The 144179-nt window shown below is 45.6% G+C and overlaps 1 protein-coding gene and 1 pseudogene across 1 annotated transcript; one reads left to right on the top strand and one right to left on the bottom strand.

Annotated features, from left to right (window-relative positions):
• Positions 1 to 42428: 42428 nt before the first annotated feature.
• Positions 42429 to 143849, bottom strand: ADD2 (adducin 2). Its single transcript, XM_032873689.1, has 16 exons — positions 143422 to 143849; positions 86687 to 86803; positions 81276 to 81494; positions 79429 to 79567; positions 71915 to 72066; positions 71420 to 71500; positions 68692 to 68841; positions 67154 to 67297; positions 64695 to 64793; positions 60418 to 60591; positions 55393 to 55650; positions 54202 to 54321; positions 53222 to 53311; positions 51119 to 51266; positions 49442 to 49567; positions 42429 to 43962 (listed from the first exon to the last, which is right to left on the bottom strand). The coding sequence occupies exons 3-16, from the start codon at positions 81456 to 81458 to the stop codon at positions 43655 to 43657; spliced, it is 2172 nt and encodes a 723-aa protein (XP_032729580.1). The 5' UTR covers positions 81459 to 81494; positions 86687 to 86803; positions 143422 to 143849; the 3' UTR covers positions 42429 to 43654.
• On the top strand, positions 120321 to 123024 carry LOC116877086 (annotated as a pseudogene).
• Positions 143850 to 144179: the final 330 nt, after the last annotated feature.

Raw genomic sequence — 144179 nt, 5'->3', positions numbered from 1 at the left:
TGTGCTGAGAATTGACCCTCCTGATTCTATCATTTTCTTTTTTCAAGACTTTCAATGAAATTAACAAAAATTAAACAACTTCAAAATCCTTATACTTGCAATTGCCTCTCATAATTCAAGCACTGCTCCTCAAAACCCAACACTTCACTTTTCATCTGTCAACCGTAAGTGAGAGACTTAGTAATTTTGATGTCAATGTGTATTAGGAGTTTGTAACCTTTCCTACGAAGACTGGATACAAGACAAGGATGTCCCGGGGCACCTGGGTGGCTCAGCTGGTTAAGCATCTACCTTTGGTTCAGGTCATGATCTTGGGGTCTTGGGATCGAACCCTGCATCAGGCTCCCTGCTCAGCAGGAAGCCTGCTTCTCTCTCCCTCTGCCTCTCCCCCAGCTTGTGCTCTCTCTCTCTCTCTCAAATAAATAAAAAAATAAAATTTTTATATATTAAAAAAAGACAAGGATGTCCCTTCTTACTTCTCCTTTCAATATCATCTGGAAATCTGTGCTAATGCAACAGTCAAAATAAGATGAAGGGTATACATATTAGGAAAGAAGAAGAAAAATTATCTTTGTTCACAGATAACATGACTCTGTACATAGAAAATCCAAAAAGAATTGATGAAAAAAAAACCCTCCTGGAACTAATAAGTGATGATAGCCAGGTTGCATGATACAAGTGTATAAAACACAAACATAATAAATATACAAAAGTCAATTACATTCCTAGATATTAGTAATGAATTGTGGGATGTGAAATTTAAAACACAATGCCATTTACATTGGTACCCCCCCCCAATTAAATGGTTTGGTATAAATCTAACAAAATACATACATGATCTACATGAGGAAAACTACAAAACTCTGATGAATGAAATCAAAGAATAACTAGATAAATGAAGAGATATTCCATGTTCATAGGTATGAAGACTCAATATTGTTAAGAGGTTAGTTCATCCAAAATTCATCTATAAATTCAAGGCAATCCCAATCAAAATCCCAGCAAGTTATTTTGTGAATTTTGACAAACTGATTCTAAAATTTTATGGAGAGGTAAAAGACCCAGGATAGCCAATACAATATTGAAGAACAAAGTGGGAGGACTGATACCACCCAATATTCAGCTACAGCAATCCAAGAGAATAGAATAGAGAGCCCAGAAATGGATTCCCATAAATAGAGTCAACTGATCTTTGACAAAAAAGGAAAAGCAATACAATGGAACAAAGATAGTGTCTTCAACAAATGGTGCTGGAACAACTGAACATCCACACGCAAACCGCACCCCCCGAGACACAGAACTTATACCCTTCACAAAAATTAACTCAAAATGGATCATAGGCCTACACATAAAATTCAAAACTATAAAGCTCTTAGAAGATGATGGAAGAAAACCTGGTTGACCTTGGGTCTAGTGAGGACCTTCTAGATATAACACCAAAGGCCTGGTCCTTGAAATAAACAGTTGATAAAAGGGATTTTATTAAAATCAAAAACTTCTGTGCTGCTAAAGACAATGTCAAGAGAATGAGAAGATAAACCACAGACTTGGGGAAGGTATTTGCAAAACATACATCTGATAAGGAAATGTTATCTAAAATATACAAAGAACCCTTAACACTTAAGAATAAGATAACAACCCGATTTTTAAAAATGGGACAAAGACCTTAACAGACACCTCCAAGAAGATATACTGATGGCAAGTAAGCATACGGCAAGATGCTCCACATCGCATGTCTTCAGGGAAATGAAAATCAAAACAGCAATGAGATACTAGTACATCTAGTAGAATGACCAATATCTGGAACACAGACCACCCAAAATGCTGGCAAGGATGTGGAGCAACAGAAACTCTAAGATATTGCTGGTGAGAATGCAAAGCAGCATAGCAACTGTAGAAGACAGTTTGGCAGTGTCATAAAACTAAACATAGTCTTACCGTATGATCCAGCAATCACACTCCTTAGTATTTACCTAGAGGTTCTGAAAACCTATGTCCACACAACAACCTGCACACAGACGTTTATAGCAGTTTAATTCATAATTGCCAAAACTTGAAAGCAACCAAGAAGCCCTTCAGCAGGTGAATGAACATGCAGACAATGGAATATTCAGTGCTAAAAAGGAATGAGCTACCAAGCCATGAAAAGACAGAGAAAACTTAAATGCATATTACTAAGTGAAAGAAACCCACTGGAAAAGGCTACATATTTTATGACTCCAACTTTAAGAAATTCTGGAGAAGGCAAAACTATGGAGATTATAAAAAGATAAGTGGTTGTCAGAAGTTGGGAGGGTGGAGAAGAGAGGGATGAATAGGTGGAGCACAGAACATATTCAAGGTAGTGAAAACACTCTGTACGATGTTATAAGGATGGGACCACATTATTATATACATTTGTCCAAACCCGTAGAATGAACCCCAAGGTGAACAAAGGGCTTTAGGTGATCACAATGTGTCACTATAGGGGCATCCACTGTAAAGAATGTACACTCTAGTGAGTGACACGAATAATGGACGAATGCTAGGTATACCTGGGGGTAGGGGTATACAGGGAATCTCTGTGCCTTTCTCTCAATTTTACTGCAAACCTAGATTTCTCTAAAAAATATAAAATCTTTAAAAAGAATAAATATGTGCATATTAAGTTGATGTAAATGCCAATGTATTAATAATTACACTAAATGTAAGTGAATTAAATATGCTATGTAAAAACTAAGATTTTCAAACAGAAAATGAAATCAAAAGCAAATTGAAAAAGAAAAGAAAAAAAAAAAAAAGCAGAGCCTGAGACCAAGGCTCAAACATGATTGTTCATCTGGGAGTGTAGACCTGGGATTGGGATAGGAGTGAGGGAAGTATAAGGAAATGAATCAGGAAAAGAAGGAGAGTCAGAACAAGGATATGTTATCAAATAGACCTACTGCTCCAGGATGCTCAATCCCAATGGACAGTCTGAACTTTCTGACATGCAGCTCAGAGTCTGGCTCCTAGGAAAAGAAATGGGGAAGCATTTAACCATTTGCTCCCCTCAGCTTTGGTCAAGCATTGACCCAAAAGACATTAACTACTTCTTACTCTGGCTCATCAGGCAGGGTCCCAGTGGCATCCTACACTGGGACAACTAAGGCCTACAGGATTCCAAGTAATGCCCAAGGGGTGTCCAAGCGATCATCCAAACATGGTGCCTCGAAGTTTTCTTCTATGACTTTTAAATTTCCCTAAGTGTTAGTAGTGTAATCAGGCTTTCTACCTCCTATTTAGTCCATTTTGGTAACTTACACATTCTTCTTTGAAAATCAGCCCATTTCATAAAGATCCTCAATCCAGCTAGCATAGTTTCTCTCTCTCTCTCTCTCTCTTTTTTAACTAACCTTTTAGGCATTGTCTAATTTATTTTTGTTTTAAAGAAACCAGATTGGATTGAATTATCAATGATACTTTTCTGTTTTTCAATGAATTAATTTCTGCTTTCATTATATACTTTTTAATAGCTTTACATTTATTTTACATTAAAAAATACTTTCCTTCTTAGTCTAAAATAGTCAAACACAGAAGCAGAGAGTAGAGTGGGGGCTGGGAGGAGAGGGAATTGGGGAGGTGAAGTTCAAAGGGTACCAAGTTTCAGTTATGCAAGATGAATAAGTTCTGCAGAGCTAATGGAAGTACCACACTATAGTTAACAATATTGTACCACATGCTTGAAACCTGCTAGGACACATGAAACACACACACAGATAACACACAAACACATACACAAAGAATAGAAAAGAACAAATGGTACCTATATGAGGTGATTGATTGTGGTGGTCATTTCACAATAGAATCATAAATCAAAGCATCAAGTTGCATATCTTGAATATATGCAATTTTTATTTGTTAATTACACTTCAATGAAGTTGGGAAAAAAGGAATATACAGTGAAGGCTGTCAGATAGAGGCAGGTAAATAAAGAGATGAAACCACCCACTCTAATTACACAGGAAACAAACAACAACAACAGAACTTTCCTTCTTTAGATAACTAGTTAATTCATTATTTTCATTATTCTTTTTGAAAAATAATAATAGCATTCTAGAATGATTTTTTTTTTTCAGTATGACTTTGTCGCAAGCCAGAAGTTTTGAAACCTGGTATTATTATTATGGTTATTTTCAAAACACTATTTAATTACATGTTTTATTTCCTTTGTGACCCAAGGGTTATTTAGAAGAATATTGCTTAATTTCCTGGTATTTGGATTCTATTATTTACTATTTTTCTTGGTAATTCTTTGTTTTGCTGGATTATGGTCAAAAAGAGTTTACATCAAGGAATTTATTGGAATTTCTTTATGACCTAACATATCACCTTACTTTATAAATGTCCAATGGCTATTTTATAGGAATATGAGTTAGGTTTCTGTGGACTATAAATGTTGAAAAGCTTGTTGATTATATTAATTCCTTCACTTGTGGGTCCACTTGATTAATCAAAGGGCATAAGAGAAATGATAAATGTTACCACTTGGATTACAGTCCTATCGATTTCTTCTTGATTTCTAAGATTTTTATTTTTTAATATTTAGATGCTATTTTATGCAGAACATAAATATGCATGAGCCTTATATCTTTTTTGTGATTTGCATCATGTGTTGATATATTCTATATCCTTCTTTGACATTAATATTTCCATCCTTTAGTTTTTGCTTGGGTTTGTTTTGTGTTCATATCTTTGTCATCCTTTTAGAGCACAGTTTTATGGGTCACTTTATCTTAGGCCTGCCTTTTGGAAACAATATACATTACTCAGATATCTGTGGAGGACATAGAAACCATCTCATGTCTTTCGAGTGGAAAGGGAGTTAAGGCAGAAAGCTGGGTGCTTATTTCAGCTTTAGGGAAAGCTGGAGGAGTGGAGGTTGGTGGCCTCCACTGGGTTACAGAGTCCGACTTCCTACCCAGAGGTGGGGAAGCTACCACTGCTGCTACCAGAGCCCCAGGGCACCAGCCTCCCTGTCCTGACTTCCTTTCCTCTGGGCTCCTTTCCGCTGGTGGGTCTTCCTGTTAGCTGAATGTAGGCCACCCACTGGAGCTGTAGTCACCAGGAGTCTAGGGGGACAATATTTGGCTTTTCTAGCTCAGTTGAGAAAGACTGGCCTCACTTCTCTCTCCCTGAACCTAGGAATGTGTCAGAGGCTGGCGTTCCCCACACAGAAGCATCTACTGCTCATGCCCCTCATGGTGAAAGATGAGGGATTAGTCCATCTCTCTCTTCTCCGCGGACTTGTCACCAAACGTGTACTGACTGCCTTCATGAATCAGAAGTTGTTGCAGCCACGGCATACATCACAATATATGGAAATCAAACAGCCAATTTCTGCCTTCAATAAATGTATCTTCTGATGTGGAGAGTTAGGTCCTTAGGGGCGCTATCTTAATACCATGAGACATGCTAGAGACATGTATGTCCACAGGTGGGATCAGAGCAGTGGGAAGGGATGCTTAGCCCACTCTGCTTGGGAGAGGACTAAAGACTGACCTGATTTCAAGCAGGGAGTATTTTCTGGGGGGTGAGAGGCACAAGAACACTGAAATGTGGGACCCCACATAAATAGAAGCCCTTTGCTGTAACAGTGGCATGAAATGCAAGCTGGAGCCAACACAGCTAGGCTGGAGGGGTCAACGGAGCCCCTCACACTAAAGAGGGGTGACCCAAGAGAACATGGATCATCCTTACCTCCACCAACTTGGGGCCTGGTGACTCTCTCTTTCTGGGATCTGTTGAGTCTTTGGTCCCACAGACCTTCTCACTCTGCTGGAGCCTGGAGAAAGAGAGATGGCAGAGCTGGTCTAAGGGTGGCCACAGGACAGTTGCACCCCTGTTGTTCGGCTCAGCAAAAAAGGAGGGTTCCCCACACTTCAGTAGACACCAGAGGAGGTGAGCGGAGGTGGCTAGGCTTGAGCACTCTTTTAGGTGACAAAACCCCAGAGGCATTTTATGAGGAACACGACCCGAGTCGGGGAAATGCATGGGGGAGGACTTACTGGCCTAAGAGAGGACAGCATTTGACTATCTGACCCTCAGAGGCCACCAGGGACTTGGCAGTGTAACCTAGAAAAGTAACACCATCCACAAAGCGACCACTAGAGGGACCTCTTCCTTGTCTCCCCTCAGAGCTGATGCATGGGACCTGATGGAAGGCTTCGGAGAGTTGACCCTCCTCCCCGACCCCCACCTCCAAGCTTCTGGGGCCACAGCTGTAGCCTGGAGTTTTCAGTATTGGAGTGAGACTGTTTCAATAATTAAAAGTGGTATAAAAAAGAAAGAAAGTTCTAGAGTCTTGACGAGCTGTCCATAGGGGAGCTGCTACCCTGTCGGAAAGGGCAATGTGACATAGTTCACAGTTGGAGGCTAACTGAGGATGTGGAGGAGGGAGTTGGTGGCTACACAGCGTGGAACCCTGCAATAATTCCTAAAGTTCTCCTTGGAATCTGTTTCTCCTCCTCTTCCACCACCCCAGATATCTTTTTTCCTCTCTGTGTTTTCTCACCTAAAGCAATCTACCAGGGCCATCGGTTCCTCCCCACCCACCAAACCTGTCCCGTCAGGGCCTGACCTCAGCAGGCTGAATCATACCTGCCTGGCACCACCGGGGCCCGCATCCCTCTTTGGCCCCAGCCCCAGCCCCAGCTCCTCGCCTTCCCTGAGTGGCGATGCTTTCTCTTCAGCCTCCTGAATTGGATTCCCCCACAGCAAGAAATCCGGCTTCCTGAGGCAATCTCTCTTCACCCAGGAGCCTGACCATTAATTGTTCCTGTTATCTGAGCCAGCTGGTCCTGCCTTTCCCCAGGGCGCTCAGCTGGGGCCTTGGGTGAACTGTGGCCACGGAAGGCCCTGGGCCCTGACCACACGCCCCATTCCCGACTTCCTTTCCCCAGGACGCACCACACCGGTGCAGAGAGCTCATCTGAATTCTGGCACATCTCAGCTCTACCCTAGAGCCTTCTAGGGCTGGCAGGCATTCTGCCACCGAGCTGGTCTCTGTGGCTTTGTGCCTACAGGTAATTATCAGGGCAGGGCTCGCACACCCTCTCGGCCTCCGGTGTGGCCTGCCAGCCTTGGGCCCACCTCCCCTGCAGCGCCGGGAAACGGCTGACCACAGACTGGCCTCGTGTGGCACAGCAGGTGGTCGGCTTGATCCCCGGTCCCTCCGTGACCTTCTGCCCTCCTGAGGCCAGACAGGGGCTCGGAACATGTCCAGTCATGTCTGCCCCTGACCTCCTCATCCATGAGAGATCTCAGGATCTGCAGAAAATGTGTATTTATATACTAATTCCCAGCCCGCGCTTTCTGACAGACCTTCTTCAACCCTCTCAGCCTCGCTTACATAAAGCCACGCTAAGTGTGGTTCTCCATTTCACACATTGGGGCCCTAAAAGTCCACGCCTTCCCCCCATGGTTCCTATTCTGATTTCAGAATTTCCCTCTTCCTGAAGGACTTTCCGAGAATTGCACAACTCCTGTCGGGCCTACCTCCGCTCCCTTGAGCCTAACTACTGGATAGTCACCGTGAAAGCTCATTCTGGTCAGACTTCCAGGGGGATAAAAACCCAGACAAACCACCAACTATGACCTGAACATTCCAGGCTGCCTGGACCATTGCTAGGGTGTTTATGCAAATAAACACAAATCCCACACACAAAAAAAAAAATTGATAAGTAACACAGGTATTTACTAAGTTTTCTTCTAGATCCAGAAGACAAGATTACTTAGCATACCATACAAAATACCCTCTGAAATCTTTTCTAAAAATTTTTCTACTCCCCAAACTTTGAGTTCTCCTCAGTTTCTTATAACAAGTGCTCCAGATCTAAATCTCTCTGGTGTTTCCCTCTGTTTCTCCATCCCTTCATCTGTATCTGTCTGTCTTTCTGTCTTGCTCTCTCGTTTCCTCTCTCCCTCTGTCCTGGGTTTCATCACATCCACTTCCTTGGCCAACAAGATGAAACTGTCCTCCCTGAGGTGGCAGACCCTAGAGCGATTTTATCACCATGATATCGTGATGGATACGGTCAAGATACATTTCCAACACCACAGGGATCCTTCCTGTTCACCTTTTAGAGCTCCATCCATTCCCTGCCAGGCCTCTCCTCAGCTGCCAGTCACCACTGATCTGTCCTTTTCTTTCTGTGTCATTTCTAGACTGTTAAAGAGATGGAATTACACGGTGTGTAATGTTTGGGGGCAGGTTTCTTTCACTTAGCCTAATTCTCTGGAGCCTCTTTTAGGAAACCCATCACCCTTCTGATTTGAGGACCCCCCCCCAGGCCCCGTCCCCTTTGGGAGCTAGGATTTTATGAATCTGGGGGGACATCACCAGGGCGTAGTATCCCACAGTAGGGCGTGTTGAGGTTTGTTTACCCATTCAACCCTTGAAACTTGCCTGGGTGGGTTCCAGTTTGGGGCTAATACAAATAAAGCAGCTATAAATATTTGTGTGCCAGTTTTGTATGAACAGAAGTCATCATTTCTCTGGGATAAATACCCCGGAGGGCAATTGTTGGGTCATAGGGCAGTTGCATGTTTAATTTTTAAAGAAGCTGCCAGACATTTTCCCAGAGTGGCCGTATCATTTTCCATTCCCATCAGCAATGTGTCCAGCTTCTCAGCATCTTCACCAGCATTTGGTGGTGTTACCGTTTTTTTTGGGGGGGGGGTGTTTGTTTACTTTTTAATTCCTGCCATTCCTGATAGGTATGTAGTGGTATCTCATTGTGGTTTGAATTTGCATTTCCAGGACGGCTAAGGATACTGAGCAACTTTATGTGTTCTTTTTTTTTTTTTTTAAGATTTTATTTATTTATTTGACAGACAGAGATCACAAGTAGGCAGAGAGGCAGGCAGAGAGAGAGGAGGAAGCAGAATCCCTCCTGAGCAGAGAGCTCGATGTGGGGCTTGATCCCAGGAACCTGGGATCATGACCTGAGCCGAAGGCAGAGCCTTTAACCCACTGAGCCACCCAGGCGCCCCTCTTTCTGTGTTCTTATTTACCCTTTGTACATCCTCTTCAATGAAATATTTCTCCATGTCATTTTCTAACTGAATTTTTGCTTTTCTTACTGTTGAGTTTTGAGAGTTCTTTATTTTAAATACTTGCCTTTTGTCAGATATGTGGTTTAAAAATATTTTCTCCCACCCTGTAGCTTGTCTTTTCATCCATTTGACAGGGTCTTTCATAGAGCAAGCATTTTTAATTTTGGTAAAGTCAAATTTATCAACTTTTCCTTTTATAGGTTGTGCTTTCGGGGTCAAATCTAAGAATTTGCCTTGCCCTAGAGCTCAAAGATTTTCTCCTGGTTTTTTTTTTTTTTTTTCTCTGTAAGTTTTACAGTTTCAGATTTTAGATTTAAGTTCATGATCCAGTTTTGAGTTAATTTTTTAAAAGATTTTATTTATTTATTTATTTGATACAGAGAGAGAGAGATCACAAGTAGGCAGAGAGGCAGGCAGAGAGAAATGAGGAAGCAGGCTCCCTGCTGAGCAGAAAGCCCGATGCGGGGCTCGATTCCAGGACCCTGAGACCATGACCTGAGCCAAAGGCAGAGGCTTTAACCCACTGAGCCACCCAGGCACCCCCTGTTTTGAGTTAATTTTTATGCAAGTGGTGAGAGTTAGATAAAGGTTCTTTTTGTTTTTCTTATTATATCCAATTGTTCCAGCATCATTTGTTAAAAAGCTATTCTTAAATTGCTTTTTTCACTTTGTCAGAAATGGACTGGGCAAATTTGTGTGGCTCTATTTCTGTGTTCTCTGTTCTGTTTCATTGATCTCCATGTCTAGCCTTTCATCAGTACCAATACTGTCTTGGTTACTATAACTACAGAAGTCTCAAAATTGGGTAGACTAATTCCTCCCACTTTCTTTCTTTTTTTTTTTTTTCCAAAATTGCTTGAGCTATTCTAGTTCCTTTGCCTTTCCATACAAATCTTAGAGTAATCTTGTCTATATTTTTAAAACTCCTGCTGAGATTTTGATAGGAATCCTGTTAAGCTAGTATATCAACTTGGAAAGAATCAACATCTTTACTATGTTGAGTGTTTTATTCCATAAACACATTATGTCCCTCCTCCTATTTTAGATCTTCTTTGATTTCTTTCATCAGTATGGTGCACTGTTCAGCACAGAAGCCTTGTGCGTGTTTTGTTTGATTTATATCTAAGTATGTCTTTTCTTCTTAGTGATTCTCAATCGTAGTGCATTTTGAATTTCAGTGTCCATGTGTTCGTTGCTGGTATACAGAAATACAATCTTTGTATATTTATTTTATACCCTATGATCTTTCTGGATTCACTTATTAGTTCTAGGGAGGTTTAACAATTTTTTTTTTGTATATTCCTTGGGATTTTCTATATGGACAATCAAGTCATCTGCAAACAGGGTCACATTTATTTTCTCTTTTCCAATTTGTGTGCTTTTATTTCCTTTCTTAGTTCTGTTGCATCAACTAGAACTTTGAGAACATGCTAACCATTAGTGGAACAGAGAGCCCTGCCCTGTTGCCAGTCTTTACGGGAAAACATTCGGTTTTTAGTTAGGATGTGTCTTGGTCTGGATTTCTTTGGGCTTATCCTGTTCGGAATTCACTTAGTTTCTCAAACCTAGAGGTTTATGTGTCGCCAGATTTGGGGACTTTTCAGCCTTTATTTTTTCAACTGGCCTTTCAGTCCTGCCCTCTTCCTTTTCTGTTTCCAAGATTCTAATAATATGAATGATACACCTTTTGTTGTAGTTCTACAACTTCCTGAGATTCTGCTTTTTTTTTTTAGTTCATTTTCTCTCTTTTATTCAGAGTTGCCAGTGTCTACTCTTGTATGTTCCAGATCACTAGTTTTTTCCTCTGTCCTTCCATTCTGCTATTAGGACTGTCCACTGGGGGTTTTATTTCTATATTACTTATAGATATATAATATATAGTTACTATATTTTTCAGTTCTACAATTTCCACCTGACTCTATCTTCTCTTTCTTTGCTACGTCTTTCTTTGTTGTTGTTGTTGTTTTCATATGCTTGAAGCATGTTCATAATTGCTTATTGGGACATTTTTATCATGGGTGCTTTAAAATCCTTGTTAAACAATCCTACCATCTCTGAAGTCTTGAGGTTGACATAGATTTTTTTTTTTTTTAATCAGTTTGAGATCTTCTTCCCGGTTCTCGAAAAATCAGATGAGCGATTTTCAGTTAAAACCTGGATATTTTTATGTTGTGTTTTGGAACTCTGGATCTTTTTTTTTAAAATTTACTTATTTATTTTAATTTAATTTAATTTTTTAATTAACACATAATGTATTATTAGCCCCAGGGGTACAGGTCTGTGAATTGCCAGGTTTACACACTTCACAGCACTCACCATAGGGAACTCTGGATCTTATTTAGATCTTCTGTTTTAGCTGATTTTCTCTGATATCACTGTGGAGGTTCCCTTGGTTCAAAGTCCCCAGCTTGCTTATCTTCTCTATACCTTCCAGCATCTTTTTTACATTGGCTTTCCATATAATATTCAGGGTTTTTAGTTGTACTTAGCAGGGGAATACGGAAAAGTGCATCTACTCGATCTTCTCAGAAGCAGAAGTCAGGCAGGAATTTTAAAACTTTATTTGTTCCTGTCCTATATGGAAGCAAAACAATAAGATATTTCTTTTATGCAAACTGCTCTAGAGGCTATGTGGCAGAGGCATTTGAACGTGACCCAAATGGAATCTAATAAATTGAAAAGTTACTAAAAAGAGATAATAGTTGAATGGATGGAGAGAAAGAACAAATTCTAGGAATATTCAGGAGATAACATTAACACAGGTGATTATTGGAAAGTGGGAAATGAGAGAGAAAGGAAGGAGTCTAAACTGTTGGGTTTAGAGCTTGGGAATCTTTTCTTGTCTTTTTTTTTTTTTTTTTTTGAAAGAGAGAGAGAGAGAGAGAGAGAGCGGGCAGGTGCACAAGGGGGGGAAGGGCAGGGAGAGATGCCAAGAGAGAATCTTAAGCAGACCCCATTCCATTCCCAGCAGGGGGCCTGAAATGGGGCTGGCCACAAGACTCCATCTCACGATCCTGAGATCATGACCTGGGCCGAAATCAAGAGTCGGATGCTTAATGGGTTGGGTCACCCAGGCATCCTGACAGCTTGGGATTTTAAAAGTTAATATGTTATAAGATTGGGAACACAGGAGGAGGAGCAGGTCTGGGAAAGGGGAAATGGAAGATGGATTTTAGCTGTGTTGGGTTTGAGATGCTCACAGATCCTCCAAGTGGAGACCCCTATCAAGCAATTACACCCACCCATGTGAGGAAGGACAGCAGAGAAGCCAAGGCTCGTGCTATTTGCTTGAGTGGCCTCAGCACAAGATGGTAGTAAAATGATGAGAGAGGGAGATCACATGGTGAGAACAGAGAGGGAAGAGCAGCATGCCAAGAAGGGAACCCTGAAGGGGAGCAATTAGAGGCAGGCGGAGAGAGGAGCGTTGTCTTGGAAACAACAAGAAGGAAACTTCGAATACAGAAGTGATCAGTGCATCAAATTCTGCAGAAAAGGGCACAATGGGAGAAGGCCAGAGTTTCTTGATTTCACCTTCCAGAAAGCTGTCACCTTTTCCAGAGCAGCTGCAGCAAGATACAAGGCAGGAGCTCTAATACGAATACAGAGGATTAAGGGGAGGGAGCAGGGAAGGAGGGACAGCAAGCGTAGACGTGCTTCTGAAAGGGAAGGAGCTAGCTGGTGGGGTCTCCTATGAACTTTTTAAGGTGGGAAAGACTTCAGCATTTGTACAGGATGGAGGGAAAGAGTCAATAGCGAGGGAATGCCTGAAGATATGGGAAAGGGAAGAGCTGGCTAGTGGACCGAGTTCCCAAAGGCAAGGAGCAAACAACAAATCAGGAACATAGAGGAAAGGTTGGCTTTGGGTCCAAGTCCAGACACCTGGTGCTCTGAGTCTGGAGGGATGGAGGGAAAGCGGGAGGGTGGGGGGCAGTATTTGAATAAGTTTGTAGGTAGGAAAAGATAAAAGGAAATTGTTTACTGGTACCCCCCCAATTATCCTGATAAAGTGGTATCTTCTGCCGGCTCAATAGTTAGGGGGTGGATGGAACAGGGACCTGAGAGACAGTTCTGAGGACTTGAAAAGAGAAAAGATGTGGACCATGGACTCGAGGAAGGGTCAACAGCTAGGTCTGAAGACTCAGCTCAGGTTGGACACATGGAAAAAAGAAACGAATAAGATATTTTAGTGATGGTCTCTCAACGCAGGGAAAAAAAATGTGAATGTGAAATTTGGTCTGTAGGACATCTATTTGCAAATACCACTGGTGGCAGGCTTGTATGGCTTGTGCTGTATAATTATTGTAAAAAGAAAGAAAAGAATTCCATGAATTGCGTCTATTTTGCTGTTTGGGCACAGAACCAACTGAGGTCAGGTAATAATAAGCAGTCTTGCTACCAGCCTTATTCATCTCAGCATCTCTTCTGCTGCCCAGACAATGCTCCTCTTTATGCCACGTGGAGGCCCGGCGGCTGGGGCTGTAGGAACCCCCGCCAACTCAGCACTTGGCTCGGTGACCCGAGGGTTCTCAGGCCACAGCATCAGGGACAGCTGGTGCCACGGACACATCCGCTGTCTTGCTCCCCACACGATGGCCATTGAAAACGCCAGGGCGGGGACGCAGTGCAGAACCCCTGTTCAGTCTGTGCGGAGCCCCCAGGAGAACCGGACTGACGTCAGCCTGGGAGGTGAAAGGCCCAGGCCCAGAGAAGGCAGGCTGTGTTCCGGGCCAGGACAGTTTCTATGCAGGGAAGATGTATGGGCCTCTTTCTGCAGCAGCGCGGCTGAGGCTGGCGGGGCCATGAAGATAAGCTTTCTGAGTCGGGGATGCATTATTCACGAGGTTGCCAAGAGAGCCTGAGATGGCAGAGGGAGAGGGAAACAAACTGTGCATTTTCAAGCTGGAGGCTCCGCTGGGTGACCGAAGCCTATTTAGATGCACCCGAGACTGGTCCTCCGACGAACCCAGGGATGCACGAAGCCCAGGGTGGTCTGCTTTTCCCCAGGCAGGACGCCCAGCCCTCATTAGTCCTAAAATAGCTTGTCCCGCGGCTTCCTCGCACTAATGAAGGAATAAGAACGGGCACTTATTTAACACCTGCTGTGGTCATGTTCTCAAACGGGCCTTCCTTCATCTTCACAACACCTGCGGAGCGGATCCAAGCTTCCTTCTACTGAGGGGCGAGTGGGGAGACAAGCCGGTTAGAGAGATTACCTACGGCCACACACATCTGAGGCGCGGGGCTGCGATTCGAACACAGGCTTCGTGACGCGGAAGCCTAAGAATACACTTCCCATTACACACAGGAAATCCACAAAGTAATGTGTTCTGGTGTTTCCTTTCGCTCCCAGTGCCTGTTTAGACATCATAAAGATTTGCAGCTCAAGACTGAACGGCCTCAGAGAGCAAGCGGGTATCTGCCTGGTGGCCTATGGGGTGGGAGAGACGTTTTCCACTTTGGCAGGTTTGGCACTGGGCGCAGCTTATCGTCTTTGAACTTCCGGTGTTCACTGCCTGTAGTGCCCGTTTTTACATTTGTCCCTGCCCTGACCCAGGTGGGACCCAGCAGACAGGGCCTCAGTCGCTATGTCATATATACAGCTGGGAGGGGAAGAGGGGTCTTTCCTGAATCAGAAGTAAGCACACCGGGTGCCTGGGTGACTCAGTGGGTTAAGCATCTGCCTTCGGCTCAGGTCATGATCTTAGGGTCCTGGGATCGAGTCCCCCATCGGGCTCCTTGTTCAGCAGGGAGCCTGTTCTCCCTCTGCCTGCTGTTCCTCTGCCTGTGCTCTCTCACTTTCTGATAAATAAATAAATAAATCAAATCTAAAAAAAAAAAAAAAAACATCAGGACACATGGACTGACCAGGCCTGTTTCTAACTTGCACCTACGTACCAATCAAAGGAGTAATGACTAAGGACAGCTTGCTCACGTGCACATTTAACCGATGACTTTTATGGAAGGAATCACAGTTCTGGGACGTCTGACCGGATGCAGGCGCTGAAAAATAAGGGTGTCCTTGAGACATCTGGGCCGAGTGGAAGCAGTTTTCATGGCGCCGTGCAATGCCCCGGCTCGTGAGGAGGCCCCTGACGGCTTTTCAGATGGACTTTCTGTGCTGGCCGCGGTGGGGAGATGGAAGTCTAAAACCACTTTCTATTAATAACCGTGAGTGGGTGGCATGTTGGAAGTTTTTCTTCAGAAATGTGGCTCCTTTTCTCAGAGAGTGAGTCTCTATGAAGCTGCTGGACCTCCTTTCCTCATCTCCAGGGCCTGGTGCTCGTCCCTGGGGCACGTGGTCTCCAAGAGCTTCTCTGTGCAGCACCATAGTGACCGTGCCCTGCAGCCTGGGTGGGACCCCCCAACCAAGGCTCCAGGTTGCTGACGGCTGCTTGGGACTCCCCTCAACCCGGCCGTTCCTCAACCAGCCTCCTTTCCACCAACAGAAACGTTCACAACTGCACCTGTCAGCAGCTCTCTTATTTCTTCCCTGCTTCTTCCCTCCTTACTTAGATAATGTCCTTCCCAACCCTCTCCATTAATGGGAATAATCCCTTAGCATATTCATCCCTTGTAAGTCGTTACTCTGTGTGCCCATGTCTTCAGAGTCTTCTTTCCACCTCCTGCCTTGAATAGCTCACTCTCCAGAAAGCTGGGGCCTGGGCCCCCCCGGTGTAGTCTGGGAGGTTGGAAAACCCATCTCCAACATGACATCTCAGAAGGGCTAGATCCCCGGCTCATGAGGCATCTTGGTAGGTGGACCTGAGAACAGTTTCTCAGGGGTGTGTGCCCCCAGTGTGGCGCAGGGAGGTAGGCAGGAGGGCTGATCCAAACAGGCCCAGGCCTTAGGACAAGGAGAATAAAGGTTGTTAGACCCTCACCTCAGTAGCCAGTGCAGCTGGGGAGCAAGAACACATCGAGAACTCATAGACAAGGTGCCCCACAGCAGAGCCATAGGGCTGGAGGATGGCCAGGGACCAGTCCCACACCTCCCCTTCAAGGGCACCACCGTGTCATTGGCAAATACAGTCTTACTTCCTCCTGTCCGAGCTGGATACATTTTATCGATTTTTTTTTCTCATCTCATTGCCCTTGCTATAGCTTCCAGAACACTTGTGAATAGAAATGAGAACAAACATCCTTGCCTTCTTCATGATCTCAGTGGGAAAGCTTTCAGTCCTTCTCCATTAAATATGTTGTGAGCTGTGGAATTTTCAAAGATGCTCTTTACCAGCTTGAGGAAGTTCCTGTCTGTTCCTAGACTGTTGAATGTTTTTATCATGGAGAGTGTTGGATTTTGTCAAACGCTTTGTCTGCATCTACTGAGATAATCATGTGAGTTCCCCCTCTTTATTCTACTACTCTGGTGTATCACATTGATTAGTTTTTGTATGTTGAACTTACCTTTCATTCCTGGAATAAATCCACTTGCTACACTGCTTGGCTCTCCTTGCAGGTGAAATCCCTTATCCCAGTTAGGCCACCCTTGCTAAGCATCAGCTGGAGGTCAAGGTGCCCATGAACCCCCCCCTTCCCTAGTTAACTAAAAGGAGAGGATCCTCCTGGGGAAGGAGCCAGGTATGAGCTACATACAGCCCGCCACATTCTGAGTCCATTCTACTCATCTGGTATGAAACTTGTTTGGGGGAATAGTCTAGTAACTCAGCGGAGTGGCATAATTAGCCTATCCTTAGATGCCTGTCCCAGCTGGACAGGTCAGGCTGACATCCCTTCTGGAAGCCAGGCAGGAAAGCTCGGGCTCTGTTGCAGCTTCCAGGTTTGTAACTCCAGCTGGTGCCCAGGGAGACAGAACGGAAGTGCTGAGCCCAATACTCCGCAGGGCTCCCTCCCAACAGCCAGTGTGGCCTCTGGGGATGGGACAGGATTCCACCTTCTCTGTGAAACTGGCCCAGCCTGCCTGTGAGCCACTACCCCCAGACAGGGCAGAGCATAGTTCGTCTTGGGCTCACCAACATGGAATGCGGGGTGGGGGTGGGGGGCCTCCTTGCTTTCCTCCTCACCACCCCCCCCATGCTACTTGGTCTCAAAGAATAGAAGGACCAGGGAGGGAGCCCCTTCCTCCTCACAGAGCTTAAGCGTTTTCCAGGTTTGAGTCTTCCAAACCCTATGGTCCCAAACCTGGAGGTCACGAAGATAAAAAGACAAAACCTCCTTCTTCAGACATTGACTGTGAGGGATGGACTTACAGTGTAGTAGTTGCCGTGAAATGCCCATTTTGTCTGTCCATCAAATGGTGTGAACCACTCTCTCAAGTATCACATTTTCTAGAACAGAAGTTAGGAGACAGGGAGGTAACAGGTTACACTGTATCCATTGGGACAGGTGCACAGGGCACAAGACAGCACCACCTTGCAATATCCAGTGGACGCTGTAGTTGTTGGCAAAGAATGGGCCATATCTGCTGGAAGGTGATGACTTGCCAGAGAGTTCCAGGGAAATGGGTACGGAGAGTCTTGGAACCATTTACAGAATTCTAAATCCGGCCCCAGTGCAGTACGTGCCTTAAGTAAATGATAGATTGGCTTAGGGCATCTGTTTTTTACATTTTGGAAAAGGGCTCGAAGATACCTACTCCTTGGATGTGCACCGAAGTATTTAATTAATGTTTGCAAATCACTTTGAGATGCAGTTTGTAGGGCCCACAGCCAAAACAAAGCCCGCTTGTTTAGGTTGGCAGCAAAAAGGTTAAGCACTCTTTACTAATTAACACCCTATTAGTATAACAGCAATATCCATGTAGAGTTACTCAAGATTATGTTTATTTTCATCACTTGGCTTCGGTTGGTTTCCAAACTAAGAAAACTGGAACTTACCTGATGATGTGAAGTAATGAATTTACTGAAACCTCCCTTCAAGCCAAACTCAGCCGACCGAGAAATATGCTAAGATGGGTCCGTGCCAGGAAATGCCAGTCAAACAGGTGCCTGTTGGGGAACAGTGATAATCAGAAACCCTGGGCAAACGTTTCCCAAACCAAAGCTCCCTGGGACTGCAGCGTACACTTCCTGGAAAGAGTGTGGGCACGGTGAGAGTGCCCTCTGCTGGCAACAAGGAATATTTCCGGCGATTTGCATGCCAACTTCCAAGAGTCTGGGGAGGAGGAATAGAAAAACTTTGAAAATTCAAGGAACGTTATTAGGCCTGCCTCCATTTTTATAATGGCAATGAAATCCCACATAACCATTTTGAGCACGTAAAACACACAAATGCAGGCCCTGATATAGAGTATATCTGGAAAAGTTTAAAAGGGCCCTGAGGCGGGGGGAAATTGATGAGAAGGGAGGGAGGAGGCAGGGGTGATACCTGCAGCAGATGAGCGAGGATGGGACCTGACCCACAGGTGAGGGTGCAGTTCTCTGCGGGGATTGTGAGCCGCTCACCCTGTTAACAGGGGAGAAGGTAGGGAGAAGCCTGGTAGGTGAGATGTCACAGTAGGAGTTGGCAGAAGGTTTCTTTTGAATTTACCAGTGAAATGGGAAGCAAATTCATCAGCTGAGGAAGGAAGGAAGGAAGAGGGAGAAGTTTGAAACAGTCTTCTAGAGAAGGACAGAATGATGACACCCCGGGTGGGGGGACCGGAGTAGGACCTGCCCAGCTGCAGTAAAAGAAATGCAGTCATGAATTTCAAGCGCAATCTGTGGAAAAGCCACTCCTGCTTAGGATGCAGGAAGGGGGACAGTTGTCACCCATTGTAACCTATTGTGCAATCACAGTTTTTCTAGAAACCATCCGCTGAGATCACAAGGCAGCAAAACTTTTTAGCCCTTTTGCCAAGAGGTCAATTTTGGGAAGCGTAGCATTTTCCTTCAGGCCCGAAACTATAGACCTCTTCTCTAAATATACTGAATTTACTTCCAGGGACCAACTAGGACTCCAGGCGGGGTCCCAGTGCTGGTGAGCAAAGCCCTCCATGAGGGCATCTGGGAACCCCCAGCTTAGTCTGGTGATCTACATGCTAATCCGAAAGAACAGCACACTCACAGCTGAGCCCTGCCAACCCTGCCAAGCGTCTGCCAGCACACCCACTCCTAGCAGAGACCCAGGCAGAAAAACAGCCACACCCCCAAGTAAGCAAGGAAGCCCACAGCCACTCTTCGAGAAAAGCAACACTGTTTCCCATTATTAAGGGGGAACTGACAATCACCAGCTAGAAGACAGACACCTGAGTCTGGAACAACAAAGATACACAAACAAAATCACTCCAGAAGAAACAGGTTAACACAGAGAAGAGAAGAAAACATAAAAACAACCCTCTAATTAATGTCCTCAGAGTTTTTGAGATGTTGTGTGGATATGAATAAAAAGAAGAGCAGGGTGCTATTAAAAAGAAACTATTAGAAAATTATTTAGAAAAAAGTTAATAGAACAGTTGGAAGATAAAGTCCAAGCAATTTCCCAGAACATAATGCCAAGAGCTGGAAACCTGAGAGAAAAGATAAAAGGCCTGAAAGTGTCAATCCAGAAGTCAATTACCTGACCCATAGACCTTCCAGAGGAAAAACAGAGAAAGTGGATCAAAAAAATAATATATTTACTTCCCCAAGGCTCAAAAGAAACAATTTTCAGATTTTAAAAGTTCAAATAATATTGATTGCCACACACATCTTCAACAAATTTCTACATTCTGAAGAGAGGGTGTATCCTAAAGCTGAGACAGGGAGTAGGAAAGGGCATTGGGGGTAGGGGGTGGGGAGAGAGAGGGGGAGGCAAAGAGACATTCTTTAACAATCAGAAATCAAGGGCTCCTAGGTGTCTCAGTTAGTTGAGCGGCTGACTTGATTTCAGCTCAGGTTATGATCTTGGGGTCCTAAGATCAAGCCCTGTGTGGGGCTCCATACTTACCAGGGAATCTGCTTGAGAATTCTCCCTCTGCCCCTTCCCCTGCTCATACTCTTTCTCTCTCAAACAAATAAGTCTTAAAAAAAAAAAAAATCAGAAATCAGATTGTCGTCAGGCTTCTTATCAACCACTGAATTTTAGAAGACAATGGATCCAATTCCTTCGAAGTTCTAAGGAAAAGTTATTTTGAATCTAGAATTCTAATCAAATGTGAAGCTGATGGGCGCCTGGATGGCTCAGTCTGTTCAGTGACCAACTCTTGGTTTCCGCTTAGGTCATGATCTCAGGGGCCTGGAAGGGAGCCCCCAGCAGGCTCTTGTGCTCAGTGTGGAGTCTGCTTCAGATTCTCTCTCCCTCTCCTTCCACCCTGCTCGCTCGCTCTCTCTCTTGAATAAATAAATAAAATCTTGTAAAAAGCGTGAGGCTGAAATAAACTGTTTTCAGAAATGCAAAGCAAATGAGGTATGGCTTCGGGGAAAAGGCACCCAGCAGGTCTCCAATCATGGGTACTATAATTGAGATGGACCCACTTTTGTGCTTCAAATCTGTAACACATTTGTCAGCCGGTGATGGACTGTAGCGGAGACACTGAGGCAAACCTGCTTCTGGGAGACTGGGGACTCTTCAGTGTCTCTGCCAAACCTTTCCTTTGACTCAGTGGCTGTCTAGGACACTTCTATCCCACCTTCTCATCCTCTCTCCGTCACTTAGCATCCCACCTGCGTCATGGTCTGATGACCTTCCAGACCTTGCCCAGCTCCTTTGCTGTCCCTCTCACAAGTACATTTAATCCCATCTTGGAACCTCCTAACATTTAAAATGTTAACAAGGATTATAGAGAAAATTGAGATCGGAGATGTAGACAGAAGAGGTCCAACATGCACATAATTGAAGAAGAAAACCAAAGCAATGAACCATAAGTATTTTGTTAAATACTTGGATATGTGGAAAGGGAGTGATGGCATATGCTCTGGTCTCTGGTATTGACAAATACTTTCCAAATTCTGAGAGCATGCCCCAAAGCCCTCTTTGGCTTTGAAGCCATGTGATCTTGAATTTGAATCTTGTCTCTTCCAGTTACTATAAGAGATCTCAGCAGATTGCCTAACATCTCTCTGCCCTGCTGTTCTCATATGGATAGCATGCCCCTAAATACCTAGCACATAAGAATGTGGTGAAAATCACAGAGGAGTGGTCCACAGTGCCTGATAGTAACAGGCAGAATGAACAAAGATATAATTTAACCAGTCGGAGCAGATCCGGCTTTGTCTTTTGGTAACTAAGTCTTAGAGTAAATATAGTAACATTTTCAAGCAAGACCATGTACAGATTTGGAACCAAATATAGGGGCTTGAATCCCAGCTTCATCACTTACTGGGAGGCCCTACGTGACAGCTCTGTGCCTCAGTTTCCCCATTTGATAAGGATAGTACTTATCTCTTAGAGCTGGCATGAAAATTCAACGAGTTAGTACATGGGAGTATTTATTTATTTTTTTTTATTTTTTTTTAAAGATTTTATTTATTTATTTGACAGAGAGAGATCACAGTAGGCAGAGAGGCAGGCAGAGAGAGAGGAAGGGAAGCAGGCTTCCTGCTGAGCAGAGAGCCCGATGCGGGGCTCGATCCCAGGACCCTGGGATCATGACCTGAGCCGAAGGCAGAGGCTTTAACCCACTGAGCCACCCAGGCGCCCCACATGGGAGTATTTAGATGACTGCCTGCACCACAATAAATCCTAAAGGTCAGCTGTCATTGGGTTTGGATAATTAGCTTTGAGACCCTCTGGGTCCAGGTGCTTGACTGAATAGAATATACGTCTAACATTTCTCCCCAGTAAAGAAACTTTAAAACAAAATAGAACGTAAACTCATGATGATAGGAAGAACAGGAGACAAGAGCTACAAAGTTGGGAAGCTGGAAAGCAGGGGGTGAGCGGGAGATGAGTTAGCAGAGCCGATGAAGCTCAACGTTAAGCTGTCCACGGAGAACCTGAGCATCACACCTGACTCCTCCACAGAACCTCTGAAGGGCTCAGAAATGGGCCACATTGAGCAGCTTCAGAACAGGGGGGAAAGGAGGGGCTCAAACAAGAAGCTGCGGGCGGGGAGGAGGTGGAGAGCTGTCAAGGAGTAATTAGATTTCTTCCTTACTCCACACTCCCCGTGGCTGCCCTTTCCCGCAACCGGCACCAGACTGAAAGCTTTTCTGCAAAGAGGGAAGCAGAGGCCTGTATGATGCCCAGAAAACAGGCTTCTGGGGCGGAGGTAGAGGTTGGACGTGTAGGCTCTTCCTGGGGGAATCTGGCCAGTCCGAGAAGGACGAGACTGAGTTGGAGGGGCCCAGTACACAGCCCTTTAGACCAGGACAAGCTCCAATCTGCCAAGGCCTGCACATGGTCAGGACATCCAGTCAGTCGATTTTTTAGAGCCCGATCTTAGTCAAGAGTAGACAGCCAAGGCTTGTCAGACATTGAGAAATTTCTCTGGTGTGTAATAAAGAGATCCGACAAATAAACAATGAAAGCGAATCTAGGGGCGCCTGGGGTGGCTCAGTCTGTCTGACTCTTGATTTTGGCTCAGGTCATGATCTCAGGGTTGGGAGATTGGGCCCTATGTCAGGCTGTGTGCTGGGTGTGGGGCCTGCTTAAGATTCTCTCTCTTCTCTCCCTCTGCCCCACCCCACCCTCTAGAATCTAGAGGAAGTGGAACAAACGCAAATTAGAAGAAAACTTCTTTTTTAAAGCTATCATTAGTACTCCTGGAGAACAGGGGAGATGACATCGTTGAAGCAAGAATTATGTGTCAAAAACCCTTGAATAATAGCAACAAAAAAAAGGCTCTTGAAAATTAAAATGGGATGGCAGAAATAATATACTCAGTAGAAGAACCAGAAGCTACATGGGAAGAAATTTCCTGAAAAATGGAGCAAAAGGAAGAAAGAAATAGAAATTAAGAGAAGTGACATAATTAATTAGAGGGTAAGTATAAAAGATCCAAAATCTGACCAAGAGGAATTTCAAAAGAGAACAGAGGAGGTAAGGAGACTAGATCATCAAAAATATTTTAAGAAAATTCCCCAGAACTGAAGAACATGAGTTCTTGTTGGATTAAAAATAATGGATTAAAAATAAATCCACGTGAAGGGGTATCATTGTGAAATTTCAGAACAAAGACAAGATCCTACAAGTTTCCAGACAGAGAAACTAAATCACATATAAAAGAATTCAAATGGTTTTGTACTTCTTAGTAGCAACACTGGCAATGAGAGGCCAGTGGAGAAATGTCCCCTGAATTATGGAAGAAATTCCAAACTAAAAAATCATTTCCAACTTAATATTCTAGAGTCAGTTGACCATCAAGGAAATGTGGGGACAGACATAATAAAGCCATCTTTGCATTCAAAAACTCTACCTCCCTGGCACCTCCTCTCAGGAGGCCACTGGAAGTGAACCAAGAAAGAGAAGAACATGGGATAAAGAGGATTAATTCAACCCAGAGAAGAAATCACTAGAAATACAGTGAAGGGAGATCTCAGAGTGACAGCCGTGGACCAGGTGATCGGGCAGGTGTATTGTCCAGATGCGAGCGGGCTCACTCACAGGGCACGTGTGATGAGCACGCCCGTGCTCTCGACTGCTGGGTCATCTTCTTGACCGGATGAGGCTCCTGGAGCATGTGGTCCATTCCAACAAGCTATTAAACTAAAAAGAGAAAGACATGAAGGAAATAGAAAATCCAACCCAAAGAGAAAGGCAAGAAAAAATTCAGGGATGACAGCAAAGAGAAGCCAGCCCCAGAAAGGCAGCTATGCAGCAGTCTAGAGACCAAAAACCAGCCCGGATGGGAGGAAGCAGGTCTTCACCAGGGATGGTTCCAACAGCAAAAGACAAAAAAAAAAAAAAAAGAAAGAAAGAAAGAAAGAAACAACTAAATTGCCTGATGTTTGTTGACCTCGTAGAAAAATGTCGAGACTTTTGGAAGTTATAGGGTGAACCGACAGTTAAGCATGAAAAATTCAGTAAATTAAAAAGCAAGGCAAGGGTGCCTGGGTGGGTCAGTAGGTTAAGCCTCTGCCTTCGGCTCAGGTCGTGATCTCAGGGTCCTGGGATCGAGCCCCACATCAGGCTCTCTGCACAGCAGGGAGCCTGCTTCCTCCTCTCTCTCTGCCTGCTTCTCTGCCTACTTGTGATCTCTCTTTCTCTTAAAAAAAAAAAAAAGCAAGGCAATTATTAACTACAGATAAAACAAGAATTAAGAAAGGAAATGTAATCGGAATGCACTACAGGGCCGCGCGGCGAATAATATTTGTCCTAGGCAGACAATGTAAACAGGGACTATTGATTTAAAAACTGTAATCTACACTGGGAAGAGGAGGGACAGGAAACAGAGAGATGGGGATGAGGGTGTCAGAGAACTAGATCCTCATCTACTGTAGGAGGAAGTCAGCGGACTGCATCTAGAACTGATCATGGAAAAGACAACACTGTATACTTGTTTTTTAGAAACATGGGGATGAGTAAAGCTGGGGAAGCAGAAGTTGACCGCAGTGGCCTCCAGGGAGAGGACCATGTGGCCTGCGGAGAGCTGGAACAGGGAATCACATTTTGTTCTAAATATGTTAGTTCAGGGACTCATGGGTGGCTCGGGTCATGATCTCAGGGTCCCAGGATTGAGTCCCGCATCTGGGCTCCCTGCTCGGTGGGGAGTCTGCTTCTCCCTCTGCCTCTGTGCATGCACTTTCTCATTATTTCAATTAAAAAAAATATATATGTTAGTTCAGTTTGACCTCTGAAACTGTGCACACTGCTAAAAAATTAGTTTTATAAATGGATTAATTTCTCCGAGCGCCTTTGCTTGCAGGTCTTTTGGAGGCCTCCGAACCGTTCTTTTGAACAGGCTCACCTTGCCTTTGAAAGACAAGGGCACCCCCTCCCTTAGAGCAGTGTCCTGCTCCCCCGCCACCCCACCCTGAGCCTGGCAGGGAAATCTACTCAGAGACCATTAACCAAATGAACAGACTGCCCTCTTCACCTTAGAACAATCCTTAAAGCGCTGTGGGAGCTGAAGGGGCCCTCGTGCACCGTGTTCCACCACCTCCTGCTGCGGAACCCCTGACAGGAGCCGGCCTTGCTCTGGTCACAAAGGACCACAAGCTGGGTGGAATTAAACAACAGAAATGTATCCTCTCGTGGTTGTGGAGGCTAGAAGTACGACGACATCGAGGTGTAGGCCTGGCCATGCCACTTCCAAAGGCTTGAGGGAAGGATCCTTCTTTACCTCTCCCCGCGTCTGGTAGCCCTGGGCGCTCCTTGGCTCGTGAAAGCCTGGCCCCCGTCTCTGCCTCTGTCTTCACATGAGGGTCTTCATGTGGCTTTCTCCCCTCATCGCTTCACATCTTTGTTTTATAAAAACACAATTATATTGGATAAAAGGCCCACCCTACTCCAATATGCCTTCATCTTAACAAACTACCTCTGTTAACAACCCTATTTCCCAATGAGGTCAGACTCCCAGGCAGTTAAGGCTTGAACATACCTTTGGGGAGGAGACGCGTACAACTCATGACAGCATGGAAAACAGAATTTTTATTTTCTAAAGCACGTTTACCACTAGATTGCCTGGTGGCCCCTCTGCCCAAGCGGGATGGCCCGGTCCACCAGCTCCCACCCGGGAAAGACAGTTCCTCCAGCTTGCTGAGAGGGAAAACTTGAATATTACTTCAGTGTGAGATCGCATTTTAAAGGAGCCTCTTAAACACCAAAGAGTCCTTTGAGAGCTAAATAAATGAAATCACTGATTCAATGAGAGACAGATTTTTAAACTTGGTAAAAGGCAGTGGGGGCAATATTTGAGAAAGTGTCCTTTCTGGAAGGCCTCCATTACACTTTGTGAGTTTCTACCCCTGACTCATGAGCTCAGACATGAAGGCAGGTGTCTGGGGACAGAAAGGCTCCCCCTCATCTGAAAGGGTAGAACTTCCCTTCTGCTTCCCCATACTCTGGGGCTCCAGCGGTGCCTGGGAGGTCGGGGAGAGCAGGTGGCCACGGGATGCTTCCCAGATGCTCACCATTGTCCTCTCATTTGTGGCCTGTGCCTCTCCTGCCTGCATCCCATGGCCTGCTCCTTTCCAGTCACCACATTGACCCAATCAGGCCCATGATGGCACGGAGACAGGAGCCCGGGGTCATGGGTCTCTTTCTTGCCATGAAAGAGCAAGAGTGCTGGGCACACCCTTTTAGGATGACACAATCTTTTGGGTTGGAACGTGCTGTCTCTTCTTTTTTAAATTGAGACCACAGGCCTCTGTGGATAAGGACAGGCTGTCAGGTCATGCTAGCCCCGTGGTGTTTATTTTAAAAGCCACAAGAATAAATCTGATTCACGTCTTTAATGATTCAGCCTTCCTCATAATTGTGAGGGAGGAGAAGTTTTTTCTCCACTTGCCTCTCCTCACTCCCCTTTTCCCCTTAGCAGTCCTAAGTCGCACCAGTCCTTCTAAAAGTAGGAGCCCACACCTGTGTGTTAAGTGGTGTCACCCCAGTCTATATTATTAAAAAGCAAAGCAAAAGAGAAACGCAGAAGCACCGAGCCTTTTGTACAAAGAAGGTGATTTTGGTGGGGGTGGGAGGGTTTCCCGTTGGCCCGCCACTCACTGCTCAGAACTGATGTGGACGGTGGGCTTTCGTGGCCGGAGCCCCATCTGTTAGATGGGAGGAGGATCCGAAAAGGTGGAAACCCAAGAGCCATGGTGAGCCCAGGGATCCGGGGCCACATAGACCAGACATAGGGAAACCATTATGTTCTTCCACCAAAACAAATTTCAAAGGCAGCGATAAGACAAAAATGCTGGGTAATGACATGCCTGAGCTTTCTTTCATCTAAGCATCTGGAATGTCTTGAAAGCATTAATTACGTCTTCCTCCCTTCAGAGAGAGGAGGAACCCTGTAGTTGTCACCATGGCAGGGAACATCTCACCTCACTGGGAAAGCTGAGAGCCCTGGACAGAAGCCTCCAGGAGATGGGGCTCAGCCTTGGCCCTGTCCACATGGGTTTCTCAGACAAATTCCTTGACTGGAGTCTTGGTTTTGTTATGTGATGAATGGGAGCAATAGTGATAATCACAATAATCATACTACCCTCTGGTGTGAAACACTTTTGTGAAACAAGTGCTGATGCCCAGTATTGCGTGAGAGTGCCACCTGCTTATCTCAGGAGGCTGGTACTGCCATGGAGCCCATTTTGTGGATGAGAACATCAAGGCCTGGAGAGAAGGACTGGCTCTGGGAGTAAATAGAGATGTCAGTGTGGGACTGCAGGTCAGCTGACTGCAAAGCCAGCGCTGCTAGGAGGATAAGAAAGTCTAATGAGACAGGATGTGGCAGAGTGTTCAGGCAAATTCCCCTCGGCACGGAAGTGAAAGGAGTCTCGGGACCAGAGTTCCAGGCCAGGCCTGCCATCCCGCCTCCCACCCGAGGCCACAGGCTACTGTCTCACCGAGTCCTTTCTTGGGGTTGTCCTTGTGCAAGTCTCGCTCAGAACTCCAGTGGCTTGATTATGTGGGAGGAACAGCATAGAATGTCCTAGATTAAAATGTTATTTTGTTCCTTTCAAAACCCCCGGCAGGGCTTCTGAATCCTTCAGTCCAGAAAAGCCAAACCCTTCTAGCCTTAATTAGTTCTGCAAAGGCAATCGTCAAAGTGAGACGATAATTGAGAAACTGTGTTCTGGGTGTTGCTTTCTACCCCTTCCCAAAGCTTGAGAAACATTGTTGGACGGAGGAAAAAGATGGGGGTGAGATGTGACGTGTCTCCTCTCCTTTCAGTAATGAAAAGATGGCAGATTTTGTGACCAACGACGGTGCACTCCAAATTAGTGACATCAGATTCAACAGCACCAGGGCATGGAATCCCCCCTGAATGCATGCAAATAACCAGCCAGGAGGAAACTGCCACGGCCCCACCCCCAAAGGGCCTGTTCTGGATTGTTCCTCTCCGCCCCCCCCCCCCATTTTCGCTGGGCACCGAGCTGGGCGCTGCAGTTTCGCTGGGGGTGGGGTGCAGAATGGAGAGACAACTGCGGCAGGTGGCGAGCCCCACAGTCCGCACTTGGCTTCAGTATTGGCAGACGGAAGACCTGAAGAGTAGGCTAGGCAGAGGGACACGGGACGACTGGGACACAGGATGGTGTCCTAGAGGCCAGCAGGCGAGGCTGGCGGCGCGCTTAGGGTCAGATCCAAATAGGTATCCAGCTAAATCGCGTGAGATTAGTGGTGTGGCCCAGGGGGACCTGCGGTCCTTCAAGATCCCAAGCCAGGATGTGAATAAGGGATGGGGCCGTGTGTGGGGGCGGGCGCCCCCTGGAGGCCGCGAGGCAGCGCTGCGAGCCGGACGCGGGGCCGCTTCCCCCCACTCCCAGGGGGACAGACCGGCCCCAAACTCACTGGAGACGCGACGCATGTGTTATTTTTAACCTTCGTTCAACTTTCTGCAAAAGAAACTTCTGCCTATTGAATCACGCGTGTCCTGAGTGAGAACCTAAGGCCCGGAGCCAGGTTTCCTCAAAAGCGAGTGGTTTCATGACTGCTGTCAGCGTCCCGGCGCAAACTTGAACAGACGGAATCAAACATTCATCAAGGGGTTGTTCAGCCCTCTTAAAAAATATTGCTGCTGCTGCTGCACTTCCCTGAGGGGTTCGCTCGGTGACAGTGGTGACAGCAGCGAACACTTACAGAATGTTGGCTCCACGGCCCGCTGTGCTCAGGTTTGCAAGGACCCAGCCTCTCGGGGTCACGGGAGGGGACCCTCGGTAACCACCCCGCTAGGAGGGGAGGGGGCGGAGCTGGGCCCTGAACCGCGGAGGCCTGCTCCAGAGCCCTCAGAGAGGGCCACCGATCTGTCATCTCATCCCTCCACATGCCCAACAGAGGCCAGCATTCGCGGGCGCCGTGCACGGAGCCGCAGGGGCTCCTTCGGCTGGGAGATACAGGCGAGGTTTTGTGTTCATGTGTACTTTTCCGGAGAGAGGGTCTTTGCTCTGGGCACTTCCTTGGTCTCAATCACAGAGTAGCCGTGGGGCTTCGGGCCACTCACCTCTATGCCTCCGTTGGCTCACCTGCAGATTGAGGAGAGGGCAGGAAACCGGGGATCTCCCTGACTTCCTCCAGCTCCACTATCCGCTGCTCCGAGTTAGTCTGAGAAACATCTGAGCCCCACCGCCCCCCATCCGTGCATGGTCCAGCTGCTTTGCAGTGTTGGGGCTGCAGGGAAAAGTCATACCAGCCTGTGCCCCCAAGGAGCTCGTGTTCCCCCAGAGGGCAAGCAGCCAGCCGTTAGGTCCAGTCTCCTTCGGTGACAGTTGGGGGCTGGGAGAGGGAAGCCTGAGGGCATAACATGTTGGTCAACATAAAGGCAGAGCCCCTCTTGGAACACTGGTGGCTGCTGGAGACCCCTGCCCCAGGCTGCTGTGAGTGGAGTCTGGTGTGAGGCCAGCAGGCTCCTGACTGAGCCCTCAGGACAAAGATCCTGCTGTCCCGCATGACTCCAATGGTGACCTGCCACTGAGCACTGCCTCACTCCCTCCTGTCAGGTTTGGAGTCTTAGTTCTTTCTCCAGAATCCCATTATGGGATCTTCTCATCCATCAGCTGGAGCCATCCGCCCCTCGGGGTCACAGCTGGCTCGTCAGGACCCCGGGTCCAGACTCTGCCCTTTGGGGCTCATCCATCAGCCTCCACCCACCCTTCCTCACCCTCGCAGAGGCCCTCTGCTTCCCTCCCTGTCCGGTCCCTCTCCCTTCACCTCCCTGTGCTCTCTCGACAACAAATGAGATGCCTCTGATCCCCTGGTGAGGTTAGTTCCCCACCAGGCCAACCAGCACGGCAGTTCCCCTGCGCAAAGGGGTCCCAGCAGCTGCGAGCCAGCAGCAAGGGCGCCTCCCAGGACGGCTCTGCAGGGCGGTCACTTAATGCCCACCACTGCCGGGCGGGGTAGGAGTTTGCCCAGGGAGCACGCTCACCACTTCCCCTCCACCGTCTCTGCTTTCCACACACCCCTAGCCTCCCCTCCCGCTCCCCCTGACTCCCAGCAGACCACCTTGCTTCCTGCTTTAGAGGAACGAGTAACAGTCACCCCAAAGAAACTAATTTATTTTATGTATCTGTAACTTGATTAAAAAGAAGGCACATTATAGGTGTTCTTCTGGGGCTTACTTTTTGCACTTACTGGACGTTGCTATGACCCATCCCTGTTGTGGCACGTACCTGCAGTTCATTCGTTTTAACTGCTCTAAAATGTTCCATGTGTGAAAATATCACAAAGGCATGAAAAACAGGATTCAGGATGGTGCTTGCTTTCAGCAGGGCAGCCCAAGGGCAGGACACAGAAGGAACACATCGTAAGTTATTGTCAATAGGCTAGTTCTTATACTGGGTGATTGTTTCACAGCTGTTTCTTATAATATTAATTTTAATAAATAAATATCTCTGACATATATGTACCTAAGAAGAGAATGTGCTATGAAATGAAACATACAATTAGTAATTTTACATTATTACTGTGACATAATCTTTTATAAGTATATTTAACCATAATCCTCATATATGCTATTCTGTATATGTACGTATACATAAAATGTAGTATATAATACATAATATGAATTGTATGCTATACACTCATAAATAAAATATGTTTTATATACCATTGTTATGTATTATACAATGAATAACATACTATGTTATTTTATATGATACTTAATCTTTAGTGACATAAAAACTATATTATCATATATAATGATGATAAATTAAAATGCCACTCCCGCCCCCATCATGGCACCCCAGCTGCCACTGTTCTTCCTTCCCTTTTCAGAATCAAAGGTCTTCACAGTGTTGCCACCCTCCCTATCTGCATTTCTCTATCTTGAACCTCCTTCCTCATTCCATCCCATTCTGCCTTCTGACCCATCATGCCTCTGAAGCAGGTCTTGCCAAGGTCACCAATGGCCTCTGTGTCTCTGAATTCAATGGCCCTTGCAGCCCTTCTTTGCCATGGCTTGGGGCTCCTCAGAACCTCATCTAAAGCTCTCACTCTCTCCCTTCATACATTTCCTTGTCCTCATCTGTCCCCCAAGCTGGGTCATTGGTCATTGGTGACATCTCCAGCCATATGTCTCCTTTGAGCTCTGGATTCAAACATCTGGCTGCTCTATCTGGGTATCTTGGCACTCTGCAGCACGGCATGCCAAACGAAGCTCAGGTCCCCCTCCAGCCCCATCCTTCTCCAGTGCTCCCTGTCTCTGCATGGGCAAATGACCAAGCTGGGCCAGGGATGGCCACCCCAAGCTCTAGAAAGTGTCCCCAGAAAGGGTATGGGGCCTTAGCCAGGTCAGCCAGAGCCCTTCCCCAGGATTTTTCTGTGTCTCTCAAGGAGCATACTCCCTTGCCTCTTGGATCATGAAACTGATGGGATATGAGATGGAGGATCCTGGTGAAAACCTGTCTGCAGTAGAGATAACGATGAGTCCAGGCAAAGTTGAGTCCTGGGGCTTTAAGGGCTGGTTCCAGTCCGCACGCCTCCTGCCTCCATTTCTGTACTACTTCCTTTGGTTTGTTGAGTACCTCTATATCTATCCAGTAAACCAAACTTTTTGCTTATGCTAGTTTCTGTTAAGATGGAGGGGCCTGTACAGAATGAAGAGGCCAAGACCTTATAAGTTCTCCCTGCATCTCTATTGTTAGGGTAGACTTACCCTTGTAACCTATGTCTGTTGGCTGGCAAGAACGAGCAGGATTCTAAGGGAATGTGGCTGGCGTCCCAAGGCCAGCACAGCCCTAGGAGCTGGTGGGGGCTGTGGCTGGATGCTCCACTGAACACAGCTTCTCCAGCTTCTGTCCCCTTTTGGGAACAAGTGGCTGCCTCAGGGCTTGATCCCTGTGGGGATTGGGCCAGTGTCGGGGAACTACTCAGCTGTAGACAAGTGTCCCTCAGATCATGTGGGGTCCACTTCCACAGCTGTGCAAGCCTCGGTGACAGTCAAAATGGCAGAAGTGGGTTCCTGTGACTCTCTGGTTCTCTTCCTAGTGTTTGAATGCCACACTTCCGACCCAATCCCCAGCCTGGGTGTCGGGACAATTCTAGATGCCGCTGGGGGAGACCTCAAGAGGGGAATGCTGGCCTTTCTGCCAAAATGGTCCCATGTAGACCGAACGATGAATGGGAAGAAATTAGGAGACATGATGACATCCGTGCCTGAGGCTGAGCTGTGGGTCATGTGATATTTATAGACAATACGGGGCGGCTGCGGAGCTGGTGGCCAGGTCAGCAGATGCTGCTGCCGGTAGTGGCACTAATGAGCATGGAGACGTAGAGGCCGGGATTAGAAGCCTACAGCGCTCTCCTAGAGGGAGCACCTGTGTTTGGGAGATGCCTGAAGGATAAGATGAGGGTGGCTCCCTCCATGTCACCAGGAAGGAATCACCCGAAATGCAGTCTGTGGAAAATGAGCTATAATCGTGAGCTGGATCACCCCTGGGTGATCTGATAAAGTCAGTCTTCTGGCCCTGCAGAGGAGAGAGGCAGATGGATAGTGAAGCAACCAACAATCCCGTGCTGTTTCCTGTGTGTTTTTGCCATGTTTCAGCAGCCAAGAGCGAGAGGGGGAGGACAGGAGTGGTTCTAACGCCGTGCAAGGGTCCCTTGTCTCTCTGCATTTGGGTATCACCAAAAGAAGCTCCTGCGGCGTTTAGATCCGGGGAAGGCGAAGGACAGCTTGGTGGGGTGAGAAGTGTCCTGTGTTAACCAGGGAAGACAAAAAACACTTGACAGATCTGGTCTGAGGTGGCTGGTTGATTTACAGGCTAATGAGGCCTGGAGGAAACCAAGCTGTCCTTCGCCTTCCCGGTGAATATTCGGTTTGTGGTCAGTGGTCCCTTCCTGGCCCTCCCTAGGACTCTGGCCTTAGATCTGAACGAGAGGGGCCCTGGCCCTGAGGCCTGCTCTACAGAGGGTCCTGCCCTGACACTTTGTCTAGCTGCACCCTCCATGGGCATGGGGCCTGCAGGGCCAAAGGGACAAGCCCCCGTAGTGCTACCTCGTGCTCTGACTATCCAGGACCCCAGAATGCCCTGCTCTAATGACTGCACAGGTTCTTTACAGAGCTCATACTCCCAGGGGCTCACAGGGGTCCCAGAGGGCAGCTCTTGGCGTGGGGTTATGAATAGAGCCTGGACATGAGGTCCAGGTGTCCCCACATGTGCCACAAGGCCACTTGTGTCAAGGAATGGATCCAGCATTTGGAAGAGAAGGGTAACAGACCTCAGGATAATAGTTAGAGACCGGAGAGTAGTTTTTCCCACACTACTGTCTTCCTCTGCAGAATTCCAACTCTGAGTCTTCTAAATTTGAACCTGGCCTTCAACCTCATTATCAATGTATATTTGTAAAGGTAGGAGAATAGAACATATTTAATTTAAAATGTTTGGCTTGGGGCACCTGGGTGGTTCAGTCGTTAAGCATCTGCCTTCAGCTCAGGTCATGATCCCAGCGTCCTGGCATCGAGGCCCACACTGGGCTCCCTGCTCAGCGGGAAGCCTGGTTCTCACTCTTCTACTCCCCCTGCTTGTGTTCCCTCTCTCGCTGTGTCTCTTTCTGTCAAAGAAATAAAATCTTCAAAAATGATAATAAAATAAAATGTTTAGCTTGATTTAAAACTTTTCAATGTTTATAGTATGAGAGCTTCCAAGTGCACTCTGGGCCTGGACTTCCTAAGGCTCAGAGTGGCTGTGTTGGTCAGGGATGACCTTTGTTACATGTTGAGGCACTAGAGGCAAAGATCCACTTCAAGAGAGGAGAGACTTCTCCTGCTTCCTAAGTCAGGATCTTTTGAGCAGATAAAACAATGGAAGCTGAGATAATCAATTTTAAATTTATTTAGAATGAATAAAAGGGTGAGTAAGAGAGGGAGAGTCTGGGCATGTGCTTGTGTGTATGTGCATGCGTTAATTTTAAGAATAGTAGAAGATGACCTTTAGAATCCCGAAAGACTGAAGATTTTATGGTGTCCTTCACTGTACAATCGAAAATTAAAATAATCTTAAATCACCAAAAATTAGTCCCACAAATTCTGATTTTCCATACTGATTATTTCCTCATTTTGCAGATGAGGGAACAGTAGATTAGAGCTGTTAAGTGACTTAACAAGGGCACATGACCAGGATTCAGCCCAAGCACTATCATTCATGGCTTCTATCATGTTCATTATCGTGCATGGCCTCTTGGCCAGGAAAACAGATCTCAGTGAGCTGGGGCCGGTGGGCAGGCTCCCCAAAAAACCAGCATTCTGGGAACAAGGCAGAGAGCACTGGTTAGTAGGTAAGCATTAAAGGCTACTCAGAAATCAGGTTCATAGGTCCTATATAAGTCAGGAGGCTCACTGCTCATCCTTGACCTCTTTGCTGGTGATAAGAGGCCGAGTTTTATGACAGAACTGCTAGGGTCTATCTGCCAGAAAATGCAAGAACTGCTTGGGAGGTTTCTGCAAAGTGGAAGCAGAGAAGGGAAATGTCGCCCTCTTGTGGTCCTCTTTAGTAGCGGCAGTAGGAGGCGTAGTAATCTTTGCTTTGGGGTGGGTGGTTAAGACAAGGAAGCTTTCTTGTGTCCTACTGGATGATCATTTTCAGGTGTCCTAAACGTCATTCTTTCCTTATTTTATTCATTTTGAGGGTTCTGTAGGCAGGGTGACAAATATGGTCTCTTTTAGTCCATCTTAGCTGGATTGCTATTGATTTTTTTATGGTTACTTTTCTGTTCAGTGATTTGAAAGCTAGATTTTCTTTTAATAAAAATTATCTTTACATTTTTATAAATCTCTATGTTCCCAACTTTATATGTAAGCGAACCATTATTCCTATAGTAACAATTTTAAAAATGAACTGATCTATTATATCCCTCTCATCAGTAATAAGGACAGCATCATTTACCTCTCTGCTGACCCAAATGTGTGTGTGCGTAGCAGTAACTACTTCTTAAACAATTGCCTTAGATTCGTTAAACTGATAATGAAAAACTAGACTTAGCTATAAATTTATGTGCTTTAATTGCTCACTACTGTTTTTTAATTTCATGTTTTCTCTATTCTTGAGTTATTTACTCATATTGATTTCCCAATCAACCAGATACAGGATAGGCTAATTTTTTTTCAAGTGGTGGGCTTGGAATCCTTCACGTCTAAACATATCTTTATGTTCTCCCCATTCATCAACAATATGGAAACTGCCGTTGACTGTCGATGCCTCGTTTTAAAATATGGTATTGTTTTTCACCACCAAAAAAAATGTGTTTTTGAAGTACTCCCTTTTCATGACTGGCTGGTGTTTTCTGGTAAATGGATATTAACAGAGATTTTCTTAACCTTCTTGCTGCTTCTTGCAGTAACTCTGCTCCATGGAGCATCGGGTCTTCCAATTTCTCAGACTGGTCTCCTGCTTTTGAACGATTAAGTCATTACATTATTTTTCTCCACGCTTATTCTTGACAGCGTGAGTTCTCTGTTAGATTAAATGTGGTTCCTGTCAGATGTGTGGATCCATGTTCAATGGCCTCAAGGAAAAGGAAAGATTTCTATTTCTTATGGTTACATTGTGTTAGATGAGAGAATAGTTATGCAGTAGCAGGGGATCCACAATAACTTGGTGGAAAGTTTCCTTTGGCAGATTTATTAAGGTGGCCAGTACGGAGCACCCCCTCCCTGCTTCCTCACTGCGACTTTGCAAACAGGGTTCCACAGTGTGAGCCCAGGCACCTTGCCTCTGCTCGAGGTCGGGCCTGGAGCCCACCTCATTCCCCCAGCGTCCCAGCCCTGCCTCAGTGCCATGGGCCAGCTCTGGGTAGAAGCTGGCACCCCTGCCCCAGCCTTCCCTCTTCCTGTCCAGGGGGTGCTCCTGCCATGCGCAGGGAATGGCGGGTCGCTGGGCCCTAGGTCTTCTCTCCTGCGAGGCATCCTCTGAAGAGAGCGCTTGGCATTTCTGGAAGGTAGGAGTTCTGCTCCCGTGTCTGTCTGCCTTGGTTCTGCGGTGGACGTTTAGCGGTATGGAGGAAGAGCTCCCCTTGGGGGCTGCCAACACCGCCTTCAACAGCAGAGAGCTCTGTAGGGTGGTGTCAGCTCATGGCTGTGCTCCTTGGTCTGAGCAGAGCATCCAGCTGTGAGATTACAGAGCTGTTGTGTTGTGTGTGTGTTGGGGGGAGGGGTGGGCGTGGTGACCTCAGGAGAGGAGACACTGATGGCCTTGGGGCAGGGCTGGCCTAGGGAGCTTCTGGGTACCTGGGTGTAGATGCGGCCCTGTGGACATAGGCCTGCCAGGAAGCAGCAGGCCCAGAAGTAACGATGGAGACTGTTTCGGGGGGATCTGCTCAAGACATTGTTAGTGGGGAAGTTGTGGAAAGGGCAAGTGTTTGTTAACCTGTGGCCCACAAAAACCTTCTCATTTCAGAGCCGGTTTCCTCATCTGTAAAGTGGATAATAACAGGACCTCCCTGTGGGTTTTATGGGGTTCAAATGATGTCTAAGTGTGGGACACAATGCCTGACCTATGTGTGCAGATGCTCAACAGCTCCTGGGCTCCTTATTTGAGGAAAGAGGGGCAGGGATACAGTGGAATGGGCTCTTTCTTCGTCTTTCTCTTCCCTACTACCTCCATTCCCCTTTCACGCTCTGGGGGGACCTCTTCGCTCTCCCCAGCCTGCTAATTCTGGCCTGACACCTCTTTCCATTCCAGCCGGTGAATCTGCTTCCCCATGGGGACCATCCACGTTTGTTTTTGCAATCCTCTCCCTTACCCCAAGCCAACTACACTGATTTTCCTCCGAGAGCTATTTGCAAATCCACGTGGCTTTTCTCTTCTTAGAGGTCTACAGCATTTTGTCACCTCCCTCCCATCAGAACTCAGTCAGTCATCTGCTCGGCTTTCCACATGTGAGGAATGGTTTCAAAGATAAGAGTTTCCTGTGTGGCTGGAGGTTTCCTTCTAAGGATTTCAGACCCCCCCTCCCCCGGCTTCTGCTCCCCTGGGAGCAGTGAGAGCTGGGTGGCCAACAGAGATGGGTCACACACCAGGAAGCCAAGCATGGTAGATTTACTAGGGTAATAGGTGAGATAACAGCACATACATACAGAAATCCATGGGCAGAGATACCATCCGCATCACAAACACCAAAGCAGCAGGGGAGTGGGGGGGAGGGGGCTCAGGAAGTGGCTTTGGAAAGTTCTCTTGAAAATCCAAGGGCAGCTTTGGTGCTCAGAGATTCAAACAGAAAACTATACAAAACCAACCCATAAATATATATATATATATATAATATATATGTGTATATATATATATAAAATTGCAAAATAAAAGCCCAAGAAACTAATCGTCAATCTGCACATTAGTGCCTCAAAAAGTGTTAGCGTAGAGAAAGGCAAAACCATTCGTGGGGATGACGCGTGATCCAGGGGGCTGGCATTTCCGTAGCAGAAAGAGTATTTACATGGAACCCCTATCTGAGACTTCACAATACTAGGAAAAGCTATACACAGACAATGCATGTACAAGGGAAGACGATTGTCAGACACAGACATTTCACTGAAACCATCCACGGCTTTAGAGAACACGGCACTCTCTAACTAGACCCCTGCATATCCAGCCAGGTGAGCTTGGACCCTCTCCCCAAGTGAGGCTTCCCGGGAAAGGGAGGAACATGGCACCGGACTCAGCGGCTGAAGCATAGATGGCAGGAGTTTAAGGGTGGACTATACCACGGAGATTAAGCCGTCACCCACAAGGCAGGTCTAATAGGCATGAGGTGTGGTTGAAATGTGGGGGCAGGGATCCCCAAAGTATAATCTCATTTTATAAGAGCTTTGATGACTTTAAATTGGCCCCTCTGTCCTTGGTCCAACTGTCATCCTCCTCCTGATTCATTTAGAAAGGGAAGATCTAAAAGTTTTATGAGATGATCTGCTGGAGGGGAGAACGGTGAGGGGGTTTTCTACAGCTCTTCTCCCACCACCCCTAGCCTTTACGGTTTCTCTAAGCTACTTAGAGTTTGAGGACTTGCCACATCCGTGACGGCCTCATCCTGCTCCTTGGGAACAGGGTGGGTGGGAAGAAAGCTGAGGAGCCACCACACCGGGAAAGCTCTTGAGGCTTGGTCTCCGGCCTCACCTGCGTCCCTGTGTCAGTGACGGTGACCATTTCTCCTCCACCTCAGGCCCAGTTTCTCATAGCAATGACCCAACTTTTGGGGTCATCTTGAAGGCAAATGGCACCAAACACCGATTTGGCAAAACCTAAGTACGAAGCAAGACAAATCATCATTTTTGTATTTTTAAGAAAACCCTCAACTGGAGATGCTAATTATTCCTAGAAAGAGAAACCTATCTACATAAAATGAGGAAAGAAGATTTCTCCACTAAAGGAGGACACCCCCACCCGAAACAGCCACGTCGCTTCCTGGGTGAGGGTGGCTTCTCGGGCGAGAGGCTCGAGAGGGTTGGATGTGCTCTGGTGACAGGGCTCCCCTGTGCTCTTTTATTTCTGGCAAAAAGTATGCCCCATCCAGGTGGGTGGGCTGGCTAGACGGGGCATTGGGCAGTCACACTGCGACACCAGGGAAACTGCAGCAGATGAATAACTGATGACCGTGTTTTTTCAGAGTCCGTTCAGGCCTCTGGCTTTTCATGTTTACTTGTCCCTTTTGAAACAGATGAGGAACAATGATGGGGTGCCCTGTCCTTTCTGTGGGCGTGGAGAGCATGGGTTTACCTCCTCCCTAGTTTCTTCTCAGACCCTTTCAGTGCTATTGTCTTTGAGAGTTTGCTTTGACTCAACTGGTGAGAGAGAGACAAGACCTGTTCCCTCTACGCTCAGAGTCAGCAGCAGCTCTAGCAACCAATTCAGTGGCTTCCACTGACCTGCGTAAGGAACAAGAGTAAGGACTGCATGCTTTCGCATTTGCTCAAGAGTCAAAAACTGATCACTCCTGGCCTAGAACTGGAACATAGATTATGCACCTGTGCAAAAAAGGGCCTCCAGAGGCTGATGGTGGGCTACGTGTCCATCTACCCCGATGCATACCTCCATTGAAAAATCCAAACTTCTTTTTGATCTTTTCGGCTTTCAGAAGTGAATCATGCTGTTGGGGGAATGGTTCTTTCAAATCCAGGGTAAGCAGAACAGTGGCCTATAAGGACAGCGATAGCCCTGTTATGATGGTGCTGAGTGACATCTGAATGACTGCCTTGCCACACTCAGGGAATCAGACCCTGGGAGAGGAGTCAAGGCTCAGTGTATGCAAATCCACAGGAGGAGAGCGATGCTTCTAATGGGGTTCTTACAGACCGGGGTCCTCATCCAAACCCCTGCAAGTCCCTTAAAAAGAACTTCTCTGTCTGCAGAGGAAGATCCCCGTTTTCATTAGAGGACTGTTGAGGGAGGCTATATTTTTAAAAAGATTTATCTATTCGAGGGGCACCTGGGTGGCTCAGTGGTTAAGCATCCGCGGTCGGCTCAGGTCATGGTCCCAGGGTCCTGGGATCGAGCCCCGCATAGGGCTCCCTGCTCCGCAGGAAGCCTGCTTCTCCCTCTCTCTCTCCCACTGCTTGTGTTCCCTCTCTTGCTGTGTCTCTCTCTGTCAAATAATAAAATCTTTTTTTTTTTTTTTTAAGATTTACTTATTTGAGAGAGAGCGAGGGAGCGAGGGAGCGAGGCTGGGTGGGAGGGACAGAGGGAAAGGAAGCGAGAACCTCAAGCAGGCTCCACACTGAGCATGGAACCCAGCACAGGGCTCGATCCCAGGACGCTGAGACCATGACCTGAGCCAAAGCCAAGAGTCAGATGCTTAACCAACTGCACCACCCAGGCGCCCCTTGGGGCAGGTTATTGTTATCTCTGTGTTACCTGACTGAATTTGGACAGTTACTTGGGTCACTACAGGCCAGGAAGCTCTAATGGAGCACAGATCTGTGCTAGAGGCTTGCCTCTTGGCAAAGCTTTTTGCAAAGTTTGAGAAAGGTCACATGGTGTGGATGGTTCTCTCACATCACTTCTGGGTGTCAGCCACCAGCACACAGAGAGTCACTGGAGCCAAGTTGTGTTTCTGTAACCATCTCTCCTGCTGCCTCCCCAAGCCACCCCTGCCTGACTTCCCATGGAAACAGCCTCCAAACCTCCCCACTTTCCAGGTCAGACATCAGTCACACTGCAGACTGGCTCCCGTGTTCTCAGCCCTTGCTGCAGCATGTCCGAGCACAGTGGCTCCTCCTGCCCACCCACTCTGAGCCCCGCTTAGAGACATTTTCTCCAGACAGTCACTGGTCAAAGTTTTCAGCCAACTTTTTCCAGACCCAAAGAAAACGTCCCGTCCTCTCCCTAGAAGCCCACGGTTTTGTTCGGACTGCACGTCTCCTGCAGCGGCATCCAATGCGCTACCCGCGACACTCACGCAAGAGTAAGAAACCGGCAGAGGGCCTCCCGGCTCCCGTGGCAGTTCTGTGGTGGGACGAGACAGACCTGGAAACCGCACAAAGCGTTAGCTCTTTGAATGCTTCCCTCTCCTTGTTGAAAATCTTTCCTGAGATGCCTTACTCAAAGAGCTTTGGGGAAGTGAAATTCTGTGCAGGAAGCAAGCTATGCGTTATAAAGAAAAAACGGAGTGTAAGGCAGGCCACCAGGCACGTTTCTGAGCTGTGGACCTCATTAGGAGGTCTGAGCCTTCACCGCATTTCTCTCCAGCCATTCTCCACCCAATCGCCTAGTGGACTTTTGTAAAAGTCAAGCTGACCATGATGCCCTGATTGGAAGCCATCAGCAGCTCCAAACCCCCTTCAGTATAAAATCTAGTTGCACACTTCTGCAGATTTCTGAGCCAGCCCTGCCCACCTATGAAACAAAGCCCCTGTCCATTACACCTTATGCTCCGGCGTTCCTGTGTGACTCCGTGGGCCTGTCATGGAGTTTTGTGCTTCTGTGCCTTTGCACATGCTCTTGCCTCACCATGAATATCCCACCAACCCTTTTGTCTTCCTGGAGAATTCCTCCTTGTCGGAAAACCTAACTCAATCATCACATCTTTCAGGAAAGTTTCTCTGGTCCAGAAGACAATAAACCATTACTTCCTTATGTCATCTCTGCCCCTTGCCCTTTTCGTAACTTGCCTACAAGCCTCCTATACCTAAAAACCTCTGTGGGCAGGGACTACGTTCTGCCTTCTGACTCGACCCATGACCCAAGCTCATGGCATTTTATTCGTGGTTGTGGTTGTGTTCGAAGGCATGAGGATGAACAGATGCATAAATAAAAGATGGACCCATGGCATAAATTCCAAGGACGATCCTCCAGCAAGGCTGTGCCGTTCTCATCTAAATGAGGCCTCATTGTGGTAAAGGGAATAAAGAGAATTTGTTGAATGCGGAGAGTCAATCAACATCATCTCTGAGCTACAACCACTCCAACACAAAAAGTTGCATCAATGGTGATCCTCTCCATTCGTCCCATAACACTGTTTGCTGCTGCTGACTCTAGCCACAACGAGGGGTTTCTTTTAATGATGGCATAATGTCTGGTGCTTTGTGGGTGCTTCACAAATATTGTGAGGGATGAAAGGATGAATGTGAAATCTAGTTTTTCAAAGAAGGCATCAAAGGACTGGCTTTTAAAGGCATTTCCCATTGACTTTTCTGAGACATCAGATGCCCCTGATCACAGGGTTGCCCATCACAAGGCCCATCAGAAAGTAGAGCGGAGCAGGAGCTGGGATAGCATTTAGGGATCTGCACGAGAGAGACACAGTTCTGCATTCTCCTTAGTCATGCTTCCTTTCTTTTCAAGAAACAGCCCCCCGTACTCTGGCCCAACCAGAAGTCTCCTGCCTCTCCTCCGTCAGAGGTCCGCACTGGCCTCGCCACAGTCCACGTTTGTCAGAAGCTTAACATGCACTGATGAGGGAGAACACAGGTAGTTTCCTGCCTTCATTTCAAATGCTGACATTACACAGTGGAGACCAGTCACAGAAATGGGTCCTGGACGAAATTAAACCCCCCGCTTGGGGATTTCAAGTTTTCGAATCATCGTAATTGTTAAGAACAAAGGCTCTGGACTCAGACTGACCCAGAGGTCAAATCCAGGCTCTGGATCTTTCTAGCCAAGTTACCCGGAGCAAGTCAATTGTCCTTTTGGGGGGCTCAGTTTTCTTACTGGTAAAATGGGACTGTCTTACCCACATCACAGGACTATCGTGACCGTCCAAGGGTATAACGTATGGAAAGCCTGCACAGTGTCTGTATATAGAAAGTAAGTGCTCAAAAGTGAAAAGCTATGATTAAGAACTTCAAAAGTTCTTTCACCATAATCAGAACAAAAAGGAAAAATACTCTTTGAAGACACTGCGCTATAAAGAGAATGGATTGTCTACTTTTGTAGGAGCCAACAATGCTCCTTAATCGGTGTCCCGTGGCAGAGTATGAACGGAGAGTGTTGGCGTTAACAGCAGCAGCCGTGGCTCTTGCTAGGCCCCGGGATGGACAGGCAGTGACAGGGCAAGGACACCCAAGCTGATTGTTCTGATAGCTGATCCAAGATAATTAATTCTCAAGGGCTCATCTCATTCTCCTCTGTTGGACCCAGAGTGACTGAGTCAGAACCCAAAGGAGCCAAGGTCGAGGTGCCAAGGGTAAGATGCCAGTTCCAGTCTGTGAGCCAGTGCTTCCAGGTTGGAAAGAAGGTCAGGGGACACCTGACCGCCAGACAGGAGTGAAACAGGTACAGACACATTGCTCCATGTACCATGCAAAGCTAGAAAGGCATAGCATTTCCTGTGTTGTTTTGATCCTCCTTGTACAACCCAAAGCCAACAGAGGATCTGAATTACCCCAAATTTCCGCCCTGAGCATGAGACAACTTTTCTCTAAGCTAAATTTGGTTTTAGTTTTGAAGCGCCTGAGATGCACGATTCAAATGGGCCAAGTTCCTGGCTTCTTACATTGATTAAACGATGCCCAATCCTGTGGCTGACTTGGCTTGCCCTTATGTCTGCCCGCTCTTACAATTCTTCATCCACCCATCATTCAGGAGGTTCCGTGAAGAAAGCTCAGGGTTAGTGGTTGGGGAAGTACAAGCTAAGCCATCAGCCCTTGGGAACAAAGATTAACTCCTGGTGTAGGGGACGGGTCAGTTTGTCTGGTTACTGAGAGCAGCAGGGCGGGGACCCTATGGAAAAGAGAGATTTCTAAACTGTGACAGCTCCATTAGCAGGAGATTGGATTCCTGTGAGGAAGAGGACCTTGATCAGGGGAAGTCTCAACCTGTCTGATTTGGTCTGAGACTTGTGAGGCCTTTACAGCCCACTCTGGCCTTCTGCCCTGGGCTCAGACTGGTGGACCGCATCCTCACAAAGGTAGCCCACAACTAGGCAGTGTTGTGTAGTGGAAAGAGCACTGGACTGGGGGCCAGGAGACCCCAATTCTAGTGGAGGCTCTACCACTAACTAGCTGTGTGACCTTGGGAAAGTCACCTGATTTCTCTGGGGCAAATGGAAAATGAGGGGTTGGTTGGGTCATCTCTAAGTTCCCCCTCAGAGTGTGATCCAGGGTCCTATTCTATCCCTCCTTGGCCCTGTGCTTCCAGGGACAGAGATGGGAGAAGGGAAGGGGTGGAGGGAGAGGGTGTGGATGGGAGCCCAAGGGCACTACCGATCAGGACTCCACTTTCTCCTTCTTTTTGCTCTTTTTCAGGAAGGACGGGGTTCGGAATTTCTTCTTCTTTTTGGAGGGAGACTTGGAAGGTGAGCCCTCTGGGGACATGGGGCCGCTGGTGACCGACTCGGTTTTGTCCTTAGAGGTATCAACATCTGTGTCGGCATTGGTGGTCATCTGGCTCAAGCCTTTGCTGAGAATTTCCTCTGTGGTCTGTTCGTCCTCCCTCCCGTTGACCACCACTCCTTCTGGCTGTGTGGATTCAGGCTCTGTGGTGGCTTTGCTTGTTTCTGTCTTCTTAGCACCTTCTAGGAAAAGATTAAAAGATACAACCCGTAAGATTTTGACCAGGTGAGAATTTCCATGTGCGGCTAACAGAACCATTTCTAGGCAGTTCTATAAAATAAGTCTAGGGCAAAAGGAGGGACAGGCTGACGTTGTAGGGGGAAAGGGCTAGGCAGGGTTCTCACCCGAAACCTGTATCCCCTTTCACGAAACCTGCCTTGGGAACAGGCCCTTGGCAAGTCTTTTATTCTGGGTCCTTGTCTACAAATGTAAACAGGTAATGATGTCCAAATGTGGCAATACGGCCCAGTTGAGAGCTTCTGTAGGATGAAATGTGGGGACAGACCCAGGTGAGGAGAAAGGTTATAGGAAGGAGGAGACCACTAACACATACAACTCAGTGGAAGAATCTAAGAACTGTTGTAACCAGTTCAGTTTCACCAGTAAAAATATGGAAATTAAAGGTTTTTTTTTTTTTTTAAGATTTCATTTTATTTATTTGACACAGAGAGAGAAAGAGACAGCGAGAGAGGGAACACAAGCAGGGGGAGTGGGAGAGGGAGAAGCAGGCTTCCCACAGAGCAGGGAGCCCAGTGCGGGGCTCAGTCCCAGGACCCTGGGATCATGACCTGAGCCGAAGGCAGATGCTTAACGACTGAGCCATCCAGGCATTTAATTTAAAAATTTTAAAAAAATTTAAAGCTTTTATTTAAATTCTAGTTAGCTAACATGGAAATTACATGTTTTTAATACCAATCTCATTTCCGATACCAGAGAGGAACTTTTGGAAAAATGGAGAGTATCTTTCCAATAGGCAGAAAGGGGAAGGCAGAGGGAGAATGGAATTCCCTGAGTGATATGGACCCCATATTTCCAAGATAAAAGGATTAACCAAAGGGGAAGTTGCCTGGTTGGCCCACTCTAGCGGTCACCTGGAGGGAACCTATTTGGATTGCTGCCATGTTCAAAGCCAGAGCTGCTCAGGCCCCAGAAGCTGAACCCCACTACTGCCCTTTCTCCCCCTTCCCACTCTCTCCCCCACCTTGCTTCCACTCAAGCTTTGAAATGCCTGGATGGGGAGGGAGGAGGGGGAATTCTAAAACCACAGACTCTGAAAAGTAGAAAGGAATTTAAAGATCATCTAGCTCAGCTCCTCCCATTTTACAGAAATGAAAACTGAGTCAAGTAGTAAAAGTGAGCAGACCTCAATCTCCTGACATCCAGTTTTGGGCTCTTTTCACTATGTGAAACTGAGAGGAGTGTGTGAGTGTATGAGAACGTGTGTGTGCATGTGTTTGTGAGTATGTGAGGATGTGTGTGCATGTGTGAATTTGTAAGTGTGTGAATGTGGAGTGAGCTGTGTGAATAAGTACGGGGGTGTGGTGCGTGAGTGTGTGGGTGAGTGTATGAGTTGTACTGAGTTTGTGTGTGTGGGCATGTGAGTTTGTGAATGGGTATGTGGGTGTGGTGTGTGAATGCTGGTGTGTGTGAGTGAGCTGTATGAGATCTCATACCACAGGAAGGTAATGGGCATGCACCACTCTCTAGGAATGTGAGCAATGGGGGACGTATGACTGGTATGACTTACAGAAGGAAGGAATGAGGAAGGAAGTTTTAGGAAAAAACTAGGGTACTTGATAGGTGTAAAGACCAGAGAAATGTATGATTACATGGGACACAGGACAGAGGGGTGTAAATCTGGGGACAGAATGGGCTAGTTTGACTATGGACAAATTCTTATTTGTTAGGTCTTTTCTAACTTCTGAACTTCTCTACGCAAGTCAACGTCCTCTTCCAGATGGCTCTTGAGGACTGTCTCTTAGCATCCAACACCTTGGCCCTGGCTTCCATCCTTCTACAGTCCTGCACATGTCCTCTCATCATCCAGTTACTAAGTTCCCTACTACATCCAGCCTTTACTCCGATGGCCTGCACTCTTACCCTCCTACCATGTGTCCCCATGGTCATCACCTGGCAATAGTCTTGAAATCAATACACTTGTCTAAATTCAACCTTCTGTCCATTCTCCTCCTTTACCTGCTAGTTGGCCTCTTAAACCCTCTGATCTGGCTCAAGCCTCCCCTGAAATTTGACAATGATCTTGCCCCAAATTCTCTAAATCCATTGCCGATATATCCATATTATAGTTTCATGTGTCATTTATCTTCTTCTTTTTTATTTTTAAGAGGACACAGTTAGGTGTGGTCTCCTGCCACAATGAATCTGAGCTGGCCCTGTGGTTCACAGCCACCAACAGAATGCTGAGCAAGTGCCAAGGAGCCAGCCTTAAGCTGAAGACTTAAGAAGGCCTAGAAGTTCCTGCTTTCAGAGTTTGGGGAGCCTTGAGCCACTATGTAATGAAGTCTGACTGCCTTGATGGAAACACACATGGAGAGGCCCTACAACCACATGAAGAGAGACAGAGAGACAGAGACCCAGCCATCCCCGTGTCCCAGCTGAGCCCAGCCTTCCAGCTGTCCCGGCCAAGGCGCCTGACATGAGTACGCCATCTTGGAAGTCCCGGTTCAGTCAGGCTCCCAGACAAATGCAGCCACAGCTCACCTGAATGGAACAGAACCATTCAGTTGAGCCTGGTCAACCCACAGAAAAATGGATTTCCATAAAACCAGCTCTTATTATGCACCGTGATTCACTAATTATCTATTGCTACATAACAACCTCCATCCCCAAGTTTAGTGGCTTGAAACAGCATGCCTGTATTCTCTCTCACAATCCCAAGAACACAGTACGTAATGAGAACTGATTGATGGAAGCAAGTTACAAGGCCCTTTTATATCCATTTGCTCATTTTATCCCAGTAACAGTGCTATGGCTTAGGATAGGACAAGGATTCTTGTTAGGCAGCCCCCCATTCTGCAGGGTTTTTAAGTGACTTATTTGAGATGGCAAAATCGGTAAGTGACAGTGCTGCATCTGATGCTGAATGCAGGGCTCTTTCTGGCAGGCACAGCCAGTGCTCCTGAGAGGTTATCGGGGGATGGAGTCAGCAGGTGCAGGGATCAGGAGCTGATCAAAGAGAAGGCGATGACAGAGATGACCAGATGTGGAGGAAGAGGGCTTGAAAGAGTCTCCTTCAGGGAGGCTGATGAGGTAGAAGAGAGAGGAGGAGGGACACCGAGGTGACTCAGCACCAGAGCATGGTGGCACGCAGTGAAAAGCCACCCCTGATTCAACGGGGGAGCTAATGTGAAAGCTCTCACCTTGATGGGAGTGGGAGGCTCAGCCTTGTCAGCCCTGAGGAGCTGGGCAAGACACTGGGCGGCATGGCCATGGCCCTCTATGCCCTAACCTGCTTACCCAAAGCAGCAACAACTCTGGCCTCATCGTGCGGGCTCAGCTCTGTCTGTACTATGGGCCAAATCTTCAGGGAAGAAGATCTTGATTTTTCTAACAACTCTACCAGGGTGTGCCCCTCCATGAAGGCACAGATTTGCACCAGAGAGGGCAAGAATAGTGCTACCCGTGGGAATAATGTCAGGGGTGGGTAAGCACTTATCCTACACCCCTCCTGCCATGCTCTGTCCCTCTGAACAGCAGAGGTTGCTCCCAGACGTTCCCAGGAGCTGAAATGCGATTACTATCCCTTGTCCCACTGCTGCCATAAGCTGCCTCTCCCGCTTGGATTTCCCTCCTGCGGCTGGTGCGCACGCCTGGGGGATGCTGAAGACATGGTCAGGCCAGGTGCTCTAAGCATCTCCAGAAGGCAGTTGGTTCTCGGGCCATGCAGGCTCTGTGCCACAGCCCTAGAAGAGTTCATGGGCTCCTTGGAGGGGCCATTAGGAAAAGGGATGCCGATGTGCCCATGAGGGCCATAAGGACTCCTCCACAGGGCGGGCCCAGGAGCTGGCCCCCCTGCCCTTTCACTGTGCAGGCTTGTTGCCTCTGGGTGGCATGCCCCATGTGAGGATGAGAGTGTGTGTATGTGCACGAGTCCATCCTATGTGTGCATATCCCAGAGGGAAGCCTGCCCATGCAGAGCACATGTGGAGTTGGACATGAGCTTTATAGCCAGGAAACCTCCCAAAGTCAGGGTTGCCAAAGAAAAAGCTGGGGATAAACACATTTTTTTTTTTTTAAAGAGACCTCCCTCCCCCATTGCAAGTGTTGGGGTGAGTTAGTAAATAGCCTCTCTATACTTACTACAGAGACAAGTATTCAGAATCGGAGGAAACTCCTTTGATGAAGGCACAAATGGGAAGAGAAAGGAAGACATTGTGGAGACAGGTTGATAACACCACGATGAGACACAATGAACACAAACAGGGGACATCCACTTGGAGCTCTGGCCACAAGCAGATGGGTTTCCTCTGGCAACACTGGGACTACACTCAAGGCAACAATCTGCCTGTGGAGGGAGCTCAGAGGTTGGGTGTTCTAGCAGCATCCACACGTGTGGTCAGTCTATCCAGAACAGGGAAAATCACAGGGGACCTAGGGAGCAGTGTTCTTGCCTAGAGGGACTCCAGGACCTCAATAAAGACAGTTTTATGATCTAGGTAGTATAGACTAATATAATATAATAGTATTATTATCCACCATATGTATATTATTAATCATAATCACAATCAGATCCTACATTTAAATTTTTTCTTTTATATTTTTCATTTCATTCTTTATGAAATTTTTATATTTTCCATTTCATGCTTTATGTTCTCATCTACAGCTTTCTTATATGTATAAGAACCTTAAAAAGGGAAAATACTGGTAGTCCCTTTTCACAGACAAGGAAACTGAGGCACAAAGATTATCTGATTTTCTAAAATTAGCAGTAGGGTTGTTATTAGTTAGCAGTTGAGTTGGCCCTAGACCTTAGTTCTGTAAACCCGTGTCTAATGAAGTGGTTCTCAGCCTGGGCTACACATTTGATGTAGCTGGAGAGATCTTAAAACTCCAGTGTACTCTTCTGTACCCCATCCCCAGACCATTTAACTGAGAACCACAGGGGATGCTGTGGTGGGACCCAGGCCAGTGTCAGGATTTTTAAACCTCGCCAGGTAATTCCAGTGTGTTGAGATTCCAAAGGCTGAGAATGACATCATGAGCCTTACCTGGGAGCTTGTTAGAAATATACAGTCTCAGGTTCCACCCCATACCAATTGCATCAGAAACTTCATTTCAACAAGATCCTGGTGATCCCTAAGCACATTAGAGTCTGAGCACTAGGCTGGTGCATCTAGAAAGACCCACCAGCCAACCTAGTCTGAGTGAGAGGTGAGAAGTCTGTGAGTCAATCATTATTGCTTAAACAGGGACTTAACTGTAAGCTGTGTTGTCACAGCCTTTGAATGAAACAAGCTTAAATTTGGAAACCCCTATTTCAAACTCCCTAGAAATGGCAGAACAGAAAGCTTTCTGGGTAGCAGACAAGTTCTGCTGAGAGGCAGGGTCCCTGGAGTGAGCATGTCTGCCCTCCCTTCCGTGCAGACCCCTTTCTGAGTGGTGGAGATGCCTCCTCCCTTCTAGCTGCTCAGCTCCACTCACCGTCTAAAGACTTGGAGGGAGAGACCGCAGGGCTCTTAGTCTCTGACTTCGCTGGGCTCTGTGCTGGAGAAGCTGGTGCAGACCTTACAGGTGAGCCAGGCTCCTCGGCAGTGGTTTCTTTCTCTCCTGAAAATACAGAAAACCACTCCAGGATAGGGGTCAAATAGATGAAAGGAGAATATTTATTTAAAAAAAAAAAAAAAAGCCTTCTTCCAGCTGGCCCCCATTTCTCCTAACTGAAGTTAGCTGCTTCCCCCAAACTTTTATCTTTTTATTTTTTAAAAAGATTTTATTTTTATTTATTTATTTGAGAGAGAGAGAGAGATCACAAGTAGGCAGAGAGGCAGCAGAGAGAGAGGGGGAAGCAGGCTCCCTGCTGAGCAGAGAGCCAATGCGGGGCTCGATCCCAGGACCCTGAGACCATGACCTGAGCCGAAGGCAGAGGCTTAACCCACAGGGCCACCCAGGTGCACCTGCTTCCCCCACACTTTTAAAAATTGCCACTACATCTGGGGGGTGGGCAGGGAGGCAAATGGGAGGAGTCAGAGTCGTATTCTGTTTCCTCCACCCAAACACATCTGCCAGTGGGATGTCAGTCCCAGTGTGGACCCCAAGCCTGCAGGCTTCCCATCCATGATCTGTTTGCGTATGTCTTATTTATTATTTATCTAATTTTCATGTTCAGCCCAAATAATCCCTAAGGATAGAAAGCACCACATTTTCTATCTATTTTTTCAACTGTCCCATTAGAACTTCAAGCAAGCTAGCAAGGGTTTTTCTAGGGCCTGTTTGTGCCCAGGAAGATGGCTGACCCTGGGTGGGGTGGGGGGTTGTGGAAGAGGGTCCTCCTGAGGGAATGACAGCCCAGCCTGGTGGGCAAAACCAGGAGCTGAATTCCTCTGTGTCTCAGACCCCAAGTGCTCTTGAAACAAAGAGAAGGGATAGCTCAAAGGCGGGGTGGGGTAGAGAGGGACAGAGAGGGCTTTTTAGCTGGAAGAGGGGCTTGAGATGGAAGTTCTGGGGTCAGGATAGCCAAAAAGGGAAACCATGCCCGGAAGGGACAAAGGCATGAATGAGAGCATACAAGCGATCATGAGTGCATATCTGGCACTCAACACAGAGAGATGGGCTTGACTGGAGATTCTGAAATAAAGAAGGAATAAGGAAAAGACCAGAGGTAGCTGGTGCGAGTTTTCATTGCCAGGCTAAAAGGTTTATACTGGATCTGACAGATTCATAGTAATTATCCCTATTATAATTATCTTATCATAGCTAATTTAACTGACCTCCCCTGTACTTCCAGGCCCTGTTCTAAGCACTTACGAGGATTACCTCCTTTAAGCCCAGGTGAGAGGGTCCGACAAGGTCATGGCAGCACGATGTCACCGTGAGGTGCTGGGCCATGAGGACCATTACGTAAGTCACAGCATCACGCTGGTAAGAATATGACTTGGCTGATGGGGCAGGAAGGGCAAACTGGGAATGTGATGGGGGAGAGGGAGAAGTGAAGGCTGAACGTGAAGGCGAGGCAAGGCTAGACGGAGCCCCAGGGGGCCTGTCAGACGGGAGGCATGGGTCCCAGGGTCACTGGCGGGAGCGAGCCTTGCTGGTTGCTCTGCTGCCCCTCTGGGTGCCCCCCCGCTCTCCCTCCACTCCGGGCCAGCCCAGCGTATTTACCGTCAAGCTCTAGTTTCTTCCTCTCCACCTCCTTCTTGTATTCCTCCAGCTCCTGGTCAGTGAGTTGGCTGAAGGGGTTGGGCACAGTCTCCTCTGAGTCGTCTTTGGTGTCTGCATCGCCCTTGGACATCAGCTGGCTCTCTGTAGACTGAAAGTTAACCACAGAGTGTGTGTTGCTCTCTGAATGCCGCAGTCAGGGCCCAGGCCCGAGCGTCCTCTCAGACTCATGTGGCTGCCAGCGGTCCTGCCAGGGGCAGCGTGGCATGTGGCTCCTCGGAAACAGCTCAGGGCCTTGGGGCAGGGCTTGTTCATTCCTTCCCACGGCTACCTCACCCCCAGACCTGGGTTCTTTGCAACTGCCTGGATGAATGCAGGGAGTCCACCCTCTGCCCCGGAAATAAAATCGAAGGATGCTCCCAAGTGGAAGGAAGACACACGTTTATTGCAGTCCCTCCTGCGGATGCTTGCAAGCCATCACTACGCAAATACAGTCGACAGCCCGGAGTCAGTTAGCCAAAAGCCAGCAAGCAAAGCATTGGCTCAAGCCCGCTTCATGCCAGCCATTCCCCACCGTGCCCTCCTCCCACCCCCCAACAGCAGCACAAGCCACAGCACACAGCAGGAAGTCAAATGCAAAACACACAATGGCTTCAGCGTTCTCAGTCCAAACTGTTAGTCCTGTTTTGCACACAGTCATAAATTACAAGGGGCCAAGGTCCTGAATCTTGGATCTTTAACCTGCCTGGACTGCAGGTCCCTGGTGGGGGACGTGGGGGAGAGACACTGGCCAAAACCCCTGGGGGACTTTGTGGAGCTGCCGCCTCTGGGAGCTCACCAGCGGGGCCTTGTGTGAGCTTCAGGAATCCTTTGTCCCCTCTAGCCCATGACAGGGTCTATAATTCAGACCCCGTAGCCCTCTCTCCTAATTTGGCATCCTCAGCTTGGCCTTTGAGAATGCGCCGCCCTGAAGCTGAGGCCAAAGAGCGCAAAATGCAGGGGAGGTGAGCCCAGGACAGTGGGCCCATGCCACGCACTCTGGGCTGCCTTCCCTGGCTTGCCAGGTCCTCTGAGGGTGGCCCATGGCATCTTCAGAAACAGAAGTAGCACGGGCCTATCTTAAGGAATCACAGAGTTCAAAACAGAATCCAAGCCCAGGGTCCCAAGAAGAGGGACTCCAAGGAGAACACTTGGCACAAATGGCAGAGTTTTTATCAACTTTGCTCACTGTATTGAGCTTCCACCCCAGTACCATGGGGTTTCTCTATCCGTGGTCCCATGGCACTTTTGGCATTCCTCATCCTGGCTAGTGGCAGTGGGTGACAATGGTGGTACAATGACATAACCTTCACACTTCCCTACATGGGCACCCACCTTGTGGGCTGCAGCCTGCCCTCAACGATCTCACTTTACTCTCCAGAGAGGAACAGTTCCTGTATCTTTCCCCTTCCTACCACTAAGGAAAATGCTATCCACGTTGCTACCTTGCTGTAAGTAGCAGTGGTCTTCAACAGAAGCCAGAATTCTGATCTTTATCCTTTTTGCTAAGCACTAGACAAACACTGTCCTATCTCAGGCATGGAAACAACTTTATACCTTCTAACTCTATGGGGGTTTGTGTGGGCAACTAACCGTCCCAAATGGAGCACCAGTCCTTATGTACATGCCTCCTCTCTGCGACCCCGTGAGCATCTTCCCAGAGCTATGGCCTCATGATGCCATATCCACGCACAGAGGCCAGAAACGCTCAGGGCAGGTAGGCCTGGAGCAGCCGGCGTGGTGGAGCAGGTGTGCCGGCCACACTCCTGTGATGCCCACTTTGCAGGACACCAACAAAGGGCAGAGTGGGGTTCCATGGGTAAAGCATGGAAGTCAGCATCACTCCAGGGGCAGGCTGGGCTGCTGCCCCCCTGCCCGGGACCCACAGGGGGCAATTACACACTGTCCCTGGTCCTCACAGCATCTGTCCTGTAGCAAGAGCACCAGCACCCAAGATCAGGGGAGGGTGGGCATGAGGACTCAGGGGTCCTGCTGCCCAGCCCCAGGCACTGAAGACCCAGAAGGCAAACACGTTTCCCTTCCAGACAGGGGCAGCTTCTGCTGTACCGGGCTTCGACTCTTCTCAGCGATGACACTCGCCAGGAGCTGGGACTGAGGCCCTGCCGACTTCACATCTTGTCGGTTTTGTTCTCGAATCTGTGAGGCAAGGGAAGGGGAGAGTGAGCTAGCTGTTAAGCATCAGCGTGTGGAGTTTGGGAGGGGGCATTCGGAGGGCATCCTGGTGTCTCGTGTGCCCTGTGACTAGGGTCTATAAAGGTCCTCCAGTGGGGGTGAGGGGCCTCTCTCCCCTATTTCTTAACACAGTGTGTCCTCTAAGAGACAAATGACCAGTTTGTAAAATACCAGATTCTCATGAACTCTGAGGAGGTAACTGTAAGAGGTGAAGAGTGAGATGAGGCACAGGAGATCCTTGACGGGGATCCTCACGCTTCACTGAAGCCCCTGAGAAATTTCTTGACCATCACAAACTGCTGGCGCCACCCTACAACTACTGAATTGGAGTCCCTCCTTGGGGAGGAACAAGAGGACTGACCCGGGCACGTGCATTTTAAACCAACCTTGCAGAGGGTCCTTGAACCATACAGTAAATCACTGCTCTGGGAGTGCACCCGACCTTTTGGGTCTACTACAACCTAAGTTTTTAAAGTAACATGAGAAACGTGAGTGAGTGAACTGTAAAGCAAAGGTTGAGAGATAAATATAAAGGATTTTGAAATTTTGAAAATGAGCCAAAAGGAGAATAGCATAAAATTCACAAAAACTCAATTTGTGGGCCGGTTTTTTAGACGTATCTAATGTCTCACACAAGCCCTCTTTATGTATGAGGGTTATTTAGGACCACGTTAAGTATAAAATTAGCACAGTGCCAGAGTTGGGCCCATAAATGGTCGTTTCTTTCCCCTAAGCGGAATCTGGGGTTTTGATAAGAAAGGTACATCCCAGAAAGTCAGCTCATATTTGTGGAACCTGAGATGGCTCCCCGCTTAGGGGAAAAGAGATGGTAAGAGAAGCAGCTCCCGTCTTACCTTGTTCCGCATGTCCAGCACTTCTTGGGGGTCGGTATAGAGAGGCACAAATTGGTTTGGGTTTTCGATCCGTATTGGCATGCCACTGCTGGATTTCTCCACCTCATCAGCCTTCATCCACTGAACACACACAAGGCCAGGGTAAGGCAAAGGAATAAATCACCATATCCTCCCCTATGGCCCACCCCTGAGATCTGGGCTAACCGGCCCCCTGTGGAAGGTCAGCAAGCCTATGCAAAGATGTTCTCTCTTCTTGGGCCTCCTTCAGGTCTTTCTCCCAAAACAGAGATGGGGAACAAATGACCTAGTTGCCAAAGAAGGCCCCCAGATCAACAGTCAGCCATCAAGAGCACTGGAGAGTGGGGCTCAGAACCTTGACAACCAATGTGACAAACAGGCAGCCACTTGAACTTTAGTATCATATGACTTATTGATTTTTAATTTTATTTACTTATTTAGAGGGAGATTGAGATAGGGGGAGAGAGAGAGAGAGCAGGGGGACAGGGAGAGAGAGAATCAGACTCCACACGGAGCACGTAAAGCTTGATCTCACAACCCTGACTGATGTCATGACTCGAGCTGAAGAGTCCAGTGCCAACTGAGTCACCCAGGTGCCCTGACTTACTGATTTTAATTTGCAGAGCTTCATTTTTTTTTTCTAATAAAGAGCTATCCTACTTGGCTTCCAGCTACTTTACTGTTAATGAAACATCAAATTAGAGTTGATGTGTGTGTGTACTGGTGCGTGTGTGAGGGAGACAGAGAGAGAGAAAGAGACAGAGAGACAGAGAAGGTGGGGGAGGGAGGAGACAACTTAATAGAAATTAATATCCCCCCCACTTTCTGGGTTTGCACCAGATGGACAGTCCAAATGTTGGATGCCCATGTACTTCCTAGAAGGACCCTGTAAAAGGGGGAGCAAGAAGCAAAAGCCAATTGCTCCTGGGTTTTGTGCTGTTGGGAGTGAGGTCCAGCCCCCTGGAGAAATTTGCTCCTCAGCCCCAAAACTCAGTGCAGAGTTGCAAGAAACTGGTGATCAGAGACTCTATGGGCATGAGCAGCTGCTCCTAGATGCCCAAGAGGAAGCCCTGAAGGGAATAACCCAGCCCAAGGGATATTTGTTCTGTTCTTTTAAAGCTGCTTGACTCACAGATGGAGCCACATGCCCTCCCTCCACCCCGATCTCCTTACTGTGGTCTTGGGCCGGGGGGTGCCCATGCTCCTCTGGACCTCATCGGCCACATTGACCCGCAGGTAGGTGTTGGGCGTGTTGAGCCAACGGGTCTTCTCCTTCTGCTGCTTCTGGGCGTGCTGCAGCAGGGCGGGCACTGGGGCCCCGTCCTCCTCAAACACGAAGGCTGTGACAGTGGCTGGGATCTCCACCTCACTTTTGTGTTTGGTTTTCTCTTGAACAATGGGGTATCGGTAAGGGTAGCCTGTTCTGTAACCCTAAAAAGGACAGAAACGGAACCACTTACTGAGGGGAACATGGCCCCCACGCACATATCGCACACACACTTCGTCCCCCTTCTTTCTGAAGGACTCAGTTTATCCCAAAAACTCCATAACACAACGTCAGCCTTGCTGCTCCTTTGATGTGTTTCTGAATTGTTCCCTTCTCCTGGTCCCCCAGTCTCTTCCTTCACCCCAACAAGCCCTCTGATCAGAGCTAAGAAAACCCCTAGAACCTTGCAGACCAGACAGACAAGGCTCCTTACCCTAACATCGCTCCAATTTTCCATCTACTCCAGGGGTCCTTGGCCCTGGCTACACACTGGGATCCTGGGCCCACCTCAGAGCGGCTGATTTCCGGTGGAGAGGGGTGTGATCTGGGCTGCAGGATTTTTAAAAGCCTTCCAGCTCTTTCTAACAGTCAACCCTCATTTTCTTGACTCCAAGACTTCTAAACCATTGCCTTCTTGGAACCCTGAAACTTGACTCAGGAACATCCTTGTATCCTAAGCAAGACCATGTCCCACAGAGACATGGTCGGTGTCTCTGCTCGGTGAGAACATTTAGCCACCTAGACACCTCCTCCTATGATTCTTTCTTGGCTTTGCCTATCTTCTTCTTCTTCTTTTTTTTTTTATATATTAAAGAGATATTAAAATATTTTTCCAATTATAAATACAGACCTATCTAGAAAAATCAGGCAATATGGAAAAACATAAGAAAAAAGGGGGTTCTATTAAAAAAAAAAAAAAACTCATCCCCAGAGATAACCACTAAAAATCTTTCTGGTCATCTCTGTAAATAAATAAATAAATAAATAAATAAATAAATAAATAAATAAGCAAGCAAGCATGTGTGTTAGCATATATATAATATATAACTACAGAATATATATAACTGGATAAAAATGGGACCATACTGCATAAGCAACTTTACAAGCTGTTTTTCTAGTTTATGGAGATTTTTTCCACATTACTGAACCTATAATACATAGAAACCTTTATTTTTTAATGATTTAGTAAAAAGTAATTGATAGCACTGACACTCTGTCATTTTTAAAATATCATAAACTACTGTGAAATAATATCTTTATACATTTTTCTTTAGGCAAATGTATTTTCCTTCATTTTTTAAATTATTCTCTTCTTGAATTCCTAGAATAAAAAGTACCAGGCCAAAGGATATACATTAAAAGTTTTAATGTATTTATCATCTACCCAAAATGTTGAGCCAATTTATACTTCTACCAGTTGGGCTGGAGTTCCCAGCTCTCATCTCCCTCCCATCTGCTGAATATTGCTGAGGTTTAAAAAAAAAAAATCTTTGGGGGCACCTGGGTGGCTCAGTGGGTTAAGACCTCTGCCTTTCGCTCGGGTCATGGTCCCAGGGTCCTGGGATTGAGCCCCGTGTCGGGCTCTCTGCTCAGCAGGGAGCCTGCTTCCCTCTCTCTCTCTGCCTTCCTCTCTGCCTACTTGCGATCTCGCTCTCTGTCAAATAAATAAATAAATATTTTTAAAAATTAAAAAAAAAATCTTTGGCAATCAGAAGGGTTAAAAGTAAAATCCTCCAATTTTTTAAACTCTTTTTTGATTAATAGTAAAACTAGGCATTTTTAATGGCCACTTGAATGTCTTCCTTTGTAAACTGCTTGTGTTCTTGGTTCATTTTTCTGTTGAGATATTTATTGTTTTCACATTGATTCATAATACCTCCTTCTACATTAAGGATATTAATTTTTTGACTGTCACAGATGTTGCAGTATTTTCCTCCATAGTTTGTCTTTTAGCTTTATTTATGATGGGAGGGAGAGTTTATAAAAATAAACATTTTCCATTTAAATATAATCATATCTGTTAATATTTGCCATCATGATTTCACACTTTCCCACCATACCTGACAAGTTCTTTCCCAATACAAGAGCATCAAAAATATAAATCTTCTTTTTAATATCTATATGAATTTACTTTTTATGTTCAAATTTTTGATAAATCAGGAATTCATCTTATTGAAAGGAATGATCCACTTATTTATTTCCCAAAGGGCCAGCAATCTTTCTCCCACTGCTTTATAAGATGGCTTCTTGCCCCGTGTTATATTCTCATCCATTTAGGATCTATTTCTGGATTCTATAAGTTGTCCCACTGATTCCCCTGTTCATTCTGCCCTGGTGCCCCTCTGCTCTTCTGTTTAGTTGCTGAAGTTTTTCATGATTTACCTTGTGATGGGACAAGTATCCCTAATTACTTTTCTTTCTATAGGATTTCCTATCCATTCTGAAGTTCACTTGGAAAAACACTTTTGCTAAGTCCTCTGTGCTCCCCTCTCACTGAAGGAATTACACGGAGTTTATTAATTTGGAAAAGCAACCTCTTAACCCTATGGAATTTTCTAACCAACAGGAAATTGTGGCTGTCTATTAAATTCAGGTTTACTCTTGATCCCTATTGGTAACTAATTATGGTTTTCTTTAAATCAGTTCTGCTTCATGTTTTATGTTCTTTCTGCATTTGCAAATGGGCTATTTTTTCCCATTACTATATTTTCAAATATATTATATGTTGAGATGCAAAAAAGCTACTAATTTCTAAATACATTTTCATAACTGACTACTTTAAAAAATTTTTTTTATTTTTTAAAAGATTTTATTTATTTGCCAGAGAGAGAGAGAGAGAGCGAGCATAGGCAGGCAGAGTGGCAGCAGAGGCAGAGGGAGAAGCAGGCTCCCCGCCAAGCAAGGAGCCCAATGTGGGACTCGAACCCAGGATGCTGGGATCACGACCCGAGCCGAAGGCAGCCGCTTAACCAACTGAGCCACCCAGGCGTCCCCATAACCGACTACTTCAAAAGGTACTCACTATTTCTAATATTTTTTCTCCATTGACTCTTTGACATTTTATAGACATGTAACCATACTATCTAAACTGAATAGTAATTTTGTTTCCTTTTCAATATTTATTTTTATACCTCACCACTTTAGATTGAGTTCTAGTGTTATTGCAGAACAGTAATAAAAGTTTGGACAGAAAGAATCACTTGTTTTGTTTAAAAATTTAATGGAAATTCTTCTAGTGTTTTACCAGGATATTGACTCTTGTTTTGAGAAAAATATCATTTTCATCATGTCGAATAAGTCTTCTCCTCTCTTAACAGCTATTATTTGTATAAAGTGATACTATCTTTTTATCAAATAATTTTTGATATTTATTAATGGCCAAAAGGTCCTTTGATGCACTAATGTCATGAAATATATTTAAAAGATTTATGATAGTAAACCATCCTTGAATACTAGGAATGAGCCTTCACTTGGTTTTTATGTATCATTATTATTTTAAGGTTATGCAGGATACTACCTGCTAGCTTCCATGCAGCACTTTTTATCGACTCAAAGCAAGATTGGTCTGAATGTGTTATAATTATTATGATTTCATGTCCCACTTTCACTCTCTGAAACAACTTAAATGGTATAAGAATTGTCTGTATCTTGGGCACCTGGGTGCCTCAGTTGGTTAAATACCTACCTTTGGCTCAGGTCATGATCCTGGGATCCTGGGATCAAGCCCCACATCAGGCTCCTATTTGTGGGGAGCCTGATTCTCCTTCTTCCTCTGCCTGCTGCTCCCCCTGCTTGTGCGCTCTCTCTCTCTCTCAAATAAATACAATCTTTAAAAAAAAGGGGTTTTTTTGGTTTGTCTGTCTTCTTAAAGATTTGAAAGAATTCCCACATGAAACTGTCTGGCTCTGGTGCTTTATTTAGGCGTGGGTTACTTGGCACATGAATGTCAATGGGAACTGTATCTTCAGGGTGGGTTGTGTTTTTCATTAGTATAAAGTGACCCTCATAGTCTGCCTAGTAATAAGATAGGGATGATTTGGAGGGTCTGGAGGCAAGGAGAAAAAGATTAACTATTGCAATGACCTGGACACAATAAAGAGGGTCCAAGGTAGTAGCAGTGAGGAAGGGAACATGAATCAGATATAGAAACGGTCCAAGGATAGGTTTCATCTTCACTTCTCTGAGTAGTCAAAGAAGTTATGGTTTCTTCCTGCAACTAGTTTCTCATTGTGCACACTTTCTTTTTGTTCTCCAACTGTCTCCTATTTATATGTCATATTATCAACTAAATTGTTAGATTTTGTATCCTTTATTTTTTTTTAAACATTTTATTTATTTGACAGACAGAGATCACAAGTAGGCAGAGAGGCAGGCAGAGAGAGAGGAGGAAGCAGGCTCCCTGCGGAGCAGAAAGCCCGATGCAGGGCTCGATCCCAGGACCCTGGGACCATAACCCAAGCTGAAGGCAAAGGCTTTAACCCACTGAGCCACGCAGGTGCTCCAAGATTTTGTATCCTTAAAGCCCACCTAGACACATACCAGTTAACTCCTTACATGACTGATTCATTCAGTCATTACGACAGGGTGTTGTTCGAATGCTGCTCATCAGAATAAGGAAATTAGAGTATTATGTGGTTTCTACATTAAAGTCATGAGATAACAAAGGCAGAACTAACTATAAAAGAATGAACTGTGCCACAATATAAGATGTCATCGACAGCCTTTAGAACGGGGGCGGTGAAGGCCATCATTTAAGAAAACTCAACTACTATTAGAATGACCACAAATTCTGAGACAGTTGCCAATCAATGAGGCTTTAACAACTTCACCCTGATGCTGTTCTCATGCCCACATACTGCGTCCCCGCTGACTGGTTCCAGGGCACTGAGTCTCAACCAACTGGCTAGGAAGGGCAATGGCAGGAGACCCACCAGGTTGTCCAGCATCCTCATGAGGGCCTCAAACTCGTGCTCCCCCAGCCGGTTCTTCTGCATGGGCCCAAAGGTGCTCCCTGCCCACTGCACGGAGCCCACTTGGTGGGGTCGGTGCTTCTCCTCCAGGAGGATGAGGTTGTCCACTCCCCCAGCGCCAGACAGGGCAGAAACCTGCAGTGAAGAGCAGAAGGACCTCAATATGCATGCGCGTGGACATACGTCCAGAAATGTGAGCTGTATTTGGCTTTTTCCTGCCCAGAGGAAAACCTACTCCAAAGTTACTGGACATGAACCCACATTCAGGGAAAGAGGTCTTAGCAGTTTTTTCCTCATGTTAGTTCTTAGAAACTATAGAAGAGGAGGAAGAGCAAGTGTCAAACCTTAGGAATAAAGCAATACAGAGGGCTGAAAAGTTACCTGGGATACTGACCAACCTCAGTTTGTGATTATTTCTGGGGAGGGTGGGAGTACGGTCAGAAAAGGCTCCAAAGGGGACTTCAATTCTTGTCAGTAATAAGTAAAAAGGCTTTTATTTTTTTGAATCTGAGTGGTGGGTAGTGGGTGTACATTATTCTTCTGCATCTTTCTGTGTGTTTGAAATATCTTCCCTTGCCTTTTTTTTTTTTTTTTTTTTTTAAGCAAAAAGTCACTTGAAAGAAATAGGCTGGCTCCTCGGCCAATAAACCAGGAGAGTAGCCTGATTGCCCGAATGAGCTGGCCTAAAGGCAGAGCTCATCTTCCACAGTATTAGGTATTAGGACAAGAGGTGGGTGTATACAGCAGGCGATTTTAGAATGATCCTAGAAAACATTTATTAATCTAATTAATCTCCTTATTTTCTAATTCCATACCCATCTAATGGTACCTTCTGTCTACTCAGATATAATTGGTTATGATTTGGCATCCAGGGTGAGACCAGCAAGAGGGAGAGAGCGTGGTTTCCGAGTCTTCTGGGCAGGGAGCCAGGTGTCCTGTGCTGTGGTCAGATTAATATTTGATATCTCCTGTAAGCCTACTTATTACAGGAGAAGGATTTGATTATATAAACTTCCAGTGTTCCCGTTTTTACTGAAAAGGAAAGGATGCAATTGAGCTTGCTGGCCGACATGCATCTATGAGCCCGTGAGGACCTGTCACACACCCCCAGAGTGTGTTAGATCCACCAGTGTAACAAATGGCTCCTATGAGACTTCCTGGAGGTCAGCCAGGCCACCTTTGCAAGCTAACCCCAGTCACCCTATGGAGAGGTAGAAGCAAGAACACTCATTTGGGCTGCATTTTTATCTGGCAAAGGTGGAGACTTGAATAGTCATTGATGCCATCCTCCCACCAAAGCTAAGGGTCCTTGTCCAGTATCCCTGGAAGATAGCCAGCTGCACGCTTAGTGAGGCAGCCTACTACACTGTTGTCCAAACGTTAGAAGGGTTATGGTGAGTTGATACAGATTACAGAGTGCAAATCCACCTTTTTGCTATGTTCGTTCACTAATTCTGGTTTGGGCCTCCGTTGCCATGTTTTCTCATGCCCAAGTCCCGCGTCCTCCAGAAGCTGAGTGCGAGGGAATGCACTCTCAGTGGCAGCCAATCCCAACTGGCAGATCCATTACCTGGTTCATCCCAGACCCTCACCTGGCCAAGGCGGGGCTTGGGACCCTGGAATCCTGACTTGCAGTGCTGACTGCCAGCTGATCTTTCCCGAAGACCTTCATCTCCCCCCCCCCCCCCCAACCCCCTGCTCCAGGCAGTGCAGTGTAGTGTTTAAGAACATGGACTTGGACACAGGCTGCCTGGGTTTGACTCCTGGCACTGACACTTACTTGCTGTGTGACCTGAGACATCTATTTACCCTCTCTGTGCCTGTTTTCTCATCTGTAAAATGGAAAAAATAGTAGTGTCTACCTTATGAGCATTATGGAGGGTGATAATTGTAAAGCACCTAAGAGCACCTGGTGCAGAGAGTGCCACATCAGTGTTTATGATCAATATATGCAGAGGTTTTACTATGAAAGAAACGATGTGCCCAGGGGACTAGTCATTCACGGAGGAGAGAACTGCCCACATTCTTACAAGAGCTGGGCCTCCTCCCACCTCCCTCTTCCCCCATCAGTTTCCATGGCGATGGGGAGCAGATGGAGAAGAATTGCATGAGCAAGTCTGCTGTAAGCAGAGCAGGGAGCTGCCTCTCTCAGCTGGGGTGACCCAGTTTCCTAGAACCCCAGACTGATGGAAAGTGATGAGAACACTGTCCCCAGGAGAACGGACTAGGCTCTTAGCCTTGAACCACTAAAATGACCACAGCCACGTATGCTTGTTGGCCAAGGTCAGTGAGGGAGAAAAGGAGGCCCACGACGGAAACAGAACGTCAGCGGAGGCTGTTCAAGCAGAAATGAGCCTGGCCAGGGGCTGCCATCCCAACAGCATCTGCAGACTGCTAGCCCCTGGGGTCACCCATGCCCTAAACCACGCACACCTCTGGTCTAATCTGGCCTGTTCTGCTTCTACACCCTCCAGCTTCCTTTCTCTCTCTAGAAGCCTCCCTAAAGCCGAAAAGAGCCATGGGTGCTTTTCTGGGGGTTATTTGCTTCCATCGCCTGATGCACTTTAATAAGGTCCCATGGAATGTGTCCTGACTGAAAACAAAGTAACAGCAGGCAGAGCCAAGAGAAGCGCTGGGGCTGTCAGGGCCGGTGCCTGGCAGCTCTGCGCTTTCATCTCCCCAGCTGCTAGACGGCCATCCTGCCTTTGGTTAAACAGTACAGAGGCCATTTCTCAGTGTAGAGAGCCCCCCCCCCCACATGGGAGGGAGGCAGAGGCATCTCCCACCATTCATTTTCGGGCCATGCTGTCTTTGCAAAGCTCTAAGAACTATTTTCTCGTGGAAACCTCTTCTTTAGAAGGAAGATGGGGGGTACTCATTAGAGCGCAGATATGGGGAAAAGAAAGAGTCTGCCAGGTTCTAACATCAGTCAGGGGTAAGAGCTCAGGGCCCACCTTTGGTTGGGGCAGGGGCATCAGAAGGGAACTGCTTTGATCCTGGTTTTCCCTTCTCCACCTTCTGTTCTGACCACTGCTGTCTGGGGGGATGGAGCAGTCTCATCCCACTTCTAACACCTCTTCATCATTGTCTTAACAACTGTCCTCTCAACATACTCAATTAAAATCTATTGAGAGAGGTGCCACTTGCAGAATTCTCATTCCATGGGAATTACAGAACCTCCACTAGCAATGCCTCTGGGATTATCCCATTCTTTCCCCTGTCCTACAACTCCTAAAACAAAGGCAGGCCTTCTGCCTGGGGCGCTGCTCTGCCCAGACCAGCCAGAGGAGGGCAGACAGGACACCCAAGGACCTTGCAGAGGAATGACTCATCCTGGAGCTTTCCCTTCTGTCAACTGAGTCCTTAAAATACCATCAGCAACACCTCTCCTTATTTGAAAGGCCCCAACCTCACAAGGACCCCATAGGCCCCCGATATCCAGCTGAGGAAACACAGACTGTAGAAAGCAATTCCCTGACCCAAAGACACATATTCCAGAGCTGGGAAGGATGGTGAGTGCCTTCAGCTGGCAAGACCCCCTTACTCACCCCTGCCAGCTTGCCACACTGAAGGGGGCATGTGTTTGGCTTATGTAACACCCCCTTGTTATCTGGCAAAACTATAGGATTTGTGTTTTCTTATTGCTTTTCCACCCATTTCTTTAGGGGTCCCATGGCTGCTGACAATCCCCACCCACCCTCCACCCCATCCCCGACTAGTTAGGAGAACCTCCTGATGGGCTCCCTGGATGTTATGCTGGGGGCTCCCTGGTGTTCAGGGTTGCCATGTGTAACTTCACCCCTTTCTGGGCCAGACCATGTTTCATGGTCTTTGCAAACTACACCCTCCAGACAAAAAAAAAAGAAAAGACCAACCTATGATGTGGTGTCTATCTGGCATAGCTAGATGTAATTATACCCCAGGTAACACTTCATGGTAAGAACTGTTATATCCCCTACTACGATTTCTCCTATGCTCCGACTGATGGACCTGGGGAGCTCCCTGTCCCAGGCACTGCCCCCCAAGAGGAGGGTACTGGTTGTTAGGCAACAGTGATGAATATTTTAAAGTTACAAAACTGATCATAAGTGTGAATCTTTAGAAGGATAAGGTGATGCCAAGGCAGAGAAATAGGGCAAGGCTTTTAGATGGCTGGCTCCCAGGACTCCTTAAATCACGGCCGGTGGGGCCTCTGCCAGAGCCACGCCAGGGCCCCCTCCCCAGGGGACCTTGCTCACCTGTATCTCACACGCAGCCTGCAGGTGGAAGATCTTATAAAACGCCTCCTCCACAGTGTCACCTAGAGCAACCACTCCATGGTTTCTTAGCACCAGGATCTGCAGAGGAGCAAATGGCCAATTAAAACTTCAAGCTGTTTAAACTTTAGTGAAGAAGGAGAGATCTTTCACTTACTCCAGATCAGTTTCCATATCCACTCCCAAAGCATGCCCTCAACTCCTTGTTCATTCTTCCCATACAAACACCCCAGTGTTACCCCACATGTGATGCTAACCCTAAGCAACCTCCCTAACAAATAGAAGATGTTTTTTATTAATTTATTTTTTTAAAGATTTTATTTATTTGACAGAGAGGGACACAGTGAGAGAGGGAACACAAGCAAGGGGAATGGGAGAGGGAGAAGCAGGCTTCCCGCAGAGCAGGGAGCCCAATGCGGGGCTCCATCCCAGTATCAGTTCAGGATCATGAACTGAGCAGAAGGCAGCCACTTAATGACTAAGCCACCCAGGTGCCCTTAGAAGATGCTTTTAAAAACAGAGACTAGAGAGCTTGGTGGATCTCTTTGGGCTATCCCTGGATTTTTAGGCTTTGGAGAACTTCGAAGTCTGAAAAACTGGTGTCTGTGTTAAAGTGAATGAAATTACTTCATGTCCAATAGAAGGGTCTAACCTCAAAAGCAAGCTCTTGCTCCTGTGACTTAGTTGGCTTAGTTAGTTCTACTCTAACTCTCTGGTTTTTCAGAAGAGGAAACAGAAGCCTAAAGAAATCAAAAGGCTCCCAGCTAATCAGGGGCAGAATCAGAACTAGAACCCAGGTGTTCTCTCTGTTGGAACAACGTTTGTGACTCTGCCAGGAACAGGCAGACAAAAGGGAAAGAAGCAGAAATGAGTTTATACCAAGAGCCTGACTCCCCAAAATTCAGATCAGAAACTGTTTTCTTGATTGGTCTTATCCTCATGAACTCCCTGAAACCAGGTGATGCCTGTCCAGCAGCAGGGACACAGATCTGCGTGCGGGGGGTGTCCTTGCAGACCCAGGCTGAGGCCTACTGGCCTCATCATCTCATCGTCTCGTGCTGAAACAGCTGGAGGTTTTTCCTCTCAAGTGCCAGAGAAATGGAAAGAGAGGAGGACTCTGGCCTAAAAAGACTTTGTAGATAGTAAATGCCCCATCTCTGAAATTCTTGTAGCATTTAGCAGATGTGAACATCTCCTCCCTCTCCGGGCACTGCTAATGAGGCATTTAGGGAATGTGGGAGAGAGTGGCGGGGTTTCTCCTCTGTGTCAGAGATGGGAAGGCGGAGGCTCCCAGGCTGGAAATGACTCAGGCAGTGAGTGCCTTTCGAGGACAGAGTCAAGTGTCCATCAATCTAAGCTCAGCTTCAGAAATTCCCATACTAAGCTGCCTACCCCTAATGATGTGCTGTGAAGAAATAAGTCTTTAGATTTAAGCCAAACAATATGAGATTCTGTTTTTCTCTATCAAGTTAGCAAAAGAAAAAAAAAAAAAAGTGGTGGGGCGCCTGGGTGGCTCAGTGGGGTAAGCCTCTGCCTTCCGCTCAGGTCATGATCTCAGGGTCCTGGGATCAAGTCCCACATCAGGCTCTCTGCTCAGCAGGGAGCCTGCTTTCCGGCCCCCTCTGCCTGCCTCTCTGCCTGCTTGTGATCTCTGTCAAATAAATAAATAAAATCTTTTTTAAAAAGAGTGGTAACACTCAAGTTTGGGGAGACTACAGGGAAGCAGCATTCTCATAACTAGATTCTGGGGGAGGAGAGGGCAATGTGCCTATAGGAAGTAAGAGTTCTAAAATGTGTATCCCTAGGAATGTATCCCAAGGAAATGATCTCAAGCACTTACAGAGATTCAGCTAAGAGGATTTTCATCCTGTGTTGTTTATAACAAGGGACCTTCCAATGTCCAATCACAGAGGACTGTTAAGGTAAATGGTGACACAGCCATTTATATGATGAGATATAACCTAATGATTTAAAATAGTGATTTAGGGGCACCTGGGTGGCTCAGTGGGTTAAAGCCTCTACCTTCGGCTCAGGTCATGATCCCAGGGTGCTGGGATCGAGCCCTGCATTGGGGTCTCTGCTCAGCGGCGAGCCTGCTTCCTCCTCTCTCTCTGCCTGCCTCTCTGCCTGCTTGTGATCTCTGTCAAATAAATAAATAAAATCTTAAAATAGTGATTTGGAAAATATTTAATAATATGCAAAGGTGTTTACTGGATATTACTAAGGGAAAAAAGGAAAATAATTTTATGTTCTTAGTTTGCTAAAGATATGTGAATGCTTGTGGAATGCACGCCAAAGTCTCGGGATAATGGGATAAAGAATTTCATTTCACTTTTTTGTTTACGTGCAACTTCTACACATTGTCCGCTGAACACATGTCACTCATGAGGTAGGCTTTGGGCAATCCCACCCAAGTGTCTTCCCGCAACAGCTGAGCAAACCTTGCAGGTGGGTCCAAGGCACTTCTGCAGGCTGATTCGATCCGCTTCCTGCTCCATCCCACCATTGAAGTCATAATAGGCCATGTCCCCCACTAGCAGGGCGTTGTGGGAGACAGGCAGGAGGCCACACTTCATAGCCGACACCTTTAGTGAGACAATGGCAGTGTCAGCACCTGCAGCTCCCCCATCCTGGCTCTCCTCTGGGGACCAGTGGGCTTGGGAGCAAGCCCTCAAGAAAGGCACTGCCCTTTGACTCTGCTGCACCTGGCTGGGCTCTGGCTTTCTGTCTGCTTCCTCTGATGTCTTTCCATCACCATTTTGACAGCAGCTACATCAATATACCTCTCTCTAAAATTGCTACAAAGAATGCCTTTGAGAAAGCTAGTGCTGCTGCCCACCCCCCTGCTTTTCTCTTGTCCTAGGACTCTGGGAAGAGGTTGGGGGTAGTGGGACTACCTAGCACCAGGCTGGAGTGAAGCAGGGTCTAGGAGCCTCTGGGGTGAGCTGGTGAAAATCCTCAGCCTTGAGGTCAGTGCGGAAAGAGGGAGGCCCATTGAGAAGCCCCCTTTGACTAGTGACAGGGCAACAAGAGTGTCAGGGAATAGGGTTAAAATCCATGATCCATACCCTGCCTTTTATTAAAAGGAAGGAGCATGGAGAGGTTTAGGAGAGCCTCTTGCTTTTGTTCCCTCATTCTGCCCCATGAGTAAGCCAGGGCTCTGCAGAAATGGATACTCAGCACAAACAGATCATTCAGTCTTGGCCCAAATTCTGGAAAATCTGAGTGCTCATAACTGGTGTGCTTTGCAGAAAAACCCTGGGCCAATGAGCAGTCCACTCTGCTTGTGCAGGGGTAAGGCCTGGAAGTCAGTAAGATGGATTGAAGGTTGAGATGACACCCAGACCTGCTTGGTTGTTGCCTTTCCAAGTGACATTAGAGTGCTTTAGGTACACATGGAGAAATTACCAGAGACTCTGAGGGGACAACCTGATCCTTAAAGGTATTCCTTCAACTCTGAGTTTTCCTTGCTCCTGTCCTCAGCTCGAAGCCTACCCCGGGCTATGAAAAGTGGACAAGTCCAGGTTCCCACCATCTTATGTTTTATCAAGCTCTCTCCTCACCAGAGCCTGGGCTGGGGGTGGGGGTTGGGGCAGGTGCCAGCCCTCAGTCTGGTAGGACTGGACTGAGTGGAAACATAAGAGGTGCTGTCACTCGGGTAAGTGGGATTTGTGAGTGTATGTAGTGGGGGAAGGGAGACACAGTAGAGCAAACACTGCATATCTTTGCCTCATGTCCCCAGATGAAGACTTCTGTGCTTAGAAAAATGGAGAGGATTAGGGTGACCACACTGGATGTTTCCCCTCCTCATCTTGTCCTAGGTTCCAGGAAAACGTTCCAGAACTGTTTTAAATAAGGAGATTGACACTAGCTTGGGGAGGCTTAAGTCTTTCATCAGGGAGCCCCTCAGAGAAGCGGGCAGCATGGGCCTGCTGCCAGCCTTGGGGACAGAAATGCTGGCCTGGGAGCGGACACTTACGGCGGCAGTGGCTGGTGTGTGCAGATGGATGACACAGCGCACGTCGGGTCTGGCTGCGTAGATCGCCGAGTGCAGACAGAAGCCTGTAGTATCCACGGGGAAACAGCTGCTGCCTTTCTCTACCACCTCTCCCAGGATGTTCACCTTGATCTGGACAGGGAGGAGAAACTCAGAGGCACAGGGGTGGGGACAGGCGGGGGTGGGGGGCACTCAGGACTCTCCCAGGAGGTGGGCCATACCCACTGCCTCCAGGATTGAGGAGCAGGCTAACAGGAGAGTTGGCTGAGTATAATTCAGCAGCGAAAACGCTAGAGCGGAGTTTCTCAAACTTGACTGGGTGTAAGAATCACCTAGAGATCCAGTCAAAATGCAGATTCTCTGCAACCTGGGGTGGCCACCCTGGAGAACAGTATGGAGGTTCCTCAGAAAGTTAAAACTAGAACTAACCTACGATCTAGCAATTGCACTACTAGACATTTACCCAAAGGATACAAAAATACAGATTTGAAGGGGCACGATAGTCAAACTATGGAGACAGCGCAAATGTCCATTGACTGATGAATAGATAAAGATGTGAAGTGTGTGTGTGTGAACACCACTGCCTTACTATGTTGAGGGCCAGCCAGAACCACCAGCAGATGTGTACACACACACACACACACACACACACAGTGAAATATTTCTCAGACATCAAAAAGAATGAAATCTTGCCAGTTGCAATGACATGGATAGAGCTAGAGTGTATTATGCTAAATGAAACAAGTCAGTCAGAGAAAGACAAATACCATATGATCTCACTCATATGTGGAATTTAAGAAAGAAAACAGATGAAATATGGGAAGGGGAAAAAAGGAGTGAGGGATTCTTAACAATAGAGTATAAACTGCGGGTTGATGGAAGGATCTGGGTGCGGGTGTGGGAAGGGCTCGCTGGGTGATGGGAATTAGAAAGGCATGTGTTGTGACGAGCACTGGGTGTGGTATGTAAGTGATGGATCACTGAATTCTCCTCCTGAAACCAATATTGCACTGTATGTTAACTAACTAAAATTTAAATTAAAAAAAAACTTTCAGATTCTGATTCAACAGGCCAAGAATGTGACCCAGGAGTCTCCATTTCTGACAAGTTCCCAAGTGATACCCGTGCTGCTGGTCCACAGAACACACTTTGGGTAGAGATGCTAGAAAAGAGTGAATCACAGAATTCTCTAGGAGCAGATGGGAGGAGTCTTTGATCCCAGTAAAAGAGGGGGATCCGAGAAACATTCCCAGAGAGTAACACCTAAGCTGAAACTTTTTGGGTTTGTTTTTTATTTTGAATTTTTAAGCATCATACACAAAAGTAAAGATAATAGTATGATAAATACCCATTTACCAATCACCCAAAAGCTAGATCTTAAAGGACAGGTAGAAACTAGTCACTGTTATAACCTGCTCTTGAAGCCAAGGAGCTAGTATATGTCATGGCTAGCAGTCACACATTTGTGTGTGTGTGTGTGTGTGTATGTGTGTGTGTGTGTGTGTGTGTGTGAGAGAGACTCACCTGCTTACAGTGCTTCAGCGGCTCTGCACGTCCAGCAGAGCAAAGCCAAAGCATCATAACAATGCTCTTAGGGCCACGTATCATCTGGTCCCCATGCCCCTCTCAGCCTCACTTCCAGACTCTGAATACGTGAGCCAGACGCAGCCCCTCACTGTCCTCCCAAGTGCACCAGGATGTGGCATGTGCCTGGCTTTGTGCAAACCGTCCTCTGCTTCTCCTGTGGGCTCCTGGGGACTTAGCTCCTTCACCATCGGGTCAACCCAGATGTTCCTCCCTTGCCCCTTGCACCTTTTCTGGGCTCTCCATCTTTCCTGCTGTATGGGAGCCTTCTTCACTGAGTTTAATCATTGTCTTGCCTGCCTCTCCAATTAGTCACAAATGCCTTTAAGGCAGAGCCTGTGCTTCCTTGACCCTAATGTGGCTTGGCCATGACCTCCTTAGGTGGCTCTGTGCAAGTCACTTACCTCCCTGGGCACCAGCGTCCTCTCCTGCCTGTAAAGGGGCTTTGGCAGCCCTCAAGGTCCTACCCTGCCTAGATATTCTGTCACTTTGTCAGCTGACTCTTTTAATTGCATACCTGGACTCCACTGTCTCAAGCTTGGTAGAGGCCTCTGACCTCAGGCGAACAGCACAGCAGCTGCAGCCCAAGCATCTAAGATCCCCTGGGCCTCTTCTGCTTGTAAGACAGTCCTTTCTACTGTTTTCCTCTTCCCACCCAGGAATCTTTGCTGATTAAGACCAACTTCTGGAAGTTTCTTCCTACTATACCTAAAAGGAACAAGAGAACCAAAGGGGTCCTGGAAGCTATTGCTAATGGTAAAGCACTAAGCCAGTCTTGCACTGCTTTGAGACAAAGTGGTAGCTGTTGTTTTAATATATTCCCCAAACTAGGAAGGCCTTCCCATTCCCAGGCTTTGGGGACCAATCGCAGGCACAGAGGACCGCAGGCCCATCTCCGCCCCCTCCTCCCTCCTATTGCACTGGCTGCCTGCGCTCATATCTGGTCTCATGTTTGGGTTGTGCTCTGGGCATCCTGCTTTGGGGCTGTGTGTCTTCTCTACACCCCTGCCAGACCACAAGCTCCATGAGGGACAGGACAGCAATGGCTAGTCTGGAGATGACCTGTCACTGTAGGTTGCTGTCATTTCAAGAAGCAATGGGCAGCGAGAGGCTAGACTATACTTACCAGGCTGGATGCGGTGACTTCACTGCAAGAAACTCCCTTGGGGCTAATCAGGAAGTGATCCTGTTCCTTGTTGACTCTCAGCTGAAGGGAAGACACATGTTCTCAGTGGCAAGGAGAGAGTGGGGTCATTTCCAAGGACCCTCTGCATGAATCCCTTCTTCCCCTGAATCCACTACACCTAAAACTCCCAAGAACCCTTATCTCTCCCCAGCACCTGAGAGATGAAAAGGACCTGGCCTTTATTTAGAACTGGAGCAATGGACCTATAAGAGGAATCTCCCAATGATCAAGGGTAGCCCTGGAAATAGGATCCAGGAGTTCCTAGCTCCTGCTCCAGGGAAGTGGCCATGGGAAGCTTGTCTATTTTAGGTGGCCACAGTGGTTAGAAACATTGGAAGGGCTCAGTGCATGGCCATGCCTACAGGCAGGAGCTCCCCTTGGGATTTTGTCAGGGCCACACACAGCACCCACCCCACCCCAAGACACTCTGCTCACCGTGACGTAGGTGTCGCTCAGCTGGGCCCAGCCATAGAGGTCTAGGAGACGATAAACGCTGCTGATCTTGCACCGCATGCTCCGCTCGCGCTTGGCCAGGTTCAAGTAGTCAGCTGTGTGGAGGTCATTGATGGGCGTCATCATGGAGAAGTCTGCAGAGAAACAGGGTGGGGACAGGGCAGCTCTCAGGGTCAGGGCTGCTGTCTGCCCCCCTTCCTTCTTCGCCCTAGTCCCCTCTACATTCTCACTGGCGCTACAACTGCACAAGAGACTTCCATTGGCAGGGAATTAAATACTCTTTGACCCTCATCCAGGGGGAGAAAATCCACAGAATGGATAGCTATGCCCAAGGAAGACTTCTGCTTATTCATGGCATTGCTTTTGGTCAAAAATTATGGCAAGATTCAAACCACAGAATGAAGATGTCTCGGGATGCCAAGCTTACAATAAATCCTAAAGATGGACATTGAACAAAAGCAAGAATAAGTTTCTGAGTGGAAATATAGGCATATTTCATCGCTAGTTTTGATGAAGGAGATGCTAATTATCAGACGTGCTATTGTTTATTCTTTTAAACTATACCATGTAATATAACTTTTCTTTGGAAACAGGGCAAATCAGAAAGCCAAGTCAGCCAGGAAGTAAATTCGTCAACTTCTTCTGACAATTCATAAACTTCCAGAAGTCACTGTGGTTAGCTGAAGGGTTTCAGGCTTCAGGGGGGCCATATCTGCTCCCCTCTGGATGTGCAGTCCCATGGTTATTTATGGTTCTTTGTGGGAATGGGAGATATGGAAGGGAGTTGGAAATGGGCCTAGAGGGCTAGATGGTCTTATCTTCAGGGCCTGTAAGAAGTCTAAGAGGTGGTGCCCAGTCTGTCCCATTAAAAATGATGACCATTCCCTGTGTGCCTCTGGAAGGCATAAGAGGACATCTGACTGAGCCCCAAGACTTTCAATTTGTCGATGTCTAGAAACCAATAAAAGAATCAATAGGAAAAGGTTTTGGCTTAAAATGATGTCTCCTCACACTGCCTCTCCCAGCATCCCACTAAAAACTTTAATGGATTAAAGACCCTTTAGAAGCTTCCGTCATCTCAATAAACTTGTTACTACACACTGTGATCTATGTCTTACATCAGGTTTGCCATTAGTCGAAATGATGAGATGGTCTGCAAAGGTGAAGGGTGACCAGGTACTGTTGGGGCTACACAAGGCAAGCAGAGCAGACCTCAAAACACCCATGTCAGGAATATGCACCCAAAAGCCTGTGCCCATCAGAGGAGGGATACGTCCAGGGCATGTGTCCAGGAACCAAAGCTGACAGAGAAAGAAGTGGTCCAAAGGCTCAGCTGAACTGGCAAAAAGAACCACGAAATTCCAAATTCAACAATTTCTCATTGGATTTGACCAGTCTGGGATCCCTTCCTGTGCTCTGCACATTCCCCAGACAAGCAATCACCTCTTTACCTCATCCCTAACAGCAAGAAGGAAGGCATGTCCAAAGTATAAGCCCCTCAGACAAAGCCAAGCAGGGGAGCTATTGCTGGCAGGATCTTTAGACCCAGACTTCTGTAAGTCCTTCTCTTACAAATTAACTATGGAATCCCAGAGATGGCCAGGAGGCCAGACTAGGTCTAAAAACATGCCATCCCATCCTTTGTGTCTTGTATCAGTGTCTCCTTCCCTCACTCTGTGGAGCTTTGCTGTAAATATTACCTCACCCACAGACCCAGAGCAGAAGAGACCAGAAGGCTCCACAAGTGTCCCAGAGCCTCTGCTCTCAGGGTTTCAAGAAAAAGAATGCTTATTCTGACCAGCCTCACAGAAGTTAAGATGACTGAACGCCAGGTTTATGACTTAGATCTAACCATGTCCATTTACTCAGGGGACCTAAGGAAACACAGAAAAAGATGAAAAGTCCCTAACTGACCCCAGGGAAGCTAAGACTGATGGATACGTGACTGCAAAAAAGAACCAAAATAAAAACACAAAAACAACCACAAAATTCTAAGGCAAATGGAGCTAGTCAAAGAACATCTATCTGCGCTTGAACTCATGACTCTTGGAACTTCCCCTCTCCACGTTCCCTGACTCGGATACCCTGGACATGCCCTAATCAGATTTCTAGGTATCCAGCTTTCTTCCTGATGGGTGCTGGTCAGTGAGGCAGAGGGAATGCCAGTCGGCTCTATTTCTCTTTCAAGAGAAAAAGTATAAAGACAGAGACATGAAAACGATGAGAAAGAATAGGATACCTCTGGGAGACCAAGACCAGAGAGCCAGCATACAAATAATCAGCACTCACATAATAGAAAAAATTTCTGTACTCAAAAACAGACCTGTGTAAATAAATTATAAGGATTCCACAGGGGAAAGTCCATAAAGAGAAAAAGCCTACAGTTATATGCTTCCTGGCACTTTTCTGAAATACAAGGATAAGGGAGGAAAAGGCACAAACATCTACCCAAAAAAATGTTGGTTGCCTACAAAGGAACAAAAAAACCTGCTGTTTCAGATTTCTCTGTTGTAGCAGAGAAAAAAGAAGAAAATAAACAGAGGTTGCATATAAAGAAAAAATAAACAGAGGTCATAATATCATCAAAGTAGAAATCAGGGAAAGCCATATTCCTTTGGAATATTCATCCTGGCAGCAAGAAAGGGGGCAGAGCAAAAGCACACGCTCCCTAGACAAAGCCAGGCAGCAGGGGCCATGACTGGGAGGGCCACTGTGGAGGTCATTTTACATGAATTAAACATATAATCCACCATGAAGCTATAGCTATAAAGAACATTTACACTTTGAATAACATTTCATCAAGATATAAAGCAAAAGCTACCAGTAATATGAAGAGAAATGAACATTAATTAAATATACAGCGAAAGACAACATGACACTCTTTCTTTACAAAATAAGAAAAAATAAATGAAGATACAGATTAAATACTATGCCTTGGAGATAGAGTCTATACCTACATATTATTAAAAAATGATATTAATTAGGACACAGAGAAAATCTCAATAAATCTCCAACATAGACATAGGCCACATTTTCTAAACACAATGCAATCAAACTACACATTATCAACAAACCCTTAAAACAATGCAAATTCAACGACTTGGAAATGAGAAAACACACTTCCAGATGAAAATAGAATAAAAATAAAATCTTAGAATTTTAAGATTAAAAATAGAATCAAAACAGCAACTGCAAACTATCTAGAAATTAACAATAAAGGAAATATTATATCAAAATGCATGGGATAAGATGAAACTTACACTCAGAGGAAAGGAAAAAATTCATAGCCTAAAATGTCTTTGTTATTGAATTAAATATGAAAACAAAGCATCCATTTTATTATGCTTCAGAAAATACAAAAATAACAAAATAAACCAAAGAAAAGTTAAGGAAAAGAATTCATGAATAGAAAAACAAGATCAATGAATTGGGAAACTAGAAAATTAGTAGGGCAATTACAGAAATCCAAGAATTGGCTTATGTGAGAAGATCTATGAATAAACCAACATCTGGATTGGCCATAAAAGAAAGAGGGAATACACAACACCAGGAATAAGAATGGGATGTCATCTCATTCACAGCAGAAAGTTTAAATGATAGAAACAATATTGTAAGTCACTTTAATAATTCTGAAAATCTCCATGAAATGGATTTTTTATTTAAAACATATGATCAAAATTTACTCAAGATAGAGCAAAATAAATTTTTTAGAAACCTGATGAAACTGTGAAAAATAATGTTATAAAAAATTTACCAGATATGGATGGCTTTATAAGTGAGTAATAAACTTCCTAGGAAGAGAGACTTCCTATCTTATTTAAATTCCATCAGGATAAAGAGAAGGATGGGGATCACTTTGATTTATCTTATGAAATTTTAGCCTTAAAACCAATACTAAATGAAGACTGCCCCAAAAGTAAATTTCTGACCAACCTCATGTATGAATATGCAAATCCTGAACAAAAGTCTAGCAAATCAAATCTAGAAACGTATTTTCAAAAGAATGCATCAAGAGCAGGAATAACTGATTTCAGGAAAGAAAAAAGAGTTCAATGTTCAGAAATCTATTAACATAATTCATCACATCAATAGTTCAAAGAGAGAGAAATCAATAAATGCCCAAATGCGTTTTATAAAAATTCAACATCCATTTCTGAGAACCCATATTGAACTAGAATAAAAAGATACTTCCTCAACACAATAATGAACTCAAACTCTTGTGATAAAGGATTTCTATTAAAGTCAGAAGCAAGACAAGGATGATTACTCTCTAATCTATTACTAAGCATTGTTCTGAGGGTTCTAATGGATGCAGTGAGAAAACTAGAAAAAGAAACCAAAGGGTAAATATTGGAATGAAGGATTTAAAATGATCACTATTTGCAGGTTATGGGATTTTTCTATGTACAAACCCCAAGCGAATTAACTGAGAAGTTATTAGAATTTAAGAGTTCCATAAGAAGCTATTTTCCCTGGATGACAGCTATAACCAGAAAGAAAACTGAATGGAGAAAAAAATCACTTAAGGGGTGCCTGGGTGGCTCAGTGGGTTAAAGCCTCTGCCTTTAGCTCAGGTCATGATCTCAGGGTCGTGGGATCGAGCCCCGCATCGGGTTCTCTGCTCAGCGGGGAGCCTGCTTCCTCCTCTCTCTGCCTGCCTTTCTGCCTACTTGTGATTTCTGTCAAATAAATAAATAAAATCTTTTAAAAATCACTTAAAATAACAAAGTTATATAAAATTTCCAGAACAAACTTCACAAGAAATTAGGAGGGACTATAAGAAAAGAACTACTAACCTTCTTTAATGGACATTTTTAAAAGAGCAAATAAAGAGAAGACATACGTCATTTCTGAACAGACTTAAAATTCATTTGTGCAAATGTTTTAAAAATACCTACCCTGTGCCAGCTACCTTTCTAAGTCCAAGACGCTATTCTAGGATACAGCAGTCAACAAAACATACAAGTATCTTTTTCCCCATGAAGCTTATATTCAAATATATGAAATTGTAAATTTATAAATTCTCCACCAAATTAATCTATTTATTTAATATAATCCCAATAGGGAATTCTTGAGTATGGGGTGGGAGCAGGGGAGACTTGACAGAATAATTCTTAAGTTATTTTTTTAAATAATTAAGGGTATTTGTCCCATGGGATGATAAAACACGGGGAAGGTGTTTCTGAGTGTGCTATCAAAATAAGAACACACAAAGGAAAGTAACAATGGATTCAGCTGCATGGAAATTAAAGAGTTCTATAAGACAAAAACAACACGAACAAAACAGGCAAAGGAGAAACTGGGAAAAAACTGAAATATATCTGACAGATAATAGGGAAATAGTCCCAATTTATAAAGATTTGAAAATTCATAAGAAAAGAATACGCGGGTAGGAAAATTGGCAAGGATTGGTTGTGACAGGCAATTTACTACAAAAATAAAATCATCCTAGCATGTATATGAAAATATATCCAACATCACTAGTGATCAGATAAATGCACATTAAAGCACAGATAAAGGACTATTTATCACCTATCAAATCAGGAGGATGAAACGGATGGTATAAAACATACTATAGATCAAGGGGGAGGAAAAGGGAGCTACACTGCATTGCTGGCGGGAATGTAAATTGGTTCCATCTTTCTCCAGGGTAATGTGGCATTATGCATTAATGTCTTTAAAACATGCAAATATTTTAATACAGCCATTCTACTTCCAGTCATTTGTCTTTAGAAAATGGTCATAGAATAAATGAAAGGATTTATGGCACTGTTGTTCATAAGAGCAAAAAGTTGTAAACAACTTAAAAGTCTAAAAATGGGAAACAGTGTAAAAATAATCTGTGGCATATTCAGTCATACCACAGAATAGCATACTCTCACCAAACACTGTATTACAGAATCATGTTTTATTACGTGAAAAATTAGTCAAGACATGTTAAAGCTATCATGTATACTTGCATGTATAATGCGATTCCATTTTTGTTTTCCTAATTTATACATGTTAAGAGAGAAAGGCTGGGGGCGCCTGGGTGGCTCAGTGGGTTAAGCCTCTGCCTTCGGCTCAGGTCATGATCTCAGGGTCCTGGGATCGAGGCCCGCATCAGGTTCTCTGCTCAGCGGGGAGCCTGCTTCCTCCTCTCTCTGCCTGCCTCTCTGCCTACTTGTGATCTCTGTCAAATAAATAAATAAAATCTTAAAAAAAAATAAAATTTAAAAAAAGCGAGAAAGGCTGGAAGGATATACACCAAAATACTGAAAATAGTTTGTAGTTGTAAGAACAAAGGACATTGATTTTAATTTCCCCTTCTTGATTATTTTCTGAATTTTTCATCATAATCCTGTATTTGTTGTTGAGGAAAAGTGATTTCTTTTAAAGATTTTATTTATTTATTTGACACAGAGAGAGAGAGAGAGATCACAAGTAGGCAGAGAGAAAGGCAGAGAGAAAGGGGGAAGCAGGCTCCCTGCTGAGCAGAGAGCCTGATGCGGGGCTTGATCCCAGGACCCTGAGATCACGACCTGACGCGAAGGCAGGGGCTTAACCCACTGAGCTACCCAGGCACCCCAGGAAAGTGTTTTTTTTTTTTTAAAGATTTTATTTATTTATTTGACAGAGAGAGATCACAAGTAGGCAGAGAGGCAGGCAGAGAGAAAGAGAGGAGGAAGCAGGCTCCCTGCTGAGCACAGAGCCGGATGCGGGGCTCGATCCCAGGACTCTGGGATCATGACCTGAGCTGAAGGCAGAGGCTTAACCCACTGAGCCACCCAGGAGCCCCCGGGAAAGTGTTTTTTGATGTTTGTTTCTTCAAGGTTGTGCGCAGAACTTGAGAACTTGAGACCCAGGAAGAGGGTTTCATTTCCAGCCCTGGCTGCTTGCGTCCTTGTCTATGGAGTTAGGTTGGCCTGCCCTGTGGGCACCAAGATACTGGCTTCAACGGCCTCCTCCCATTCCTACCACTCCATCTGCAAGGGAGTGGCTCCAGGAGGTTGAGGAAAGAGCAGCCTGAGTCAGGGGCTGCTGCTAGCACATGAGATTGTCCTTCAGTTCTGTATCCACAGCTACAATAACAGGGAGCAGAATTTGCACTCTCCACTCCTGGGTCCTCAAGCAGAGGCCATGTGAGAGACTTGGAGTTACAAAGCTCCTCCCTTCTTTTTAACCCACTTGTGAAGGGGGAAGGAAGAGTCACATAGAGGCTGCCCTGCCTCTCAGAATGGTGACACCATGTCATCCTGTCCCCTCCCCCAACAGAACCAGAAAGAGGTTTTCCCGTAAGATGCCATCCCCCTTGTACTTCTGGGCACCAGGAATAATTCCCCTGTGGGTCTTTAAAGCTAGCAGCCTCAGAAGCAGAGCCAGGTACCTCTCTGGCTGCTCCCCCAGGTCGGCTAACTCAGCTGCACCACTCACTCTGTAGCCTGGCAACCAACCCTCTCTTCCCCACCTCACTTCCTCCACCTCTGCTCCTGGCAGCTCCCCAGCTCCCCACGTACTCATGGAAGATGTTGGGAAGACTGCGTGGGAGGTGCTGGCCATGAAGTCCGCGATCTGCCGCAGGGCCCAGATGTTGGAGGAGTTGTTCCCCTTCTTCATCTGTTCCTGGATCAGGCCTTCCAGCTCCTCCCTGAAAGACTGAAGCAGGCCCCACGGTGCTGGTCCCCCCAGTGGGTCTCATGGGGGAGACTGAGGACCCCTCTTGAAGGAGCCCACTCCATCCCCTGGGTCAGCAAGGGACTGACAGACTCCTGAGGTCCCACTCCACTGGGACCTCAGGAGTCTCCCCAAACTGCTGTTTGGGAAGCAAAAAAATGTCCTGTGGGCAATAATCCAGATTCCAGGTCCTCCCTGGGTCTAAGTGATACTCAAGAAGTCCCTCCTACTTCCAACCCCCCAACACTGACCATCAGACATGGCAGGGCTTCACTTTGGTAATTAAGAGACACTTTAAAAAGCAAACTGGATGAAAAAGAGTGCCATCTTCCCTGTCCATCAGCCATGCCTGTGGTCCTTCTGGACCTCAGTTTCCTCAGATACTGAAGGATGTGCTGTCCTCCCTGTCACTTCCACTTCTAAGCCTGGCTTTTCAGACTATAAATAAGGCATGCCTGTCCACCAGGTGGCAGCAGGGAACACTAAGAAGGAAACGGGTGGTGGTGGGGGGGGGGTTTCCAGGTGTTGGTCAGTCTATAAAAGGACAGAAGAAACATGAACTCCTTTTGTCCCACTTCTTACCTGAGAATAGAGTCCTACACATTCAGGCCCGCAACTTGGGTTGGTACTAACTCTGCCACTTCTATCACACCTGTCATCTCTCCTATTCCCACCCTGGAGTTTTTCCATTATCCCAAAGATTTTAGTACCTGCCATATTCCTCCAGGCTCCTCACACAGTGTCACCTGTCATGGAGACCTCAGACCCATTACCTCAGTGGTCCTCTGTGAAGCCCGAGCATTCACTGTGTGCTCTCAAACAGGGTCACACATGGCCCATCTACGTGTCCTGTCTCTCCAAAGCCCAGTGGGGACCGAGGCAGAACCCATCTTGGCAGGCACCTGGAGATGCCAGCTCCATCCCAAGCTTCCCAGTCCCTAGTATCATCACTGTTTCCTGAGGGTCCCCCCAGCTCTACTGGCCTCACACTCCCACTGCCTCCTTCCACCCTGCTCTTCCTCTCCTCACCCAGGGCCTACATCACCCTCCCACTTCAGCGGTCCATTGGGTCCATGCTTTGTTCTTCTCAAAGCACCACTAGCCTCAAGGATGAGGTCTGTCTCCATGCCATGTAGGTACCAACTGACCTCAAGTCTGGGGCCAGGCCTTGCCCTCCCTTCCTGGCCCATAGCACCCTGAATCCTTCACTCTCATCACCTCCTGGGGCTTCCAGACCCTCTTCACCTCTGCCCCATGCGTGTCAACCTTACCGCCCCAACAGTGAGTTCTTTGTGGTGATCAAAAAGGGGGCCCCAAGCCTTCCACGTGGCACTCCCTGCTGGCCTCCGGTTTACAGGAATATCCCTGTTAGTCCATTGTTACAAATTTGGGGAAGCCTGGAAACTGAGGCAGGACTCCTGTCTCTCGGACCCACCCCCTCCCAGTACCAAGCCAAACCGCCTGCACATAAACCAGGTTTTTGCCATCTACGAGCGGCCAAGGAGAGAAGGAAAACCCCACAGCGCAGGGCCCATCTTGCTCAGCCAGCTTAAAATTGCGGCAACACTGAGCAAGTGGAAGAGGGGTTGTTTATCTTTCAGGTTCAGCCAGACCAATGGGCGGCGCCGCCTGCTCCCTGGCCTCCCTCCTCCTCCTTCTCCCCCGCCTGCCCGGGGCGGACCCCACTCACGGGGCTCTCCAGGATCATGGTGACGCGCTTCTTCTGCTCCATCAGGTTGAAGTCCTGCCGCAGGTCCGCCGCGCGGCTGCGAAGGCGCAGGTACTCAGGGTCGTCCTCAGAAAAGCGGTCCAGATACTGCTGCCCCTGCGGCGGCGGCGGGGAGGCAGCCTCGGGGACAGTCTCTTCGCTCATTGTCCTGGTGGGCTTGCAATCCGCTCCTGGAAGCCTACGGAGAAGACAAGAGGGAGCGCGGGTCCCAGTACAGTTTCCTCCGGCGGAGGGGCTGGATTCGTGGGATTTGCGTGGCCGGCGGCTCTTCCCAGGAGGGTGTGAGCCCAGCGGCTGTGTGGAGGGCAGGGCGCCGGCGGCTGCCGGTCGATAGGGGGCGCCAACACACCATCCGACCTAGTGAAAATGGGGCACAGGCACGCGGGCCCACTACCCTTGCCCGGCCAACCCGCCGCACTTACACTGCCACCCCGCAAGTAGGACCTGCATACCTTTTGCATCATTTCTGTGCTGCATACCTACATAGTGTAAAACTATGTATTGGGCATCAGTACTTACTAATGTACTAGATCTAGACCTGATCCTTGGAATGAGGACGAGGGGAGCCTTTGGAGAGTTGGGCTGGGACCCCTATTTTTTCTACTCAAGCATGCTTTTTCCCCTAAGGCCTGATGTGAATGAAGGAATGTCTTCTCTTACTACAGAGCCCTCCTGAAGAAGCAGGCTGCAGCTCCAGCCTCTACCTCCCAGCTGTGGGGCTTTGGCCACACCAGTCTCCTTTTGTGTGTCAGCGCCACTAGGCTCTCCAATCTGGGTTATGAGCCTTCTGACACCCAGGGCAGCCTAACAAAGCCCTAGCCTTTTCCCTGCTGTGTGATCCCCTTCTCAGCAAAGAAAGGCAAGTGCCTTGACTGAACAAGAATTAGCTTTTGAACACAAGTAGAGAGATGCCAACAAAAGAGCATTACAGGGGTTCGGGACACATGGCTTTCATCTTTAACCTGCCCTCCCTCCCTTTACCACTGTGAGCTCACATTTGCATTCCAAGGGGATGTGGAATACTCTCTTGTTCTCTTAGAGCACTCCTGCCTCCTTGTCCTCATCTGTTCTTCCCCCTTGGCCCATTTGGTTAGCCCAAACCTTGACCTTCCTTACAGCCAGCAGTTCATTATGCAAGAGGCCTTGCTGGCAGCCAGTAAAGCATAGTCTTGTTGTCATTGAGCTGTGACCTCCTTCCATGGAGGGATTCTACCCTCCAACTTACAGTGCCTCTGAGTGAGGCAGGTGGGTGAACCACTAGGTTGTGGGAGAAGTGGGAACCTACCCCATCAGCCCTGAACACTCAGATGATCTTCCTTCCTTTCCCTCTTTCATATTTCCTCCCTCCCTCCATATCTCCCTCCTTCCCTTCCTTTCCCTTCCCTTGCCTTCCTCTCTCTCTTCCCCCTCTCTCCCTTTCCTTCCTTCCTTCCTTCCTTCCTTCCTTCCTTCCTTCCTTCCTATTTTTCCCCTTTTGGGGAACAGCAAATAGCACATTCAAGGAAGGGTACATGTACAGGGTCCCTCAGCTAATAGCCTGAACCCTTGGCCTAGAGCAGTGGTTCTTGGGTGCATGCTGCAATCCACTGGGGAACTTTTAAAAATACTGATACCAGGGAGTTTAGTGTATTAGTCTGGGGTATGACCTAGACATCATGATTTTTAAAAGCTCCCTGACAGCCAGAGTTGAAATACCACTGGCTAGATGTTAATAGTTGTACCGTGTATTGGATGGTATCCATTCCAGATGTCGGCCATTTAGCCAGCTAAAGATGGCACAAACCTCATCTTCTAACACTATTGCTACTTCCCATGGCTGTCCAGGCCCCATATTCCAATGCCAGTCACCACCTGCCACCATACACTTGACCTGAGACAGCAGGAGTGCTCCAAATGACACCACAACCTGCTTTTGCAAGTCTGCCAAACTGTGACACCTCATCTTCATTCTTTCACTAATTAATTATTTCCTTATGAATGCCCTCACCAATGTCTCCCAACCAGCACCATGCCTACCAGTCCTGTAGATGAAATATTTGCCTGTGAGTGATAGAGTATGGAGGAGGCATCTTCTGGAAGTGGCAGCCAAAAAAAAAAAAAAAAAAAAAAACCAAAAGAAAAAAAAAATCTCTAAAGAAAGATTTGAAACAGATTTAGAGGTTGCTAGAATGGTTGAAGTTGTACCTAGCAACACTCAAGCCAGATTCTTCATCTAAGAGGAGAAAGAGTGATTGAGTCCATCAGGGATATTTCCAGTGGAATTAGCTCTGGGCTAGCGTCAGAGTCTACAGTATCACCCTCATTCTGTCATTCTCTAGCTTCATGGGCTTGGGCAGGGGGTAATTTTCTTCTTTGGGTCTCCTTTTGTCCATCTATAAATAAGGGAGTGAACAGAACAGACTCTGGAGCCCCTTCCAGCTCTACACTATATGGAGAGAGAGAGATTCGTGTAGAAAATGCAGAAGGATGGAGGATCTGGGTTTCCTGGAGCAAGAGGCCTTCCTCCTCCATCCTTGTCTCCCCACCCCTCAAGCCAAATGCCAAAATGGGCAACTGCAAAGAACACACATGACCTACTGACATTTGCCTTGTAGGTTCAAGTCAAGCCCCTGTGCATAGAGCGAGTTCAGAACATTTCACCTCCACCATGCTCTCGGCCAGCCTCATCCCTGCAATAATAAGCAGCGGTGAGGGATAGCAAGGACAAAGACAATGTATCAGAGCTAGGCAGACATGCGGTCACCAGCCAGACTCTCCAGGGCAGACAGCGCTGCAGACATTTTTCCAGAGGCACTGCCCCTCCTGTTTAAATTCTCTTTAGCACTTTTGTAGTCCTGATCTTTGATGTTATTTTAAAAACAAAACAAGCAACCTCCAAATGGGTACCATGGATATGCACATGGGGATGAACGCCCTGTGTTCTCATGGCTCCAGGTCCCACCAGCTCCAGAGCCCCCTGAACTCTCAGCTTCTCTGGGATTTGGGTCATTTTGGCCAGTACAGCCCAGTACTGAATGTTTCTAGCCTAAATCTTTTCTATTTCTAGCCTAAATCTTCTTTCCTTCCTCTGGGAATGGCTGCATTCCCAGGAATGGGTCTGTGAAGGCCTGAAGTAGCACTTCCCTCCCTGAAACACAAGGAACAAAGAAGCCCAGGTCCTGCTGGGCAGGGAGTCCACACCAACATGTACCCTAGGCCTGCCTGCACTTCTCAGAGCCCATCCCCAGATGGTTACTCCAGATGCTCCAATGGGAATGGGGTAGAAAATGGAAGCCCTGACACCCTCACCATAACAATGGGGTCCAGAGGAAACCACCCTTTGACTCTGTGAACCAGGAGCATCCTTTCATGCTCCTTCCTTCTCTTCCAAAGTGTTGCATAGGTGGCCAACGTTATGTGCAGTGTGGCTTAGTGGTTAAAAGCATGGACTCTGGAACAAGAAGACGGTGAGTTCCAATCTTAACTATGCCACTGTGTTGTCTTGCTGGGTGAGTTACTAACCTCTTGTGCCTCAGTCTCCCTGTGTATAAAATGGGATTGAACTATTTAGCTACCTCTTTAGGCTGTTGTGAGGATGTAGATGAGTTAATGTATGTGAAGTACTTAAAACAGTGCCTGGTGTGTATCAAGTGCTATTAAGCATTTGCTCTTATTATGTGTCATTTAGGGGCTGGAATTATTATAGCATTAGGAACTCGAGTAATGAGAGGCTCATGATTCAACTGTAAACAGGTGCATACTCAATGACTGTAATTACATGTTGTAGTCCAAAGAACTAATTCAATCTTGAGCTATATTAACAAAAAGAACATCCAGAAAAAGACTGACGAGAATGACTAGTTCTCTGACCAAATACTGGGAACATGTCAAGTTGGAGATCACAACAAAGAGGATAAGCAGAGTGGTGAGCATCAGAGGCCACTGCTCGAAGGGCCAGGTCTGATATCGTAAAGAATATATCTGGCCGTTCTCCCCAGTTCCTGGCACAGAACTTCAAAAAACCTTGGAATTTCTAAAGTATCCAAAAAACATTAGGAGGGTCTTTTGTTATTCATGATGAGCTCATTTCATGGAACTTGAATCCATGTTAACAAGTTGACTCATGGTGGGCCCTTCGATGTTTCAAGGGAGGGACTAGCCACCAAGAAAGACCAAGCACATGGTTACAGGGTTGGAACTTGAGCACCCTGTCCCCACAAACCATGGAGGACAGGTGGGGGAGGGGCTGGAGATTGAGTTCAAACAAGTGGCAGTTGCTCTAAACCATTATGCCTAGTAGTATAAAGCCCACCATTAAAAATATCAAGGCTTAGAGGAGCTTCCTGATTGGTATGCTGGGGTGGTGATGCACCCAGATTCTATAAGGAGGGGGCACAGAAGCTCTGCTCTAATCCCCCACCCTCCTCAGGCCCTGCCCTGTGCATTGCTTCCATTTGGCTGTTCCTGAGTTGAATCCTTTCTACTAAAACTATAATCACAATCCCAGTGCCTTTAGTGAGTTCTGTGAGTTGTTATAGGGAGTGAGCGACTAAAGGGCAGCATGGAGACCCTCAAATTTATAGCCTAGTGAGTCACGAGTGCAGTGGCCTGAGCACCCTACTTGTAGCTTCTGAAGTGGGGGCAGTTTGATTGGTGATCTTGCCCTTTAACTTGTGGTAGTAACCTGTGTGGCCCCGAACTCAGCAGTGTCAGAATTGAGCTGAACCGTAGGACACGCATTTGCATCAGAGAATTGGTGGTGGACCAGTACTAGGCGACTCCTATTCATGATTTATTTTCATTCCCAGGACTACTTCTTGGGCAGATGTCATTGTTGCTGTTTTACAGATAAACTGCACTGCAGAGAGGTTAGCTAACTTGCCCAAGATCACACAGATAACAATGGAGTCAGGGTCTCAACCAGGACTGTCTCTGGCTCCAGACCCTCCTGCACTCCTCCACTCCACTTGTCCCCAAATGTCTGCTGGGCTGCCATGTGGAAGAGGAACTGAGCTGATTCCTTAGAGCCTCCAGGGCCCCCAGGAGGTAAAAAGGATTCAGTGGAGGGTGCAATGGACAGCTTTGCACCAGCAGGAGCTGCTCAGGAACAGGAAGGTGGGTCAGGCAGTGAAGGCAGGCGGTGCACTCTCTCCTCAGAATCAGGTGACTCCACAATGCCGTAGAAGGGCTTCTGCCCCCATAGGGGGTTGCACTACCGCCTTCTAAAGTCCTTCAGATCCCATGGTAGCTCCACAAGTCAGCAGGATTGGGGGAACCCATGGCAGTGACTCCCCTAATCCTGCTGGTGACTGGAAGTTCATCCTCGTGAGACGGACCCAAACAAAAAGTGTGCCTCACCCCCCACCATCACCAAAAACTGCCAACAAATTACCGGGAGGCTGGACCAGCCTCGTCCCAGGCTGCTGCTTCTCAGTGCTCGGCCCGTGCACCCCGCGTCGTTCTCAGGGACGCCGACCACATCTACTGGATTTCAAACATCTGGATGGAAGCTGAGAGACACAAACAACGAACATTAGGGTCTTGTGTGCACCACCAGGGCTCCTCACCCCGGTTTTGCAGTACCATTACGTGCTGATTTATTTTCAGGACTGCTGAGAAATTCTTAAAAATAAACTAGAAATGAAATTTTATTTTAAAAGCAAATTATGTCTATGAAAGGCGCAGAAATCTTCATTATCTTTATGAGTAGGACCAAAATTCTTTTCAAAGAGAGGAACTGGAAAATCTCTTCAGAGTCCTGGCTTCGAGGACCTGAGGAGAGAAGCTGCTCTCCACAGAGGAGCAAACAGGATGTGGAACTCCTGCATGAGCCCGGAGGGTTCCCACCTGCCAGGCTGGAAGGCATTATGACCCCTTCCTGGTACCACCCCCCAGTACTTCACTAGTTGTTACTCAATTCACAGACACCGGTATGAGAGCGTTTCGGAGAGCTGAAGCAGCAGAAGCAGAAGCTGCCTGAAGGATATCACACCCCAGGACAGCAGAAGGGTTTTAGAGGTGCACAGGCCATTAGTTGGATTCAAGACAATTTCACCAAGCATTAGTATCTTACAAACAGGGATGAGTTACTACTCTAAAAATACTGGGGATCAAGGTCTTCAAAGGGTTAATTGTTAAAATATTTAAACAAACAAAAACCACAAGAGATGGTTTTCCATTTGGGGCACTCTGTTGCTCAGAGTAAGGAGGCCTGCCTCCCCCAGGGCTGGCAGCATCCTGGACACCAACTCTTATTGCCACATGGCTCTGGGGCCAGTCCCCGCCCGTCCTTCCACACTGGCCAGTTCAGCTCCAGCACTGCCTACAGCAGAGCATCTGGAAAGACTGGACTTCCCACTGAGGGGCAGAGAGAATCCATCATGGTCGGTACGGTGTGGCTGAGAAGGCCAGGATAGTGCATACCCACTGAGGCACAACTTCCTTCTCAGCCCAGCCAGGATACCCTGAGCCCAGTCCTGATGCTCATGACTCTAGTCAGGGACCTGGCAGCTGCTTCCATAACCTCTTCTCTATGCTCTGCACATCCAGCTGTCAGCTGGGGTCCTCCTCCCATTAGTCTTATTTTTAGCTAGAACAGGGTCACAGGCACAACCTCATGCTGCTTCTGTCCAATGCCCACCAACAGGAAAGGGAGCCCTCCTTCCCAGGGCCAGCTGGCTCTATGCAGGGTTTACTGACATACCCCTGGGTGCTGTTCTTCTGAGGGGTGACCACTGCTGTCCCCTAAAGACTAATCCTGCAGCCTCATAAGTTGTCTTACCTGAAGCACCAGTTTCTTCCCCTTCCCCAGCAGCCTGTGCCACAGAAATATGAGGTTGCCTCATGGCCATAGCTTGCTAAGATTTGGATTTTCAGAGTCTGAGCTATTTCTTGTGTCCATGGAAAGAACTAATATTTTGCCCCCAGAAGTGTCCTATGCCATTTTGTAAGAAGACAGGCATCTGTCCCCCAGTATACAGTATAAGTATACAGTGAACACAATAATTCCCATCCCAATCTCTATTGGTGTTGAAATTCCACTATTAGAGTTTCATTCCTTAGGTTACAGTATTATCCCCTGATTAAAATGAAAACATGTCTAGGAGGTATCATAGGCAAATGTTGTAAAACATTCCCCTGTGGTACCAAAACTATCAGATCTCTGATTGCACAGTCAGGCTAAGCAGGGCCAGGACAGGCACCAATTCTTAATGAGAAAGAGGCATGATGCCAGGGCCACTCCAAAGGGTCTAGCAACTGGGGTTGAGCTGTCACCCTGGGTGGACCTCAGGGGACCCCGGTGTGACAACCCTCTGAGCCTGTACCTGCTGCAGTGTCGAGGCTGGCATCACCATCCATTCAGCCTTTGGTTTCCCCAGCATGTGTTTTGAGAACCTACCTTCCAACCATTCACACCCCTGGGACAGAGCTAAGAAGCAAGGGCTACTCCATATCATGAGAAGAGCAGCACCCACCCCCAGGGTGCTTGATACCTCCTGGGAGGCCTAACACCTCAGGGCCACCTGTTCCTTGTCTCCATGTCCAGTCAAGCTGGGCTGCAAGGTGGAAAGAGTTGGACATAGGATCCCAGCCCTAGATGGTAGCCCACTAGAGTGTGAACATGGACAAGTCACAGATGCTCAAGGACCTTTGCTCAGTCAGATGTTCCACAGCCACTTTAAAACTGACTTCTCAGAACCAGGCTACCCTGTACCAACCACCAGAGCCTCCCTCCCCCAGCTAGTCTCCCATCCCTGACACTACCCAGCAAGGGTTGGTGGGATACGTCCCAGCAAGAGTTGTAGAATGCAGCCTGACTCTTCCCTTTCTCGCCCTGTGCACATTCTCTGTCACCAAGTTATCTGGTTTTCTGTCCACTAAATATCTCCCTACCCAGAACATAAGGCCCTTAATCATGCCTGCCATCTCTCCAACCCTTTCATGGTCTGTGCAGTCTTTCCTCTCTCATATCCACCATCCAGTCAGTGGCCAGAGTTATTGCTCTAAAAGTGCAAAACTGGCCCATGCCTGTCACCACCCTGCTAAAATCCCACCTGAGGCTCCCATCACCTGGGGAGTATTCCTTCACTTTCTTTTTCCCCAATTCCTGCTCCTCTAGCCAAAACTCAGTCAAATTTAGATTGCGACAGGTATCCTTTTACATTTATCAAATATAAAGTTTTAATTCTCAATTTGCTTTTTCAAACCAAACACATGCTCCATGCTGGAAATTCAAACCCATCCATCCCCAATCAGAGAATGGGGGGCAGGGAAGGGCCCCTCCCTTTTCTCTTTGCCCACCTCCTTCCTCTTGAGGATTACCACCCTGTAGAATGCTATCCTGACTCTTACCTGGCACACAAAGCCCCACGAGTATCTCAGTGCCCGCCCGCACCCCGCCTGCCTCTCATGGGTATTCTGGGGCTATTTACATGACCTGGAAGGGACCAGGCTAGTTCCTACCTCTGTGCCTTTGTCCATGCTGATCTCTGCCCAGAGAACAATTTCCTCTTTTCCTTCTCCCTTCCACTCAGGTTGTCCTCTCCTCCTGGAAGCCTCCCACCTACACCCCTGTCCCTTTGGCTCTCACATCACCTTCACTCACCTCCTTTGTTCCACTTACTATCTGACAGCAACAGACTATTACCATGAGCTCCTAGCAGGCAGGGCCTGTGTCTGTGGCACTCCTCTGTTCCTCATGCTCTGCCATAAGACCTGGTGCCAGGTAGATGCTGAATGGATCTCTAGTAACAGTGCATTGCAAGTTGGGTGGGTTCTGCAAAGCAGCATTGGGGTCCCAGAGGGGAAAGAGGCCCTAGGGGCGCTCATGAAACCATGTGGGGAGACAGTTCCTAGTAAGGTGCCAAATGTTGGTAGAGGTAAGCATGGTAGGTTCCTTAGTGCCCAAATCTCCTCCTTTAAAACAAAATATCTTTTTGTTGTATGACCCCCAAATGGCTGGGCCCTCTCTAGCAGCCATTCTTCTTGCCTATTTGGAAGCAGAATTCTAGCAATCGAATACAACTCTTAAACTAACAAGTCCAGCTTCACAATATAACACTGATTATAGGGAGACAGAGGAGAAAACAATAGATTCCACATGCCATCAGCTGCAACCCTTTTGGTCCTCCAAAATTCAGCTGTGCCCCCTTATCTGTCTCATTCACTTCTTCCCTCCAGCAACCCCTTCTCTGCCCCCAAACTCTCAACTCTTTGCTCAGGGGAGCCCTGTGGCTCCCTCTCAGCATCTCCAGTTTGCATCCTCACACCCTTGACCCCTACTCAGGAAATACTCCAGCCAGGATTCACTCTCCTCAGAGAGCAGCTGGGGAACACAAATCATCACTCAGTCACAAGTCATTTTCCTCCCTGTCCCACTGAAGACCAGGTATATGTAATCACTGGAGTATAAAATTATATTCTATGGGTCATTCCTAGCAGCTATAAAGGGAACAGAAGGTCTAGAAGGAGAGTAACAGATGCCCACATTGTGAGACTTTTTATTAGAAGCTGTGGAAGCTCCATGTGCACCTAAGAGACGCAGGTGCGTATCTCCTGCCCCGCCGATGGGAGGTGTCCCTACAGGAACGGACAGTCTGAGCACACTGAGCCCAAAATGGAAAGATGCTCAAGCAATTGCTCTTGGCTACCCCCACCACCGCCATGGGCATGGCCTCCCCCTGGGGTGGTGCCAGCCTTGGAAAGCCCCTGGCCCCCAGCCTAGCATCTGCTCCAAGCCTTAGACTTGAAGTCAGAACCCACACTCACCGATCCCTGAGACTTCCAGAAGGGAGAGAGGAGACAGTTGTGGCCTTGCTGTTACTTTGCAGAGTAAAGGGAACCTGCCAAACAGAGGTTGGACCACACCCTGCCTGGTGTATTCAGATAAAGAGAAAGCTCACGCCTCTGCAGGGCGGAATTCTGGGGAAAGCCTATCATGAGCTTCTTCACACGTTTCCAAATTTCCCAAGTCCTACTTTAGGTATCAACGGCTGTGACCATTTAGGACAAAAATAGTTTAAAAGAAGAAAGGGAGAAGGAGGAAGGAGAGAAATGGTACAGTCTCCCTCCGTCCATCTCTGGAACCCCTGGGCAGGAGGAATCCATGAACCCCCAGACTGCTGCAAGTCTAAGAAGTGCTCATTTCTGAGCATCCCTGATGCATCCTTTCCCAGAAAAGTCCAGTGAATTTTAAAAGCCTTCTATTAAAAGGCCCCAGACCTAATGGTTGGTAGGTAATTTTTTTTCATTCTTGTATTATCCAGAAATTGCACTGCTGTGGAATGAATGGACCCAGGCTTTTCTCTCAGCACTTAAAATCAGTCCCATTCCCTCTCACTGGACAAGCACAATTATTTGTTGAGTATCTACTCATGCCCAAGAGTAAAGCAAGTACTGGAATTGGGCATGAGTGGAAAGATTTCCAAAAGAAGTGAGATTTGGTTCCCGCTTGGTAGAGAGGCCCATAGTCGTATTAAGTTGAAAAATATGAATACAAATAAAACTGTGTGTGTGTATAACAAGCATTGAACACATTCATTTCAGACCATCTCTGAAATGATGGTGTATATCTGTATATTTCTCTCTTTCTGTCTCTTGATATATATATTTTTTCAGTTTCCTGTATATATATTTATAGATATATTGAATATATACATTTATTTTCAGTTTCCTGTCTGTATATATGTATATCCTATATATACACACACACACACACATATATATATACATATATATATATGTATTCCTGTATAATCATACACACACAAGGAAACTGAAAATAAATGTATGTATTCAATGTTTTCAGAACAGGAGACTGGAAACTCTGGGTCTACATTTATTTTTTTATTTAAATTCAATTAGCCAACAAAGAGCACATCATTAGTTTCAGAAGTAGAGTTCAGCTAATCATCAGTTGCATAGAACACTCAGTGCTCATAATATCACGTGCCCTCCTTCATGCCTGTCACCCGGTTACCCCATCCCCCCTACACCAGGATCCACATTTATGAGGACCAAAGTTCTGGGTTAGATCTTGAAGGAAGCCATTATTCAATCAACAAAATTTGGGCTGTTAAACCCAGATGGGTAGGGGTGTGCTGGGCCCTTCTCAGCACTGTAGTGCAGGGCTCACTGCACTGGCTTTCCCATGTGGAACTGGAGGCTCCAGGAAATGGAGTGACCTGGTTGAGGCTACAGAGCTATTCAAGGGCAGAGCCTAGTTTGAACCTATCTGGTTCCAGAGCCTGGTCTCGCTTGCCACTTCACCAAGAGTTCCTCCCCTCCATCACATGCAAGAGACCTGGAAGGAAGGTGGGGAATGGAAATCAGCAAATAGCTAAAGCCTGAGGTCCAGGCTTCATATTCTTTGAAGAAGCCTCAAGGATGAAGCCAGCCACTTAAAGGATAATTCTCATTCCGATTTCCAGCATGGGGACACCAAAGAGTCTAATTCACAATCCCTGCTCTCAAAAGGCCCACGATGGAGCTGGGGCAAGGTGTGGACCATAGAGAGATCACTACAGTATTGGGGGCACAGAGCTCTGGTAGAGGCTCATGAACCATGGGGTTCCAGAGAGGCCCCAACCTTGAGTCTCCAGCGTTAAGCTTTAATCCACTTGTTGGATATCTCTGCCACCAATCATAAGACCATGGCTTCAATGAAGGGGAAAGAAAGGGGGATTCAGGAAACCCTGGTGATGTAGAGGCAATGCTGAGGGAGCAGGAAGGCCGGGTTCAGCCTTAAATACTAAGTCCCTTCAGTGAAAAGGTCAGCCAAACTTGCACACTCTGTGGATAAAAGCTCATCAAAAAGACTGTCTAATTGAATGGACATTCCCTGGATTCACTGTTCCACACCTCAGGCTGTCCTAGAATCCAGTCACAGATACTTCTAAGCAGTCATCTTTCCCTTTCACTTCTGGCAAGACTGCACCGAAGACCAAAAGACACTGTATTTTGAAAAGCTTCACCTCGGTCAAGTTCCAACATAAAACAGTGGGTTCTGATTTTTGACCTAATCTGAGAACATTTTGTTCTTCATTAGGAAGGTGAAACGTAATCCGCTGAACCCCGTGGCTGGACAACCCTTGCCCGCCAGTCCCATTTCCAGCCAAGAAATCTAGGAAACAGCTACGGGATGATGTGTCCTTCTCTGTCTAGTGGAATAAAGTGCATCCTAGGCCACAGAGGTGAAAACAAATGCTCTTTTAGCACATTCAGGTCAGAACTGTTTTGTTGGCAGCATTTCCCTAACTGGGCAAAAGAGAAAATTATAAGAACACCTTGCATCTGGAACTAGAAAGGAATCTGACACCATCTCACCCCTCTCCAGACGAAAGAAGCTATAAAAATTCACAACCACAGTGACACTCGGGCCTTGCTGAGTTGGGGTGTGGGAAAGAAGACTTCACAGGCCCAGGAAGAAGGGTTGGTAAGGAAACATGTTAAAGGGCGGGACGGTCTAAAGGCTCCCATGGGAAACTCTACTGGCCTCTGGATATCCATGCAGAGATATCCCCAAAGCCTGAGAAGGGGGGGTTCAGACTGTCACAGAGTGTCAGCACAAAGATAGAAAAAAAACAGGAGGCATACTGTTTGACCTTCTCCGCTCTGTGATGCTCCCTGTGATTCTATATGGCTTGGATTTTATTGTGAAGGTGTTAAGGGAGGAACAATTCCAACTTTTCTTCGTGTGTGTGTGTGTGTGTTTGCATCAAGGACAATGCCATGTGCTCACCAAACCCACTGCTCTTCTTCCTGAGTACCCAATTTCCCAGCCTCCCCTCTTTCTTCTCGCAAGGGCCAAGTGGAATATAAGTCAATGGGTTATAAGCAGAAGTGATGTGCATCACCTGTAACCCAGGACATTAAGAGCAGAAATGCCTTCTTGCCTCTCTCCTGGATGCAGAGGATCCTGTAGAAATTCCGGGGCCCTTGGGGATAGTGCAGCCACCAAATGGAAGGAGCCATGGTGTCCCTGAAGGCAGCCTACTGAGCATCTGATTGGAGATGCTGAGCTTGCTCTTACAGCAGACAGCCTACCCTGAACAACATAGTCTTTTTTTTTTCTTTTTAACTTCAAGATAGTCTTCTATTAACTTAATTCTGATGTCTCCTTCAGGATCACCAGTTACCAGTTATCAGGATGCTGAATCTCTGTTCTCTAAATTTTTCATTTTCCTCTCATTAGTCTTATTATTGACACTTTCCTTGCATTCTGACAGTCTGTCATTATTTCCCACTTCACCAACGTTAATTCTGTGAACGAGTGTGCTTCTCATGATAGCATGGGACATATTATCTGTGGCACACTTTCCTTTATGTCCAGTTTCCCCTCAGCCCCTTCAGGCTGGCTGTCCTCTCCTATTTCTTAGAAGCTGTGTCTTTTTGTACTGTACAGAGGAAACCAAGTCACGTTCCGACTTTTTTCTTGTGATTCCTATAGAAGATTATTACAAGAAGCACGTGCTTCTTTCAAGTGTTCCAGATCATCTGTATTCCTCTGAAGTGCCGTTTCTCAAGACACTTCTAATTGCTTTTTCCTTCCCTTTGTTTTCAAATAAGATGAAATCAAGTCCCCTAAGATGCAATACATAGGGAAAATAGTTTCTAGCAAAAGGTGATGAGGAAACCACAGGTTTGCTGGAAATAGATGCAGTGTACATACAATGAATGGTGACTTTTAATACCATGTGGCAATTTCTGTACTAGCAGACCACAGCAATTACTTTAATAATCAGTTCACATAAGATCAAAGATATAAAAGGACAATTATCAAGGAAAACAACCCAATCCTACATCTAGGTTATAAAGTGGGTACTCCTTTAATCAAACTCATTTCTAGGCAATGGGTCTCTTAACATCAGACTTGAGGACATAAATACGTGAATCCACAAATCTTAAAATAGGACCTCCCACTTCATAATTTCCTGAGAGCCCATAAAACTACTGATAAGATTTAGGAAGAAGGGAATGAAAGATGACAATATCAGATCCTGGACACTCAGTCATCTTCACTCCCAGGATACCTCTTGCTTGAAGAAATGACACGGGAAGCTAGTCATACAGATGAGCACAAGGAAGATTTTTGAGTCAGGCCTCAAGTGAAGGCAGAAAGATATAAGCCCAGGTATTGATTTGACAGTGAGGGGTGAAAATAAACATTGGCATTACTGTATTTCTTCAAATCTAAGACACCACTGGTTGATATGCTGTTATTTTAGGTATTACTAGAAGAGGAAAACCACTGCCAGTTGTAATTGTACGTAATCATTAATTGGAAGACACATCCCAATTTCAGAGATGCTGACATGTAGGGAAAATGTGTACCTTAGAATTGAGGAAGTATGGGGCACCTGGTTGGATCAGTCGGTTAAGCGTCTGTCTTCTGCTCAGGTCATGATCCCAGGGTCCTGGGACTGAGCCCTGCATCGGGCTCCCTGCTCATCGGGAAGCCTGCTTCTCCCTCTCCCTCTCCCACTGCTTGTGTTCCCTCTCTCGCTGTGTCTCCTTCTGTCAAATAAATAAAATCTTAAAAAAAAAAAAAAAGAATTGAGGAAGTATGGAAACCCAACTTAGAAGCTAGGTCACCAACTTTGGGACTGCTCTTCACATATGGGTGGCAGGTCATCTACAAGGTCAGGAAGCCAAGCTATGGGACAGGAGAAAGAGGCCATGAGGCTTTAGGAGAGGCCCATGAACCATGACCCAGGGTTTTTGGACAGACGAGGTTTGTTGGCTGCCAGTCCTGCTTCCGCCAGGCAGTGATCCTATATCGGTGACCGCAAGGCAGACTGATGTGCCCAACTGCCAAACATATTTCACTCCGCGCACACCCATGTCCTTCTGAGGAAGCATCTTCCTCCTTTGTGAAATAGAAGGATCATGTCCTAAGGCTAGACCAGACGAGGATGAGAAGGCCAAAGCTTAAGAGACAAGATGAGACAAACATGGAGAGGGACCCTGCACCTGGATTTCTGATTTGCTGAGTGGATGAAAACCACTGTGGCTGGAAGTGTTCTCCAGGGGGCCTAGCACACAGTAGGTACTCAACAAACGCTAGTTCCCATCTCCTATATCCTCTCTTTCAGAAACCTCCCAGATCTGCCATGGAGATCTGCCTTGCATTTTCTCAATTGGGAATAGACAGATTTGAGGCAAAGAGGGAAAATTAACAATTATTGAGGGGGTGGGCGGAGTGGTAAATAACTCAGTAGAAGCCCAAAGCTGTCTCCCTACACCCAGGGAGCTGGCTCCACCATACAGCCTTGTGGCTAAGAATCCAGGTTCTGGAAAGCATTAAGGGCCCTGGATCAAATCCCAGCTCTGCATCTGTCTAACTGTGTGTACTTGGCAAATTAATTAATTTCTCTAAACCTCAGTTTCTTGATCTGTACAATGGCAAGAGGAATAGAATCTCCTCAGAGGATTATATAAAATAAGATATGAAAGCACAGGGCCTAGTAAATAACATGAGCTCAGTAAATGTTAGGTGCTACTATTAAATCATTCTTCCTGTGGTCTATTGACATCATAACAACTGAATTTTTAAAATTGCCATCTGGATTCCATCTTGCCAGCAAGCATATATCTGGGCTCACTGCCCCAACAAATGTTCTCAAGGGAATGTCAATGCATCTGTGAAACTCAGCTTAATAAAATTAGGCAGGTTATATTTGCTACTGAATTTCTGTACTAAAGACACAGGTAGATTTTTGGTTGATGGGCAGTTCTAAATGGTGGGTTCCACTTCTCCATTGAGCAGGTAAATCTAGAGATTCCAGTGATGTTACAATGCTCCTTGCATCACTGACAAGACTGCTTGGACTGGTTACAGGTTTTTCCAGCTAATTCCCTGACCTCCTTGACCTGGCTATTTATTACAGGCACAGAAAGCTGTGCCCATCCATCTGACATGCTTGTGCCTTGGGAAGGAAGGACTTCGGGCCCTTACTGGCAGTCAAGTTTAGAATCCAAAGAAAGGGGTGAGGTTTTCAATCTGGGAAAAATAAAAAAAAAGTGGCAAAGGATTGGAAACCGAGGCAGAAAATCATGGAGGGTATAAAGAGAACAAATATAGGGGGAGAGCCCACTCCTCATCACTCAAAACAAAGGCATTTAAAGCAAATTAAGCAAAGTTTCACATATGGTTAGTAAACAAATGGAATGTATGAGCCCAAGTATGAGCCCAAGACATGATCCATACTGAGAGTGTAGGAAGCCACACTAAACATTCACGTGAAGACGCCTTTGATAAGAAACACCCATAGGCATTTAGCCTGGGCAAGCTGTCTCATGGAAAAGTACACCTATACAGTGTTAAGTGAAAAAGACTTTGGGGCAGAATAAATAATAGCTGGGGGTCCCCCAACCTCCCTACACTATAGGGCAGCTGCACACCCTCCATCTTTGCCTTCTTTGTGCCCAGCCTCTCTGGGAAGTAGGACAAAGGGCCTTGATGCCATCTCTCTCCTACCCCTGTGAACCCTCTATAATTTCAGAAACATATTACATAATTTCAGAAGTGTTATGATATGGCAAAGCACGCAGATTCTGGTGAAGACTGCCTGATTTGTATCCTAGGTTCACCTCTACTAGTTGTGAGATTTTAGGCGAGTTACTGAACCACCCCACGCCTCCTCATCTGTAAAGTGGGGATGGTAATTATGGTAGCAACCCCAAAAGGTTGTTGCCATCAAATGGATCCATCCATGAAAACACACAGGACAATATCTGTCACAGGAGACACATTCAATAATGCTGCTATTATCTGGCAGCTGTCAGCAGCATGAGTGAATCCAAACACCAAGCTGGACCAGCTGAGCATGCAGCTTAGAAGCACGGGAACGTTCCAGTGGGGTCTGTAGTGGGTTGAACAGTGGGACGTCAAAAAATATGTCCATGGCTTAACTTCCAGAACCTGAGAATGTGACCTTATTTGGAAAAAGGATCTTGAACAATGAAATTAAGAATCTCAGGATGAAGTCATCCTGAATTATCCAGGTGGGCCCCTGGATAATTCACTTATCCCTTATGAGACACACAGATGAGATGGGCACGTGAAGACAGGCAGATATGGGAGTGATGCAGCCACAAATCAAGGAAGACCTGGAAGCTGCCAGAAGCTGGAAGAAGCAAGGAAGGATTCTCCCTTATAGCCTTTGGAGGGAGCACAGCCCTGCTGACACATTTTTTGCACCTCTGGCCTCTAGATGTGTCTCAGGGCTACTCCAACCTTAATATGCATACTAACTGCCCAGGTTCTGATTCAGCAGGGGTGGAGTGAGGCCTGAGATTCTCCATTTCTCAGAAGCTCCTGAGTGATGCCATTGCTGATGGTCCACAGACCACCTTTGAGTAGCAAGGGTTTAAGAGCATATTGTCACCAACAGCTGCGTGATGACAAAGAAGATGCCTGGAACAAAGGGACTGAAGTTATAGATCCAATCAGCCACTGTGACAGTAGAGGAGCCCCCCCCTTTCAGCTGGAGGATAAAGGGCAGACGCAAGTCACTGAGCTCTGCTAGCAGTCTCCCTAGACTCAGTCGATGCTTCTGAATTGAACAGCAGCTCACTGGGGCAGCACTAATGGGTTCTGACTGCTCCCGCTCATCAGTCTCTAACAGGGTCAACCAAGAAGTGGTCTCATCCTTTTGGATGAAGAGAAAAAAAAGACAAAAACAAAATATGATTTCCTCATCCCTGGCTTATGGAGGGCCCAGAATAATTCCTAGTAGAATGGAAACTTTGGTGATAGAATCCCAGTTTCCTAATTTTAATGAACTTGGTGGAGACTTATATGTCGGCACTTATGCCCTATATTTTTTTAAGATTTTGTTTATGTATTAATTTGAGATTGAGAGAGAGAGTTGGGGGAACAGAGGGAGAGGGACAAGCGGACTGCATGCTGAGCATGGAGCCCAACATGGGGCTTCATCCACGACCCCGAGATAATGACCTGAGCTGAAATCAACAGTCAGGCACTTAACTAACTGAGCCACCCAGGCACCTCTGCCTTATTGTTTTCATGGAGTGAAAAATGCTTGGTCCGAAAAGGGGATGAGAACTTGCCACTAATGTAGCCTGGGCTCTTATGTGTGTTGATATTGAGAAGCTCAGGAGGGTCAACAAGAGAGGAGAGGCCACTGGTAGGTCCCAGGATGAGGCTGGGCGTGGAGTAGCTTACCCACTAAAACAGCCTGGGTTTAAGGGAAAAAAAAAAAAAAAAAAAAAAAGCTGTTCCGCCAAGTCGAATGTAGGAATGGGCAGAAGGTACAGATGTTCCCTGGGCCCGTGTTTTTCTTTGTAAGAAAGAAAAACAAGAAGCCTTGTTACAAAGAAAAGCACTAGCCCAAGAGAGTTACTTAGGCTAGGCCAATTCACCAAAGCAGGGCTCACTACCTAACCTAACTGCAGTTTCAACCTCTCCCAAGAAATGTTATCTTAACTGGCCAGTCAGGAATTTTCTGATCAGCACCAGTGATGTAATCTGTCACATGACCCTCATCGGTCAGGAAGGAAGATGAAGTCATCCACCTAATAAGACCCCCTGCTCTGTCCTCTAAGGCAATGTGACCTTCCCAAAACAATCTTTTCTAGTCTCTTGCTAGTTGTCTTGCCCCTGTTTTGCCTGTAACACCCTTCCATGTTGTACCGCTCCTCCAAACTCCTTTCTGTTTGCTAAATGGGATGTTGCCCGATTCATGAATCACTGAATAAAGCCAAGTTGATCTTTATATTTACTCAGATGAATTTTGTTTCTAACAGCCTGAATTCTCACTACTTTCATTTCCCACTGATCTCTTTCTCCAGCACCCCTCCTGCAATCCAATCTACATACAGGGTTTTATCTAAAATGCTTCACAAGACCACCCAAGACTCCTCACTGTCTGTAGCGAAGATAGCCACAAGGCTTTAGATCATGTACCAACTCCAGTGGATTTGTGGCACTGACTTAAGAGAGCTTGAGTCCTCCTCTGCATTCAGTCTGAAAGGAGGAGATTGATTTTCTGGGTCAGCCGCGGGCTCACGGCACCGGGAGTGGCACAACGCCATTTCTTCCCAAACAACAGGATAAAGTCATCCTGGCTCTCAAGCTACTCAAGCCAGCAGTTCCCCCAGTCTTCCTCTGCATGAAATGCCCACCCCAGACAGACAGGACCACCCTCTACCCCACATCAGCCCCCAGCTCTCCTCTTTCCTTGGTCAAGGTCTTTCCATTCTCCAGCACCTGATTCTTTTCCTCTTCTTGGCTCTGGCACCTCTCATTTGCCACCAAATTGCCATCTTTTCCTGCTACCACTCATCCCTGTATATGAGTCAGGACAAAAATGATTAATGCATGAGTGTTCCCAGCTTCTCCCCTCCCCACAGCCTCTTCTCCCTAAACTCCAAGAAGGGCTCTCCTTGACTCATTGGCTCTTTTGGACTTTGTGAGGTAGAATCAATAGGGAAGGGAGCTGGGAGAAAAAGAGAGGAGGGACCTTCAAGGAAGCTGGTGGGTTTTTAAGGTCTTGTGTTGAGAAAGGAGCAGCAATATGAGGTGTGAGGGCCACGGGCCACAGAGAAAGGTGGATTTATAGGAGTTGCTGTGGTCTACAGATGCCCCATGTCACAGTCAAGAAATGCAAAACCATAAGTTATCACAAAAGGCTTCTGATTATTTATATCTGTCCTTGAGGTCACAGCAGCACACTCATGCTGACCCTCACGGGACATGGCTGCGTAAGTATCCCCTTTATGCCTCCCCTGCTCTTTTCCCATATGGCTTGAGGGGCCACTCCTGAGCCTGTCTTCCAGGGTTTGGGGCAGATCCCAGAGTGGCAGAGTCAGGCTGGCCCTGAATGCTCCCCAACATCTTCACTCCACAGATTCAGAGCCTGAAGCCCAAAGAAAGGGGGTCGGTAACTTCTCAAATTCCACTGCAGCTAAAATGTCTGCGTGGGCGGCCTGTCCGGAGCTGACAGCAGAGCGTGACTGCCAGTCCCCATTCCCTTCCTTCCTCCTTCAAGAAGAGGTAGTCTAGTGAGGGGATTGCAAACCAATCCGGTTTGATGGGTACTGATTGAAGACACACTATGAAAGTGTGCCTTGTATAAAAATACATTAAACATTCCAGAGAAGCGTGCTATGGACACTGACCTGCTGTGAATTATTTTATGATGGGAATCATAATTTTGCACAGATAGTAATCATCCCAGATCATGGATCATCCCAAAGGATCACTGAGCCTTTGCCTTTGGGTTCAGCTCTCCACTCACAGGTATGACCCATCTCCTATTTCCAATTTCTCATCTTTTCCTACCCTTGTACTTTCCCTGCTCCCCTCATCCACAAACACCATCCCTGAAGGCTTGCATCATCTTCCCTGCATAGAGGCAAGTCCAATGCAGAACATGCTAGGTGCACCTTGGGAATGTTTGTTTCTGATGGTGGGAGCAGGGGATCTCATTAAAAACCATTCTGACCTTATTGGCCTCACGTGCCCATTGGCTCTCACTGAATGTCAGTGTTAAGGGGACTTTGGAAGCAACCCGGCCTGGGTTGCTCCCAGCGAATAATTCCTCAGCCCTCCCTGTCGACCATGGCAGGCTCCATGTCAGCTGGCTTCCTGCTGGGTTGGGGGCAATAGGAAGCACCAACCCAAGATGGAAGGAAGATGCCAGGGCATTTCTTCCCTTCCTCTCTGCTTCACATGGCATCTCCTCCATGGCCCCTGTTCCCACCTGAAAGGCCACCATGTTCCACAGGGTGAGTGGCCCTGGTCCCAGGGCTGGGATAGTATCACTTCCCCACATTTTCCCTCCTTCCTGGCAGAAGTGACCAGCGGGGGCTAATCTCTGGGCCACCTCCCCGTGATCTGCTTCACCTTCTCCATTACCTGTGTAAATGTCCTGCATTAAATGCCCTCTGCTTAGATCCTTAGAGAAGTTTCTATTTTCCCTGTTAGAGCCTGACTGATACACGGCCCAACTCCCTACCTCCCTTCATCAAACCTGTGAGAAAACTGAGGCCAAGAAAGTGTGATTCGTCCAAAGAAAGACTCAGGGATACTTTGGTCAGTGTCTGGCCTGGCCTTCCTGGCTCTGCCCTCCTCATCTCTGCAGAAAATGTCAGGGAATGCTTTATTTTCACCTTTAAGTCAAAGAGTTGCAAATCATTGAGATCAACAAGTTTGCAAGACGTGAATTCTAAGGCATAACCACAGTCCTTTCACATGCCCTCTGGACATGAGGAACGATTCAAACCTTTCCTCTGAGGGATGGAGTCACATCAATTAGAGTAGCCAGGCTGTGATCACCGCCAGTCACCCTGGGCTTCTGTGCCTCGGTTTCTACATCTCAGGAAACAAAAGTTTCCTGATAAAGGATAAAGGATAAAAAAAATTATCCTTTCCAGGGGTGCCTGGGTGGCTCAGTGGGTTAAAGCCTCTGCCTTCAGCTCAGGTCATGATCCCAGGGTCCTGGGATCGAGCCCCGCATCAGGCTCTCTGCTCAGCAGGGAGCCTAATTCCTCCTCTCTCTCTGCCTGCCTCTCTGCCTACTTGTGATCTCTGTCTAATAAATAAATAAATAAATCTTTAAAAAAAAGAAAAAAAATTATCCTTTCCAGAAGCATTTAAACAGTCCTCTTAATATTTGCAGCAAAATTCAACTCCTTAGATTTTGGACCAGATGGATTCTCAACTCTGCAAAGTAGGTTTAATTTAATAGTTATTTAAATGCACCACATATTTTAAACACACAGTGCATCTGCTAATTAACACTTCATAATTTCTCAAGAGTCCAAGAGGCAGTTGCTACTATTTGTAACTGGTGAAAGATGTGTCAAGAAAATGAATCCTATTCCCTTCTTGAATTGCAGTCCTATGTATGTGAAGGATATTGTCTCTTCCACCTCCTGGAAACAAAATGGTAGGAGATGACGAGGGCAACTCCCCCGGGGCTGAGTAACAGGGACATGTGAGCAGAGCATCACCTTGGACGCTTTAAACAGCGATGCTCTGCTAAGGGCCAACAATCCCAGGTTGATTACATAGACACACATAAGCTCAACAGCGACCTAGTAAGAAGACCTGGACATATGCACACATACACACACACACACACAGCACCTATAAGGAAAAGCCAGTTGCCAGGGCAAGATGACCCCAGTCTGCATGAATCTGACAGTCAAGGCAAATGAAGCCACAGGTGCAGAGTGGGCGCTTGTGGCACTCGGCCCCCAGATCTCATCAGGCTGCCTAAACGTCCTCATCCACCCCTCTGTGCCGGAAATTCAATCATTCAGAGGTTTCTTAGACTAATGTCTCTTGCCTTTAAAGGACAGGACTCCTGGAGGAGTTGACCAAATACTTGTTATTCTCTTCCTACATCAGTGTGACCTCATGAGACAGCTGTCTTCCTGGAGCTTTGCAGACATCAGGGGCTGATGGGTCAGGGAACCCGTAGGGAACATGCAACACTTAGGGGGATGCACTGGGAAGATGCAGGCTGCCTTACTTTATTGTACCAGGGACCCTGGGCACCTGAGGAGTCAAGGAAAGGCATTTTTAGAGGTTGATGGGGCCCCAACGGGGGAGGAGGGAGCATCTACTTGCCCAGGGTTCTGCCTAGGACAACCCTATCTGCACCTGCTCCCACTCTCCACACCCACTATGACCTCGGGATTGCTTCTTCTTTGGGGGAAGAAGGAGACATGAACAAAAGGTTGACAATTAGGGAGAAGAGACTGAGTGTGACTGGGGAAAAGCTCATTGTGTGGGACTTATTTTCTGGAAATTCTAAAAATAGCAAAGGACTAGAAGAGGCTTTCACTTGTCACTAAACTGGATGTTCGAAGAGGGAAGGGCCTTGTCTGATTTTGTTCAGTGCTGTATCCCCAGCATCTAGAATAGTGCCTGAGAGATGGGAGGGCCCCCACAGGAACTGGCTGAATGAATGGGGTGGTACAGACCAGCATGCAAGGAGGGCACCCCCAGGCCCTTCCAGTGGCCTTTCTGATGGCCCACTGACCATTGTGGCGGCACAGTCTCTTGCTGGAGTTGTGGGTGGGGCTCTGGGGGGAAGGGAAATCCCTCTGCACTCCCCTACAGCTATGTATGCTGAGCTCGGCAGGCTTTCCGCTGTTCCCCCGGGTCACTGCTTCCATTAGGCAGCATCTGCTGGATGGTCAGCCCACATGTCGTATCAAGCAACTGGGGCATCTTCCCTGCTGATGCCCACGACAGGAAGGTAGATGCTGCCCCAACCAACCTTAAACTTCCCTCAACCAAACCTTTCCGCCCTTCAACAGGAGGCAGGCTCTGTACCTGAAGAGACTGAAGGGAAACTCTTTGGGTTATTTTCTGCCCTTAATTTTGGAGGCAACAATGGCAAAATCAAACTGCTGATATTCTGTTGTCCCAAGGTGATGTTTATGGACCTCTTTTCAGTCTCCCCATCCCCCTCCCTGCCATGAGGTTCAGAGGATTAAGTGCGATACATAGCAGGTAAGAATCTAGCCATGATTCCGTAGGAAGGTAGAACAAAGTCATTTCTAACCAAACGACGACGTGGTACAAAAATATACAGTATGAGACTTACAGATCTTTATAATTTGCAAAATCATTGGTCAACAAATCAAAACCAGCACTGGGTTTAGCCAGTGACACTCCTACCAAAACACATCTACAAAAATCCAGCTTCACATGGAACCTCCTTGCACAATTCTAGATTCACAGTAAGTCTTCAAATTCTATCTGACAGAGAAACATTTGAATGCAATGTATGTCGGGACCAGCGGAGGTCATATATGTATAAAACAAAGCTTTCCTGAGCCCTGGATATACACTTGATCTATACACCATACTGAGAAACCACAGCCCTAAGTGAGCACTCCAGGAATTGTGTCCTGGGAAAGAGCCCTGGACAGACTCAAGAGCCAGAGGTCTGGTCCTAACTCTCTAACTAACTTGCTGTGTGACCAAAGCAAGTCCCTCAACACCTCTGGGCTTCCGGGCATCTGTAAAATAAAATGTGGGATAAGACAGCCTCTGAAGTTTCTTCCAGTACAGAGATGCTCTTTTACTGAGAGTCTGTGATTTGACTGACTCCAGTGGTGTTTCTGCTTGGTCCATGTAGGGGAAGGGCTGAGGTGGGCTTTCCCTCTCCCTGGTCATCCTCAGCTGGCCCTCAGAGATGTAGGAAATGTGGGTAGGGAAGAGAATCTGGTGGCATATACAGAGTAGCAAGGTCCCAGGGGCAGGGAGGTTGCCTCTAAACAAAGAACTCAGCCTAGGAATTCTCCTGCCAGGGGAGCCTTTGCCTGGGGGAGATGAAAGGAACAAAGGAACTTGTACAGGGCTTTCGAATGCCACAGCTCCTCCCTTGGTTACTGGGAGGGGGGCATGCAAGAGCTAAGATTGAGTCTTAGTGCTTTGGACTTCACAAGAAGAAAAAGTCACCAAAACATCTCATGGAAGAGGTACAGGGTGGGGTGCCTGGGTGGCTCAGTGGGTTAAGGCCTCTGCCTTCCGCTCAGGTTATGATCCCGGGATCCTGGGATCGCGCCCCGCCTTGGGCTCTCTGCTCAGCAGGGAACCTGCTTCCTCCTCTCTCTCTCTGCCTGCCTCTCTGCCTTCTTGTGATCTCTGTCAAATAAATAAACATTAAAAAAAAAAAAAAAAAGGTACAGGGTTCTGGCCCCTACCTGTCTGTTCGTGCATCTGTCAGAGTCGGCCTTCCTCTGCTAATTAATTCCCATCTCATCAGTCACTCCTGGCACATAAGTACTCCTCACAATTTCTCATCTAAATTACCTAGCATTCAAGAATGCTGTGCACTGACACAGACACACAAAAAGTAAGACAGATTTGGACAAATTCGCTGCTTTTTATAAGCTCAGGGTCCAAGAGCCATCTTTATCAAATCTACCACAGGCTACAATTTTGCAGATCTTTTTCCTGAGTTTTCTGGCAGCAGATGTTGCTTCTTGCAGGAGACGTGAAGTCACTGCTGGCCTGTCTTCTCCCTGTGATCTGCAGGCTGCTTTTTAAGGAGGCTTTAATAATGCATAGGAAAGGAAGGGTAGTGCATGAATTCAACACCAAACCGCTACCAAGATATGCTGCCTTGAAATCAGGCCTGGTGGGCAGAGCAAATGGGTAACTTTCTTTTTTTTTTTTTATTTAAATTCAATCAGCCAACATCTAGTATATCATTAGTTTCAGATGTAGCGTTCAGTCATTCGTCAGTTCCATATAACACCCAGTGTTCAAAGCAAGTCCCTTAGGATTTGGTACCGTCCTTCATGCCAGTCACCCGGTTACTCCATCCCCCCACCAAACTCCCCTCCAGCAACCCTCATTTGGTTTCCCATAGTTAAGCTTCTTGTGGTTTGTCTCCCTCTCTGATTTCTTCCCATTCAGTTTTCCTTCCCTTCCCCTATGAGTCTCTTTGCTGTTTCTCATATCCCACATATGAGTGAAATCTCATGATAATCATCTTTCTTTGATTGACTTATTTCACTCAGCATAATACTCCCCAGTTCCATCCATGTTGATGTAAGTGGTAGGATTTCATCCTTGTTGATGGCTGGGTAAATATTCAAAGGGATCAGCTTTTAGCCTGAATCTTGTGGTTTGTATCAAGAAAGCGTTTAGATCCCAAAGCTTTTTCTGAAGATGCCATATGACAAGTGTATGTTTGAGCCAACATCAGTTTGTCAAGTGCTGATTTTCATTACCTCCCAGCTGCCTGGCCACACAAATCTCTTCTAGCTGAAGAAGGGAAAAATGCTTTTCATTTAGCCACCAAGAGTGCTAAGTATATATTTGACTGACATCTTAAAACATGTTATCAAAAAGGTGTTGCCGGTCTGATAAAATATGTCAAGAATCAGAAGCAATGCAGTGGAAAGGAAGGGAAGATTCTATGTTTGGATTGCCAATGTGTAGATTACATAACTGATGTCATTGTGCCACCTGGGAAATTTATAATATTTTTAAAATACAGTAAGAGTTGGTGAGTTTTCAGAAATGGGTTGCCGCACTGATAAAGCAAGGATCTCCTTTCTTGTCCCCAAGTCCCAGTGCTTTCCACAGACACACAAAGCCCACCCCTAGGAGCAGATGAGCAGACTTCGCCTCTGTTGTCAAGGAAACCAGTCTGTTCTTAGCTCTAGAATTAGAAAGCCTGGGCCTGGCCTCAGCAGTGCCTTCTGCTCACTTCTCGACAGGGCCCGCCATCTCTTCCCTGCTGGGGACACTGAAGACCAAGTCACAAAATCACTAGCCCTGGCTGGTGGAGCAGGGGCTCCTTCCACAGCCCACACCAGCCCAGCCCACATGAACAAATCCATGGGGGGAAATGAGTTCATCCACACAGAAAGGGACAGGACAATTGACAAGGGACAAGTGATTGACCCATGTTACCAGAAATGGCATAGGGAAGGAGGATTGACCACCCAATGCCACCCAGCACTTTTTCCTTCAAAATATCCAATCCCACATTTCTCCAAACAAGAGAGTCAGCCCACTGGGATCTACCAAGGGTTCCAACCTGATTTTCTACCCGAGGCAGGGAGTAGGGCCCAGGGAAGCTTTTTGGGGGGAAGGATCTGGGTAAATGTTCCCTTGTTTGGGAGGGGGCATTGGAGAGCCGGGGACAGGACAGGGATCTGGGGAGAAGGAGGGAGGAAAACCCCAATATTATTACCACCAGGGAAGTGGGAGTCTGAGATAGAACGGAAACAGGGAAAGACAGAGTGAACTGCCTGCTGGCAAGAGAAGGAATATGATGACTGGTACCTTCAGGGATATGCTCTGTGACAACCAAGCATGGGGAATAAGTTAAAGGGGCCCTAAAGGGGTACACGTTAAGGACAATCTTGCCTGGAAAACAACCCATGCACTTGATCCTCTGAACTCCCTGAGCCAACACTGTCAGTACCCTTTTCAGAAGTGAGCACCCTTTACCTCGCATCATACCCATCTGGATACATACTTCATCTGTCCTCCTTTTTTTTTTTTTTTTTAAGATTTTATTTTATTTATTTGACAGAGAGCAGGCAGAGGGGCAGGCAGGGGTGGGGGTGGGGGACAGGAAGCAGGCTCCCTGCTTGATTCCAAGGACGCTGACATCATGACCTGAACCAAAGACAGAGGCTTAACCCACTGAGCCACCCAGGCGCCCCTCATCTGTCCTTTTAAACCAGGAGTCCTACAGACCCGTTTCTGACCCATCTCTCTACCCTCACAGAGCTGGAAGAACCACTTGCACACACGAGGCCTGATGTGGGTCTGCGGAGCTTTCATGATGAATGAATGCTTATTCTAGACACTGTGAAATCACCTACAGAAAGTGCTCACAATTTTGAAGTGATTGTGAGAAAGAAATTTAAGGTTTTCAACTCTCGAGTTCCAAGAGTATCGGTTAGATTTTCACTTCCCACAGTGCTTTATCTGACTCTCCCAGTTACTGCAACTGCCTTACTATAACCGGTAAGACCACCAATGGTGATGGTGTTGGTCCCTGTCCACACAGGGAAGCTACAATGAGACACATGAACAGAGAAATGGGGAATTAAACGCCCTCTCTGAATTAAACCCTAAGAGTATACACAGGGCTGGGGGCAAACAGACATAATGATTAACTGAAAGAGGAGCTAAGTCCTTGTCCGGTAGGACTGGAGTTTAATCTGACAGTGTCACTGCACACCCATGTCAGTCCTGGAAGGATGGCATAGTCCTGAGGACAAAATTCATGCAACACAAAATTCTAAAATATCTTGAATCCTTTGCTTCGATTTCTCAAGCACCAAGAAGAATAGAGCGTCCCTCCAGCAGTACTTTTAATGTTTTTTAAATTTTTATTAATTTTTTAAATTAACATGTAATGTATTATTTGTTTCAGAGGTACAGGACTGTGACTCATCAGTCTTACACATTCACAGCACTCACTCCACCTGTACTTTTTAATCTCCCTCTTCCTCTCCGATTCACTACACTCACGTACACAGTTACCATAGACCTTTACTCCCAAGTCTCAATCTCTTCACTGCCCAAAACTCTTCTGCCCCAGCCAGCTCTGCCTTAGTCCTACCTCAGGCCCCGCTCCTTTCCCCTCTTTCCCGGACTGCCTCAACTTTATCATGCAAATTAAACCTCATTCAATTTGTCTTTCCTTTCTCCTACCCTGCCCACCTCTCCTTCCAAGCCCTGGCTCTCTTCCCCCACCTTCCACTCCAGAAGCCAGGAAAACAGGCTTGATTAGGCAGTCAGTCACGCCTTTCCCCCTCAGGAGGGTCCAACAGGGCAAGGGAAGAAGCTCTGTGTACAGAACAGAATCTTCTTCAACTGTCAAGGAAGCAGAGACACTGAGAACAATCAGATAGATGGCAATGTCTTCGGCCCCATCCCCTAAAGAAAACCTGTGTCCAGAGGAAGGAGCCCCAGACAGGCATGAAGGCATTAGGAGGGTCACAGAGCAGCAGTGGGATGCTGGATTAAACAGTGGGCCAGCTGGGCAGGAGCTCAGAGCACTAATCATCAAGCTGCACGGAAACATCCTTGCACAAGTTAACACTGGCTTATGCAGAAAATAGAGTGTCAGTTAACCGCTTGTTCACAGAAGCAACACTCCCTCGCTGAGGTTTCTCTACAAGACTCCTCACGTTAATGGTGAGATTGAAACTGGTTCTGCTCCTGCTGATTAGACAGAAAACTTCTGACAGCTCCTTGATCGTGCTGACCTACAATTTTCAAGTATTTTTGCAAAATGCCCCCGCTAGGCTTCGTGATAATGCATAACAGTTCCCTGAGGTCAGTCAGAATATTCAGCTGAAACTTCTAAACAAATAAGACAAGACAGAGTGCTATGTACGGAGGTAAGTTATTTAGCTTATTATATAATGTCTAGAACTCTTCAAATGCCTTTCAAGCTGCCTTGTTCAGAAAGTCTTAATAAGACTCTTTACTTCAGACCTATAAATATTTATTCTCCCTACTCTTGCTTAAAAAAAAAAAATTTTTTTTAATGAAATACTTAAATAAGTACCTGGCACCTGTGTGGCTCAGTCCATTAAATGTCTGCCTTTGGCTCAGGTCATGATCCCAGGGTCCTAGGACAAAGCCCCATGTCAGGCTCCCTGCTCAGCAGGAGTCTGCTTCTCCCTCTGCCCCTCCCCCTGCTTGTGCTCTCTTTCTCTCTCAAATAAATAAATAAAACATGTTAAAAAAAAATACTTAAATAATACCAGGAGGAAGGCAGAATCATTTAGCCCACCTAGTTTCTCATAACGGCACAATTCAGGAGAGAAAGACCATCCCTATTATAAAAAGGATACTTCCGGCTTGATACTATTTTGAAACATTTAATTCATCCAAGCTATGCTCTGATTCCATCTCCCTAAGAATTCTTCTGCAATTCAGCTTCTCACATCCATGTGAAGCCAAAAGAGAGCAAGTTCTGGCAAACATACCATAGATAACCTCCAATCTTCACTCCATTCTTTAGAGTGGAAATTGTTATCCCCTTTTACAAAAAAGGAAACTGAGGCCCAGAGCAATTTAAGGTTCTCAGAATCATAAAGCTAATAAGTGGCTGAGCTGAATGAACACTAGCCCTGGGTTCATCTGATTCCAAACTCCAGTGTACCAAGAGGCATGCAATTGTTTCCATAGCTTGTTTATTTAAAAAGAAAATCAAATACTACTTGAGAGACCTATTTATAAATGAAAACAAAAATCTGGTGATAGATGACCAGAAATGTTTTAAATAATTACAAATACTATGAGAAATTCCAACTGAGGATGGTGTCTACCTAGTTCTCCATTACTCAGTCTCCCCCAACTTTTCACTAAAACCCCATGTTGACTCACACACTAAATCAGATAACTCATAAATACTCCAGAAACAAAGACTGACAATTCAACTTGAGCCAGAACAACAGAGGAATATTTACTCATCACAAGACCTATGTTATTGAAAGGAGAGGCACAAAGAGTGACTGACACAGGCATCTGTCTTTGTCATTTGGAAGAGAGAAAGCTCATCAGATAGAAGGTGACACCTTATTCTTCCCCCACTGCCTGCCTACTGGCTCTGTACTCTCCAGAAACTTTAGCAACCTTCCCACTCTGATGTGGAGCTTTCCCTTGAGTGGTCAGGGCCATTTCACATGTATCATCACCGTGAGCATCTCTCATGCTACATCTGTATCAGGACTACAGTGTTAGGCAAGCAACATGGCCGGGGACAGACACAGATTCCAATATTAAGTTAACACCAGAGATCTGAAGACACAGATAAGAAGAGACTGTAATAGGATATGTGTGGGAGTCAGACAAAATCCACCTCTAGGCTACTTATAAAAAGATATATGTATGTCATTCAACATAATTAATAATCATTAGCTATCCAGGAAAAAATAAATGTAAACAAACAATGGGTTACATTTTTATCAAAGATAAAAAAATTCAAGGTAAAAACATCTAGATAAAGCAAAGATTATTTTATATATGAAGAGAGTGGTTTCCACAATGAAAATATCATATTGAATGATTGATGTTATGTATCAAATAACATAGTACTGGACTATATGTATGTATTTTGATACATATGTATATAGATACATATTAGTTATACATACATATATACATGTTATATATACATATACCTGTATATATCAACAGTTGAGAATTGGTGAGAAAACAACAGGATCCAAATGATAATGGATGACACTAATATACTTCTTAGTTCATAACAAATTAAAGAGGTTAGAAAAGTTGGGTGGAGGGTACAAAAACCTGAATAGGTTGATTAGACTAAAATGTATCTCTCAATATTCACATTCTCACAATACAAACTCAGGAGTCAATAGGTTTGGGTGACAAGATGTATACTGAACATTAATACTGTAAAAGCAATTTCACTGTAAGCATCAAGTGCAGGGCAAAATGCCTGTTAAAGAAAACAGTCCAGCAAAACATTTCTTCCTTCTAGGAGAAGCATCATTTAACCTGAGTGAGATAGTGGGGGGCTTTATGGTTTCTTTCAGGGTTTTTTGTATGTGTTTTGGGTCTAGGAACTTTTTTGATGGACCTCTTAAAAAAATGAAAAGTGAGGGCTGCTTAACCTCAGTCGGTTAAGCATCTGCCTTCAGCTCAGGTAATGATTCCTGGGGTCCTGGGATCCAGCCCCTCGTCGTCAGGCTCCCTGCTCAGCAGGGAATCGTCTTCTCCCTCTCCCTCTGCAGCTTACCCTGCTTGTGCTCTTGCCCCTCTCTAACAAATAAATAAAATCTTTAAAAAAAAAAAAAAAAAAGAAAAGTAAATTCCTTCCTCCCTTGTGGTGAAGTAAGAAATATGTTACCCCCAGTTCCTGACACAGAGCTCTAGCCTTGTAACCTCCTGAGAATTAGGGGTACTAGGAGTGTCTTCTGTTCTAATATTTGGTCTTTGACCCAGGTTCCTGACACACAGCTACTAAAACCCTTGGAATTTTCTGAGTGATAGGGATGACAGGCACATCTTACACAGAGTTTTGGGTTTTGTTTTTTTTTTAAAGATTTTATTTATTTTTTTGACAGAGAGAGATCACAAGTAGGCAGAGAGAGAGAGAGAGAGAGAGAAAGGAGGAAGCAGGCTCCCCGCCGAGCAGAGAGCCCAATGCGGGACTCCATCCCAGAACCCTGAGATCATTACCTGAGCTGAAGGCAGAGGCTTAACCCACTGAGCCACCCAGGTGCCCCTTACACAGAGTTCTTAAATCCCTTGGAATTTTCTGGATTATAGGAGCATCCTTTTTTCTAATGAAGTGACTCTTGGTGGGCTTCAGGATGGGGGTTAGTCACCAGAAAGACCAAGGTATGATCAGAAGCCTAGAACTTTCAGTCCTATCTCCCATTTCCAGCACAGGGAGAGGAGCTGGAAATTGAGCTAATAATTGATCATGCCTATGTGATCAAGCTGCATAAAAATCCCTAAAATACAGGATTTGGAGAGCTTCCAGGTTGGTGAACGAATCCCCATGCTAGGAGGGTAGCCTCTCCCAACTCCACGAGGACAGAAGCTCCTGGGCTTGAGACCCTTCCAGACCTCACTCTACGCACCTCTTCATCTGACAATCTGTATCCTGTATCATAGCTTTCATTATATAATAAACCAGTGGATATAAGTAATTCCCTAAATTCTGTGAGCTGTTCTAGCAAATAATTAAACCCAAAGAGGGGTAGGGGATCTCCTGATTTATAGCCGATCAGTAAGAAGTGTGCAGAGGCCTAGGCTTGCAATTAGCATCTGAAATGGCTATAGTCTTGTGGGACTGAGCACTTAACCTGTTGCATCTGTTGCTAACTCCACGTAGGTTTTGTCAGATTTGAACTGAATTATTCTGTATTATGGAATTGGTCAGTATTTAAAACAAACAAACAAACAAACAAACAAAACTACACATTTCATGTCAGAAATGAGGGTAAAGGAAACAAGTTCCTTTTACTTATCAGCCTTGATGTGGAAGAAGATGGGGAAACAAAGGGATAAATTGTCTTGTAGAAAGAGTAACAAATATATCAGAAGTGGGGGGGGGGGACACCTGCTGACTCAGTTGGTTAAGTGTCTGCCTTCGGCTTCCTGATACGTGGGTCCTGGGATTGAGCCCCACATTGGGCTCCCAGCTCAGCAGGGAGTCTGCTTCTCCCTCTGCCCCTCCCCACTGCTTGTGCATGCTCTCTTTCTCTCTCTCTCTCTCTCTCTCTCTCAACTAAATGAATAAAGTCTTAAAAAAAAATCGAAGTGGTGCACCAGCACCATATGGGGAAAGATGGGAGATGCAAAAACAGGTGCACTGGGACAAGAACCTGGCAAAGAATGGGGGCCTACGGAAAGAAACAGACAATGAAAAACCCCCTGTGATAGAGAATGGCCAATAAATTTCAAATATCACTGATGCTGAATTGAATTTAAAAGTCGTTTCCAGCCCTATACTATAAATAAAAAACTTCTGTGTGCCTAATCCTTTGGTTAGAAGTCTGACATGCAGAAGAGCCTTGTGTTAGTGGTGCTCTGGGAGAAGAACGGAGAAAGGACAGTGTTTAATGGGGGCAAATGTATTAACAAAGAGGGCAGCTCTTCTGGGAGGCAAGCTGTCAAGTATGATGGACACTCCTGTTCACCAGTATCTGTTTCCTCTCTACTTCCAGAGATAGAAGAGGATAATTTCCGACCTGCTTCCAGCTCACCACTGCCGATGTCTTCTTGGGATCAATGAAATATGAACAGAAACTCATCTGGGAAGAAGACTTTTAGAACCGGTCCTCCGGCTTTGGCCACCAGCAATTTCCAGATGGTGACAACTCCATCAGCTTAAGTCTCTAAGTAAGGGAGCCATAGGACAGGTCCCCACCCCACCAGGAAAAAGAAAAAAAAAAAAACCGAACTCCATAGACATGCAGCAAGAACAAGAAAGTAAATCTCTATTGTGTTCAGCCACTGAGGTCACAGAAGGGCTTGATACCACAGCATAACAGGTCTGTCATAACAAACAGTCTGACTAAGGTCATGGTCGGAACCACAAATAATACAGAACTAAGAGGTGGACCAAGAAATACAAGTTCCTCCACCCAAAATGTCTTGCAGAATCTGTGAAAGGCATGGACCTTCCCACAGTTTGTGGAATAGAGGTTTGAGTCATTTTGATTACATATTAAAAGAAAGGTAAATTGTATGTAAAAAATGGGTTGGAGATCTTGGAGACATTTGGATTACACATTGATGGAACATTTATAGAAATTTATTATGAATCGAGATACAAAACCATCTCCAATAAATCCTAAGAATTGAGAAAGACATATTCTCTGACCACAAAACATTAAAATTAGGTAATACTTTTTTTTAAAGATTTTATTTATTTGACAGACAGAGATTACAAGTAGGTGGAGAGGCAGGCAGAGAGAAAGGAGGAAACAGGCTCCCTGTGGAGCAGAGAGCCCAATGTGGGGCTTGATCCCAGAACTCTGGGATCATGACCTGAGCCAAAGGCAGAGGCTTTAAACCACCGAGCCACCCAGGTGCCCGGTAATACATTTTTAACCACAAACAAATTCACCTAGAGATCTTAAAACTCTCCCCTAAACAACATTTATTTGTTCACAAAGGAAATCCAATCTGCAATTGCATATTATTTAGAAAATGACAAAAAGAACACTATATATCAACAACTGGTGACTGAAGCCAGAGCCACATTTAGAAAGAAACTTATAGCCTTTAATGTTTTTATTAACAAGAATGAAAATAAAATATCTAAGCATTCAACTTTAAAAGTTAGAGAGACTGGGGCTCCTGGGTGGCTCAGTTAGTTAAGTGTCTGTCTTTGACTCAGGTCATGACCCCAGGGTTCTGGGATCAAGCCCAGTATTAGGCTCCCTGCTCAGCAAGGAGTCTGTTTTTCCCTCTGTCCCCTCCCTCTGCTCATGCACTCATTCTCTCTCTCTCACTCACTTTCTCTTTCTCAAATAAAATCTTTTTTAAAAAAGAAAGACAGAGTAAGTTTAAGGAAAGAAGAAGCGAATTAGGATAATAAAAGTTAATGAAACAATTAACTAATCCAAGACCTGGTTATAAATAAATAAGACATATTCTTAGCAACTCAATAAAGAAATAGCTAATACATGAAATTGGGAATGGGACTGGGAACATATCAATTTACAGAGAGGAAAGAATCTATGAGGACAGGTGCAAAGCCAGCCCAGCCAATGGGGCTAGGGGAGATACTGAGAAGAGGGAGGGATATATGATATTACTCAGCAAGGAACTTGTTTTGGAAAATGGCTGCCTGTGTTGTGCTCAGTGTTAGCATTTAATTTGGCAACTTCCAGGAAGAGCCATATTTTCAACAAGCTCTATGCATAATGAGCCTATAAGAAGCACAGTTCTCAACACAGAGAACAACCCAATTCTGTTCTGCAGTTGGGAGGGAAGGAACAGATACGTCTTCATGACTGGGTCATGGTGCATCACTGAAATCCATACTTCCCCGGATCCAGACGGTTGCCTCAGCCTCGTACTGGCTCACAGAGCACCACTCGTTATCGGAGAGGGGCGAGGGAGCCACAGTCCTTCAGGGGAACAACTTGCCCCCAAGATGCGGTACAAGAGTTCTGTGTTAAACTTCTGTAGACGGAAATGATCAAGGCCTTCCCTCTCCTTTCAGGGTCAGGTCAAGCCCCTCCTCCAGCTTGAGCCCTTTCTTAAAAACTGACTGGTAAGGGTGAGCCCTAATGTAGACTATGGACTTTGGGTGATAATGTGTCCCTGTCGGTTCCAATCTTGTAGGAAATGCTGATAATGGGGGAGGCTAAACATATGCAGGGTCAGGGAGTATGCGGAAAACCTCTGTACCTTCAGCTCAGTTTAGTTGTGAACCTAAAAATGTTCTAAAAAAACCTCCATTACAAAAACCTATCATTTGCAGCTCTGACTAGGCAACCATCCCTTATTGCCCTCCTTTGGCATTTACTAGCTTTCTCTCTTTTCCTTTTCTCTTCCCCTTCTTCTCTAACTTCAGACCAGTCTGGTCACCCTGGAGTCAGGATGCCAGGATCATAATCTCAGCTCCCCCACCACTTGCGAACCCAGCTGTGGACTTGAAGGCAAATCAATTATCCCATTTTGACATCTCTCCAATCAGCAATAAAATGAGGATGCTGGTCTGTATTATAAATTTTCAAGCTATCCTGAGAATGCTCAAGTTCTAAAGAAAGGCATCAGGCATTCTATAAGCATTTGATTCCATCTCTTCTATTTGAAAGACTATAATATGCCATACCTTTAATATTCCTAATATGTCTGGGAGTACCAATACCTGTGCTAATTCTTCTTTTCCATAACTTGTTTTCCTTCTGCAGTTTGGGGAACTGCCTTAAACATATCCTAGGACAGGAAAGTTCCGTTTCTGAGCTGGTGATTTTTTTTTTTTTTTTTTTTGAGAGAGCAAAGCCTTTTCGTGTCTGCGCATATGAAAACGTACCATCAAGTACATCACCAGACAATATGTGCCCTGGGCCCAACAAGACACCATGAGCAGCTCAACCCCCTTGTGCTTGGAGGCAGCTCCTGATATGGCAAAACTAAGTTCTGGGTGTTCCTATCTATCTTTAATTTATACACACTGTTTCATTTAGGGGAAGTGAAATAGTTAAACTGTTAAAAGGAGAAATGAATTGCTGGTTGAAGAGAGAATTTTATTTTATTTTTTAAAGATTTAATTTATTTATTTGACCGACAGAGAGAGAGAGAGCACACAAGCAAGGGGAGCGGAGAGGGAGAAGCATCCCTCCCACTGAGCAGGGAGCCTGATGTGGGGCCTGATCTCAAGACCTTGGGATCATGACCTGCGCCGAAGGCAGATAGTTAACCGACCAAGGCACCCAGGCTTCCTAGAGAGAGAATTTTAAAAGAAAATACAATGGTGCGTTTCCAAAGTGATCAAGTTCAAGGTGAAACATCAAGACAGACTCAACTAGTACCTACTGACCCTTTAACTCTTTTGGCTACAGAACAGCAGTGAATGAAATAGGAGGAAGACCATAAAAACTCAAAGATAAGAAAATGCAGTAGCTAATATCTGTCTTTGGAGCTCACCTTTCAGGACAACAAGATCCATTCAAGTTCTTGCTGTGCTTTGTAGCAAACTCTGATAAAATAACCTTACGGTCTCTGCCATAGAACATATATCTAGTGAGCCTAAAAATGAAGTTCTTGGCTTCACTTACTATAAAACAAACATCTTAATGTGTTTTTCTTTAAGTTATATAATATTTAAGTTTGACCATGCATGTTTAACATTGTCCATGAGGGAAAACCCCATGCTCTCTTGTAAAAGCTTATTAAATCTTATGTTATGGACCTTGTTACATATGTGTTAAGTGAAAAGCCTACTTTAAAAATATAACACTGCTGTCAGCACAGTCCCCCCAAGAATCTAAGACTATGCACTTAATGACTTAAGTGGGTCAAAATTATCACCACAAAGTCACATCTGTGATGAATTAGGTTCCGAAGTGCATTAAAAGGGACAAAATTGTTTAAAGTCAAAATTATCCTTGAGCATCTCAATGGTAATAGAGCATGGTTTTCTATGTATTGTCCCACACAGTAATGTGCATGTAATATGTACATTGTAATGTCTGACTCACAAAAGAATACACGCAAATAAAATCTGGTCATATTTCTTACTGTTTTTCTGGGAGTTGGAATACTATGAGATAAATGTGAGCATAAGGAACTTCTGCTCCACAGGAAATGTTCAGTTTCATTGACAGAAAAATGTCGGAACTTGTGGTTCTCTTTATGCTGCTTTTTGGACATTACAATCATTCAGGTAATTTAAGGGAGAATACATGCTTTGACACACTTAACATTAATACAAGAAGAGAAGAAAATATTTTATAAAATCTCAAATACATTTGTAAAATTTGGAAAGGTTTGTCAGGTTTATTTTTAAATAAACCTGGTTTCTGAACTCTTGCCATTTGCAATGACATGGATGGAACTAGAGAGCATTATGCTAAGCGAAATAAGTCAATCAGAGAAAGACAACTACCCCATGAATTCACTCATATGTGGAATTTAAGAAACAAAACAGAGGAGGATTGGAGAAGGGAGGGAAAAATAAAACAAGACATAATCAGAGAGGGAAACAAACCGTAAGAGACTCTTAACCACAGGAAACAAACTGAGGGCTGCTGAAGGAGACAGGAATGAGGGGATGGGGTAACTGGGTGATGGGCATTAAGGAGGACATGTGATACAATGAGCACTGGGTATTATATACAACTGATGAGTCACTGAACTCTACCCCTGAAACTAATAATACACTCTATGTTAATTAATTGAATTTAAATTTTAAAAAATAAGATAAAAATAAAACCCAGTTTTAAGATTTAATTATTTGAGAGAGAGAGCTCAAGAGAGAATATGAGTAGGAGGGGCAGAGGGAGGAGAAGAGACAATTTCAAGCAGACTCTGCCATGCTCAGTGCAGAGGCTCACACGGAGTTCGATCTCTCAACCCTGAGGTCACAATCCTGAGATCACAACCTGAGCCAAAACCAAGAGCCTGATGCATAACTGACTGCACTACCCAGGCACCCCTTAATTAAACCTGGTTTTAAAAACCCAGGGGGAGAGATGTCCCAAAAGCATGGCTGTAGCTTATTTAAAGCTATCCTTGTGCACAAGCTATTAAGAAGGAGGCAACGGCTTTCAAATCAAGGTTTTAATGTGACAAGCAAATTAAGACATTGTCTTTAAACACTCTCACCCCAGAATTCTTTGTAATATTTTAGAGACCGAATTCCAGAATATTAGCTTTTCATTACAAATTTTATTGTCTATTTCAAGGCAAGGTATTGGTGTAAATATTTTAAATGAAGCAAGAAATTATTCTGAGTTTATTTCTCTGACAAGAATCTTACTAGATACCTCTGAAACATAACAAGAATAACCTAGTTTGCATATCTTGTTGATATTTTTAATAAATCAAATGAACTTAATTTGGCAATTTAGGGTCACAATACTATCTGTTCATACATCATTCAGTATTGAAAAATGAAAGCATTTGGACTGAACATTCCAAACAGCATGTACTTGACTATTTCAAAACTCTGAGTAAATATCTGGGTGGAATAGCTAAAGAAAAATTTAATAGCATTGTTGGACAATTGGTAGTATTCAAAGCCCACTGAGAAGAATTTTCTACCAAACACTAATGATTTTTCTTAAAGATTTTTTTTTTTTTAATTTGACAGAGATCACAAGTAGGCAGAGAAGTAGGCGGGGTGGGGGGGAGCAGGCTCCCTGCTGAGATCATGACCTGAGCCAAAGGCGGAGGCTTAACCCACTGAGCCACCCAGGCACCCCTAAACCATTTAAATTGGTTAAGGGGCTTGTTCAATTGACTCCATCCAAACTGAACACTTGGAGAAAAGAAATGAACACTGTTGTTAGATGTTGTCAGTGATTCAGTTGAGGGAAAAAAGCATTCGGCATATGCTATACGGAAGGTAGGCTAGTGAGCGAAACCAGGAAACATCCTAGCAAATATGAAAAGTACAGTTTGGTGTAAGAAAGGGGCATTGGCCAGTAACGCAGAAACAATTGTATGCGTACCTGTGATTACTTCTTTTTAGGAGGGACCCAACCATGACAGGAATAACTATACTTACAGATTTAGGCACCTAGCAAAGAAGGTTTGAGACAGCTTGCCAGGGGAAATGACCTTGGAGCTGATACCGTGAGGAAGAGTAAGAGGAAACAATGAAGCAAGAACAGTGTGAACCACAGACACCAGCGGCAGGGCACAAGTGGGAATCGGGAGACTAGTCAGAGGTCACTGCAGATGTCCAGGTGGGGTGACAGGCATGATGAGGCTTGGACTCAGGGCAAGGGGAGATGGGAAAAAGTGCATGGATTTGGGAATGTTCAGGAGACACATGAAAAAAATCAAACAGGACTGGGTAGTGACCTGGATGTGCCCTCTGGTCCTCTTAAGTTTCGGATAAGCTAAGGGAACGGAACCTAAGATTTCAAGGGGAAATATTAAAGTGCCCCACCTTACCCTTGCTATAGGTTTGGGTTTTGTTTGCTTTGTTTTGCTTCTTATTCCCATACCCCTTTTCCAGAGAGTGCCACAAAGTACAGAACCAGAGACTAAGCAAATGAAAGCTGTGGGGAGTTCTTCTGAGTATGGAAGAAAAGTACAGAACCAGAGACTAAGCAAATGAAAGCTGTGGGGAGAAGTTCTTCTGAGTATGGAAGAGGCGTTTAGATGTGACGGGGGCTGGTCTGCTCCTGAGGCACAGGCCACAGCCCTCAGCGTAGCATGGCATTTCTAACATCCCAGCACAAAGCAGGGAAGCACCATGTGCTGAGGGCCAAGTCCCCATCCACTGCCAGACCATGACCTCAGAACACTGCCCCCCAGGAAGAGCAGCTGCTCCGCTAACTGGGAGATTGCCTGCCCCTCCCTCTTGGAAAAGCACAGCAGATGCTTTTTATATAATGTCCAATTACTCCAAAGAATGTCATCATTTTTATGATTAATCAGTTGCACATACTCAGGGACATATGTGAGATGGATATTCAAGGACAACAAAGGACCCTGCAGAGAGGAGATAAATTGAGTCTAGCATCTGTAGCCAATAGTAAGAGAAACAAATTAACTGTATCTATTGCATAAATATCCCTCCATGCAGATTATGGCCAAAACAAGGACTAACAATCTAAATTCATTGCGAAGCAAATCTATTTTTTAAATCTACAGGTTATGCAAATGGTGGGGAGAAGTTGTAAGTAATAAATATCCCCTTGACAGACGCAAATAATAATGAGCCAGCAACTGCAATGATCACTTATAGAACAGCACCCAATAAATAAAGTTTTTGTGCTTAAAAGGAGTCTTTCAAGAAGGAATCAAATCAAGCCGGAGTATTCCAACTTGCTTTGTAAGGCCCAGCTCAAATGTCAGCGCTTTTGCGGTGCTTCCTCTGATCTCTTGAGCAGAATTAACAGGCCTCTCGTCCGAGCCCTTACAGCACTTGTCAGCGGGTAGTGGGATTATTAGCACGGGGCATCTCTCTGGTGGTTCTCTTCTATTTCAGCACCTGCATACAACTCAGCTTTCTTCTTACTCTGGGGCCTTAAAGAAGATGCAAATGTGAAAAGCTCTAACAGTAGAGCTGGCAGAGGCTAACATGAGGGAACAGTTCATAGGGCCAGGCACTAACCCTGTGCAATCATTCCTTTCATCCTCTCAGTGACCCCCAATGAAGTAGGTCCCACCAAGAGGAGTAAACCCAGCAACAGAGGTGAAAAGATGTGTCCTCAGTCACACAGCTAGTAAGTGAGGACCATCAGGTTTCTAAGTCAGGCAATCCCACTGTTCCACCTTGCACACTGGGGGGAGATGGGAAAGCGCTGGCCTGAGGGTCCAAATACTTGGAGTCAAGGTCTTTTTCTGGTAGTTTACTAGCCGTGTCATCCTACGGTACTCACTGGACTCCCTGGCCTTGAGATTTCCCTGCAAGCCCAGAGTTCCAGGTCTTATCCATCCTCACCTCAAAGACAGCAACTGTCCCCCAAGGGGCTTGGCTTCCCACCACTGAGTACAGCTGTAGTTACTGGGTTAGCATCTGAACCGAATGGTTTTGGATGGATTTGCCAGGGCATCCTTTCTTTCCTGTGCCCTTACTCATCTCACAGCTTTTGGGCTATGCGCCAAGAGACAGCAAAGGTTTAGCAAGTAGGCTCTGCTTGCAGAGGTGGTGGCCCTCTCCTGCTCGGCATCACGGTCACCCTCAGACCTCTGCCAAAGCCCAAGACTATCAAAAAGAGGACCAGGAATTTCATCTGGCACCAGTCAGACCCATATGTAAAAATTAAGCTCAACTGGCAGAAACCCCGAAGCACTGACAATAGGGTACACAGAAAATTCAAGAGCCAGATCTGGATGCCCAACCCTGGTTACGGGAGTGACAAGAAAACAGAGCACAGGCTGCCCAGTGGCTTCCAGAAGTCCCCAGCCCACAGCATGAAGGAGCTTGAAGGACTGCTGGTGTGCAACGAATCTCAGGGTGCGGAGTCTGCTGACAATGTCTCGACCAAAAACCACAAGACTACTGCGGAAAGAGCAGCCCAGCTGGCCCCCTGAGTTGCCAATCCCAATGCCAGGCTGCGCAGGGAAGAAAATGAATAGACAGCTTATGTGCACATCGTATTTGTGTTAAAACCAGACAACTTCCAAAAAAAAAAAAAAAAGGTTTAGGAAATGATCCCTGCAATCCAGAACTAAGAGTCCAACAGTGGATTCAGACAAGGAAGCCAAGTCTTGAGATACAATCCCGAGCCTCAGGGCACGAGCTCCTCCACCATGCCCCAACCCAGTCACTCAGGCAGAGAAACTCACCCTGGCTTCTGCTACATCACCCTTCTCCTTATACCTTTTGTACACATTTATATTCCGGGGACAGTGTCTATGGGTCAGTGGCATGGGAACCACTTACAATTTTCAGAGCGACCTTTCTGAGACATTACTCTGTGATAAATAAATCATTTCCTTTGCTCTCAAGAGGATTACAAATTCTATTTTTTTTTTTTTCTGAATAGTATGTCAACTACCAAAAGAGTACAAGGGCATTTGTTCCTTTCAGCTGCTGCCTTTGGATAGGCCAGTATAACCTGTGTTTTGTTAGAAATGTATGATGGCATAAAGTTTAAATGGTTTTTAAGAAATCTTGATGTGTTTTTGGTGAAAGGAAAAACAGGTGTTTTTTTTTTTAATATTTATTCATTTATTTGACAGACAGAGATCACAAGGAGGCAGAGAGGCAGGCAGAGAGAGAGGAGGAAGCAGGCTCCCCGCTGAGCAGAGAGCCCGATGCGGGGCTTGATCCCAGGACCCTGGGATCATGACCTGAGCCAAAGGCAGAGGCTTTAACCCACCGAGCCACCCAGGTGCCCCAAAACAGGTGTTTTGATATCCCAGTTTGGTTACCTGCACCAAGAATGAAGGGAAGATCTTGTACACATAGGAGAGAATGGAAAACGGCCCCATCTCCATGATTGTTTTCCCCAGGCCACTAGGCCCTCACTTGCAAAGAACATCGCTGTTCTCAGGTTTAATGACCTAATTGCCTCATCCTGTGGGTCCTTTCCTCCTCCTCACCTAACTCCAGAGGTAAGATTAGAAACACCACATATTCAAACAAGATCAAAAGAAAACCTTTTTTAGAATCTGTTGTATGTCTCTGTATCTTTGACATTATGGCCTGCTGTATTCAGGCTAAGCTATGTTATGCTGCACTAGCTAGCCTTCTTTCTCCTAGCCTGTGTGCTCTCCCTGACCACACAAAGTAAAAGGGGGAGAATGAAACAGAGTTTTATTGCAGGCTCCTCCTGCAATAGGCTTGCAATTGCAGGTCCTACCTGGGAACAGAGGCATGCGCTTTGGAGCCCCTGGTGATTAGAATGAGTGATGGCAATGGTGATCATTGAGAACCCTGGCAATGACAAAGCCTCCTAAGTCACAAGACAGCATCCTTATCTCAGAGAAGGTGGAAGTTTCCCTTTTCACTGCTTTAAATGTTGGACAGAAAAAATGGTGATGCTTCTAAGATGCATTCTGAATGTATTAAACAGGGCAGCTATATATTTAAGGGATTTGGGGTCATAGAGAGGGAAGCTCCAAATTCCATTAGAGCACATTAAAGAAAATGAAATTAGCTTAGGAGTGCAAGCACACATCAAGCCATTAAATAATTTAAAAGGCACTTAGGGTAGCATGGAGCCATACAAGTATGGGCACTTCAAACTTCCTGAGTTGAGCTGAGCTAGAATGCTTGGTAGGATTAAACTTGGAGGCTGGTGGGAAACACTTAGCACTCTATAGGAAACACTCTCTAATGAGGGACAATGTGGACACATCTTTAACAAGGGTGATCTCTTGGTCACTAATGCCACGGGAAATTAATGTGTGTGGCCATCCCAACCAGCTACCTAGGCAATATCACATCCCTTATTCATTCCTAACAGAAATTCAATTTCATCCAAAGTACACTGTATCCAACAAAAACCCCTGCACTTCTCAGCCTTCCCTGAAGCTGGTAGCACGATATAATATAGTCCTCATCAATAATGTGCAAGAAAAATCTGCTGGGAATTTCTGGGAAAGCCGGATTTCCTGATAGAAATGCTACCGCTTCTCCCTCACCACTTCCTCCTCCTCTCTGGGCGGTAGTTGGGAAATTAGAAATGGAGTACCTGGTTTGCAAACATTCAAGAGAAAGAATCCACTTGCTGAGCATGGCACAGCAGAGAGATAGAAAGAGCCTGATTTATTGGTACCATAATAAGCCAGTGTCAATCCCAGACTCTGACCTCCGAATTTTCTAGATGAGAGAAATAAATCCCTACTAGACTAAGCTACTGTGGTTGGCTTTCTTTTTCATGAGGTGGAGGCAGCCCTTAATCAATACAGAGACACAGACAAAAGTGCTCCCTGTCCTATAAACTTTGGAATTGGTAGGGTATACACAGGTCCTGGTTACAGGGCCTTTCTCAACATTTTTTATCCTAGATACATTATGATGCTTCAAGAGGAGAGCAGGATACAGTGTCTCCTGAAGTTTCTTGACCATTGAAACTTTTACCATTTTACATTTCTTGAGAATTGTGTTCTACCAGATACACTTTGGAAAACAGTGTTTCAGGTGCATCTCTGTCTCTCTCTCTTTCTGGACTAAAAAAAAAAAAACAAACAAACAAACAAAAAAAACCTTTCAGAGCATACAAACATAAATTCTTAGCAAAATTTAAAACATAAAATCACTGTAGCTTTGCATACTGGATTAAATGGCATCTCCCCAAAATTCATGTCTAACTGGAACCTGTGAATGTGACCTTATTTAGAAATAGGGTGTTTGTAGAAAATTAAGAAGTCATAGTGGATTAGGATGGGCCCTGAATCCACTGATGGGGATCCTTATAAGGAGAGGGTGATTCAGATATAAAGAGACACAGAGGATACACAAGCACAGAGGAGAAGCCTGTGTGATGATGGAGGCAGAGACTGGAGTGATGTGGCTGTAAGCCAAGGATACCTAGCATTGCTGGTAACCACCAGAAGGCAGGAACAGGCAAGGAAGGATTCCTCCCTTAGAGCTTCCAGGGGGAGCATGGCCCTGCCAACACCTTGATTCCAGAAGTCCAACCTCCAGAACTATGAACAAATTAATCTGCTGTGTGAGCTATCCAGTTTATAGTACTTTGTTAAGCCAGCTGTAGGAAACTGATATACTTTGTGACACTGTAATAAAGTTTAAATCACTGTAAATTTTTCCCCATGTCCAGGATGAGGATTAAGGATCTTCAAGGATGGAGGCCTGGCTCAGCCCCATCTATCTCCTCTACCATATTTAAGATCCTTGCAAGGAACTTATATTCTTCCTGTCTCTTTTCCTTGAAAACCAAATAGTATCTTGAAAACTCTGACATTAAAAAAAGGGAGAAATTGACATTTAGAGAGAAATGTCCTGAAGAACAGCTTTTCAGGAACCCTGGATTTGCCAGTAATTATGGCCTCACCTTGGGTCAGTGTCTTGTCTTCTCTTGGCTTCATCTGTCCACTCTCTAGAGCTCCAGGAGTGGACTGGAAGGTCTGCATAGCCCCTTCCATTTTGACATACTGGAATTCCAGGGAGCATTTCATATATAGGAGATCTGCCACATGTTCCCCAGAAACATAAAAATGGCAGGCCCTTGCTAATTAATGGTGAGGGCTCCTTTAGAACATTCCTGAGTTCATTTATATGCAAGAATCTTACTTCCAAGGATATATGAACTGAGCTGGAGAAAGGACTGCAGTGTTATATTTGGTTGTTTGGTGTAATATCTGCCTTGGCATATGGAAGTTCTAAAAGAGAGGAGTGGTTCTTTAGAGAAAGGTGTAATAAAAATCACTAGGATTGGGCGCCTGCGTGGCTCAGTGGGTTAAGCCACTGCCTTCGGCTTGGGTCATGATCTCAGGGTCCTGGGATCGAGTCCCGCATCGGGCTCTCTGCTCGGCAGGGAGCCTGCTTCCCTCTCTGTCTCTCTCTGCCTGCCTCTCTGCCTACTCGTGATCTCTCTCTGTCAAATAAATAAAAAAAAAATCTTTAAAAAAAAAAAATCACTAGGATAATGGTGAATGTGTGTTTCCCTTCCCCCCCCCACAAGAGAAACTCACATTAAAGTCAGGTAAATTACTCACATTATGAAAGATGTCTTTATAGGGCTCCTGGGTGGCTCAGTTGGTTAAGCATCTGACTCTTGGTTTTGATTCAAGTCATGATCTCAGGATGATGGGATAGAGCCTGGTGTGTCGGGCTCCAAGCAGGGAGTCTGCTTGAAGATTCTCTCCCTCTGCCCATCTCCCACCTCTGTCTCCTCCCCATAAGATAAATAAATCTTTTAAAAAGAGATATCTTTATGTCTTTATTTTACCAACAAGTTTACTAAAGATTTCCTTTAAAAGAACAGTATAACAAACTAGTGGACTAGTGGCTCAACCTGTTCTCCAATCTAAACAACCCTTGAATCCTTGAGATTTTTCTTCATACAAACTTCTTCCCCTCTACTAGATCATGTAGGTTTTTTCCTGAACCCCAGCCACTTCCCATCATAGGCTATAAGTGTGATAACCAACACAGAGCACCATACTCTTGAAACCAATCAATGCAAATGAAGCTTAGCAAAGGAATCTATCTTGGAGTTTAAAGGCTGTGTTCTCAGAGTATCCTATAGGTTACGGGAAATGCAGGAGTGAAAATAAAAGAATCCCTGCATTGCACAAGGACATTGCAAGACACAGTGTCTTTGTAAGGTGCATCACGATATTATAATTAAAGGACATAAATATTTTTAATGTTTTAAGTGCATTTAGCCCTTGCCAAAAATGGTTTGAGAAAGCTAAAGAGGCTATAAATTCTGTAACATGCACACCCTTTGGACATTTGCCTATGGATATTTCCAATGTAATTTGTACTAAGCAAGGCCACAGAAACTTAAGATAGTGCCTCCCTAATTCTCTAAGTATATAGCCCTGTTGACTACCATATGTACAACAAAGGAGACAAACAAACCAAAGAAATGAATTGGGTTTTTAAGTCATAAACTGTTCATTTATATACCTTACCTAGAAATAAGTTTTCCTCATCTACATAATGAGATTAATGATACCATCCTCCTTATAGGGTGGTTGTGATCATCAGATTTTTAATATATACAAAAACAAATATACAATATTACCTTAGCTCAAGCTGCCATAACAGAATATTATAGACTGGGTAGATTATAAACAACAGAAATTGATTTCTCATAGTTCTGGAGTCTGGGAAGTCCAAGATCAAGGTGCCAGGAGATTTGGTGTCTGGTGAGGGCCTGCTTTCTGGTTCGTAGTCAGCTATTTTCTCACTGTCCTCACATAGTAGAAGAGACAAAGGAACTCTCTGAGGTCTCTTTTATAAGGTCATTAATCTCATTATTGCAGAGCCTCACGACCTAATCATCTCCAAAGTCCCCCACCTTCAAATACCATTGAATTAGGGATTAGGTTTCAATATATGAATTCTGGGGAGAAATAAACATCTGATCTATAGCAAATCATTAACACAGCCTGATATGCAGAAAGTGCTCAGTAAAAGTCAGCTACTACTTTTCTGATGGAACCAAGTGAAATATTTGGGATATGTTTTAGAGGACTAAGCCGATAGAATTTGGATAGATTGATTAGAAAAGTGACAAAAAGAGAGAAACCAAGGACAATTCCAAGATTTTTTGGTAATGAACAACGGGGAGGATGATCTAACACAGAGAAAAGCAGGTTTGAGGAAAGAAATCAAGACTCCCCTAGGGCCATGTTAGGCTTGGTCTGAGTTATCTGTTAGACATCACGTAGAAATGTCAAGGAGGTAGTTGGGAATATAAGTCTGCAACCTCACTGCTCAACACTACTCAAAATAAGATCCCAAGGCCAGCAGACTCAGCATCACCGAGGAGCTTGTTGGAAATGCACCACCTTTGAGCAATGGAATCAGAACGTACATTTTAACAAGATTCCAGGTGATCCATATGCACAATGAAGTTTGAGTAGCACTAAGCTATAGAGTTGTGGGGAAAAAAGAGACTAGACTCATCAGCATATACACAGAGTCTAAAGCTAAGGCCTGGATGAGCTCCCCTGGGTGTGTGTGTGGGGGGCGGTGTGTAAGGGAGACTTGTGGCCCAGAGTAGAGCCATGGGACGCTCCCACATTCAGAGGTCTCGTAGAGGTGAATAGAACCTCACAGAGGAAGAAGAGGAACACCCAGAGAGGCAAAGGAAAACCAGGAGAGTGAAAGGTCCCAGAAGGCCAAAGAATAGAATGTTGCAAGAAGAGGTCCAAGGTGTTGAAAGCTGCTGATGCATCAGTAAGATAGGAACAGAGAAGAGGCCATTAGATTTAGCAACAAGGTTATTAATGACCTTGACAAGAGCAGTCTCAGTAGCACAGAGAGGACAGAAGCCCATGTAGAGACAATGGGGAAGAGAAAGTGAGACAGCGAGCAAGGCAATTCTTGCAAGGAGTTTTGCTGAGAACATAAAGAGAAAAATGGGGTAGCACCTGAGATGCTTAGGTAGGAGATACTAGAACATGCCTGAATGCCAATGGAAATGTTGCAGTAGAGAGAAAGAGAGAAGCCAATGATGCAGAAAATAGAATGGCCAATTGCTGGAGTGGGGTTTTTAGAAGGTGAGAGGAACCAGGGCCCAGATCCCAGAGAAAGAATGGCCCCTGATAAAAGCAGGGCCTCTCTCCTCATTGCTTCTGTCTCTCAGTGAAATTGGAGGCACCCAGCAAGGTGGGTGAGAATGCAAGGAAAGAAGATTAAAAAAAAAAAAAAAGGAGTGAAATACTTATTTTGGAGAGTGGGAAAGTAAATGCCTCAGGATTGCCATGTAATGCAGGGTGCTTTTCTGAGATTTTTGGTCAGGCATTTAAGAAACCTCACACTTCCCTTTAACATGCTTCATTCCTCAAAATACGTCCTGTTCCAATGCATGAGTATGAATTTTGAGAAAGTGCATCTTCTTCATCAATCCTTATTTTTCCTGTCGCAGTTTATTTTGTTAAAGGTCACCATCAGCAGAGCAAGTCTAGACAAGGAAGTCATCTCAGAGCCACAGCAAGATGGTGATATGGAAGGACAGAAGCCTTCTGTCCCCTCCATGAGATTTATGGCTGGGGGTAATGCATGAATAATGACATGAAGACAAAAGATGCCTCAAGAGAGGAAGTTTTTCTTCTGTTCTCACAATGCACAAGAACTGCTAGGAGATCTCTCATGAGACCAGTACTTTCATAAACAACACCAGATACTGTTAATTGCCTTTAATTGAGTTTTGAACAAGCCCAAAGTCAATAACGCCTCCTTGGTTACCCTCCTTCCTGCTTGGAAGCCAATCTTATGAACAATCCTATAACTCTTTGCAGGATTCCCTAAATCTGCTACATAAAGCCCATTTCTGTGATCCAAAAATAAAAAAAAATCTAAAGCCTCACTCTCCTCACTGTTATCTCACAGCCACATCCCATATACTTGGGGCCTTGGCACCATGTGGATAGCATTTGTGTGCCCCATAGCCACTTACATCTACTTCTTCTACTGCTTCAAGACCCCACTGCCTTGGAAGTCCATGGCTCCCATTTAGACAGACTTGCCATCAGCCCCCTTGTGGCTATCCTCCAATTTCCTGGTCATTCCCCTTACTCACTGATGACTTTACCATCTTCCCCTCCTTTCTCATTCCTGATGACTTCAACATTCACATCTATGCAGTGATCCACCCAATAGCCAGCCTTCACATTTTCCTGGCCTCTCATGCCAATCATCTCTCTCTCCACCCCAGCCTCAGCCACCCACTCCCCTAGTCATATACCCTAGATCTTGCCATCACCAATAAGATTACCATCTCCAACGTATGGATTTCACATCCTCCTCCTGGACCATCCCCTTCCAGCCCACCTACTCTGATTCTCCAATGTCTCCAAGACCTTGTACTCATTTTTTCACTATCTACCCCCAAAGTCCACTCTTCACATCCTTTCTTATCTAGCTTGTATTAACTAGTCCAGCCAGGTAATAATCCCCTTGCAAAGTACCTCTAACTCCTCTGTTCCTCTCTCCTCTACTATTCTCACCTCAGAGAACCCCACCTTTGGTTAAATACTACAAGACCTTGCTCCCAGTGTACATCTGAGTAGTTGACCCTTGCATACAGCTGTGCAAACTGGACTTATTTCAAAATTCTCTATTTTAAACATCTATCTTAAAGAGATATTTACTGGTCTCTATAACCAGTAAAGACCAGAACTTGAAGTATGCACATTAAGAAAAAGAAAAAAGGAGTCAGTATTATAGCTGTCTTCTTCCATCCCTCCCTTACTTCCTAAGGGAGTAGCTCCTCATAATACAAACCACAATATCCTCCAGAGAAGAAATCCTGAAGCAGCCTGGGTAGGAGGAAGGATGAGATAGCCTAGCTCCTGACTTCACCCCCTCCACCTCTCCCATATTACCTTCCTCTTGGGCAACTCTCCTTACATCCCTCTATAGTACTTCCCACACTCTATGGCCCATTATGCTTCTGCTCCCCCTTTGAGACTAAGGAAATAGCCCTTCTCCTGTTTGCCTTAGAATGGCCTAAACAAGCAGACATTTAAAAGACAAGAGACAACCAAAAAAGAGATACTGTGGCATTCAAGCTCATGAAAAGATGTTCAAAGTCATTGACATTAAGGAAATGCAAATTAAAACCACAATGAGATACTACCACCTCTATCATAAGGGCTAAAATTAAAAAAAAAAAACAACAACTAGCAATACCAAGTTTAGAGCATCTAGAACTCTAATAATTGCTGGTGGGGATGCAAAATGGGGTACAGTCATTTTGGAAACAATTTGGCAGTTTCTTATAAAGTTAAGAATACACTTAGGATACCACAACACAACCCCACTCTTAGGTATTATTTACCTGAGAGAACTAAAATACACAAAAATTTGTGTATCAATATGTACAGTGGCTTTATTCATAATCATCAAAAACTGGAAACAACCCAAATGTCCTTTAATGCGTGAATAACTAAACAAACTGGTACAGCCATCCAAATAAATATTACTCAGCAATCAAAAGAAATGAACCATTAATATTTGTAGCAACAAAGTTTAATCTCAAAAATATTATACAAAGTGAAAGAAGTTGGACACAAAAGACTACACTGTATGCTCCCATTTATAGGACATCCTGGAAAAGGCAAAACCAGTTGGGTCGTTGTCAGGGGCTGTGGGTGGATGGGGGAGATTCACTCCAAAGGGGCACAAAGGAACCTTGTTCTGTCTTGATTGTGGTGCTGGTAACATGAATGTACATATTTGTCAAAATTCATAGAACAATATGCCTAAGAAAGGTGAACTGTACTCTATGATACCTCAACACGCTTGACTTTAAAAAGCACAAGCCAATAAATTAAAAAGTGATGTTCTTTTGCATAACACATGGGACACAATAGTAAATTATACCTGTAACACAAATAGCATCAGAAAAAATCATTTTTGCAGAACTGGTTCCTGATCCCACAGAAGCAGCACACTAGGATGGAAAGAGCTCACATATGACAGAGTACCTTTCCTGGTACTCCCAGGCTCCTTTTCAAGGGGTCATCTAGCAGCTGGGCATTCATCTCAGCCCCTCTGTCGGGAGCTAAGAACCTCACTCCAAATCCACAACCATTTGGTCCTCCGATGGGCAGAAATAGAATGACTGACATCCTGAAACACAGAGCTCAGCCTTGCTGCCTTATCCACATACGTCAGCCATACCACCTCACACTGGCAGAAGCAAAAACTTCACTAACCATGGGATGACATACTGTGGCAATTATAGAGCAAGAATGGCGACCTTCTTTCTCAAATTCTGACTAACTTTGAAAGACTATTTTAGCAGGTAAAAAGTAATGCAGAACCTCAACAGGAGAGACACTAAGATAATTACAGATCAGCATTGTAGACTTGCTCTGCAAATTGAAGCCCCACTTTCTTGGCTTGGCTCCTCATTTCCCAGCAGACTTGAACTTTCTGGGGATGCACCCAGCCATCCATAAAATCCCAATGAACCCAATCCACAGCAATAAAAACGAGGTCCTTTTGCATAACTAAAGCTAGAGATCTGCTTTAAAACATTGTCAACTTAATTAAGTATTGCTTCCTGGGTGTCCCAGTTGTAGGAGCTATGGATTTTTGTCCCATTATTATAAATTAACTTAATAGATTTGTCCTTTAACAATATTCTCTAGCTATTTTCCTTTTGTGCTTGAAGTTGACTAATGTTTAACATCATGATTAAGATGAAAGTCTCCAATTATAACAAAAGAGCAAACACTATAAAACAGCAGACATATTTAATTATGAAAAAATTCACAAATATGCAAAATTGGAGAGCATACTATATAACGAACTCCAAGTACCCATCGTCTAACTTCAGAGTAGATTGCAATTTTCCCGAGAGGGTCTGGGTCACATCTCTTGTCCCAGTGTAATTATTAATAGCATCTCCTTTCACTTTAAAAAGTGTCAGTTTAGATATTATACCCAGTCTCAAAACTATCAACTTGTAGTCCATCTCAATTCACCTCAACCCCACCTATACCCCAATAAAAAAAGATTTTGAGACAAATCATAGACATTGATCATTTCATCCATAAATATAATAGATTTTGAAAAGCAGATTTTAATTCTTTGACATCCTTAAACCTGATACATTTTCGGTTCAGAACCAAGTATAACAAGGACAGGCTTCAAAGCTGGCAACAGTTTTTATAGCCTGTAACTTCAACAGTTAAGATCTATAAAGCAGGATCCCCAAAACTGTCTTCTGTCTCAGTGATCACTGCGAGGGCTGAAAAATGAAGCAATTATCTCCAAATTAAACGGAGACAGAGAAACAACTGAAACTTCTTAATGTGTATAACTCCACATTTACTTTCTGAACAAAGCACCTGTGGAACCCAAAAATCCCTCCTTTTTATCAAGGTTTAAAAAAAAAAAAAAAAAGCCAGCAGCCCCTCCCTCCGTGAGGACACGCAGTGTTCACTAACTTTCTCTGTTAGTTCCTTACTTTCTGCATCCAAACCGAGTACTGGCTACTCTGACAAATGACCTTCCGTAGCAACTAGCCAATAACTGCAGCCCAGGTTCCCCAAAGAAGTTTCTGTCTTACCTTAACCCTCATCTTATCCTGGGCTTTTTCAGACTATTAGCCAAACCCTTCTAATTTGGGACTTGCACCTTTCTGAAGAGAAACAACTGAGCCTGTTAGAATTGTATATAAGCTAAACGTCATTCATCTTAGAGTGGGGTGAAAGAATGATTCAGAGCTTCTGCACTATCCTAGACCAGAGAAGATGTTGGAATTGAGTTGGTAGGTACCATACATATTTGAAGGCATTTTCAAAACAAAGAAGAACAAACTTCACTGGGTTTTAATTTAAACCATGGGCATGCCAGCAGCTTATTTTATCACTACTATGCATGGCTTGATTGAAAACTAATGTCCTTGGCTTCTAATTCAAGATGGCAGGCCTAATCCCACATAGCCCTATGTTCTTCTCTCTCTCTCTCCTTGGATTCCATTAAATTGACCATAAGGGGATAAAAATGCATAATCCCATAATAACAAAGTAAAAGCAGGTTGTTATCAGAGGAGAGATTTCAGCAAGTTTCTGTAGGACAAAAAGCAGATGGGGAACTGGTGACTAATGTTTGAAGCAAAAGAAGCCTCAGCCCAAATTTTAGGTAAAGGATGCTAGAGCCCAGGAAGCAGACGATCTGTGGCAGAGCCCTGAAGTGTCCCAGCTGGTGATATGGCAGGCAAGATAAAGGGCAGGAAGAAAAAAGAGACTGGACACCGCAGCACAAATTGTGGGTCTCTATAGCAGAGCAGAGCCCACTCACCTTTTCTCTTGTGCCCATTCACAGTGACACCACCCCCCGAAGCCAGGCACTCAGCTGTGGTAACCTCTGTATCTCAAAATAGTAGGCAGGTGTTCTCAGTTCATCAGTTTGATGAGCGGAGGGGTCTTCTTAGAGAAACTGCACACCCTGCAGGGGGTGAACAAGGGCAGCTGTGGTGGTGTTTGTGTCCCCAGGGTCATCTTGGGAGCGTTTCCTATCTAGGGGCCCAAGGGTTGAGATATGGGAGCCCCTGAGAAGGATATGAAATTCTAGATTATTACTTGTGAACAATATCAACACAGATAATGAACAGTTTAAAATTTTTCAGCTTTTAGAATTACCGTCATTATAGACAAATCATATAAACTAACTATGGCCACGGAGCAGAATGAATATTTTATCAACTTTGATAAAGCAAAAGGAAAGGAAAGCTAAAGGTAAGGAGGAAGCAGGGCAAGAAGAGGTGGTGGTAATAGCCTTACCTTACACAGAGTAAGTCAAGTGACCCAATTAACAGTCCATAGAATGAGAAAGCTCGTTTTAATGAAGACATTGTCTGAAGCCTCAGCGATAACCGGAGAAAGAGAGTAAGGAGAGGTAGAAGGCATGATGTAAATAAACTACATCCTTGACTGTCATGGCAGAAGGTCACCAGAGGATGATCGAAGTTGATCGAAGCAGCAGTGTATGCATATTATTTTGAGATACAGAGGTAACTATGGCAGAACAGCAAAGAGCTAAACGCAGTTTGCCTGTCTGTGGATAAGGATTTGGGCTGGCCAGGGATTGCTGCTTTCTGTTAGAAGCCCTTCAGTCCTATTTGATTTATCAACTATACACACGCATTGCCTTTAAAACAGTACAAACCTGGGGTGGGGAGGGGAGGAGAAAAAGAAAGAAAAATAATGACAGTTCTTCTGGATATGCAAGAAAGGAAATCTCAAGCACCCTGCAGCAGGAACAAGCCTGGAATGGGTTAAGCTGGATACCGCATAACTATGGTAACAGATGTAGCTAATTTGGGACACAAATGAGGGTGTTGGAAGGATCTAAGAGAAATGTGGTGCTAAGAGGGAAGAAGAATCAATTCTAAATAAAGGAATGTCGAGATAATCAGTATGGACGCTCTGCCATCTGACACAGTAAAGGAGGAAAGAACTGAACGCACCCTCACTTTTTGACTATTTTTTCACCATCAATTCTTTTAAAGATTTATTTTAGTTAGAGAGTGAGCGAGCATGAGTTGGGGGAGGGTCAGCAGGAGGGGGGGGGGGGGTGGTGGATCTTAAGCGGACTCCATGCTGAGGACAGAGCCCTGACCCGGGGCTAGATCTCATGACCCCGACATCATGACCTGAGCTGAAATCAAGAGTTGGATGCTCTACTGACTGAGCCACCCAGGCACCCCCTCGCCATCAATTTATTTAAAAGCAAAAGTCAAGAGATTCTTATATGGGCTCCTTGCTGAGTAAAGAAAGTAAATATAATAAAATTCATATTCAATAAAATAACATGGGCTGAAAATCACATCCATTGTTAGAAGAAATTGTCTTCATGAGTCCCCAAGCATTTCAAGTTTAATGACTTCATTTGCTCTTCAAGAAAAACAATTTAGAAATGACATGCAAATGCACATGTATTGGCTTTCCCTTGATACAATGATTTGCAAAAGAGCATATGCAGTTAAGTAACCCTTTCGAAATTCCACAGAAAATGACCAAAAAAAGAGAAAAATAGGAACAAATCTGCATCACTTCTGGTTACCAGGAAGACTGCCAACCACGTGGCAGAATCTGTGAGGAATCGACATCTTTGCTACATCAACTCTTCCCATCCAGAAACAGGACATTCGGGATTTCTGAAATACTCATAGTTCACATGTTCTGTGAAAATGTCCATTTCATCAAGATTTTCACATATGTTAGCATACAATAATGCAGTGTTATGATTTCAAATCTCTTCTCTGCTTTGTCCCACCTTTCATTTCTAGTATTGTTTTAATCATAATCAGGCTTGCTAGAAGTTTGTCTGTTCAGTTGGCTTTCTAAAAGAAGCAACTTGCCAGACAAAAGTGGGGGGAGGGCACATAAGGTTGGAGGAAAGAGCTTGAGAAAGGTGTGGAGACTGTGGGGGAGGTTTGTAGAGGGGACATGTCCAGGAAGATGGTGGGTGGAGTGTGAAGGAAGAAGATGTAAAGGTAAAGAATTTGGGTTTTATTCCAAGAGTAGAAGATTGTCAAGAATCTCTGTTTCAGAAAGATCACTGTAGATTGATGGAAGGAGCTTGAGTTCAAGGTAGGCAAGAGAAGTGGGAAGATCCAGAGGAATCCAAGAGGGAGTGATGAAACCCAAGCCCAAGCAAACTAGCCCCGGCAGGATGGAAGGCAACCTCATCAACACAGAGACCAAGGTCTAGCTGGGCCTCATGGAAGCTACCAGAACAAGAATCACTTGGCCACCTCAGGAAAACCAAGTGGCTTCTTCTCTAAATTGGCTAGGGGAGCAGAGGAATGACTTACCAACACCCTCATGTCTGTTTTTTTTTGTTTTGGATGGTGTTGGGGGGGGCTGGAACTGGTTTTTTTTGTATTGTTTCCTCACCCTGACTCCCCCTCCCTGTTTGGCCTCATATGGACACCCTGCCCTGAGATCCTAAGTCCTCACAGGTCTATGCCTATCCAATCAGCTGTCTGCGTGGGGCGAAGGCATGGGTGAAGGATGTCAGCGGTCCTTAAAGCTGCCACTCACAGTAGTCAAAGGCATTTTCTCCTTGGCTTGGTAAGTACGTTCAAGGCTGGGCCCAGGGAAGACCGTTCCAGATATCATATGGAGCACTGATATTTGCTTTCTGACAACCACATCCGAAATTCCCTAGCCTCCAGGTCCTGCCTGGGTTGCTTAGGGGATCCTCTGTCAGACCAAGTACATTAGAAGTATTTACAGCTGGGTCAAGTGACATTTATTTATGTACTTTATTTTCAGCTGTAACTGTTGGGGGTGATCAGAACTGACCTGGTTTGAAGCTGGCTATCTTAAAGCCCCACATTATTCGGGGGTCCCTCAGCACACATCAGGATCGGGGGTCCAGTTACTCAAGGTAGAAGGTGCTGATAAAGTTCCTAAAGCCCTTTGATTATTACCCCCACCTTCCCCCTGACCACACCATAGTGCATCCAGGTCTGGTGCATTGAGCCTGAGTATTTTTCTAGGACTCAGCTGGAAGAATATCCCTGCTTCCTCTGGGGAGGGCCCCTTGTTGACTCATGGGCTGGTTGATGTTGGTTGGCACCAACTCTACCATATCTTCTAGAGAGTCCTTGAAGAATCTAGGCCCTTTGATATCTCTCTCTTCTCTGCAACTAAAATAGATCTGTCTTCCTTTGCCTGGCATGTCCTGGTTTTCGCATTAAATGTCCCCCATCCCAAAAAAGCCATCAGTCCTTGGCAACCAGGGCCCTAAGTAACACAGCAGCAAATAAAACCTGTGTGTAATAGAATACAATATAAATGCATAGGTTTATGATAGGTATATATTAAAAGGAAAGCTATCAAAAATACAATTATAGTGGGAGACTGGCATAATTTTATAATCTTTGACAGATCACTTAAGTGCAAAGAAAACTTAAAAACAGGGGCGCCTGGGTGGCTCAGTGGGTGAAAGCCTCTGTCTTCAGCTCAGGTCACGATCCCAGGGTCCTGGGATCAAGCTCCATGTCAGGCTCTCTTCTCCCTGCTTCCCCCTCTCTCTCTCTGCCTGCCTCTCTGCCTACTTCTGATCTCTGTCAAATAAATAAATAAAATCTTAAAAAAAAAAAAAAAACAGATTTGAACAATATAATCAGTAAACTCATTTTAAACTATACAATTGAACATTGCAGTTCACAAAGACTCTTTTTACCTCCTTCAGTAACATTGGCAAACCTCTCAGATGTAGTTTACCATGGAAGTTAGGTCAGGATGAATCTTTGCTGGAACCTTGCCATTCCATAGGTGCTCTACGAGTCTGGGGGACTTTGATGTTGTTGTAAGCAGAGGCAGTTTTTGGTATTATGGTCTTAAAATTCTTTCAAGCTAAAACTATGGTAGCCAAGGTATACAGAGTAAAATATTATGGCTGCAATCTCTCTTCTAGAGATTCAAAATTCTATTTCAAACATCTTGGGTGTGTCCTTGTCCACAGTCCAAAATGCTTACACTATAAAGAAATCTTTTTTTTTTTTAAAGATTTTCTTTATTTATTTGACAGAGATCACAATTAGGCAGAGAGGCAGGCAGGCATAGAGAGGGGGAAGCAGGCTTCCTGATGAGCAGAGCCTGATGCAGGGCTCGATCCCAGGACCCTGAGATCATGACCTGAGCTGAAAGCAGAGGCTTAACCCACTGAGCCACCCAGGCGCCCCTACAGAAATCTCTTTTGAAGGAAAAAATTTCTCATGGACCCAAGGTTGACCTAAGTCACATTTATTAAAATGTAACTGAAATAAGTACACTCATAAAGACCAGTTAAAAACACCCAGGCATTATAGCTTTCATATAACTAAAATGCCAAAATAAATTTACGAATAAATGCAACTGTAAAACTTTAAAATGTCAAATACATAAAGTTATCTTCTTGCAACAGATGATATTGTTTTGCTGGAATTAAAACTCCATTTTGGGTTTATCAACAGAAAGATATAGTCTCAGGTCTAGTTACTACATGTTATCACTATCTGAATTTTGGCTTCAACGATACCAATGCGGGCAACTAATAAAGCATGTATGCAAAATAATATTAGTAACCTCAAAAATGTGTTTGCTACACTGAAGATAATCAGGTACCATAATTTAAAATTCTTCTAAAAACCATCCTGAGATGCCTACATAAATGGGTACCATTTCATACTAATAAAAATAGTAACTAACATCACTAACATCTATTGAACTTTACTATATGCTCCAAGTCTTTCACATGTAGTGACTCTAATCCTTGCAATGTCACTATGAAATCAATACCACATATTTATCTCCATATTATCAAAAGAAACTGAGGATCACAGAGGTTGAATAATGCCCAAGTTTCACAGCTAGTAAGTAAAAAAAAAAAAAATTTAGTTTGAAGTCAGACAGTCTGGCTCCACTCAGTCATTACACCAAATTACCGGTCTCATTGTTTTGGACACAAGGTAGTTTTGGGGGGGTTACTAAATCTGCATCAAATTTAGATCTAATCCAATTATTGCTGAAACCAGCAACAGGAACTCTGTCATTGTGTTTTCACTACAACACCTGCTGCTAATAAGTTCCCGCAACTCAGTAACTATGAAGGTACGACTAGCATGAGAGCATCAGTCCTTGACAATATAGTGCTGATCCCAGGAATTGTTCTTCTGAGCCTGACGAGCCTATGCCCTGTGTGGACTCACTGTTCTCTCCATGTACCTCTAGTTAAACTCCTCTCTGCCTCATGACCTGAGCCACCAGGCCTGCTCCTGGCTCACATGGAAAGACACAGAGGCAAATACAGGCCCCACCATTGGCTTTGGAGTTGCCATCAAGATAATCCAGAACATATTTTATTATTAATTATTTAAGATTATCACTGAAGTAAAACTGCTAATTTTAGAGAAGACACAGATCCCTCAAAATGTATAGATCTCAGAACCCCAGTGGTCTGAGAGACCCATGAGTGGTATAAACTCACACTGAGGAACACTTTAAAAACAGTGGTTTGGGGCACCTGTGTGGCTCAGAGGGTTAAGCCTCTGCCTTCAGCTCAGGTCATGATCTCAGCGTCCGGGGATCGAATTTTGAGCTCTCTGCTCATTGGGGAGCCTGCTTCCCCCTCTCTCTGCCTGCTGCTCTGCCTACTTGTGATCTCTCTCTCTCTGTGTCAAATAAATATATAAAATCTTAAAAAAAAAAAAAAACAAACAAACAGCAGTATGAATCCCTCCTTGTATCTGACAAGAACATGATTGAAGCCACCATTCCAAACAATGTTATATTTTCGAAGAGTTCTTTTCTGCTCTTAGAATCAAGAACTATTGTGCTTCACTTACATTTTTGTTTTGTGTTTTATGTTCTGGACATGTGACATTCTGCGTTTCATGCTTTTTCTGCACAGCTCTCAGAATAATCTGTGATTATGCATTCATTTATAGGGTTTCCTGATGGAGGTCAGTTCCTCTCCTTCATCATTAAGTGCTGTCAAGACAGAGACCATGTCTGTCCCTGCACCCTTCACAGAACCTGGCGCATAGTAGGGCCTCACTGAGTGTTTGTTAAATGAACAAATGGGTGGATGAGTCAATAAATAAATAAAACACGTGAGTCATGGGTTGGTCAGTTCTTCCTGTTCTGTGACATGCTGGAAAGTTTAGAGTTGGATTTGTTTACCTTCATAACAAGTACAGAGGGTCTTGTGCTTGTATTTTTGTATTAGTTTCATTCTTAATACCATTTTATATCTCTACCCTTAGTCTTTTTTCTTTCTCATTTATTTCTAAGTTAGTCTCCCTTGCTATGTTTTATAAAGACCAATAAACTGTCTTAGATTTCTTGTAGAACAAGGTAGATAAATACATTTATCAAAGTCTTTCCAACATACTTTTGAAACCTTAACACTGATTTCTGTCCCAATAAACATATTTCATCACCTGTAAACTCTTAGAGAATACTGTGATGTGCTAATTCTAGCACCATCCTAACATTTAAAGCCAATTCAACTCAAGCCCAGAAACCACATGCGGTGTGTCATTTCAGGCAGTGCTATGTATTTTGTATGTAACAAGCAGATTTCTAATAAGGTTAAGCAATTGGACAAGAAAGAATATATGGCTTCCCACAAACTGTATGGATTTGGATCAAAGATTTTAGTGGTTCTCCAAAATATATTATAATTACAGTAATAAAAGTTTTGCTATTGGGGGTGAGGAGATGAAAAGTGGACAGGGGTGGAGAAAGAGACAGGTCTGGGCAAGATCCTGGTCCCTACCCACTGACAAAAGCCTGACCACAGAATGAAGGTATAACACTATAAAGCAAAAATATTAAATGATCTAAATCCCTCTGTAAAATCTAACATAGACTATTCATATGCTAGTGGCCAGAGTGACTTGCAAGTCTGAAACTTCAGTTATCTGCTCTTATTCATTTAAACCATTTTCACTTCAAATGTTTACCAATTCTCTCTTAAAATGAAACCCAATGTTTAAATCTCTTTAACGAGGCCACCCCTACAAGTTAAACATGCATCTCATGTACCTTATCTAGACCCACACGAGATGTGAAAGGAGGTGGGTCTGCCCTCTCCAATCACTTGCTCCCACCAGGATGTCAGATCACCCTCTCCTTTGGGCTTAGTCAGAAAGCACAAAATGTCCATTTAGCAAACTGAGATTTGATTTCTATTATTAATAAGGCTCATTTGAGTCAGTTGAATCTTAGACAACAAACTGCAAGAGGCAAGAGTGGGTGTAAAGAAACAGATGGGTAATAATCATGTGTCACAGATAAATGACAATTTTTTTAAAAGAATTTGATAGGGTGTGGGCTGGGGCTTTTTTCCCCCCCTTCCCTTTTCTCTCGCTCTCCCCCTCCCTCCCTCCCTCTCTCTCCTGGGGCTTTCTCTCTCGGTCTTTCTTTCTCCCTCTCTTTGGCGAGGGGTGGAGATTATAGAAGAAAAGGAAGGGGGAGAAAAAGCAAGACAATAGGCTAGACAGAGCGCCTGATCGGCATCCTAAAGCAGTCTGCCCCGCCCCCACTCCATCCCAAACCTAACACCTGGTAGCTCAGTGGTTGTGATTTCAAAACTGGCAGAAGCTGCCCGCCCCCCACCCCACCCGGCCTCCCGGACCAAGGGTGGTCTCCAACCCGGGGGCAGGAGGGGAGAGGAGGCAGGAAAATAGAGGGGGAGGGAAGATGAAAGCTAAGGGAGGAACAGACTGGCAAGACCTCTTGGGGACAGTGGCCCTTTTTCCCTCCAAAGTGGTGGAGTGGCATAAAAATCCAGATCCACTGGGGCCCGCTCACGTGCCAGCTCCCCTGCTCCAAATGCAGGCCGCCGCCGATGCCGCACCTGCTGCCTCGCAGCTGCAGCAGAGCGCCCCGCCTCGAGCCTTGACGACGCCCGGGGGACGCGCCCAGCCCGCCGAGCACTCCTCACGGCTCCCCCGGAGGGCGGCGGCCAAGCAGGAAGGTTAGGGAGGGGCAGCCCCCGTGAAGCGACGCTTGCCGCCCGCCAGCCCTGACCCAGAAGAATGCCCCACCTGTCAGGCGTGGCGCTCGGAGCGAGGGCGTCCCACCGTCCCCACGCAGAGGCCAGCCCTACTCAGCCCCGGAGTATCTTTCCGGAGATCCTCCAATTTTACATCATCCACAGAAACCTTTAGACACAAAACACACAGCCGTGGGGAAGGGCGGCATCTCTCACACTCACACACACACACACACACACACAAGCAGACCCTCGACAATCGGGACCAACCAGCTCGCGCACAGTGGACGGACGGTTGCTGTAGGGGTCTCAAATTCCATCAAAAGAAACAAAACCAAGGCAAGCCACGACGCCCGTTCCCAAGCCGGGCTTACCTCCTGCACAGCATCTTATCCATCCCTGGTCTTCCACGGCGGGTTGCTGTTTTGCTTTGTTGTCTTTTCCTTTGGGTGTCTGCTTAATAAATGCACCCAGCTAATCTGCAGAGCAATGTTTTCTTCCCATCCCGCAGCCCCACACTTGTCAGAGCTGCCTGGAATTCCACCAGCAGTGCAGCTTCCCCGCGTCAGCGGTGATTACAGACAACAGAAGCCGCTACTCCTTGACAAAAGGCTGTCGTTCACGCTCGTCCCTTACAGCCCTGCGGTCAGAATTAAATCCATTTCCCGCACAAGGCTGGGAGGAAATGAGAGCTCTCTTGGCCGTGCGCGCTGACAAAAGGACGCCTGGCGGCGCCCACAGCGCCCCCTCTAGCGGGCCGCTGCCCGGCTGCCCCAGGGCCGCGATGCTGCAGTGCCCCCACCCGCATTGCCCGCCGCCCGCGCTGCCGCAGTCCCGCCGCCTGGCCTCTGCCCACGTCCGCTCGGGCACTACGAACTTAGCCAAGAGCTAGTATGAGGATTTTATTACTAGGAAGGAAATCTGAAACGTGAGCTTCCTTTAACGATATATTCTCACTGGGATTAAAAAAAAAAAAAAAAAAAAAAGTCCTACAGCTGGAACATTTATTCCCGGGGAAATCTGCCTTTAGAAAATTAACTACTGCCTTTAAAAAATTAACTATTAGGGGTTTTAATAGCAATTGTTGACCATTTGAATTCTGAGCCCAAGTTAATAACTATTCTAATTCTTC

The sequence above is a fragment of the Lontra canadensis genome, unplaced genomic scaffold (genome assembly GCF_010015895.1).
Source record: "Lontra canadensis isolate GAN:19392208 unplaced genomic scaffold, GSC_riverotter_1.0 scaffold50, whole genome shotgun sequence".
Classification (NCBI taxonomy): Eukaryota; Metazoa; Chordata; class Mammalia; order Carnivora; family Mustelidae; genus Lontra; species Lontra canadensis.
This window is presented reverse-complemented; position numbering and strand designations above follow the sequence as displayed.

What these genes read in the sequence shown, in the direction of transcription:
- ADD2 (XM_032873689.1), bottom strand. Translation starts at nt 81,458, where the DNA reads ATGAGCGAAGAGACTGTCCCCGAGGCTGCCTCCCCGCCGCCGCCGCAG. An exon ending in CTTCCCAACATCTTCCATGA is followed by an intron (nt 72,067 to 79,428) that starts GTACGTGGGGAG and finishes GTTTCTCTGCAG; the next exon opens with ACTTCTCCATGATGACGCCC. An exon ending in GAAGAAACTAGAGCTTGACG is followed by an intron (nt 49,568 to 51,118) that starts GTAAATACGCTG and finishes CTGTATTTTCAG; the next exon opens with GAGAGAAAGAAACCACTGCC.